At 39.0% G+C, this 144,179-nt stretch overlaps 5 protein-coding genes and 2 long non-coding RNA genes across 16 annotated transcripts; 1 reads left to right on the top strand and 6 right to left on the bottom strand.

The window, feature by feature from the left end:
• Window positions 1-5,036: 5,036 nt before the first annotated feature.
• Window positions 5,037-9,590, bottom strand: LOC148417032 (uncharacterized). The gene is made up of 3 exons (XR_015867021.1): window positions 7,692-9,590; window positions 7,292-7,620; window positions 5,037-6,064 (listed from the first exon to the last, which is right to left on the bottom strand). It is a non-coding gene; the product is annotated as an uncharacterized LOC148417032 (long non-coding RNA).
• A 36,097-nt stretch (window positions 9,591-45,687) lies between these two features.
• LOC148417031 (uncharacterized) lies at window positions 45,688-49,036 on the bottom strand. Its single transcript, XR_015867056.1, has 3 exons — window positions 48,899-49,036; window positions 45,899-46,051; window positions 45,688-45,793 (listed from the first exon to the last, which is right to left on the bottom strand). It is a non-coding gene; the product is annotated as an uncharacterized LOC148417031 (long non-coding RNA).
• A 595-nt stretch (window positions 49,037-49,631) lies between these two features.
• opa1 (OPA1 mitochondrial dynamin like GTPase) lies at window positions 49,632-70,388 on the bottom strand. 4 transcript variants are annotated; one of them, XM_088426287.1, is made up of 31 exons: window positions 70,244-70,388; window positions 69,058-69,382; window positions 68,467-68,563; window positions 68,237-68,344; window positions 67,644-67,697; window positions 66,642-66,718; window positions 64,084-64,239; window positions 62,361-62,414; window positions 62,005-62,109; window positions 61,763-61,849; window positions 61,363-61,476; window positions 61,076-61,156; window positions 60,918-60,992; window positions 60,754-60,825; window positions 60,586-60,685; window positions 60,371-60,501; window positions 60,118-60,190; window positions 59,933-60,005; window positions 59,701-59,816; window positions 58,642-58,706; window positions 58,368-58,444; window positions 56,499-56,664; window positions 55,467-55,619; window positions 55,255-55,363; window positions 54,389-54,468; window positions 53,073-53,213; window positions 52,871-52,987; window positions 52,676-52,769; window positions 52,408-52,518; window positions 51,026-51,099; window positions 49,632-50,947 (listed from the first exon to the last, which is right to left on the bottom strand). In XM_088426287.1, exons 1-30 carry the CDS (start codon window positions 70,306-70,308, stop codon window positions 51,035-51,037), a joined length of 3,141 nt encoding a protein of 1,046 aa, XP_088282413.1. In that variant the 5' UTR covers window positions 70,309-70,388; the 3' UTR covers window positions 49,632-50,947; window positions 51,026-51,034. The 4 variants fall into 4 exon arrangements, with proteins under 4 accessions (XP_088282413.1, XP_088282416.1, XP_088282414.1 ...); XM_088426290.1 differs by lacking the exon at window positions 64,084-64,239; XM_088426288.1 differs by lacking the exon at window positions 67,644-67,697.
• A 352-nt stretch (window positions 70,389-70,740) lies between these two features.
• On the bottom strand, window positions 70,741-95,739 carry atp13a3 (ATPase 13A3). 5 transcript variants are annotated; one of them, XM_088425651.1, is made up of 34 exons: window positions 95,522-95,739; window positions 89,844-89,931; window positions 87,216-87,303; window positions 86,952-87,125; window positions 86,222-86,452; window positions 85,851-85,921; window positions 85,319-85,402; window positions 84,721-84,790; window positions 84,496-84,630; window positions 83,736-83,808; window positions 83,287-83,418; window positions 83,026-83,208; window positions 82,708-82,865; window positions 82,425-82,613; window positions 82,205-82,266; window positions 81,365-81,515; window positions 81,136-81,252; window positions 80,895-80,912; window positions 80,402-80,555; window positions 80,157-80,277; window positions 79,723-79,847; window positions 79,399-79,559; window positions 79,085-79,213; window positions 78,928-79,007; window positions 78,795-78,837; window positions 78,593-78,702; window positions 78,404-78,500; window positions 78,096-78,168; window positions 77,845-78,022; window positions 77,520-77,698; window positions 77,345-77,433; window positions 77,188-77,268; window positions 76,510-76,593; window positions 70,741-74,256 (listed from the first exon to the last, which is right to left on the bottom strand). In XM_088425651.1, the coding sequence occupies exons 3-34, from the start codon at window positions 87,264-87,266 to the stop codon at window positions 74,068-74,070; spliced, it is 3,792 nt and encodes a 1,263-aa protein (XP_088281777.1). In that variant the 5' UTR covers window positions 87,267-87,303; window positions 89,844-89,931; window positions 95,522-95,739; the 3' UTR covers window positions 70,741-74,067. The 5 variants fall into 5 exon arrangements, with proteins under 5 accessions (XP_088281777.1, XP_088281778.1, XP_088281779.1 ...); XM_088425652.1 differs by having other exon boundaries at window positions 89,858-89,931; XM_088425653.1 differs by lacking the exon at window positions 95,522-95,739 and adding an exon at window positions 95,345-95,389 and having other exon boundaries at window positions 89,858-89,931.
• Window positions 95,740-99,257: 3,518 nt separating this feature from the next.
• On the bottom strand, window positions 99,258-105,892 carry tmem44 (transmembrane protein 44). 2 transcript variants are annotated; one of them, XM_088425779.1, is made up of 9 exons: window positions 105,680-105,892; window positions 104,499-104,625; window positions 104,340-104,430; window positions 104,101-104,261; window positions 103,714-103,800; window positions 103,454-103,624; window positions 103,113-103,238; window positions 102,971-103,036; window positions 99,258-99,521 (listed from the first exon to the last, which is right to left on the bottom strand). In XM_088425779.1, the coding sequence occupies exons 1-9, from the start codon at window positions 105,862-105,864 to the stop codon at window positions 99,351-99,353; spliced, it is 1,185 nt and encodes a 394-aa protein (XP_088281905.1). In that variant the 5' UTR covers window positions 105,865-105,892; the 3' UTR covers window positions 99,258-99,350. The 2 variants fall into 2 exon arrangements, with proteins under 2 accessions (XP_088281905.1, XP_088281906.1); XM_088425780.1 differs by having other exon boundaries at window positions 104,499-104,551; window positions 105,680-105,814.
• fam43a (family with sequence similarity 43 member A) lies at window positions 104,076-114,313 on the top strand. Of its 2 annotated transcripts, XM_088425782.1 has the most exons (4): window positions 104,076-104,220; window positions 106,551-106,647; window positions 106,766-106,882; window positions 112,497-114,313. In XM_088425782.1, the coding sequence occupies exon 4, from the start codon at window positions 112,526-112,528 to the stop codon at window positions 113,552-113,554; it is 1,029 nt and encodes a 342-aa protein (XP_088281908.1). In that variant the 5' UTR covers window positions 104,076-104,220; window positions 106,551-106,647; window positions 106,766-106,882; window positions 112,497-112,525; the 3' UTR covers window positions 113,555-114,313. The 2 variants fall into 2 exon arrangements, with proteins under 2 accessions (XP_088281908.1, XP_088281907.1); XM_088425781.1 differs by lacking the exons at window positions 104,076-104,220; window positions 106,551-106,647; window positions 106,766-106,882 and adding an exon at window positions 112,254-112,390.
• On the bottom strand, window positions 106,093-111,615 carry lsg1 (large 60S subunit nuclear export GTPase 1). Its single transcript, XM_088425778.1, has 14 exons — window positions 111,415-111,615; window positions 110,708-110,834; window positions 110,439-110,559; window positions 110,265-110,351; window positions 110,090-110,176; window positions 109,951-110,011; window positions 109,704-109,880; window positions 108,759-109,100; window positions 108,523-108,624; window positions 108,303-108,446; window positions 108,079-108,202; window positions 107,000-107,079; window positions 106,704-106,871; window positions 106,093-106,623 (listed from the first exon to the last, which is right to left on the bottom strand). The coding sequence occupies exons 1-14, from the start codon at window positions 111,511-111,513 to the stop codon at window positions 106,444-106,446; spliced, it is 1,899 nt and encodes a 632-aa protein (XP_088281904.1). The 5' UTR covers window positions 111,514-111,615; the 3' UTR covers window positions 106,093-106,443.
• Window positions 114,314-144,179: the final 29,866 nt, after the last annotated feature.

Below are 144,179 nucleotides of genomic sequence, written 5' to 3'. Positions count from 1 at the left end.
ATGCGATTTGGTTGTGCCTTCCCATGTATGCTGATCCAGCGCTTTTTTTTGCCCCAGAATTTTTTCAATTGGGTGGCTATTGTGTGGTTCATGTAATACGATAATTCATTGGATGTCATTAAATAATTTTAAATGGAAATACATGGTTAATTTTGATAACTGATGGGAAACAAGGGGTCTAAGAATAATGCATGCATATAAAAATGACAGAAAAAAAAATCACCGAATTCTTCCTCTCGGTGAGGGGGCAGGCTTTTTTCTTGAAATGTCACACTATTGTTTCAGAACATAGACTTGCTCTACAGAGATATGTGACAAGTAGTCACCATCTTTGTAGAACTTTGTAAAAGCAATCATTGAATGAGCCGTTCAAATTCTTCTAGAATACCATAATACCCCATAAGAAAAACATTCACAAATGAGTTAACGACTTTTGTAAATTACCTTTTTCTTTTTTGTTTTGCAATGTACTTTACTCACAAACACGTTTTTCTCATTTTAAGGGGATATGTTTGAAATGTTTTTAAAATATGATTTTTTTTATACTGTTGGCATTTATAGCGTTTTGGGGTCAACTTCTGTTGTATTTAACATTTTTTGTATAAATAAAAAGGTATGGTATGGTATGGTATGGTATGGTGTGGTGTGGTGTGGTGTGGTGTGGTGTGGTGCGGTGCGGTGCGGTATGGTATGGTATGGTATGGTATGGTACTTTCATCTGCAATAGTTAAATCAGGTTTTTAGGGCAAGTGTCATCATTTGAAAAATGATGCTAATTTTGACGCATTGAAGTCTCAGATTTTTGCCCTGCACCGAAAAATTGGTGGTTGTTTTTACTTTTTACTTGTCAACGAATCAGATGAAATAGAAGAATCCAGGGGAGTATTGATAAAGACATTACACCGATTTATCCTAATTTGAAGGTGTTTTTTGACCAGATTTTCAAGAGGTGAACTGACACAAAGGGATCCCCAAAAATGCCACCTTTCCCCACACAAAAGTCTCAATTGCTTCAGAAAACTCTATCTAATGTTCAATATTTAAAATCAATACTTTCTGAGTTGTTTTCCAAACACACTTTGCATTTTGACAGACTTTCATTTTGTAAAAATCTTGCTACATTGCTACTGAGAGAGCATGCAAACCCCACATACAGTAGTTCTGCTGAGCTCTGACCTTTTCTCTTAAAATTTCACACTGGTTCTGGACAGACTTGTGCTGTAGCTTCCAAAATATCAGTCATAACTCAGCAACGGGACAGTCTCCTATCAAAATGTCCCGATCTAAGATTGAGCTGCCCCGAGACTCTGATCTGCCCCCCTGAATGGATCCGTCCTTCTTCTCCCAGCCCATCTGACCGACATGGGCTCGACAAAGCCCTAATCCATTACCTCCTGTCACAGAGGGCTGCCTTGCAACACCCCTTCATGGTCCAGCATTAGCCTAATCCACTGGGCAGCGGCTCCATAAGAATGGATCGCCCACGCGGCTTCACCCCGGTTCTGTTTGCTCGTTCCATCTGAGTCAACATACTCCCCGGAAGGATGAACAACACAGAAAAGACCAGCACACCAAGACATCTTTGGACCGCTACCACACTGTTGACTGCACTCGCCATCAGAGGCTTTTCTTTTTTGTGTTGTTGTTACCTTGGGTGGTGATGCAGGCTGCCTGACAGCCTGTCTGCTAGACCTCTGGTGTGGTAATGTGATTCCTGAAGCAAACATACTCAGACTTCCTCTTGTACAAAGTGTGCTGGAGGCCACCTTCAAGGGATACATATCTGCAAGTTAACACAAAGGGAATAAACATCTGTGCCATCCTACGAATGATGACAAAAGGACAGCAAACCTTCAAATTATTTTGGATTTTATTACTTTAGATGAAACATTGATTTACATACGAGGTGGACATACTTTTGGCATTGCGTGAGGGTGCTGTATTGCATTAGCAAGCGCTAAACAAGTTCAAGAATATACTTTTGGATATTCTTGAACAAGTAGTTTGTCAGTCAGAGCTTTTGCCAATAGTAAAATCAATGAGAAAAAAATAATAAAACCAGCTAAAATGTAATTAATTCATTCGTTCATTATGGCTTTTCATCAATATGCATCACAATACCAATTTGCTTTACCTACTCAAGTCGAGGGAAAGAACATTTATTTCTTCTGCATGTCAAAATATATTGTAATACAATATATCACAGAGACCTTATTTAAACTAAGTTTTTGCAAAAACTTAAAACGAAGTGGGAATAATTTCTCACATATTTTTTCCTTTTGCCGTGGATTTAGAATGGTATGACATGTGTTCAAGGCTCAGGCAACCATCAAGCACAGCTCACTTTGTGAATATCACATGACCAACAAGTGAGCCGTGATTGGTTGTTGGCAGAACCCTGTGCACAGACGATGTCATCTTCAGTCGAAAGCAAGTGTAAAACCATGTGTTTTTTTTAAATGTATTAATTGGGCATGACATTAAGCTATTAAAAAAGTATAGACAGAATATGAACGGTTCACTGTTCAGAATGGCTAAATTAAATGGTCAAAAACCTAGGAAAACTAAATAACTTACACAATCCTTAAGATGGGTGGAAAAAATATCACCGAATAATAATTTTGTATATGAGAATTTCATGGGGGGCCTAATTGCAGTTTTGTTCATGATGAGAAATATGACACAACCAGACAGCAAGAAAGGCAGGTAACAGCAATGATGTTGCCTTAAAATACTAAACAGGCTACTCCAAGCACTATTGCAGTAGCAAATGAGCATTTTCTCTGAAGTTAGGCTAAAGTTTAACCACCTGAGCCTCATGATCAGGTAACCATGTAAACAGTGTTAATGCTGGGTTAAAAAGCAAACGTACCTGTAGATCATTAAAGTTACCCAGGTTAGAGAAATTGCACCACCGGCGTACCTTTGTTCTTCATTTTTGTCATGAAATTGATCTCCCATGTGGAGCAAAAACAGCATCAATTCGTCACTAATATTCTTCCATCAATTGCTGTCTTGCTTCTGTCTTCTAACAGCTTCTCACTGAATATTCAGAACCAATACTGTCCTCTAGCGGCAAAGATAAAAACTGCACCAGGGACCGCTCAAAAACTCCATCTGCTATTGGAACAATTACCTGTACGGTACTAATACTTTGATTAGATTAATTTATTTGGTTGGATTGTAATGAATTTGGCCAATGAAAGATGACTGATTCCCTCACTGCTCAAGTTCTTTAATTTTCAGAGAAGTTAGCCTGTATCTTTTCCGCCCCCTCCTTCCCACGCCTCAGTTACAGTCCCGTCTCCCAGCGGCTCTCACTTAATCAGGAAGCTAAATGTGATGAGCACATCTCCCCAAGGGCCCATCAGAGCAGAGGTTCACATTCTCTGCAACACATATTGTCTAGCCTAGATGAACACACAAGAGATTATGGCAGCACGGGGAGTCGTTCTGCCTGAGGGAGAGGGAGCTGCCAATGGGACATTTGAGGATCTCCTGGGGATTTGCCGGCATCCCGTATAGCTCCTGTGGGGTATATTCAGGAGGAGTCATGACTGCAGTGTAGGTGTGATTGTAGACTCGGCAATAAAACTGATTTGTAATTATCAGACACAGAACCGCACAAATGCTGCTAAAAAGTCCATTCACATCACTCGCGGTATTAACTATAATAATGACTGGATTCACACTTTTAAAAAGTCAGGTGTAAAAGTCAGGTGTAAAGGAAACCTCTGCTACGATAAGACTCAAAGGGGCATGGTGGCCAGGGGTGCCCATAACTGCCATTTGTCAGGCTCTGGTCACTCTCACACCTAGAGGAAAAGTTTGATATCTGTCATTTTGTTTTTCCTACCTATTTATTTTTCTACCTATTTTACTAGGTAGAGCATCCCTTTATACACTCAAACCTCACCCAGTAAAATCTGAACCGATTTTCATGAATTCCCATCAATGACAGCCTTATGGAAAGTTTTTTTTTTAACTGTAAATAGCTATTCATTGAGGCTTCACATGACTCCTACTGAGTGCTGTACTCTGACTTGTATTCATTATGTGTGTTATTTGGCATCATGTACTGCTGCATCCTGTGCGCATCCAACTTGGGATTCTCCAAGGCGCTCGCTCGGCTTCTTAGCTGGCGTTTGCTCTTCCTCAGCGGCTCTAACACACATCAGCTACGTTAAGCACCTCCGCCCTGAAGCATTTTCACTTACAGAGAAAAGGCAGGCATTGTATAATATGGGATCACATTGAACTGCCTGCAGCGCCACCGAACACACGCACACACACACTGTGTGCGTGTGTGTCCTCTCATCTGAAATCCTTTTTGCACAAGAATTTTCCTATTAAAAAACCCCTTAAATGACTTCACAGACCACACTGCCCTTGTCCTGGCTTTAATCTGGCCTTGAATCATTATTATTGCACTCGCAGACTCAATGATGGCAATAGAAACATAAAGCCTCTCTCAACAAGCTAGCACAACACTCTTCTCATCTCGCTTTTGTCCGCACTGGGATTATACATTCATTTTTGCCGGGCGTGTGGTCAAACCTGGCCCTGGGAAAAGCCGCGTGTATTCCCTCCTTTCATGTGCTCCTCATGGTCGGGGTATCTAATGGTCATAATCGAGGCGGCCATGCTGGGAGTGCATTTGAAGGAGCGGTCAAGGAGCCCCTAATCCTCTCATACACAGTTTGTAGTGGCGGCCCCCGATACAAGAGCGGATTTGGTTGCGGGAACACGGACTGAGTAACTGGGAGGATTTTGAGTTTGTGGGTCTGGAAACACACACACAGTCGACAGGTGGTTCCTGCCTATCTGGAAACTGATTAATCGTAGAAAGAACTTGAAATAATGACACACAGCGAAGCAATCTTTAAAGGATGGATTCGAGATCAAATGGCTTTTTATTGTGAGGTTTTGTAATTGAAAATTTGATTTGAAAAGAAGACAAGGTAGACTGTTTCGAAGAAGTTTCAATGAAAAGCGCTATATAAATGTAAGGCATTATTACTATTATAATTAAAAACATAATTTATAGGGCCTGACCTATGCAGAATGTTTTGTTGGGATTTCAGTTGCTCTGCAATTGCTATGGTCTTGCAAGTGACCTTTGCTATTTTTATACATTTATCAGGTCTTGTATTTACTGTCGTGAATGGTTTGCCACGCAGTTGCTATGGTTCTTTAGTTTGCTTCATCTTGTCATGAAGGAGTGATGTCTGACATTTAAGATAATATACTTTTGGTGATACTCTATCAGAAAGTTAAGTCAAACTCTCAAGCTGTCATGTCAAGCTGTCTTCCTGGTTTCGGATTTCCTAGTCTAGTTTCAAAATCTAGTTTATGAGTCTAGTTTATGAGTCTATTTTCCCACGTCTAGCTTCCGATGCCCACTGCAGTAAGTTTGGATTTTTGTGAACAAAGACTTTTACGCTTGTCATGTTCGGGTCCTGATTCTCCTCCTCACGTGAGAGTTTAGTGTTATAGTATTAAATAATGACAGCTTTGCAAATGAGGCACAATTAAAAGTAGTAAGAGTAATTATGGTCAAGGTTAAATGTGCAGTAAAGTTTTACAATCACGTGAGAGAAATTAAAATGGGACTACGCCTCAATATAAACAGGCAGTATAAAATATGCAAATCTATTGACACATTCATTAAATCATCAACACTACTGTTTTCAATTGAACCGACTTGATTGCTTGTTGGCCAGAGGAGTGCGCTGCACCGGCTGCAGAGGTGGTAGATCAAACTGCGCTTTGGAGATTAACAGAGTCAAGTGTGGTGCGGTTCTCAGTGCCAATAGCCACTCCTCTCGCAGCGAGAGAGGTGCTCACAACACAAGTGAAGAAGATGCTTTTTCTCTTGAGTAGCCAGCAGTGAAAGAATGGGGGCACCCTCGTTTCTAAACGTCGGCGTGGGCCTCTCCTGACAGATAGCAGCGGGGCGCTTGCCTTTCGATTGCCCCCCGCACTCCACCCGCCATCCAGTTCACCCTCACCGCCAGCACCTGGCCACTCAGGCGACTTGGTGCTCTCAGCAGAGAAGAGTGACCTAGGAGAACAAAGAATGTCTACTTGTAGAAGAGGGACATATACAGTACACAGAAATTTCTAAAGTCCTACATAGTTCATTATGGGACGCTTGGAATTTGGGTTTTCCCATAACTTATTGAAACGGTGCTAAAGTTCCTTCTTTTATTCTTTAGTTAAATAGGGTACATACAGACGGAAACCAATTCACATTCACACCACCAAAGCCGCATGAACCACGAACAGTTTACAACTTGTTTGCGCATTGCACTTTTGAAATCAGTTTTAAGTGTTATGCTGCTCAGATACCTAAAATGTTAATTTGTCAAACTCATTTCCATGCGTTTTGCAGCACTTTATACTCGGGGTGGCTTTCCCCCGCAGTCAGACGGTATTCTCCCATACTATAGGGGGTAGTAAAATGAGTCTACTGCGTAAGAACAACACTAGTAGATTCAAACAATATAAATTATTCCAAGCATTTTTTTTAACAGTTGTCTACGGTTTTTAGGTCATGTTAGTCAAGGGTTGAGTGGAACCATTTTATAATATCTTTCACTAACCAAAGGCAGAGCAGCTGCCTATCCACTAAATTTTACCACATTGGCACAGCAACGGGACCTAGCAAAAAAAAAAGGTTGGGTGGATTATGGTGAGTGCATTGACTTGTTTAATGCTGCTGAAGTGACACCCAAGATGACATTTTGCATTGGCAAAAGTAATAAAACAACCACCGGTCAGCAAAATGATCAGTCGATAAATTTGTAATTAATGGTATCCGATGAGACTTCATTGCACATTTCATTTCCAGCAAAATTGTACGCTTAAAACAGAGTCAAAAATAATTTTATTGTGGGTCAAAAAAGGCCGACCCAATAAATTGTATAAAACAACACAATTATAGAGATTTTCTCATTCAAAACTCTTTTTTGGGTGGTTGTTTGGTGCCTGACACCTGACCTACTATCCTGTCATTAAAGGGAGTATGTATTATTTTTTGCATGTGCCTGTGGGAGTTTTATGGGCATTACGGTAAATGCAGCAATAAACACTCCTCCTCCTCCTCCTGCTGTTTGTAGCTAAATTAGACATGGCGACCTCCAAAAGAGTGCCATCCCCCATGTAAAATAATTTAATCATAACTAGACCTACGATTATATTTAAAACATACAATTGTTGCTTAAGAACAGATTTATTTGCATTTGTTTTTTACATTTTTAATAATCTATTAATTTTAATGAAAACTTACACGGTGTCACTTTAAGGGTGTCGTACTGAGCCGAACTGCGCCACTCGATGGTACTATGAGTTTACTGGACCATGGACCATCACTCTTTAATTGAAAAAGAAAAAGATAAGGCAAGTAACACTTGGAAGCTCCCATCATCATGTGTACCCCCTTTTCCTCCTCATCTTCGCCTGCTTCACCGACTTCCCATGTCACCATGTCGTTTGGTCCCGCAAAGCTGCAAGTTTCTGGTCCAGCGGCCCGGGACAAGGCGGCCATTAACTGGAGGGCTGTGCGGAGGGCGCGGTGCACAAAAGACCCAACACGCTGTCCCTGCCCTCAGACAAGGCCTGAAACAAATGTTACAGAGCCAGCGCAGAATGGAATCATCCGGCCGGTGTCACTGAATACATTTACCTACCTCAGAGTCTTTCAGAGCGCGGCTTTGTTTTAGCCCAGGAAGAAGGGAGGGCGTGAATGGAGGGGGTAGGCTAGTGGGCAATGAGAAATAACAAGGAGAGGCGGGAGGAGAACCAAACAAGCTCCTGGTTTCCACAGTGATGGCCTCAGCACCTAAAACACCACAGGGTTTGCCTATGTGTGCGTGTGTGTCCTCCCCCACATGGATGGCGGGAGGTCTTGTTGATTGTTGTCTTTTTGTTTTTCTTCTGGGGCTTTCCTCGCTACCTCTTTTTGCTTCTTTGTCTCCGCTTCTCCTGGCCGGGCTCTTTCGGAGGCTAATTGGAGAGCCCGAGAGGGGAGCAAACGCCACACAAGACATCTCCTAAGCTCCTTCACTCCACTTATTGGCCAAATCATTGAAAGAGCGCACATCACAAAGTCACGTCGTAGGTTGGAGTGGCTGACTTTTGTTGTTTATACTTCGAAATGTACTTTAGATGTTTGCCTTCCCCGTGCGGACAATAGGAATCACTTGAGGAGATATTTGAGGATATTACACATAAATCCGCACTGCATGCTTGGAAATGTTTGGCTTTGTTCCAAGGACTTAACAAAGATGCTGACATCCGGCGGAATGCCTGTATCTCTAAAGCAGGTCGAACACATTGGTGGGCCAAATTTCTACTTCTAGTTTCTGTCAGACGGTCATTATGACTGAAGTCAAATACATTTTAAGTGTGATCGTCAAACATTTACCTCGTGTTGAAATCAGAGGCCTGTAAAACCTGTTCAAAAGGGTTATTGGTAACTAAAATTGCTTGATGCTTCCTAAAAAACGTTTCAAAGTTGAAGACTACTTGCAAATTTGGTATTTTAGTCAGCAACTTGAAGTCACAATTGCAGGCCACAAAAAATAATGTGTCGGGCTGAATTTGGCCCCCGGGTCTTGGGTTTGACACCCGTGCTCTAAAACAATCACCTTTTAAAACTCTAAAAATTAGCAAAGTTGCTCAACCCTTAGCATTGCATCATGAAAGTTAGCAAGTTTCTTTTTTTTTTTCCGGTGGGCCACTTAAGTGTGAAAATAACACCCACACTTGTGGACTGACCAACAGTTTAAATAAATAAATAAATAAGTTCACCAAAATACGATTTATGAGGTTTTGGCCTGACTCTGGCGATATTCATTCCCAAGTTAGTCATTCAAAAGAGGAAGAAAAGCATGTGCAAACAAACTCTCAAAAAGTCAGAATATCATTCATTGAAGAAAATATGAGCATAACACTACACAATAAATCCTAAACATACCGTTTTGTAATAAATATATCGTCAAAATATTAGCAGGTTGGGAAAAGTGTCTTCCATCAGGCTTTAAATCACTCAGATTCAATAACTTTTCACATCTGAAACTTCGGCTGACTGCATTGCATAAATTCTGAGAAAGGCGGGTAATAGACTAACTTTTTCTCTCATTTTTCCTAAATAGAACTTTGTACAGTTCTTGAGTGCTACATTCATTAAAGGAAATCTCAAACAGTAGGTTTGATCCACTATTTGTTTTTTTCTCATGCACGTTGATTTCAATAACGTTACATTTAAGATAGATATTACAAAATTAACACATCACGTCCAATTCTTACACACGGGCGGTTTTATCCACGTTACTACAATCGTTTCAATAAAAGTTTAGCCCTCTAATGCCAAATGAAATCTCATCTCGTGGCCCAACAAAAAGTAATTAGTGAGTCATTTTCTCCCATAATCCCTTGAGCTAATCTCCTCCAATCCACTGCCTTTGATTCAGTCATCTTTTCACTCATATTCTAATCCATTTTGCTTTGGACTTTTTGTGTGGCTCGCGGCATGCCCGCCTCTGCACAAAGAGTAGCCACTGAGCTATGACATTAAACGCTATTGTTGAGTGCGCTTCGGCCGCCGACCCCATATATGGGCCCGCATTTGCGGAGGAAGTGCTTGTTTTCATCCCTGTTGTCATGACGACGACACATAGACGCCGCACACAGCACCCATTTTGCCTCCTTCACCATATATATATATATATATATATATATATATATATATATATATATATATATATATATATATATATATATAGAGAGAGAGAGAGAGAGAGAGAGAGAGAGAGAGAGAGAGAGCGAGAGAGACGAATTGCTGTATCGATTCAAATGAATCATTTTCCTGTATTCAAGGATTAAACAAATTTATTCAAACACATATGGGCCGCTCTTGACCATATAATTTGAGATTTGTACACCAATTCCAGGGTGGCACGGCGGCAGGCTGGTTAACATGTCTGCCTTCCAACCTTCCCGCGTGGGGTTCGGATGTTCTGTCCGTGCCTGTCTGGGTTTTCCTCTGAGTATTCTGGTTTCCTTCAGCATTTTAAAAACATGTATAGTGAGTAGTGAGTGTGGAGGCTCAAGCACAACCACAACCCTTGTGACAATCAATGGTTAAGACGATGGATGGGTACACATTAAACCTAAGATTTTACTCAAGTAAAGATCTGGTATAAAGTTAATAGAAAGTAGTAGCAGCAAGTGAGTAAAAGCCCATCCCTCATATATACTGCATATTATTTACTCAAGGAAACATTTGAGCTTACTATCAGGATATGCAGTAGGAAATTAGCATCTTTTAACAAAATACAAATTTTATTACTACTAATCAACTACTAATAAACTGTCCGACTGCAAGTCCTAGAGCTCATCCATTAATTTTCGGTCCTCAAATGGATGTAGGGTAAATACCCCTGGGGGTATGTTCAGGCACCTTCAGGAGTATGTGAGATTTTTAAAGTGTTTCAGCAGGTATCCTAAACTCATTTAATGCTTTTTAATGCTTGACAGGAATAGTACTATGTGTTTTTTTTTCAAATTAAGAGCAAATTAATTGTAAAATGAAGCAATTTTTTGCTAAATTGCCCTTACTTTGTTAAGTTTTATACAAATGTGTATGTTCAGGACTCAGTAGTGACAATTTTCCGGCAGATGAGCCAGAAATAAAACAAATGATGTTAAATGATCTACCTTGTGGAGTTACCATACAAAATATGCCGAGCGATACCACTGCAAATGTAGCTCCACAGTTTGTTGGATCAGACATGGACAGCACATCTCTTGTTTTCAAGGTTTGGTCCTGTCCCAAAATACTTTGCGCTGGTTAGCGATGACTTGGCTGAAAAAATATTTCACATAGGGTGCATCACTGAAACATGGTTGAGAATCACTGTCATGAAAGGAAAACAACATAGGTTATGAGGTTTGCATTCTGGACTTGCATGTCTTCTAAGTGGAAATGATTCTTTTTTCCAGTTAGTCCCCTGTGTTAAGAAGAGTCACAATTTTGACATTTGAGACTTTTGTGATGGGAATTATGGAACACAAAGGCATTAAAACATATAAATGGAGACCATCCGTTGTTTGAAAACTCATCAAAAGCTTAAGTTTAGCTTTAAGCTGCTTTAAAGCCCTCATTGTTGGAAGGGAAGCCGAAAAAACATGCATATTGATGATGCTTAGATTGGTGTGAATTTGAAATCATCCACAGAGGCCCTCATCCCTCTTCACGACAGTGGAAAGTCGGCCATACATTATTCATCGGTTTGGTTGCGTGTCACATTATCTTGTCCTTTCTCACAATGCTCATCGTCTGTGTGTGTGTGTGTGTGTGTGTATGTGTGAGAGACGACTTCAGACTTCCTCTTGACTGTCTGCCGCCGTCTCACGACTAACAAAGCCATATATTTGCCATACTTTCACCAGGGCCGTATGTCTTTTTGTCACAGGAGACAGACACCTCTTTTAATGTGCGTGTCGGCTAATTGAGTTTGCCCGCGAGGCCTTCATTCACCGTCGGACCTTTGACAAGCGACGAGGGCCTTGTTCAAGACGAGCCAAGTTCTCCCCTCGTCAATCTTTTTCCCAAAAAGTCAACAGTGGGCCAGACGTGCACACACAGGCACACACTAGAGCGCAGCGCCAAGGGGTCTGGGACATCCCGCAGTCTGCATCCTGTTCCTGTTGAATGGCCCTTGTGGGACAAAGGACAAGTTGGAGACGCTTGCCTGGCTACCTGCGTGGGACCTGAACGCCTCCCGGGATGACTTGTGGCCACGGCTTTTTGTTTTGTTGGGCCCAGAAGACTCTTCCTACCTCCTCCTCTTTCGCTCTCTCTCTCCCTGTCGTACGCTCTTAAGTAGTCTACGGAGAATGTCCTGCATGGGAACCTGGCTGCCTGCCCCAACTGTGAATCCCAGAATCCCTCCACACACTAACTACACACATAAGCACACACATTCATATGCTCATCCCTCCAGGACAGGCCTCCTGAATTAGCGCTTATTAGCCAACTGTTTGACACAGTGACTGGTTGCCATTGGTCACTCTCTCACTTCTCGCATAAACAGAGTAACAAACAAAACAGGGTGACTTGCAATTACACACACACACACACACACACACACACACACACACAGAGCAGACAATGGCAAAGCTTATTAAGTATTGTGCCAGTGAGAGGGCAAGAGGCATGGGAAGAAAGCATTTTTGCCAAAGTCAGATTTGGTAACACAAATAGAGGTAACACACACACACACTAGAGTTCTTTAGTCCCTCATTGAGGGGGTTATTCGAACATTCCACCACTCTTTAAGAAAAAACAATCTACTGAATATGAAAAAGCAACTGTTTTTGACAGCGTATCTGAGTGATTTTGGGCAAGAGACAAAGTAAAGCCTGGACTGGTCAGAAGCCAAGTGCAGGGTGCATAATGTGCTACATACAGTAGACAAACAAAAGCCCAAGTATTCACAGAACAACCAGAATATCATAATGAGTTGTCGAGTTGTTTGTCCAAAGTGTATTTTGTGTAGTTTTAGTTGCATCAACTGGTGTTTCCAGATAGTTTATGCCTGTAATGGGAAAACTGTCAAAAGTGTGCTCGGCTAGTTACCGTGTAAACAAAACACCTGCTCCAGTGACCTCACACCCTCCGTTACGAAATTGAAAATTACGATTCCATTATCACCTCATTTAATCCTCAAAACGTATTCAGATGTCTCTACAGAGTCCATCATACACAATTATAATATTATAGATTAAAGTCATTTTTTTCCCCTTTCATCAGTTTTGGCGCCCCCTGAAGTCCTTTAGCATCTGCCTAACTGGCCTATAGGCCATTATAATGGGCAAGCCAGCCCGGGAACATCCATCATTTTTTAGCTGCTTATCCTCACTAGGGCAGGCATGCCAGAGTTCATCCCAACTGTCTTGGGGCAGAAAGCGGGGTCCACCCTGAACTGGTTGCCAGCCAATCTCAGGGGACATGGAGTTACAGTAAACAAGCATTATCAATCACAATTGGGAGTGTCCAATGCAACTGTGATTTTGTTTATCTTCGCTAGTGTCACGGGCCTGCTGGTGCAAAAGGCCGGAGCGAGGCGTATTTGAACTTGGGTCCCTGAACTGTGAGGCAGGCGTGCTAACCACTGCTCCACCGAGCCACCATAATGTGAATAATATTACATTATTATTATAAATAAGGATAATAATTGAAATAATAATAATGACTTTACTTTTACTTTCCCTACATAATGTGGCATTGATGACCCCCCCCCCCCCCCCCCCCCACACACACACACACACACACAATTTGCATTTGATTAAATATAAACCCCCTTGGCCAGTATTTGACACGAGTGGAAATAAGAGCTTGTGTTTGTTGGCGTCTGTCTCGCAGTTCTTTGGCTTAGGGTCAGAATCGCTGCTGCTGTCACCCTGTGTGGATTGCATTTTATTCCTGTACTTGTGTGTTTTTTAGGGTACTTTGGATACTTCCTACATTCCAAAAACATGCGTGTGAGGGTAAATGAAGACTTTAAATGTGAATCGGAAGCTCACCCATGACCCTAATCAGGTTAGATATACAGAAAATGGATAAATGGTTGTTAATTCAGGATTTGTCTTGTTAGGTCTGTAATTTGATATAACAATACCTGTCCAAATTGTTATCAATAACTTTGACATGTCACATAACATTGGACTGGTGATGAATCATTCATTCACATAATAGATGCTAGGCTGTTCCTGTTCCCCAAAAGACCAAGTGCAGCTACAGAGATCCATCATGATGCATCATCAGCGTCAGTCCCTCTTTCAGCTTTGATTGTCTACATGTGCGTGCGTAGACATTAGGACAACATGCTGGCGGGTACCAAAATCCACTGGAGGGTTCCTGCTCATTACCCAGAGGTCACAAGCCCCCGCGTGACCACTTCCTGCGCAGCCCCCCCACCCCCCAGATGCGAGCACGCTGGGCTGCGGATCACACGTGCTGCTCACTAACAATCCGGCTTCCTGCCCCAGATGGAGGGAAGACGCGTCGCGCCAGAGAGTGCTGGCTTCTATCTGCTTCTTACTGTGCTTACTTCCTGCGCTCTCACGCTCCCACTCTCATTCATGACCCTCCTGAGTATTCACGACAAACTACGCTCAGGGACATCTTGTTCCAAACCTCCTCCCCACACTATATTATATACAGCATGACTCATATTGGCCTCAGTTGGTCTTGAAGGAGCAACTTTCCACAAGTACTGGCCTTGTAAAGCTAACTCAAGGAAGTGTGCATACAGTATAGGCAAATGTGCTATAAATAACTTGACCCAATGATGTGTGTTCGATTTGCAGAGTTAGATGGATGAATGGATGGATGAATGAATGAATGAATGAATGGATGGATGGATGGATGGATGGATGGATGGATGGATGGATGGATGGATGGATGGATGGCTGGATGGATGGAATTTTATTGGAAGGTTATTTAGGATTGGCGAAGGTTATTTACCTAATTTGTTGCCATTGATGACTAAATCCGTCAAAATCCATTTGACTGGGCAAGTAAGGATTAAATTAATTTAACTGCCAGCCCAGTTAAAATGGATCTTTGACGTCTATAGTTGAATGCAGTGAATGAGTGAAATAATGGTTATTTCGTGCCAAGTCCCCTTTACAGTATTAACAGTTGGAATGTGATTGGTGACTTCTGAACATAAAGCCACTGTTATTAAAGGGACAAAGTTCTGAAATTTTAGACTTTTTTTTTTTTTTAATACCGCAAAAATCTGTCATTTAAAAAGGTATGCGTGACATCATCGAAATCTTGACTGATACGGAACTGACTCCTCAAGTGTGATATGTAAATTTATGAACCCAAAATGTTACAGTGCAATGGTGAATGTCTTTTAAATCCTTACTTGTCATACAAGTGTAAAAATAAGTTGCGGATAGTTACTCAAAAAAACAAAAAAAAAAAACACCCTATGATCATTTATGGAGTCATGCATGTACGGCTTTCAATAATATAAACTGTCATCTGCATAATTTCAAATACAGTAAAAGAAACAGGACTTCATCTTAAAGTGTTGTAGTCATCTTACACTGAGTAGTTTGGACAGAAAATGAGAAATCTGTTTTCCTTTGTACAATCAGGCTTATGGTCACGAAAATATGTTGTCCTTTGTCAGGCGACATCCCAAATGTAATCAAGCAGCCGCTGGATCCGTTTCTAGCAAGGAATGTAAAGTGTTGAATATAATGCCACCAATTTAGCCACCAAACAAAACAACAGTCCAATGTCAACGTTCATCAACACTTTAAAGTGTTCGGAATGAAATTGTGCTGTATATAACTCCCGGCCCGATTCACACCGTTCTTCAGATGGCGTGCCTCTTTTTGGCGGCGTTAGTCAGCAGCGAGCATTCAGTGAGGAGCCGGGCTAAAAAGACAGCCAAAGCGAAGAATGATGTGCAGAATGGAGTCCGGGGACATGTCATTGATGCCAGATGGGCTTTGTGAGGGCTAGATTGGCTCCAAGAAAGAGAGCTTGCACAAACATTATTGTTTATCAGCGCGCGGCCATTGTTGGAGAAACGTCCGTCACTGACGTAGCGGCATCCTGCCAAATTAGAGCGCAGCGGCGGGGGTGCCGCTCGGCCTTTGCTTTCATGGTCGCGGCAGGACTTTGCTCAGGCTCTTTTGTGATTGGTCAGCCACCGTTACAATAACCCCCCGGGAGACTGACCCCCTGACTCACCGCTGGAGCCCCAGCCAAGGCCCGAACGAGGTCAGACGAGTAAAGGCCGACGGTCAGGCCGGTCCGGGGTTGTTGACTCGGGGATCTGACCCCGGCCGGCTTCCCTCCCGCGGGGTCAGGTCTGGAGCTCAGAAGACCTCGGTCTCCCGCCGAGACCACGGGATGAGCAGCTATTCAGAGGAGCTGAATCGGGAGCTTTTGTCCGGATCAGCACTGACCGCCGGGGTCCTAGCAGGTCAAGCAGGCCGGGATCCCGCTGCTGGCCGCAGAAAGTGAAATCAGACGCTCTCATTAGGGAAGCCATTCTACTCGGGAGAAATGTGTGAAAAGTTCCAATTAGCTGGAATTAGTGGTGGGGACGCCCCGATTGATCATATTGATCACACTCCTGGTGTTCAATCCAATTCCTCATATTCACCAAGGCATGATGGCGGCACACAGCAGCAGCCATGCAGCACTAACACCGGAAGAACGTCCAGATGGTCGGTCCTCTTTGAGCTGGCAACCAGCTGAAGCGTCATTGAGAACCGAGAGCCATTCCGTCTCTAGGAGCATCTCAAGTTCCATGAAAAAAACATTACAGCTGAGCAAAACTTTTCTTTTGGGCTGGCTCAGCAAGCCCTAGCCAAAAGGTCCACTGGACCGCAAACTGTTGGCTGGGGACCCCTGATTTAGGTCACCTGCTGCCAGTCACATTCAAATTTCAAAATCACCACCTAACCGGCGGAAATGATTTTTGGATGGAAACTGAATGACTTAAAACAGAGTGCTGTGTATTTGTGAATTATTTAATAATCTTTGTAATATGTAGTGGCATATTTTATTCAGCAGCTGCAGAAGATATATTGTGTGACATTATTTAATTTCTTGCACGTTTGCTGGAATAATGTGTCACTACTTTTAGTGGCATTCCATGAGAACTACAAAATTCATGTTCCAATTAATTTGCTCTTAATGTGAAAAGAAAACTGTACTCTTCTTGTCATGGCATTAAAAAGCATTGAACTGGACTTCCTGATGCATGCAGAAATGTGCACATATTTGGACAAGTTCTCAATCTTTTTGGGACAGGGACTAGTTCATGGTAGTACAGAATTTTCAAGGATCGGCAGCCATTTGTTGGCAATGGGAGGAGCGGGTAGAGCAGCTGTTTACTTATATCCCTGATCGTAAACTAATCATCCTTAGAGATAGAGTGTTGACATGTATGTATATATATATATATATATATATATATATATATATATATATATATATATATATATATATATATATATATATATATATATATATATATATATATATTTCCAATTAATTGAAATCACAACAAATATCCCCAAATAGTGAAAAAAGATGCAGAGACACAACAAATATCCCCAGATGGTGAAAAAAGATGCAAAGGTGAGGAGGTGACTTGATAAGGCATCAAGACAGGCTGCGTCTTGTTCCACAAGTCACCCGCACGTCCATCTCCCACTCATTCATCCATCGAGCGAGCGGCACATCCATCTCTCTCTGTCAACAAGCGATGAGCAAGCTCAGGGCCGAAAAGGAAGCCCCTGTCAAGATAGACTCCTTATCACGGCCCACTCAGCCCCGCCTGTTCCCATCATCCATCAGCCGGGCGGCCACCTGGACGACTGCTGACCCTCGCTACGAGGTGATTGGACAGTGAGGAGGAGAGGACACACAAAAGTGGAGGAGATAAGACAGATAAGGGCCTTGCCCACATTCTTCTAAGTTACCAACTTAGGATGTCCACTATGCACTTTTCTTTGCATATGATGCCGTAAATGAGCGGTCACCATTGTCCTTTTTAACAATGAAGGAGCAACTGGCTTCTCCTTAACAATAAACACTGAAGTTATTTTTAACGCCATTAATGATTGCTGAAATAAGTTCACGGATACTTGCAAAAAGTGCACATTCAACTTGGTCGTATTGAAACAAAGTGGTGCAGATTTCCAACTTCGTGGAAAGGTTGGTTCCTGTACCAAGTGAAAATGTGTTGGTATTTGCCTCACATTTTAGTATTTTTTTTGAATGATATTTATCTTCATTCTTCATTCATCAGATGAATTTCTTTTTTTTTTTCCGTATGATTGGTCCGTCCAACATGTAATGATGTAACACACCTGCTCTCCATTCACCACAGAGACCTTGTAACAAGTCACATGACAAAAGGAAGGGAAAATGGATAATTGGACCCATCTTGGACTGTTTGACTTAGGGGTGTGTTCCCTTTTTGTTGCCAGTGGTCTGGGCATTAATGGCTGTGCGTTGAGTTATTGAGAAGGTTGGTTGACCGAATTTAGACTGACTGCATTGTTGTACAGTGGTGCTCTTGTGGGATATTGTCCACTTGCATCAGGGTCAAGTGTTGTTGGCCAAACGCCAAAGTTACAACTTTGCACGCCATGATTTTAGATCAGGTCGAACAAACACGTCTGGGTCATGTTTGCCATTGGCAGAGGCCTGCTCTTGACTTTTTGTTTGTATTTGAGTTATGAAAAGTCGCGAGATATCCTCCGAGACCACCACCTCATCCTCCTCTTATGTTTGCTTTGTTTGTATTAGCAGCCCGCAGGAGAGAATTAGGGATGAAGAGAGGAGCATCCATCTCCGTCTGGATTCAGCCTCCCGCTCGTGCAAAAATAAGTGGCCAATTAAGTTGGCGGCAACCGTGTGCGCTTGTCCCTATCTGACTGCAGATTAATGGCCGGCCAGCGCTTTCCCTCCCCACGCCCATTTATCAGAAGCGGCAACTAGGTCAGATGATGATTAAACGTCCGGACCAACGGGTCCTCCCGGGGCCCGGGTCCTTGCATCGCCATTGGCTCCTGGCTGGGTTTAATTGCCGGCCTTTCTCCTGACGCTGAGAGGAAAAGGAGGCGATTGCATTGGCAGCTCCTATTAGCCCAAGAGTGTGGCGATGTCTCCCGCCTTGAAGAGTCCACTTCATTAAAAGATTCCCACTTAGGCACAATTGGACCTTTCTCACACTCACTGTCAGCCACCCAGTACACTTTGACACCCTGCTGTGAGCTCGTGCAAGTACCACTACAGAAGTTATGAAATAGAAGCCAATGATGATTTGGGTCCAATTAGAAAAGTGAAGGAAGCGAAAATAGAATTAGTGTCTTCTCGGGGTAAAATTGTCCCTTTATAGAACTTTAAATAACCATATACTGTAGATGTCTCCTGAGTTTAATGAGAAGCTATTGTCACTTTTAATTCATTTCCTATACCACTTATCCTATTCAGGCGTGCAGGTATCCAAGCCCACCTTGGAGTAGTCAATCACAGGGCACGGTCACATAATCACTTTGGGAACTAAAGTCAGGAGAGTGAACCACCTTTCCAACCATGATCACTCCAAAAACAAAGACCTAAAAACAAAAGGACAAAGCATCCAGTACGTACTTCACTTGGTGACACACTTGGCAATATTATTTACGGCTGGGGGGAGAAGTTGACCAAGTTGGGTAAATCAACTTAAAAAATAGATTGACGAAAATTATCTGCCTCAATGTGATGTCGGAATTATGTTTGTGCCACTGTTTTGTACAGGCACCTTTCTTGCACATGTACGCACTGTTGCAATTGCGGCAAAGGACAAGGACTAACCCTTAACTGGTAATCGCTAGTGCGCTAACATTAATTGCAATTGCTAACTACTTAGCATAGAAAAATTTCATTGTCTATAGAAGATAAGTTATATCCACTCACCTCAACTCACATTCAACCTTAGGGGTGGAGAAAAAAAACTGGTTCAGGGGTGATTACGCGATTATTTGTTGGAATGACCAATAGGATAATCGATATAAAAATGATTCGATATTGACAGCGCTAAATTTAATCATTCACAAATTTGTAATGTGAAAGTGAATCACATCAAATACTCTTAAGCATTCCATTTTGTAACAGCGCCATATGAGTAGAAGTCAACTACTGTGGATAGTACCACAGACACACCGATACTACATGTTTCTTTGAGACCAGCTCATTGATCAGTAGGCACACTTTAAATGTGATTAGTGAGTGCAAGGAAGAAAGAGATGCTTGATGAAAATAGCCTAGCAGGCGCATGTAATAGAATTATCATGCATGTGTGGGGGGACTTGGGCTTACCCACTCTCACATGAACATCAGTGTCAAGGGTCTTACAATCAGTTTCTAATTACTGAATCAACAAGGAGGAAGCGTGTGAAGCTTAAACAGCATTATTACTCATATGTAATTGATTATTTTTGTCTTCCATACTTAATATACTGTATTTGTACTTAGGGTCGCATCTCAAATTAAGGAACTAATTAGATTTTACGCCATTGGCTGTTAAGATAATGACCATGAAGACTCTCGCCTGTTTTGTGTTTGGTCATGTGACATTTACAACCTGCACTCTTAGGTGTCGTGACGTCATTTAGTCGACAGCAGGCGGCAGTACGAGACAAAATGGCTGCCCTCTGAGATGGAGAAAATCTATTTTTAATGCTTAATGTATTTTCCACAAACGCAAAATCAATCAGAGCAGCGTGCTTACACTCATGGGATTGCAAACATATTTATTAGTTAAGTTTTTCTTGATGCATGGTAAAAGTTGCTCACCGCTGCAATTACAAAATATAAGTACAAACAAACTTTTAAATCTGGAAAATATTGTTTGTCTTTGATAGGAAGTTAAAATGAGATATATCCAATCAGCGTGCTTCCACATGTCAATTCCAGCTTTCCAGTAGAAGCAGCGTGAGGTAGGGTATCGATAGCTCGTGAAAAGGTTCCATCGCCGGTGTGACCCGGACCTTTCAGCCGGACTTCTTTTAAAGCGCCGGCCGGCCGGACAATACGCGACTGGCGTCCGGACTCGGTCCGGCCCCTGAGCCGATTATGAAGCACCAAAAACGACCCTCTTGGTGGGGCCGCGAGGAGGGGCCAAGGTCAGCGGCCGAGATGACCTGTGATCTCCCGCCATGTTTGGACACGTCCGCGCACAAAGCGTCCCATTAGAATATGCATGGAAAGGATGGAGGGCAAGAGGGCTCCGGACTCTTGCAAGCGTTTCCATGCACGTCTACGTATGATGTTGGCATGGCGACCTGGTCAGTGACTGCCGGACCACCGGACCGTCTCCCCTCGCATGTGTCCTCTCTTGTCCGAGGTCTCATTGTCGGGAGGCCAGGGGGAGGAATTACACCGGGGATGATCCCTTATTACTGGGCCGGGCCGCCATTCAGGTTGTTCTTAGTTTTGTTGGCCTGCTCTGGTTTTCTCCTCCTCCCCGAGTTGCACCACTGAGTCCAGCTCTTTGATGTCCTCATAGACTGACCACCACGCAACGCAGCGATCGCAATTTGGTGACTCTTACCGCACTCCTCAAATGCAACACTCTTACTTTGTTGTCTTTGAAATCCTTTTCCAGAGTTAGAATAAAAGGTGACATTGTGTGAGAAATAAAGCAGCAACTGAGCAAAGTAACATGTAAATGAAGCCACTTTCATTATATAGAATGCAGAGCAAACTTTTTCATCCAAAACAATGTGGAAAAAAAGAGCAGGTGTGACAAGCATGGCAATTCTATGATTTAGCGACTTTCAAAGAGTGGCAGACGTAATATGTGACTGGAAAAACAGATCCACTACAACCATGTTCAGTTAAATGGTAGTTTTTTTGGTTTGTTTTTTAACAATCACAGTTTAAAAGGAGTTTTGTAATGATCAAACACTTGTTTGTGAATTGAGAGAATTGCAATTTTGAAAGAAAAATACAGTAAAACACTTCTGGGATCAATCGATAAAAAGTGTTCTTAAAATAATTGTGTTTATTCAACTGAAATCGTAAAGAAAATTGTATATACTGTATGTATAATACCAATTTAAAAGGGATACTTTGCTTTTTTTTTAGCTATTTGTAGCAGTTGATATTTTATCAATAATTAATTTGATAACTGAATCAATACATTACAATGAATACCTTTAAGAGACCTGAGCACATGTCATGTTATTTTCAGTCAATGGTTTAGTGTTAAATTGAGTTTATAAAAGGTACCACATTTACATAAAATTCATTTTCATATTAAGTTTATACAAAATATCAACTCTTTATTGGTGAAAAAAGCATAAGTTTAGTATCACACACAAACAAATCCATGCCATTTTCCGCTCATATATTCATAGGCATGTTTTTACTAGGCATTTTTTTTTTTTTTAAGAAGTTAAGGTTCCAGAGGCAGACCATTGGCTCAATATATGTACAGTATATGCTTCACTTTGAATTTTTCCGACCAAATCACTTCTTAAAATAAACTGAATAACAGTTGCAGACTTAAAAACTGAAGTTCATTCAACCTTGTCTTTTTTCCTTATTTATTTCTTCTAGAGGAACAATGTACATTAACAAACACCCCCCCCCCCCCCCCCTCTACACACACCCAAAATTTATGCAGCTTAAAGGTCACAATAGCGGTATAAATTTCTGAAATTATTTGTTACATTTCAACAGGGGTGTGTAGACTCTTTATATTCATTTTTGAACGCCCAGATCTGCTGTCCCTATTGAAAAACATAAATACATTCTATTTGAATGCTACCGCGCCGCTAATTGTCTCCACAGTGGCCTCTGCATCATCCAGCTGTTAGAACTTTAAACAGCGACCTGCAACTAACCTCCAAGCGGCGCATGTGTGTGTGCGCGTGTGCAGCCGGCCGTCCATACCGTTTTTATTGCTCACGTTATACACGGCCAGAGGGCGCGCGTGAATGTGCGCATGTGTGTCAGGAATGGCCGGGGGTCTCGCTCTGCGTGTACTCATTCAGCGCAGAGGTCGTGTGTCAGGGGTCAAAGGGGTCTACGTGGAGCGCATGAGGTGGCTGGAGGTGCTGATGACCTTAAGTGGGGGTGGGACATAGTGTGAGCCTGTTAAGGGGGAGCAGTGGTGCTCATGCCCTGAGGTAGATAGGCTATCTTAATTGGCCTCTTGAGAATTTAACCACATTGTGTGTGTGTGTGTGTATGTATGTATGAAAGTATTTGAGCGCAACCTGCTGTGACTTATTGGATATGTATGTTTGATCCTGATGAGCTTTACAATACATCTTGAAAATCTCCTGCGAAATACCTTCACTGGATGCGTTATTTGACACACCTGCAATGCAATTCTATGAAGATCGCTAAAGCGCTCGAGACAGTAGAAAATTGATGATTGAAGGCCTGAAAATTTATGTTGAGGACATTTTGAGTCATGTCGAGATAAAGTAAGATTGAACTAAAATCAGAAATTAATTGCTCTAAATAATTTCTTTTACCTCAAAATTCTTGAAAAATGTATCAGAATGTTAGATTCAGTTTATTATTGTGATAGAACATTGATATACAGCAAGAAAAAAATTGTCATTTCTTCAGAAATTTCTCATTTCTTTAACAGATGCAGTTGTAACCTTTTACCCTATTTCCTGTATTTAAGACAAGTCACAAGTGCTGACTGAAACCTTTACAAAAAGTCGTTTTGATCATCAGGAATGATGCCCTCCCTCCCACTCAAATAATTTGTCCATTGTTGAAGTTTATTTGGACAATGAGCTTTGCTCACTAAATTAGCATCTTTGTTGCTAATGTTACTGAATCTTTGGCTGCAGCTAGGTACTTTGAATTGATGTGGTAGGCTAAAATTGAGCTGCTTTCTGTGCTAAGCATAGTCTCTTAAAGTATGCATATCAAGTTATCTTTATCGAAGGTGCAGTCAGTAAATTTACAAACTCTTACGTGCCCTCCCACCCAGCAAAGAAACCGATCCGGTTTTGTCAAATATAATAACAAATCGTGTCCACATCACCGTGTTTTGCAACGGCCAATAGATCAAGCACAAGAAGTCTGAATCCTTAAAACGGACTAATCATCATACGTAAAATTAGAGATTGAAAATGATATTGAGGCAATTTTAAAAACGTTTCAACTATGATTGCAGTTAATTGATCACAACTAATCTGTTATTTTGACTCCAAATGACATCATCTAGTTTTAGAATCAACAAGAGGGTTTGTTTGCTGCATCACAAATATTAAAAAGAAAGAAGTCTGATCGCATTTTTGGAATTGAACTGCATCCATTTTGTTCATCAACATTTTGAATTTGAGATTATAATGCATGTCCTTGTGAAAATGTATCATTTTATGTTTATCCTCCTCCTATTGGCCCGTGTGCGCTTGTGAACTGTTTGCTGAGCAACAGTCGGTGTGATAATGTGACTGAGCCTGCTGAGCACATTATCCACCTATTAAAGTCCTGACATTATTTACCTCGCTCCTCTCCTCTCCAAGGAATCGCCTGATGAAAGACCGCCAAGTGCTTGTGTGTGTGCATGTGTGTGCGTGTGTGTGTGTGTGTGTGTGTGTGTGCGTTTCACTCGAGTCTTGAAAGACGACGACTACAGTCAGTCAGTGTTGGCAGAGTAAACACTGCTGAGCATCCAGCAGCACTCAATGTGCAGCATACACACACATACACACAAGATGGGACAATGCTGCTAGACAATTAGCCGGAAACAGCTATTGAAGTTGTAAATGTTCTGCCATATTTTATTTGAAAATAAGCACTTTGGTAGAATTTTATTATGATTTTCGTCTTGGGTTTTTTTGGGGGACGTCTTGGTAAAATTACTAAAGAATCTGAACACAAAGATGTTTTCATGTAGAAGAAGAAAATGTATTGGCTTCATTTTACAAAAAAAAAACAAAAAAACATTAGTATTACATACATGATGTTCTGATCCTAAAGTAGACATTTTGATGACCTGACTTTGCCTTGCAGCAATCTTGCTCTCCTATTCCCAGACATTTAGCAAAATATTCCGATATAATGTGTCTGGCACTATTGTGGTCCAGCTGCTCTAAGGTGACCAGTAAACAGTTCGGGCTGACAGGCTGTTCAAATGTTTGCCGGTGTAGAGAGGAGACGTGTGGAGGTCAAAAGAGGTCAGGGGGCAAAGCAGTGACCTTTCATCTTAGGCACCAGTAATGTGACCAGCAGGTGAGCAAACAGAGAGAGCGAGAGAGAGAGCACAGAGAGAGAGAGAGAGGGAGCGGGATCCTCCTTAATTGGTGTGATGCTAGTGGTTAGCAAATTTCCTGCTTCAGTGGTCTCATTGTTGTTCCTGCTAAAATGTTTTGATCAGTCCAAAACTGACAGATCTAGATCACACCTAGAGTACACCTAGATTAGCAACTCCTTAAACAAGATACAATAAAGGTCTGGATAAAAAAAAAATCTTGAAGCCGTTTGATTTATTTTATTCTTTTTGAATGAGTGATGAGTCTATCTGTGTTTCAGTTATGGGGTCTCCAGCTTTCCTTTCGTTATTACTGCCATACTTGACACATTGCGTGCAGATATGGACAATACTTACAAAACAATCAATCTTTAAACTCCCCCAAAAGTTTTATAGTGAATCATTAATTTTACAAATTAACCCATTGTTTATCAATATAAATACTCTCAAATTCTATGATTCAGTTTCATTTAAAATGGCATAATTAATGTGCGAAATACTGTATATATCAAGCAATCCTGCCAGTGTCCAAAAGCTGTTCAAAATTAGGGAGAATTGTTACAGTCTAAGAGATAAAGGTGTCTTTATATTAAAAATTAAAATAAAAACAACAATAATAATAATGATCATCCGCATCATCATCATCATAAAGCAAATGTGTTTCAGTAAAATGTGTACATTTATGGAATATTGAGATAGAATTGAGAAGATGTTAATCAGTTGCTATGTTCTCAAAGAAGTTCAAAAATCTAATGCTAAAATAATAGAATTATAAACCCGAGAAATTACACAAACTCTTTAATTCTCCATTCAGTCATCTTTCATAAATGCTGATATTTCTTTTATTTCGGCTGTATAGCAATAGTTCATGAATAATTCACATGTACAGCTATTGGAGAACATAATTATTTGTTTATAGAGAACAAGGGGGTTGGCCTAGAAATGTTATGTACTTCGTACTACTCTAGAACATATGAAGTATTCATTGATATTTTCTTCTCATTTAGTGTATTTTAGTGAGATTCCCGTTCAATAAATCAAATGTCAATCGATTATTAAGCCTACCCATACTGTACATACACACAAAATACAGTTTCCAAGTGTCCATTTTTTTAAAGAAGGGCGGTTAGTTATTTTTGTAAGGAATTGAAAAAATTGAGGTCAGCTATATGGTCTTTATCAAGCGGTGGTTTATGTTGAATTGCCACAATTGAGCTCATTTCTCTAAGCCGTACCAATAAACCAATTTGGAACTGTCATTTGTGTCAAGGTCATGTGAAAAATCAATCTGTGTGTACGCACCCGAATTCCAGGCGCCACTTTCCATGTAACGTGGCAATTCCCTTTGTCTTAATGCAAAGGGATGCTCAGCGTGTTGAAAATGAACAATGGTGGGAAAAATACCCCATAAGCCCATTGGGCCATTTAGTTAGCAGAAGCCATGTAAAACAGGCCTGTTTAGGAATGGAAATCGAATTAAAAGACATAAGCTCGGTGGAAATGAGATTTCCCGAAAAGGGACAAAAAAAAAAAAAAAGATGGCGCAGACTCGGGCGGCCGCGTTCGTCGTGCGATGCAGCCAACTCGGCGGCGCGTGTTTACTTTTGGGTTTAACGCCGGCTAAGGCACTATTGACGGCCAGTCAAGTAACCTCACCAGACCGTTTCTGGTTGGACACTTAGGCGATAAAAGGTGGTCCTCTGCATCCCCCCTCCGACGACAAGTGACCGTGGAGGGATACAATGTCAACCTGGCAACGCGGCCTGGCTCTGGCAACCGAGATCAGTGTTTACCTAAAGGCTCAGGCCGCTCGGGCCACAGCTCACCTGCCGCCCTCACGGCTCCCCATGAATGGCCACATAATCCTCCTCAATAATCCGTGCGAGCTTCCCGGGCCCAAAGTGCACCCCCCTTACACTCGATTAAGAAACACTTTGTGCCGCCGGCACTTCTTCCATGGCAACTTTGCAATAGAGAGTTTCCACCCACCCCATTTTTACACAGTCCCTTTTCAATGTTTGCGCCTCTCTTCCTGCCTTACATCGCTCAATCACTGTTTAACTGACTGCTCGGCGACACAGCCTCCATTTAGTGTATCTTTACACATCTTTAGCTGGTTACAGAAGATTAGCGTGATAGTAAAACGGACGAGCGAGCCGCAGCCCCATTGGCTGAACCGAAATGCTACATCAAAGTGAAAAGAGCTCGTTTCAAAAATACTATGAAAAAAATTGAACTTCAGATTTGTATGTTGCATACAAATGTGATCTTAGTTTTTTAACATTGACATTGGGCTTCGAACTTGTTTGAGTTAGCTTAGTGACATAACATTTTAAATGAACTAAATGGCACCTGCTTTGAGCATCGAACATAAAACAGCAGTAAAATCCAATGAAATGATTCACTTTTACACAGTACACATACAGCATGATTTAAACATTTCATTTTTTGGCCATATCGCCCCGCCCTACGTTTATATCATCCAAACAAAAACAATACATGTTTACATTTAAATTTGTGTATTAAAAAAACAAATATTCAAACCAAACAACTGTGGAAAAAAAGCAAAATAAAACAAAAACTGATTCAAAAACAACACAAGTTATTCCTAAAATATACTAAGATGAATCATTAATTACCAGACAAGATTAAGAGATGTTTGCACCGTTTGTTTATAAGCATTTTGTAACTTGTTTTACTGTACATTGGACCATATTGCCCAACCATTTTCAGTGACTGTTTTTTTCTACAAAATTGTTGTCAATAATATTTTAACTTAGTTTCCTTTTTAATGTTGTATTAATTGTGAGTTTATAGGTTTGCATTAAAAAAAAAAGTAATTATGCTGAAAAAAGAAAAAGAAAATAAATGAAGAAGATGGAGAAATATAGAAAGGAAATTACTGGCATTGTTTCATTTACTGTATGTCTCATCCGGTATGCTAAGTGGACCCATAATGATTATGCACGATGCATGATACTATGCCATTAATTTTCTTTCCATATGTCTCATCTTCATCTCTTCTTTTGTCTCTGCAGAATTACATTAGAATACAAAGCAAAAACACAACAAAAACAAACAAAAAAAATGTATATTGAAAAGAAAAGATTAATTGTACTTTCTTTCCTTGTTTTAATGACCTTTGCATATTTCTGCACTAATATTAAATAGGGACTAAAATTAAATATTAGACCACCCCTCCCAAAAAAAACCTGACATACATTCCGTATCATCGGAATCGCAGTCTAGCATTTGCCTGTGTGTGTAAAAGATTAGCACGATCAGAGATGAGTCACAAAATGCAGACAGCGCATCAGGGGGATGTTTCACCATGTCACAAAAGACCGATTCATTTGTGACGTCTCGTGCGGGGCGACGCTTAGGTCATCTTGAGAATTCTTGAACGGATGAGATCACGCAGTCGTCGTCTAAGGGCACACGCACGAACACGCACGCATATATTAACGTATACTGGACCACCTAAGAATTCACGCTTCCATCAACTTGAAGTTTTAAATCTGCTCATAATTTATAGCTCTCACACACAATAACAACCTTCGCTGTGTGTGTGCGTGTGTGTTGGGGGGGGGGACAAACAAAGGTCAGTAACCTCTATGACTTGGCTAAAATCCCCACGGGCCCAATTCAACGGAACGGACCCCACAGCGTAATGGAAAGAAGGCACGGACATAATGAACACAAAGGGCAATTGTGACGGCGCTCTGGAAAAGGAGGAGGCCCCCGGGACAGTAGACGTTTTGTCGGACCGAGGCGAGAAGCGCGATTTGGACTCGGGGCTCAGATAAGATTCATGCGGGAGGTGACTGTTTACATTTCCATCCTTTGTTTGGATGGGACGGCGCTGACTGAAGTGCGGACAAGTGTCTAGCATTGGCCAAATGTAGTGGCCTCTACATGGCAAAGGGTCACTTGACTTCCTGTACGGTTTGGACAAGAAGTACTTGGGAGTTGCTGGTGTTATTCTCATCTCACCGAAAGCGAAGTATGACAATGCTGCTAGAAAGGGGAAACGTTCTCCCTTTTAATATAGTATCAAAAACAGCAGTGTAAAGATGAGGCACGGATCCCATGAGACAATGTGTCTAGCGAGATGTTTCATTTGTCATATAAAATATTGCCTGATATACATTTTCCCGTTTTCAAAGTTTTCATTTTATTGAGCAAAATTAACATTTAGAACAGGAAAAGTGCTCTCCCTTTTATTACCATATTAATAACAGCAAAATCAAGAGATGAGACGCATATTCATAGAGACAAGATGTCTCACGAGATGTCAAAATTTTTAATATAAAGCTTTTTGATAAAATTGAGCAATTTGCTTGGCAAACGTAAACAGAAACAGAAGAGTCACTTTTTTTTCAGATAATCTTTCAGCAGTAACTGAGCTAGTATATCAAAATTCATTTAGCGGGTGTTCGCTATGGTGGTTGGCCTAGTTATTGTTTCAAAGATTATAAACTGTCTTTGTCTGGTATGCCAATATTTTACTATATATTTCTTCTATTGGAAAACCATTAAAAAAACATCACTCTACAGATGATCTGAAAGAAATATGAGCAGCCTGTATTTCTCCAGCAAAGCCGCTTCTACTGAGTATTTTGCTATGTGGACAAAAATAGAAAAATATTTTTTAAGAAAAAAATTGGTGAGAAGGTCACAAAAGGTCAAATTAAAAAAAAATCCACTTAATAATGAATGACCAAATTTTATAATTTTTTTGGAAGTCAATTTTTTTTTAACTTAAATTTAGATGTTAGTCAGCTCTCCTCCAATGTTTATTTTTTCAATGACAGCAACTTCAGACCCACATAAACGCAGCGAAACTGTTGTATGGCGGGCAATAGAAACCTATGATAATTAGCTAATGTGTGCAAAACCCCAGGTAGAAATATCAAAATTGTATATAGTGTTACGTCCCAGTCTAGGGTCTAGGACATAACATGCGTAATGGGCCGCGCCTTCCCCAACTCCCAAGCAGCCAGCCAATAACCCAAAGGTTTGGAAAACAAAAGATACATTTATTTACAAAAGGGTTACTAAAAGAGTGGAGCAATTAACTCAGGGTGAACCAAGGCCAAAATAACAAACAAAACGATCTCTGCAATAACCAAACTAACCTAGCAAACAAAACAACAAAAAGACAATAAACTTACCTCCCTAGCTCCAAAAACAGGAGGAAAGAAAATGTACAACAAAAACGGCGATTCACCCCTACTGCTCAGTTTCACAACAATTTGGTACAAATGCGTGGCTGGTTGGAAGCGAAGGAGAGACTCGGGTTGTCTGCCGTCTCCTCTTAATATACGGCAGGTGTGCGACCTCCAATCAGCAGCAGCCAATCGTGGGCCTTTCTTGGAGCTGACCAATTAGTGCACTGCTGGGGCACACCTAAACAGAAGATGGCAGGAGACACAGGGAAAAAAAAGAAACACAACAGAGAGCAAGACCCCGAGTGACCCCACTCGTAACAATAGATATTAAAAATTAGTAACAAAATAGTATAGTATAAACTACTTATATATTAAATACATGTATATAATTAAACATCATAAATAAAAAATATGTACAAGGAACAATGACATTTTATTTACTTTTGGAATGATGTGACTTGAGCTAGTCACAGATATATTCCCTCGCGAGGGTAGCCTAGCCTAGCCTTCTTCGTATTTGATTATCTCCAGCATCGTTTCCATACTAATCATCTTCTTACTTCTCCCTTTAACATCACTAGTAATATTGGAACACAGAGCTAACCAATTCAAGTTTGAAATGAGCACGAAAATGCGCAATAAATATGATATTGTAAGCACTTACACAAGATTAAATCTTCAGCAGACCAGCATTTTAGGGACACAGACCCTAGAGATGTACGAGCTCGGTGTGACTCGCACAATCATACGCATACCGACCGCCAAGTTTGAATTTTGTAATCGTTGATGTCTTAGAGGGGGAAAAATGCTGTAACAAGGAAGGAATAAACTTAGGATTCCACTTCGTAATGTGAAAAAAAGAACGTAAGCTAGCGACGCCGTCACCTGGGGGTTCACTGTACCTACAAGACTCAAAATTCTTACTGGACCGAAGAGGAGCTCATCATGAAGCAAAATCAATCAAAACCTGTCCTAATGAGATTACATTAAGTTGTGAAGAAGCATTGTTGGGAAAACTGTTGAACTAATCTGAAGATGGTATCAGACTCATCATGGGTTAACCACAGTGACAAGTGTTGATGTGCTTGCCAGAGCATCTTCCCGCCCCACAAGCTCAATTAAGATCTCCATAAGAGAGGAGGAGAACAAAGCTGGTGTGTCCAACAAGAAGGCAAACAAATGCACACATTGCTGCTAATGTCCAAAATCAGCCCTCCTCACTATTTATTGCCTTCGTTCCCAAGACGCAGTCACACTTGTCATCGTGCGCTGACCAGTGCCACGCCCTCGTCCACAATACAAAATGTGTCTGTGTGGTAATGTGGGGGATTTGGAAAAAAAAATGAACAAGACGGGCTCTTTTTATTGGGAAGAAAGACTAGAAATGATGCTTTGTGCGCATCCGTCGCTGCGGCACATTTGACAGGTCTGGCCCGGCTGCTTTTGTGTGTCCGGCATAAAGGGGATTGAGGCAGAAACACAAACTCAACTAGTATGCCGTTGTGGCGCTGGCTATTAGTCAACGTGACGGCCTTTGCAGATGCTAATGGCGCTTAGTGTGTCCCGGTATGCCTCCCTGCCTCCAGAACGTGGTCGTGTGATAGCACAAAGGCAAACTGACGGAGGTTGACTTTCGACCCCCCCCTTTCCCTTCCCCTTTTCTTTTTGCGACTGCTACATAGTAATTAGACACTTTTCCTTCTGAACAACACACTGCAGCTAAATTGTCACACACAGAAGAGGCATGTTAATGAGAAATTGGTCATGTGATGCTCACAAGCAAGAATCCAATCTATGTAGTTTTCAAAATAATTATAGACAAAAGATTGCAAAATAAGTTTAGAATGCCTTCAAAGCTTGGCCGTTGATGTCATATTTTCTAAAATACAAAGTTAAACTATTCTCTCTGTGCCTTTATCAAGACACACCGCAAAACAATATACCAATCAAAAGTTTGGAAATACCTTCAAAGTGACATTCTCGCACTCACTGAGGTCAACAAATTCAAGCTATCGACAAGAAAATGCACAATGGTGATCTAAAAATCAGTCCACGTCACAAAATTCACTTAAAAAACAAGAAGTGCAAAACTGGTGAGTATATTCCTATGAGTTTAGTTTCGGAGTGTAGTGTCCCAAAACTTGTTCTATTTTATGATGCTTGTTGTAGTTAGCGGGTGTCTCAGTAACAGAGCTGTTAGCACGTCCCAAGTTCACATTTCAATTCCAGCTGGCTCAGGCCTTCTTGTGTGGAGTTCACATGTTCTCCCCAAGGCTGGGTGGGTTCTTCCCAGGCATTATGATGTCCTCCCACACTCCAAAAACATGCATGGCAGGTGCATTGGGCACTCTAAATTGGGTGGATGAATGGACGTTCAGCCCTGTGTGCCCTGCAATTGGCTGGCAACCAGTTTAGGGTGTGCCCTGCCTACTGCCCATAGACAGCTGGGATAGGCACCAATGACACCAATGACTTTATTATTAATCTGCAATGTAGACATTTATAGATGTGATAATAAGAAACATTAAATTTGAGGATATTACCAAACGTTTGACTGGTGATGTATAACTAACACTCAGTAAAGACAAAGATTGGAGAAGGTCTCAAACCCATTCATTGCCAGCTCTGTAAAAAATGGAAGTTTGATGCCTATTCTCGTCAATGGCAGTGAATGATGCGAAATTGCAATATTATTTATCTACAGCTAGTGACGCATTTTAAATGTCAGCAATTTGTAGTGGAAGGCTCATTCACAGGGTGCGCAGTAAAAACGGATCTTCAACGTCTATAACCGTCAGTGGCAGTGAATGAGTTCAAGAGTAGTCTGCGACCGACAGTGCGTTTTTTTTCTCCCCTCCAGGTAGAGATTCCATCTCTTCTCACCAAAACAGCAGATGGTCCATGCTGACAGAGACCATCAAACCTTAAGGCAGCCCTCCATTCACATCATATGACGGTGATGAAGACTTGCACGTGCAGTCTTTCCCATGCTGAGAAGGCCACATCAAAGCATGTGCTGGTATGTAACCGGCGGGCAATGGTCAAAAGGAGATAGCATAACAACAACATTTCCCATGAAAGCGAGAAGGGGGACGTTACTGGAAAAACAGTCATTTCCACTCACTATGACACTCCTATTGTCCAGATAATGCGCAGAACAAGCGGGCCCTTCATTCTCATGTACTGTCACACGAGATGAGCCAGCAGTGTAAAGCGCGCTTAATCGCTGATTAAACAGAGGCTGAAGAAAGTCAGACTCGAGCTGGTAATGCAACTCGCGGTCTTGTGCCTGGCTGGCGCTTCTACTCCCGTATCACCCTCGGCTAATCTCCCTTGATCTGCCCGGAGCACAAACTCAAACAAGCAACTTCCATGAGCAAACTGGCACCGGTCGTTTGGCCACATGCGATCTTTAGGAAACCTTCAGTGGATTGTTCTCCAACGAGGGGGCCGGATGACAACAAAAGCACAAACTGTCCACGGCGAGAAGATTAATCATTGTGGTTTGGACCTTAAGGCGACACTGTCCTAAGTGTCCATTTCAGGTCACGACAGAGGTGACAAGTATGCACGTGCTTTGCAGTGAAACCGAATCTCACCACGACTTGTGTGCAGAACCTTTGAAGGAGCGCGGCTGCTAAAGGATCTTTTTCCTAACAGATGAAAAGCGCACGCTTGTTAGGAGAGATGAGAGTACCCCGCCCCTCCGCTGAAACAGTAGCACAGATGTGGAGTGCTGAATAACAAGAGCTGAAAATGGAATCACATCTAAATATGTTTTTTTGAGGAAGGACTTGGACATGTGGTCAGACGTTATTGGACCTAATAAAAACTACACAAAATCATATTACAATACAAGACGGGCGCTATATTGTGGGTGTAACAAGGACCGTTTTGAACTGCAAAATCTTTTTTGTTTGTTTTGCTTCAAGGATGCGAGTGTATCAAATCAAATTAAAACAATTAACTCCACCATGTAATATATCAAGATACATCATTTTAATCATTGGAGTGACAAAGCTTAGAAGGAAATGACACGTTTACAGTAGGGCTACAGCCATAGAGTATTTTGGTATTCAGATTGTAGGATTGTAGGAATAACAAATTCATTACCATCAATCAATTATTATCACTTGTGAAGCATTATTGTTTTTTAATCTCTATCTTTTTGCTTGCTGTATGATGATGAGTTTTTAATGCATCGGGCTTGTTGTGCTTGAGTTGATGGGGTTTGGAAAACGGAGGTCAATCACACCCTTAAATGAACACTGATTAGATGTCATTATATTTGGCATTATCTCTAATTGTAGGTGGAAGGACAAGTTCAGTATCAGAAGGAAGACGTGATAATGAAAGCGCATGTGTGAATCGTTTGTCCGCTGAATGGAACAATTATCTTTAAAAACATTCCAATTGCACCTTTAGAGTGATATGCAAGCTTTGTAAGAAGGAACTTACCACAGAAGCAGCTCAAGTTTAGCCCACCGCATAAATGCAAAGCACCCGACTGCCACCCTCTGTGTATCAAAAAAAAAAAAAAAAAAAATCATCTTTTGTGGTGAGTGGGCCCCTTTGCGAAAAATACTCCAGCTGCATTCCTCAATTACCATTTTGGCTAGGACATGAATGTTCAAACTGAACACACACACACGGCCAGCATTTACAAAGACAGCATTGTGTCATTTACACAAACATACATCTCCAGATGGGTTTTTAAGCTCCAAAACAGCATTGCCCTCAACACGGGTGGCCAAATGAATTGTGAACACTCCGTCAGATGTAACCCCCCTTCTTTTTCACACTGTACACGGATGAAAAAAAAATTCAGAATCCCAACCTTTAATTGTCTATTAACGCAGTCAGACAAGGTGGCAGGGAATTAGGGAGAGATTACGACACCTAATGGAGGCATTAAGGGGGCCTGTGTGGGGGCACGCTGATAAGTCAAAGGAACAGGTGTGGGCTAGAATGAAACATGACCTGAGCGCCGCCACTGTGGCACGCGGGCCTCCGCAGGCTGGGCTCAAGCGCGACAGCGCGTGATCCGAGTGTGACCGCAGGACGACATAACTCTATCCGGGCCAATCAGAGCAGGATTACCAACATCTGTCCACAGGGATGAAAAGGACTTTAGGAGGTGTAAGGAAAGTAGGCTGCCGACTGCGGGATCATCAAAACATGGGAAAGCCCCCCGCTCAGGCTTCAAAGCTTAACTTGTTCAGATGTGGCTGACGATAACGGTGCGACGCTGCCTCGTGGGCTGCTTAGTGCGGAAAATAAGAATGCATTTGCATGTTACCAGTTGGCCAGAGAAGTTAATCACTTGAGGGTGTAAGAAATTAGACTTGAGGGATTCTAGGTAGCGAAAACAAAAGGTTTTATTCCCCCACTGGGATGTGATGGGTGGGAGATTTGATTAAGGTATGAAGACAACCGAAATGAAACCAGACACTAATCCACTAATGATGTTGGACACTTCCTCTGTAGTTTACTGGAAGACAACCTAACCTGAGCCCTATCCCAATCTTGTGGGAGGGTCAATTTAGAAAGAATTTGACTCACAAAGGGACGGTAGGCAATAGCGTGACAATAAGTGAACAGTAAAGACTGCATTCAACTTCCTCGCCATCGTTAACCAGAATCTTCTTTTTTGAGGAAGTTACCATTATATTTGGCCAAGAATTCGGATGTTGATGAGATGTAGCAACTTGAAGGAGATCTGCCATATCTGCCATATCTTTCACGTTTATAGCAGTGTTCTCAAGATTCAACCATCCACTTGTTACACCATTTATTCGATTCAGGTTCATGACTCAAATTCACACAAATTCTGTCATTGCCCACCATATCTGGGATATTTTTTTTTTAGCATATGGCAAAAGTAATCACAACAATAAAAAGAAATTTTACTTCATACTATCATCTCGGTGTATATTTAAAGAATCATGCATGTTAAAACACTTCTCCAAATTTTACAAAAACAATGTTGTTGAAGGGTACTCAGGGTAGGCAAGGGTTTTCAAAACATGTAAAGAGTGCACTCGGGTTGGGGGGAAAAAGTTGACCAAATCAGGTAGTCGACAAAAATAAGTCAGGTAAAATCACGTGTCGAAGCTCAGGTGGAACCATGATTTGCGCCACTGTTTTCTCCACGCACCTTTCTTGCAGATGTACACAGCATGTAAACAGTGTCGCAATGGTGGCAATAGAGTACAACTCCCCCCAAAAAAGGCAATACAAGTTCGTGATCATTTCAGATTAAAAAAAAAAGGATGAAAAAACTAAAATAATGGTGAATTATTGCAAAGATTATTGCAAATTATTGCAAAGACGGTCTTGTCACATACTACTTCAGTAGTTTGTTAGGATTGTCATTAAAGACATTCCCAACTAATAATAGCATGAGTATTGTAATATCTGAGAATATAACTATAAAACAATGTATAGTGGCTCGATTTTAGGTGTTCGAATGTTAAACAGTCCGGGGCAGTCAGGCATTTAACCTGCTCGGTCTGCTGCTACAGAAGGAGAAAAAGTAGAAGGAATAAAAGTGGAAAAATAATAAGGTGTAGAAAAAGAAATAGAAGAACAAGAAGGGGAAGAAGTTTACTTAAGCCATATTGTTGAAGCATCGTCTGTTCGTACAAATTGATGTACGTCTCAACTATATGGTAGTTAGTGCTCGTTGACCTTAAATGTAATTGCTAGTGTGCTAATGCTAATGATTGCTAACAGTTGGTATAGGGAAATTTTGCTGCTGTCTAAAACTTCATATGTAAAGAAGGGGGATAAAAACACCTCACATTCAGCCTTAGTAGACTAAAAAAAGGTTAATCGATTTTTTAAAGATTCGATAGTGACAGCACTGAAACAAGCCAAGAATTTTTTTGCCAGTGAGGAAGACGACATTAAAAAAGCCCATTCAGCGTGGCTAATCGGTACAAGACCTGTTGCTTACTTGTCCAGTGATCTGTTGTAACATTCTTGAATGTGAACAACCACCTATCACAAAAATAAAATGACCACATATAAATCTAGCTATCATTCTCTTGTGGTCTTTAAGACAGTTGAAGTCCACAGGTGCAAGTCAATGGTGTCTGTCACGAATAGCTAATAAAAAAACGGTAAGAAAAATATATTCTGGTCCACAACAAGGCTTTCTTTTTGGTATAGTGGGAAGGCAACTAAACACAGCGGACAGAGTCACCATTGCTGTTCCTCCATGGCAGTAGCAGTCTAGATCTAAAACTCCATTTAGATTCCTGTTTACTTAAGAGATGAGCCCCAAAACACAGTCATTCAATCGCTCGTCCCTTTATCTCGTCATGAATATTCCCATAATCCTCTGGCTTCCATCCCGGAGGCCCCTTTTTTTAAGATGCTGGGAGTTGTGTGGGCTGCTGTGGGTGGAGGGATTTCTCGCACATTGACAAAAAGAGAGGGAAGCTCAATCCTTTCTTTCAAGAACTTCTCGCCGCTTGATCTCCACGTGAAATGATATCTCGTTCACTCTGTAGGGTCTGCTAAGCCTACTATGGCTTGAGCGCAGCAGAAGGAGAGCTGCGCCAGAAAGCTGTTAATTGACCTGTAATTACCCCAGCCAAATGGCCAAAAGAAGGTAGATCTTAAAGCTTTCCTATTGTGCTGGGAGGGAAACATATACGCGTTATAAAGAAAAGAAAAAAGAAAAAAAATGCATGTCTTCAAATTTTGGTGTTGCTGGTTGGATCAAAAGAAGCCTATAAAAGCTCAGTAAACATATTTGTCCAGACAACATATGGAAAGGCATACCTGCCAGCAGGGGGGCGGAAACAAAACACAAGATCACACGTTGGCTGAAATTCATCAATGTGTGCCATTCTCTCCAGTCATACTCTGACGAATCTGAGTCAGTCTCGCAATTTTCCAGTCAAAGGTATCAGTATTGATACAGTCTTGCAATTTTCCCAAATCTATCTGAAAATCATGACTCACTGAAAATTGCTAGACTGGCTCCGATTTGTTAGATTATGAGCAAGAAAATGACGCTCATTGAATGGGAGATGAATGGCAGCCGGACCTGCTATCAGTGATGCCGTCCGTATGAGTCTCCGCTCCTTGCTAGCAAGTTTGGCTGTCAGCCCGTGCTGCTACAGTTACCTTGGAAAAAGTACCTTAATTATTTTACCTGCTTGAAAAACGGACTAAGTTGAATCACAAGTTACTTTGATAGTTACATTTTGCAGATTGTGACCACTCTGTTTAGCATAAAAATATCACCTAGTTTTGCCACCTAATTGGAAGTGTGTTTTTATGTGATATAAAGAACAATGTTTGTCTTTATTTAAAATTGAAAAAAGACAGCATATTTTTTTGCTTGATCTTATTTGCTTTAAAAAACGACATTTTAAGGTTTTCACTTAACAAATTTGGTACTTGTTTTCAAAAGAAAATAGGTCTTTCTTAAGTACATTTTAAAATTTTAAATAAGCAGTCTTACTTTATATATTGAACTACTCATTTAACTACTCCAGTTGTAATGGAAAAAGTCAACATTAATAACGTGCTTTTTTTTTTTTGGGGCACATCTTGAAGTCACACAATCATGTCTGCTTTTTTTTTTTTAATGCTGAATTATTGAAACGATGTAGATAATACAGTTAACCGTGCAATAAACCTTAATTATTTTAGTTTTTGGCCAATACAAACTCAAAATATTGACTGTGCTTTCAATTTGAGATCACTGTGAAATCACTGAATGTTAATTTAACCACAGATTTCACTATGTTCAATACCATCCATTGATTTTCTAGAGGCGCTTCTAAAGTCCTCTTAAGTGTTCTATGATTATAATTTTATAAATGTTATCATTTCTGCAGACATTCATACATGACAGCACGTTGCCGGAGTGGTTAGCATGCCGGCCTCTCAGTTCAGTCCCAAGTTCAATTCTAGCTTGCTCAGGCCTCCTCCATGAGGAGTTTGCATGTTCTACCCGTGCCCACGTGGGTCCTCTGTGGGCACTCCAGCTTCTGGTGGATGATAGATGTATTGGACACTCTAAATTGTCCTTGGGTCCGATTGAGTTCCTCAACGGTTGTTTACCCTTGTGTCCTACAATTGGCTGGCAACCAGTTCAGGATATCTACCGCCTACTGCCCGTAGACAACTGGATTAAGGACCAGTGAGCCAGCGATAATGATATAAATCAGGTTTTCCTTCATTTTTTTTATTGAATTAAAATAAGTACTTTTACATTGCACCGTGAAAGTGAAATCAGATGAATGTCTGCGTTTCATTTAATTAATCTCAGCAGTTTTACATTGCACCGTGAGGGAGGAGTATGCGCTTTTCATTTCGATGTTGTCGAGTCAAATATGATTCCTCGGCTTTTAAAAGCTTGCTTTAATGCATGTTTGCATCCAGTTTTTCTTAATAAACCATTTGTTTGTTTCCATGTCAGCACTTCAAACACACTTCAAACTCCTTCTGGGGGAGGTGAATTAAAGGTCAATCTACATTTTTTAAGCATTCTTTTTCCACCGCATGGCCCTGCTGGTCAAGCATTCACTGGACCGAAGAAAGGAACAACAAAATGAAGGACGGTGAGGCTCACAGCTTACCCAGAGGTGAAAATAAAGTAAATCCTCTTTCGAGATTGATGCTCACTGTTCTCTTTCTGACTGGAGGTGAAATTCAAGCAATAGTAAAGAAACTGAAGAATTTCAACAGTCAATCAGGTGCCAAGGTTGAGACTTCTTTATCCTCCAGAATACTGACAACAACAACAGCAGCATATCACAGTATGGCCACTAGAAACGCAGTATGAAATTCAAGACACGACTTGTCATCAAGCACGTCTAAACTTTACATCATATGAGTGCCAAGGTCACGGTGTAGCTGAAGACCTGGAACGGTTAAACATCCTGCTCTTTCCACCGTTTGTAAAACAATCTCTTAATGTAACAAACAGAAAGCTCCCTTTTTCCTCCAGACGAGGCTTGATTTGTTACTAAAAGTGGATTGTTGCGGTGTAAAAAGCAGTTCAAGAAAGACATAGACCAAAAAAGAGCAGTGATGATAGACTGAACACCATGTCAATGACAGAGCAATGAATCAGCCTCCTACTTGCTCGGCTTATCTAGAAAACAGATTCTTGGCAAAGGGCAGCCGAAGATGAGGAGAGACATGCGTAGGTCCGAATAGGTTAAAGCTCGAGGTCAGCCACAGAGCAGATAGCGCTATTGCGCTAAAGCTAGAAAGGGCTGAGAATAAAAGGGTCAAAAGCTGTGTGTTATATTTTTAGAATTGCCGCTTAAAAAAAAAAAGAATTGCAGCAATGATGGAAATTCAGATGCAACTCAAGGACTGATGGGTTTAACCGGCCTCACTGAAATGTTCCTGAAAACTGCACGTACTCTATGATGCGATGCTGACAGGTCAACTTTATATGCAGATCCTGTTGTAAACCTCCACCTACACAAGTGAATACCCACAAAATACGACTAAGTTAAACAATTCGTGGGGGGCATAACTCAGTACGCATATGAATAGCTGAAATTGTTTTTTATCGTTCGTTACGTCGTTAAATGTTTGAAATGCACAACAATGCAGATGAGCTGCATCTGAAGATAAGCACACATGACGATGACATGATAAATGATGTCTTTTTCTTTTTTTGGTAGGAAATGTTCTTTAGGTCAAATACACGGAATAGTGATGAATGTGCCAGTCACATTTCTGGCACCCTGTTCTGAGTCATTCCATTTGGATCATGTCGGTATGCGCCACACCAGGTGCTAGCAATGACGTCGTAAAATTACCTGTGTGTTGGAACACTGTGGCAATCGAATAAGGCAAACATTCACACTGAGCAGCTATTGATTTGACAGGACTCAAATGTGGTTTTGGAGCTTCCTGTCCAAAAGGACACTTCTGCTACTTCTGCTTTAGAAGTTGCACGCAGCACCTCCAGATGATCATCGAGCGTTATCATTTCAAGCCGATGAGAACAGACGAGCACTTTGAGGCTTCGTTAATCACTCTGGAGGTGGCTGCTCCAACGTGGAGGAGGAGATGAAACGAAAGGCAGAGAAAGCATTCCTGCGTACATGCCCAGACAACCAGAGGGTTTCTGGATTCTTCCTCTTTCCCATTAACTCATTTAATCCTAGAGACACATTTTTAAGTTTTTTCAAGAGTCCAGACATTCAATCCCAGGTCCTCATTTATATTTTTTCCATAGTTTTGGCAAGGAAAGCTCTAAAGTGGCTGGTACTAAATGGATTAAGTTCTACTCACTTTATGTAAATAAGTACGAACTATAACTTACAATTAATACTTTAGGTCAACTGTAACTGTGTAAAGAAGTAATCAATCAAAAGCAATTTTGAAGAAGCTAGAATATAAAATGTGTTTTCAGTTATTTCACCTTATTTTGTTTTAGTGTATAACTCTACATGTTTATTCATAGTTTGGATGCCCGAAGTGAGAATCTACAAAGTAAAGAGTCATGAAAAAAACGAAAACTCATTGATGTCCTTTAGCCTGTATATCATTGCAGAGATTTTTTGTTTTGTTTTACAAGAGTTCTCTTCAAGGGGAATATCAGATAGCGCACTGCACTCACATTGGCAGATATTCAATACGTATTGGATTTGTATCCACTCTGGGACGGGGCCAGATCTAATCTGAGCATATCCGATTCCAGTTGTGTCATATGCTACCATGACACATATCCAATCTGTGTCACTTGAACATAAATTACTTACAACATAAAACGTAAGCCTTACAGATACCAAGCATGAGAGACAATGAGGATCACAGATACAGGTTTAAAAAAAAAAAAAAGTTAAGAATGCCAAACTTGCTCCAAATGTCATCTCCCTCCAAATCGATGATTTAAGTCCGCACTTGCACACTTTCTCAAGCATCTTACAGTGATGAACGTGACATCTCACACTTCATTTGGAAGTAGTGATTCTGGGAACATGTGCTCATGTGAGCACTTTTGCGCGAGCGATTTCCAACGCAATATGCACAAACTCTAATTCCGATGAGGTGCAGCTAAACAGCCAAGCGGCATCCCAGCGGGGCTCCGAAGAGGCCTGTGCTTGCACGTTAGAGCCTGGGCCTTGCTCCAGCGGAGGCAAGGTGCCATACAGCTGGTCTGGCACACGCTCACTAGCGCGCATACACGCGCGCACACACGCCTCGTGCATTGTAGTTTGAACCTCTGATTAGCACTGCTTTGGCGCTCTCACACACTAATGCACACACCTGACCCCTATTTGCAACCTGAGATGTCGCGGGCCTTTCTGCAAGTAGGGGCAAATAGAGCTTAAACAGCAAACTGCCCGAGGAGCAGATTTCTGCCTTTGTTAAGTGTGTTTATTCTTCCTCCTGACTCCTTTCTCTACCGCCTTTATTCCTCCCCTCGTGTTCATATCAGGAGGTAGTCGGATAAAGGTGATGCCTGCTTTTCATGAGGAATACAGACGCAATTGGAGAGATTTTGACAAAGCCGGTCTAACAGCTAGGGACCGAGTGATGGACGAATGATGGATGATGTCGCGGTTTTTACTGGGTTGAAAGAGGCCACTGTTCGGGTCAGAGTTTAGGTCTGAAGTGCGCTTGGAATTTTAGTCATTTCAATATTATTGGTATAAAAATAAATAATTGAAAAAAACGTGAGGCAATAATTGAGTAAGTGTCCCAATGCAATTGAGTAAGAAAGGCACAACACTGCGTTGGAAACAACTTGCAGTCCCGACCAATCTTTGGCCATTTCGTCCCTAACCACCAGGCTTGGCATGTCAAATGTACTGCCGGTATTGTGTTTTGGTCGCTCACTTGACATTGCACTTAGAAAAAAAAAAAAAAAAATTAAAAAGTCAAACAAGAAAAACAGGAAGGTCAGTCATCGCTTCATTATTGTTATTTTTTCTGTCTTGAATTGACAGTTTGAACTTCATTTCCAAACGACACCGTGGGAATGTGATTGATTTCAGAACAGCACCCTGTTGCTCACATCGGAGCCTGCTCACACAGGGAAATAAAGATTATCGAGTTGGTTGAGTGTTGTTATGACTATGCTTCCGGGACGGACATAAAAATTAAAGCATAGCAATGCAGTTTATTTTGAAGGATTAGATAACTTTCTCATAACGTTTGGTTTTGACTACGATACAGCGTCTTGATAGGCAGCACACTGTCCCGTATGTCTAGTAGCACTTTAAAAACATAAAGCTTGAATGCTGGAAAAGCAGATCTTGGGACCATAGACTACTTAACATATTTAGTTTACATGTCTGTGCCTACATTAAAAGAAAATGCAGTTCTTGGATCGAAAACGTGGGCGTGGCATACAGACTTTAAGGGCTGTAACTCATAAACTGAGGTAGAAGACTGAAATTTTGGATTCTTTCATTTGACATCAGAAGGCACGAATAGACTAAAACTCTGGCTCAGGGCGATGAGCAAGGATAGTCAAAAGTTAGTAGACATGCATTAACTTGTTGTTTTGGCCATATTGTCCTGAGCAATAAGAGCAGACACCTGTTTTTTCATTAAACTACCACTAGGTACAAAAAATTATATTTCTGGATCTTTGGTCACCATTGCACTTAATCTGTTTGATGTCATTAATTTATATTTCTATCGTGGCATTAATAAAAAAAAAAAACACCAGAAAATAAGCGCAAAACTTAGTTTATGAGGAGTTAAATCTTTGGATTCTCACTATGCAGATGCTTGTTTTTCCAAAGAATTTGGGTCGAGTTCCAGAATTTCAGGGTTCCATGATTTTCCGCGTTTAAGTACAAATACATTTTTCAAATCCAAGTCCTAGTACATACAGATGACTGTTCTGTCCACAGCCAGCAGTCAAAAAAATACTGGTTAATTTTGAAGACAATGATTACTGTAATGGGTGATATCCTCTACTGCTTTTTGACGGATTCACTGATGCTGTTGGAAATATCTAGCTATGTGGCAAATATGCCAAACATAAACAGAGCTCCAACCTGCTAATATACTTAAAAGAATAGAAGTCAAATGTTTCCGCAGACTTTTGCCGTTTGCTCCAAGAAACCATTGTGCTTTGGGCCATGTCAATGAGCCAGCCCATCCGCCAGACGCAGTTGAGACGGGACTGATGGAGCCCACAGACCGCCTTACACATGTACACAAAGTCCTCAGCAGAACAAGTGTCAGACAGCTAATGACCCATAACTGCCACTCAACCATTTCCCTGACATGTTCAAGAAGGTGAAACATTTTAGGTCCAGGAAAAAATACTCTTTCTATAACTTAGGGCTATGGTGCAAAAAGTGACACTGAGAGCTAAAAGCAACGTTTCAAAAAAGAAAATTCATTGACAAGTTTTCCTCTTCTTTTTTAACACCCTGTGAAGAAGTGTGCATGGGCGTGTTGCGTTATTATTCAAACCTGTGCAACACATGAGAAATTCCAACTACATTCCCACATCTGTTGCTGTGTAGGATTTGGTTTGGGGAATTGAGATTGTCAAAACTGACAAAATTTGGGATTTACTTGCAAAGCAAGGCGGGTCCCGACATTCCCAAGTATGTGTGGGTTTAAGGGTTGTTCTACCTGCAAATATGTCTGTTTTGGGCGTGCTTGTCAATGACTTTGTATAGCTGTCTGCAAGAGCTGTTAACATTACACTGGATCCATGTATAATTAGACAAACTATGAACTTTAGATCTTGCTCTTAAAGGACATGGCCATGGGTGAAAGAACTAATAAAAGCTTGTGTGTGTTTCGGAAGACAATTGCCTGTCCTGCTCAAGCAAACCAAACATAGAAAGACCAAACTTCCTTGCCTTGATCAACTGTAACATTTTACAGTTGCAACAGTTGCAGCGTGTTTGTAATTGGTAGTAATGTTATATATATAAAAACAAAAAAAACAGGCTGCAGGAAGTGTTATGTGGATTTTTGGTGCATTTAAGGACTAAGGCAATCTGTCATTAACCCTTGTGTGGTATTTTCTCCAAATCTTTGCTCTTTATATCAATGGCATTTCCTACCAAAAAGGAAAGACACTAAGGAGCTGAATTTTCACCCAGATTGTGACAACATGACACATTTCAACATGGCACAACCACCGTAGCCACTGATTTAGTAGAGAAACTGTAAAATATTGACTCTGATGAAACAAAAAAAAAATAAAACAACGTAAGAAAAATACTGTTTACTATTTTGTGTTAAAAATGAAAGATAAATTACGTTATTCTTGTAAAAGTGGTTTGCTTTCAATATGTAAATTAGGAAGAACATGTGCATGTGGGTGTAAAAAACGTTTTAAATTTTTTAAAAGAACATTGCTATGTTGTTTAACAATCGTGTCAGCAAAGGTGCATTTTTTTTAACTCATTTACTCTGGGTCCGGTTCAATCGGCCACAGTCTGAATCGGTTTACACAATTGCTTTGTGAGCCATTGCTGCCACCTACTGACTGCTTTGACAGCTCCTTTACTGCAAGTGTTGCAATCGTCGACGCTCCTCAAAATTGATATCCATTTCCTCTGTTGCTTATCGTCACCAGTGTTGGAGCCCAGCCCAACAGTCTTTTGGGCAAACACGGGGTACATCCTGAACACATAATTATTCTCACCTATGGACAATGTCGAGTCTTCAATTAAACCAACAAGCATGTTTTTGGAATGTAGGTGGAATCTGGCCTACCTGCAGAAAAACCGCAGGGGAGTACATGCAAATTCCTCACAGCAAGACCAGAGCCTAGATTGAAATCCTCGAGCACCGTTATTTGGATACCTTGTCTGGGAACGCCCTCTGATGGGCACACAGCACAACAAGAACGTTATAGGAAAATGACAAAAGGCCAGCTGACTTATACCTCATGTTCAGTTAGCCAGAATACGTTGACAATGTGTTTACCAGGCTGTCCATGGCCCTCTCGTTCCACTTGGGCCTCTTGATGCTCTCGTGCTGCACGGCCTCCTTCAGCTAGTCAAAAATGTCATGCCCGTCTTCGCCTTTGTATTCGGCCATGAAGCGAGCAAATTCCTCCTCTGGCGTCTCCCAAGCAACCTAGAACAAGACAGGCATTGTCAATCAAAGCAGGAGTAAACAGAGGAAGTTACTTGTGATTAGATTGCTTTATTATACTATACTCTGGTTAAGTACAGTACTGTACTATACATACAGTACTATAGTATGACATTTGCCAGTTATTTTGCTAGCATGATGGCGCCCACCATGGCTGCCGTCTTCTGTTCGCTGAGGTGAACAGAGTAAGAATTTCACTGTGTGGTTTTGTGCTATACATGTGACAATATTTCTCTACAATCTACTATAAAGATCAGTTAACGAAAAGATTAAGGGAATGCTATCCATGTATTGTATGTGCTTTTATCACATAAAAATAGAACGTGGGGATCCAATAAACCTTCGGACACCAAGCACTTTTCGGGATAAAATTGCATGATATTTTTGTTTTTGGTAATTTTTGTTTTTGTCTTGAACAACAATTAGAACAGACACAATATGTCTGAAAGCAAGCCTAATTTCACACAAGTACACAAAAGAAAGGAAAGGGTCGTTCGTGGCTTGGGAGGCAACTACTGTAAAGAATATCCAGAGAAAAAAGTACTGCAACACCATTAAAATTTTAAAAAAAATAAAGATCCTGATGAACCACTAATCAATTCCGTGGTCAAATGGCCAACGCTAGCACTAGCTGCTAACTATGTATGTGGTGCATTTGGTGCATTCAAACGCAGTCAGGCATTTCAAACTCAGAAAGAAAAAAAAGTCTGTCAGTGCACTAAACCTTAATAATTGAAAATGTCAAAGCAATGTGTATTTTCTAACAATCTATGAAAGCTGACATTAAGAAGAATTTGATATTTTACTTAACTACACAAAACGGTCCATCTTGTCACTTATGCTGACAATACCTAATCAAATAACTAAGCTTCTGTCTTCCATCTATTGGTTGGTATGTCAATTAATCAAAATAACAAACAAACCTTGTTTTTTTTTCCTATAAATATTTTAGTATTTACCACAAAAAAGCTGGAGCACATTAAAATTTGTTCCTCTTTCAACAGGTGTTAAAACACTGAACAAGAATAATATTCACAGCCATATTAAGGAGTCTGATTTCAAAGTGACCCAGGCAGGATGCTGCTAGTGGTGTTCAGTCAGTTCCCAAAGCAGATTGGCTGCTGCAAGGCAATTCGGAAAAAAATAGATATAAATATTTTTTTTTTTTGGCCAAAAATGATAATTTCAGTGCACCCTTATAGAAAGCATATACAATTATGAATTTTCGAGCCAACAAATCCAAAGGGGACAAATAAAGGTCAATAATGTTCCGTTGGGAATGACTCTCAGAGTTATAATAGTGACATCACGTTTAGTTTGTTGGTCTGACTCATTTTCAAGTGTATCACCATAGCAGTGATTGCATTTGGACTGCATACTCCAATATTTTTACTCTGACCCTGTTAGCACTTAAATCTCTTGACTGTATCCCCTCATGGCACGCTGACAATGCAGCGCCACCGGCCTGGCCTCCACACCGTGTCCCCATGCGACCAAACCGGACTTATGGCTCATTTATCACAAATGGATGCTCATATTTCGATATACTGTAGTTCCCTTTTGTTCATGAAAGCCAACTTCACTGTCAATAAGCTTCAATAGCGCCGAATGGTTAACAGGACTCATGTCCATGCACCATTTATCAAGAATATTGATTGCAAAGAAATGATGGCAAATATCACTATGCATATGTATACAATTGCTCTTGAAATACAGTATAGTCTGAAAAAAAAATCTTCCACCTTCTTGAGCAGAGGCATCATTTGCATGTATTTATTCAGAGCAGATGATTTCATTTCATTCAATCAATCTGCACGTAATTGATAAACTACTTGAACTACTTTATTGCTCTCTCCATCAATCGGTTCAGTCAATAAAACGTTTCAGACCCTTGTTTATAACACAGGCCCATAAAACACACGATGTTTTTCAATTGGAGTTCAATTTTATAACACGCATACTGGGCTAATAGAATTGTTGCTATTTGTAAATCATAAATAAAACACTTTGTCCCACTAGTAATTACTCCATTGAGGCCAAACTGTGTGATTGTAACAAATCAAAGTTCAACTTCAAAATTGTCCATACAATAGAGGAAAACAGTAGCATACTCTGCATTAGCTCTATTGCGTCTTGTTATTTCTTTAAGTTGCCCGTTTTAACTTGTAACAACCCATTTTGTTTCCTCAAACCCTCAAAAATAAAAGACATGACCTGTGCTTGTGTGTTTTACACGTATGACGTAACGGCAACCCCCAGACTGCAAATGGTGCCAGTTAGACTACAATGGCGCGATGACTCACACACCTAAACACACTTAAGTACCCACTAAGGACAAGAGAGGTTTAGGATGATCGCACACGTCAAAAACTCAGTAGTCGAGTTCTCAAAAACAGATATGAACGCTTCAAGATACACACCCAGCCGCTGCTCCCTATTCACAGTGGCGATTAGGCTAATTGCGAGGTTTTGGGGCTGCAGTGGCGCCAAACAAGCTTGGTGGCTGGCTGAGTGTGATTTGATGAGCTGGGGATCAATACAGCACACAATAGACCAATGGGAATGGAGGGAGCATAGCCATAAATCTCTGGTTCTTTTAGTCGGTGATTGTCTCCACTAATTGCTGCAGGAGGGGAGAGCCAACATGGGAAAAGTGGCAGGATAGGAAAAGTATGGCCAATCAAGTGGACTAGGAAAGGAAAGGAATACTAATAGCACATGTACAGTAAAAAGTGAAACCTACAATAACATGTTCTATGTGCTGCAACTAGTCTTAACAGTATTCTGATTTTTTTGTTTGAGGAATATAAATGAAGCAGAAGAATCCACCTGTTTTTGATTTGAGCTGAGCCTTGCTGTCCACTAAAAATGACATCACAGTGCCAAAGGGCTTAGGAAACCGCTGTCATGTCTCACTTGTTTGTTGGGTTTGGATGCATGATGTCTATGCCGAATTTTTCTCCGTGCAACCCTCCTCCGTTGCGCCTAATTCAAATGATCATTATCAGGTGCTTCCTGATGAGCACATCATATGAATCAGGTGCATCGTAGGAGGGTTGCACAGAAAACATGCTGGATAGGTGCCCTCGAGGAACGGAGTTGGTGACCGCTGTCATTGTGATGTCATTTTTAGTGGACAGGAGGTGAGTGAGAGCATAGATAGGACGAAATGGAAGCCAAAATCAAATATTAATCTGAATGTTTCGTTTCGAACAACCGAACTGAACTGTAAACAGTATAACGAAACCAAATCAGTAATTAACTTTTATTTCCAAAACATCCAAATAACTCCTTTCAGAAATAATGGGTCAGTTTAGTCAAGGATGGTTGCTGGTGGAGCGTATACTTCATGGATCATGCCTCATAACGTTCCTACATGTGCATGATTTTAAAGGTTTTCCTCTTTATGTTTCAAAATAATAGTTATGAAATAACTGAAAATGTATTACATTCTGTTTTTAAAATCCATTTTCACTTACAATGTCGGAAAACTCCACTAATATGCATAATATAAATTTCCGTGAGCTAACGCTGAATGAGAAGTCGTGGGGAAAAAAAAAAATCATTTTAATTTTTCAATTTTATTTCCAACACAAATGTAGTAAACGTAATGTGAGCACCGCTAATTTGACATCACCGTACCCGTTTGAGAAAGCACAGCCGCTTATGACTTCGTAGCCTTATAAACATGCGTACAGTAAATGAATACTGGATTACTCACAACCTGTAAACACACCCTGGTGAAATTCTCCAAGTTGGAAGAAAGCAAATTTAGATTGACAATCAAAAGTGATTCAAATCAAAATGACTCACGGAAGAAATCTTGGTCTGTTCTATAAGCCAACAATTAACATGTTTATTTTTATGGTTGTCAAATTCCGAAAATATTAAAGAGAGCTTTGGGTACTGACTACCACCAGATCAATAGACACTATTGATAAAATAATAAACATGTTTAATTAATGTTATACATCAATTTGAACTATCATTTCCGGAATGGCATATTTTTTGTTACAATACAGTAATTGTACTGTCACTTCAAAGTCATGCGTACCTTTTGCTCTGTTGAAAATAGACCAGAAAGAACAAAAAAACTTGAGTTTTATTATTCTTAGTTTACTATTTGTCTAAATTATACACACACATGCTAAACCTTTTATTATTTTCACCAATTGTATTTACACATTTCAACAAAGTGGACTACTTGAGTAAAATCTTTCGGAACATGAGAAAAGTGAAAGTTGACACTGATGATCAAAACCTGATGCGACGGACATATGCGGACACAGGCACACAGTTGCGCACACAAACTATGCAACATGAGGGTGTTGTGGACATAATTAACTTATAAGTGCTTTCTTATATTGCAGTCCAGCAAAAAAATAATCTATAAATAATAATGTGTCCAGGGCAACAGTTGAATTTGTCCAAGTGGTGTAATTATGATACAGGGGGGCCAACATGATTCAAAGCTTGAAGAGACAGCATAAATACTTTCCATCTTTAGTGCAACTAAACAGGGTGAATGTCCAAAAGAATCACACTGCCACAAACATGCAGCCTTCTTCTGTGTTTTCATGTTTAACAATGGGAGGTGGTGCCTCATATTTAAACCAGACAGCTTCCCCACAAAAAAAGAAAAATATATTCCAAGAGAAAATCTTCAGACAAATCTTGCTTCTTCTGAGGTCCACATTTTCCATCAATGTCTGAGCAGGTCAGGTAGCAAAGGTGTGAGAATTAAAATCGGATAAGTGGGCCTTGGATGTGTGACATCCAGCAGTCCATGACGGTGGATGAATCAGTGCGTTTTTTTGTTGTTGTTTTTTTTCCCCCATTTTTCTGCCAGCAAACCATTACCTTGACATCTTAACAGTTCTGTGGAGCAGAGTGAAAGAATAAAGACATGAGACATGTTCAATGAAACGTGGATTTACATGTACAGAACTACTCTACCTTTGTGTTTCATTTCTCCTTGTGTAAAGCTTCTATGAAAGCTTCAAGCTTCTCCTGGATCTCACGAACTTTTTCTGCAAAGATTCACAACATTCGGGATTTGTTTTGTATTATGGGAAATAGTGACTTTGCAAAGCGCCGATGTAGACGTGGCTGCAAAAGCATTAATACGCCGCACACTTTTTAGTCAAATGAGCAGGTGTGGGCTACTTTGAAACATGACCTGATCTCCCACCACAGCAGCAGGCGGGCCTCCACGAGCTCAGCTCAAGTGCAACTGAGAGTGATCTGAGTGACAATCTGGGCCAATCACAGAGGGATTACCAACATCTGTCCGCATGACCGTAAAGGACTTTAGGAGGTGTAAAGAAAGTAGGCGGCCGGCTGTGGGATCATCAGAAAACGAGAAGCTCGGGCTTGGAAGCTTAACTTGTTCTGATGTGGCCGATGTTAAAAGTGCAACAAGGACTCAACGGGCTGCTTGGTGCAGAGAAACATGACAAAAATTTGCATATGACCAGATGGAGAGGAAATTCCATATTATGGCTAATTCCACATGTACAGTACATATGTTATTTTGACAAATTAGTGTTGAAAGCGGCTTGCTTGAGACCAGCAGTTTTCAAACGGGGGTCCAAGTACCCCTGGGTGTATGTAAAGACACTTCAGGGGATGCGTGAAATAGCAACAGGGTTTCGGCAAATTAATGCTTTTTAATTCGGTGACAGGAGCACAGAAACATTGCATTTTTCTTTTCAAATTAAAAACCAATTAATTGTAACATGAAGCAACTTATTGCTAAATTGTGTTACAGTGATTCCTTTGCACAACCTTGACTCCCTTTTTTTTGTTTGGTTTAATATGTATGCACATTGTCATTTTTGACTCAATTTTCCAGCAGATGAATCAGAAATGAAATAGATGATGTTACAGAAGCCACTTGTGGAGTTGTTCAATAAAATACACGACAAACTTAGTTCCAAAGTTTAGTAAATCAAACACGGTTGGCACAGCACTATCTATGTGTGACGGTAAAAAGTGATGGTAATGGAGATGGGAATTGCACCTGACATCAATGACATATATTTGTTGGAAAAATTAAACGATTCTAGGAAGGACTATTTGTAGTCCTAAGAATAGACACTAGAATAGACAATAACATAGGCCCAGATTTGTCAAGAACCGCCCTCATTTCAAGATCGCGCCAATCAAAGCGGTACATTTCCTGAAGGTGGTGTGTGCCTTTTGGAGATTAAGCCCTGCGACCCCAGCTGAATAGTTTCACATTAGCTGCCACCTACGCATCACTTGGACAATTTGGGCTAATACTTGGCTACATCTTTGAAAACAAAATGTACAATTAAGTTCAAATGATGTCTTACTAAGATCCTCGGCAAGTTGAACTCGGCGGCCGGTAATGAGCTGAGATTTCTTCTCCATATCCTCTCCAAAGTCCTCTAGAACCTCCTTCACGTTTTTCTCCAGCCGGCGCACTGAGGAGAATAAATTTGTGACATAGTATAAATGATCGCTTCTAAACGGCTACGTATTTTGACAAGCGGTTCAAATCAAAGAGTAATGCAGTAGTAAAAAGTTTGGATGTTATGAGATTGGAGCTCAGTATCCAAAACGTATGAAGTGGTCCATTACCTTCAGTGTTGGTGAGCTGCTGCCGTAGTGTATTGGCTGTGATGACCAGCATCCTCTGAATTCTCCAAAACAGAACGACGTCATTGCACTCCAACTGGGGAAATGCACAACAGCCATTTTGAATACAGTTTAAACTGATCGGTCACATTGACAAAATTGACCCATTGCATTTGTGTCTTTTTTTTTTTTTTTTACCTCAGAGTCAACAAAGTGCCTCTGGTAGTAGTAGAAGCCCCTTTTGCAGAGGTTACAATGTGATAAAGCTTTTTGCAAAAAGTGCCGTCGATATAGCTGATGCCAGGTGTCTTTGATCTGGAATGACAGTAAGGATGATACTCAGAACATGGCACAACAAGAGTTATTCATATAAAATACATTTTGAGTGTCGTTGACTCACAAGCACCGGGTCTACTTCTACGGATCGTCCCTCCAGGTTCTTCCTGACTGTGGTGACCTCATCGTTGGCCAGGTAAGCCGTGTGCTCGTCGTGCAACTTCAGCAGGCGCTCAAGCTCTGTTTTTGTCTCATTCCGGATATGCTGCAAAGCGAGTGATACGGCTTAACCTCTTAAGTCATGTATCTATTGGCTTGTCATAATAACAGCTTTGTTTAGTACTATACGTTTTTCAGATTATATTCTCACAAACAACAGTGTTTTTGATGTTGTTTGTATTTCATGTTACTTTTAATACTTAAGGATATTTAACACGGGTATACAAATGTACAGAAAAACAAACACACACACCAGGTTGTTTTGCATTTCACTTGACATTCTTAATACTGGCTCACTGATACTAAAAGCTGCTTTGCATTTGTATTCGTTTTTTTTATGCATAGCAGCTGTAGGAATATTTGTTTTCATTTTGTGGAGCAAATTTTTTTTATGGTTAAGTAATAAAATGGTATTATTATCATTATATTACAGTTATTAATATTTCATGCATCAATGGCCTTTAATTCCTGATGAGTTTGAAATGTTCAACTACATTTGAATGCACCATACGTCACAAGCTCACATCAGTAGCAAACAGAATTGGACGTGTCAAACTTAACGGAATGCAACCAGCGCGCCGAGGAAAAACTTCTAACTAAAAGCCTGATAAGAATATTGCAGTGGCATCCATGTATTATTTGGTGTGCTTATTTTGATGTTGGCCTATGCACGGAGGTGGAGTGTGATGTTATGTTGTTGCGGCACTTGACACGACTGCTATTACTATTCCAGGTCTGACACTTTATGTTGATTATTTTTTGTGGACAAATATTTATTAATAATTAAGTTAATGATTTATTTTTGTGAACAGATCTCTACCATAACCTCAAAACAGGACACTTTATGTTGAATATTTTTCTGTGGACAAATATTTATTAATAATTATTTCTTTTTGAGAACAGACATTTTATATTGATTATTTTTTGTGGAAAAATATTTACTAATAATTCAGTTCTTTCTTTTTGACAACAGATCTCTATGATCCAAAACAGGACACTTTGGGTTGGTTATTTTTTTGTGGACCAATAAAAATGAAGTGAAATGATCTAGAGTTTAATAAATCAGACACTGAAGGGATGTCTTTTTTTCTTCTTTTTTTTTAAGAGAGTTAAGGGGTAATTGACTGAAAATATATTTTACATCACTAAAAAAAGTTTGAGAACCACTGGCCTAAGGTATCCATTAAACTAAAGAGCCCGTAAATAGTGTAGAAACACTACCTGATCTTGTGTTCGGTTCTTCCAGTTCATCCACCTCTCCTTCCAGTCTGGGCCCACCATGTCTTTGATCACAGCTTCAGCTGCACAATACAAAAACAACAGCAAGACTTGCATAAGGCAAACGGAGCTTGCACTAAAATAGGACATCTGCACTACTTTAGAAGTCAATTGTTTTTTCATGAGTTTGTTTTGGTAGACTTTAGAGGAATTTTAGACCACGGCCCATGGGGAAAAATAGGCTTTTGTTTTTGTTCTTTGACTGCCGTTGGGGATGGTGGCCAAAATTTGCAAAAGAGGGCCCAGTAAACTTACACATGAGCATCTTTTTATGGAAAATGTCCTTCCACATTTCCCCCTATTTTTTGATGATTCTTCATCAGTGTTTTTTGAGGATTTTTTTTCTTTGTTTTTTTGTAAGTAACTTTAAGGAAACTAATACATGTGTAATGTACAGCGTGAACTAAATGGCAGTTAGTGTTTGTTGCCCTTAAATATCTAGGGCGCGAATGCTAAACGTGAATGGTAACTGGTTAACATGCCGGTTAACATATGCAAATTTTGTTTGTATCTAAAAAGAATGCACATGTAGGAGAAGATAAATAATGTATAGTTATAACTTATATAAAAAAAATACACTTTTTAATTATTTGATAGTGAGCTGATAGTAGTAAAATTATATTGTTTCCAATATTTTTATAAAGGCTTGAATCCCACACCTTTACTGGGCCATCAAATGACACAATCGCTCACTGACTATTTGTACAGCTTACTCCATCCACTTTATTTATTTGTTCATTTTTAAGAAAATTCCACAAAGGCGGTCACTTGTCACGTTGCTAATGCTATTCACAAAGCAGGGCACATACTGTCTTTGAGGCGTGACTGCAAGGTCTGTTCCATGAACTGAATAGCAGCATCCCACTGAGGCTTGTCGGTGATGGAACGGTCTTCCAGGGCATTGTGCTGAATCACCCTCTGATGACACAAAGCACAAGAACATGGGAAGAACATTACACATGGCAGCTGACATATTTGAGCTTGTATTCAGTTAGCCAGAACATGTTGACAATGTGTTTACCAGGCTGTCCATGGCCCTCTCGTTCCACTTGTGCCTCTTGATGCTCTCGTCCTTCACGGCCTCCTTCAGCTTGTCAAAGATGTCATCCTGGTCTTTGCCTTTGTACTCAGCCATGAAGCGAGCAAATTCCTCCTGGAGCGTCTCCCAAGCAACCTCAAAACAAGATCAACATTGTCAATCAAAGGTGAAGATAACATAGATGAAGTTGTGCTGAAGTAGTTTGCTGTAGTTGACGGACATTGGTAGTTGACAGACCAAAAAAAAAAAGAAAAAAGAATGGAAAGTCAGTTTTGATTTTACAAATGCAAGTGTACAGAATTAAATTGTTAACCCTTTCAAATATATCGGTATGCATATGGAATCATTATTTATTGGCGGCGAAATGCCACAACTTACTAATACGTTCATTTATATTTTAAATTGGCAATGATAAACCTTTTTAATCTAACTTCAAACTGAGCTGTATTAAAATAAATCAAATAGTACTCATTAAATCAAACCAAATCATATTGTTTTATTACTCTTGACCTCTATTGCAATATGGATTTAATCATCTTCTATTGGAGAGATGCACACCAGATATGTCCTTAATTCAATGAGCTAAAGTAGCGCATATGTTTTCTTAAATTCTGTATGTATGATTTTTAAGGCCATAGCAATGCAAGTAAATACTAGTAAAAATCTCGCCCCTTCCAGGCATTTCAAAAGACGTTAATTACACATGAATTTATTATTCGTAGGCTGACCCCATTCCTATCACCTGTAAATAGTGCATGCTTACTCAAAAGTATTTTTAAAAACGTCATTAATTCATTTAGCAACACGAGGAAGGCAAAGGACACCATTTTTTTCGACATTAGAAATCTTAAGCAAAATGGTTCATAAAAATGGGGGAGTTTGATCCTCAATGTTAATTCAATGTTGTTTAAAAAAAAAAAGACGGACCATTAGAATGCATCGTTACAATTGCATCTAAATGACAAACAACATTGTATCGCTGAATGGCTTGAGACCTTTGTTAAAGGTTTTTACCTCAAGGGCTTTGTGTGGAAGCTGCTTGTCAGTCCACTGCTTCAGTTTAATGTCTACAGTGGTGTTAAAGGTCCCTGAGTCCATCGTTTGCGCAGCAGGTAGGTAAATGTTCTCTATAACATGTGTGGAGACACGCTCCCACAGCTTCTTCTGCAGGATGGCTTCCCTGTTACAGTAGAAAACAAGAGTGAAATCCTTTAGACCAACTCATTTTCAAATGGAGCACCGCATTTGTGATTGCACTCGGACTGTAAAATATAGTTTCAATCCAACCCTGTAAGCAGTGAAGTCTCCCCACTGTATCCCCTTATGGCAAGCTGACAATGGAGCAATACCACTCTGGCTGGTGCACCATGTCCCCATGCGACCAAACTGGAGCTACAACTCTCATTTATCACAAAAGGATGCTCATATTTCGATACGGGTCCCTTTTGTTCTGGAAAGCCATCCTCACTGTCAATAAGCATGATCTTCGATAGCTTAGGTTGGATAACCAGGCCACCCCTGTTCACGTCCATGGCCCATTCATCAAGAATATTGATTGCAAAAAGTGATGGCAAGCATGCTGGTCATAACAAACCAGTATACGCCCCTAGCCCCTCAATCCCTCCTCACATAGACTTTAATTAGTTTATGTCTGATTGAGTGGAAGCTTGTTTGTATTAATTCCAAAATATATATTCCTTTTGTCCAGAGCATCTTCGTGTTGCTCTATTGCTCTGGAGTAAAGACGTTTAAACATACTAGCAAACTCGTTTGATCGTACTTTTAGGTCAAATGTCAAAACTAGCATCGGTGTCGGGTGTACTCGCAGTATCAGCAGCTCTCTGGGAGCAGTTTTCGATCATAAACTAGAAATGACAAATTAGGAGGGTGGAATATTGTAAATTTTTTTATGCACTTTTTAGGAAAATGCTTTAATTGTATCGGTAGGTCTTTCTTTAAAAATGATCAATCATTGTTTTTTGAAGAAATTTTGTGTATCAAAAGTACTTTGGTATCGGTGACAACTCATGAGCACAATTCAGCCGAGTATCCGTGCTGGTATAGATCTGAAAAAAGAAAAATCTTTACTAAAAATGGAGCATTTTCCCCTCCATAATGTTTACTGGGAGAACTTTGGTACAACGGAAGCCACATTCTTTACCAAAAAAAAAAAAAAGTTGATTTATTAATGTATTTATTTGACATCTGCAAGTCAATATCAAATTCAATTATGTTTTGCAAAGCCCCCCAGGAAAAAGAAAACATCTCGGGCCCTCCCCTACTTGCCACACCAATCATAAATAAGATTATCTATAAAAATGGTATAAGTATACCTAAAACTATATCCTTTTTTAAGATTGCCAAAAGGAAAAAATAATATAAACCAACTTACAACAACTTTCAACTAGTTTTTATAGCCTTTACACAGGTTAAAGGTTTGTCTAAGCAGAGAAAATCTCAAGTGCATCAAAGTTTCTGAAAAAAAGATGCCAATCCTTATTTAATCACAATTACACTTCACATGGCAAAAACAAATCCTTTTCCCTGGACCCCCCCCCCCCCCCCCCCCCTCCCCCCCGGCATTGTCTAACACAAAACCCCCGCCGCACTATTTGAGAAGCACTGCATTATGGGATGAAATGCCATGTTTTTAGTATTTAGCCTACAAATACATGAGAATGTCATCATCATCTTTGCTTCAAAATCCTGCAAAAACACAAACTGGGGCCTCGACCAACCTTGTTTATAGAGCACTGCCAGGGTTAATTTCCATTGTACCAATACCATCAGTATGCAACTGCTAAGTTTTCAAATATGGTAAATTATAAAATAAAAGTTCTGGACATAATTGCCTCCTCCTTTTGGAATAGTAAATCATTTTACCAGTGCTGTGGGGTCACTTGACTTAAGCTGATGACTTCGTCCAAGATTTCATTCTTGGCCTTTTCATACAGTTCATTCTGCAAAACACATTTGCGTAATTAGTCCATTATTAGATTAACAAATCCAGTTTTCTCATAAACTATTTATTCCAATATAAGACAGTTTATAGCATAGCTGTAAGTGACTGTTTTTATTGTTCTAATGTCTGTGGGATGTATTTTGTGGGACTATGTTGAAATATAATAATTAAGAGATACAGTATTTTTTTTCTTACCCTGTCCAGCTCTCTCAAACGAGGGTAGTTGTTTTTCCACTCAGTCTCCAAGTTGAAGCGGGATGCTAAAAAGAAAAAAAAAATGTATAGTACTTGAATTATGGAACTATAATTCATGACAAACATTTTTGTTTAGTATGATATGTAAGAAAATGTGAACTTATGAAGATGTAATTTCAATGACACGCATGACTGTCAAGATTAAAGCTTTATGGTAAAATTTCATTTGCATAAAGTAGCAGTTTGTAAATCAACAAGCAAGAACAGCATATGTCCTTGATATGACCTTGTGAGTTTTATGATAATGACGTACCAGTATCTCGACTGATGTTCATGGCGCCAGTTTGGCTAAAACTGGGTAATGACTTACACACTTAACTACTCCCTAAGGATAAGAGGAACTGGGACCGTCGCACACTCTTGGCAAAAGTCTGTAGTTTAGTTCACATTTATGTGAACACATCGATATAGCCACATAGCCACACACGCACCCAATCTAGAAACCGCCGGTCCCTATTCAAACTGGGAATTAGGCTAAATGCTGGGTTGTGGTACCACATGGGCTCTGAACAGGAATGGGGGGTGTGGCTGAGCGTGATTTGATGAGTAGTGGATCAGATCGATATAGCACACAATAAGCCCTGTAAGCAACTGCAGGAGTACGGCTATAAATCTCTAGTTCTTTTAGCCTGTGATCGTCTCAACTAATTGCTTAAGGTGGGCAGACCAAGCAAGGTAAAAGTGGCAGGATATGAAAAGTATGGTCAATTAAGTAGGCTGGAAACGGGGGTTAAAACAAAAAGGAAAAAAACAGGGGGGGGGGGGGGGGGGGGCATGGCTGATGCTTTTGAACCACCTCAAGGATTGTATCTTTGTAGCCGCTCAGCCCCCAAAAAGTCTAATTGAAAAGCAACCAACCACTCGGAGCCCAGCACGATCATTTCGGTGGGGAAATTTGCTTACAGAAACTCTTTTATATAAAACAGGCAGCTGAATCTTGTAATTTAGTTTATTAAACACCATATATAAGTAAATACCTAAACCAAACAGAGATCCTACCTTTAAAGACGTCAGCTTGTTGCTCCACAGACTCTCTGACCATTTTCCAGAAGCAATCGGAGACGGCAAGACTCAAATTTTTGGTGGTCACCTGGTGGGCCTTCAACATGCCCTCCCTAATAAAAGGACCATTGATTGTCCATGAAACACAAAGCAATGCAATAAAATATACTTTAACCTTCTTTCTAATTAATAAATAAACACTAAGATTCATTGCATTGTTTCTTCTTACCGCAATAATCTGGAATTCTGGAAGAAGTCCTCCTCATAATCCTTAATCGAGTCAATGCTTTCACCACTGCTTCCTATGAATGCATCAGCAACAGCAGAACTTCAGTCATTTCTGGAGTTAAAACTAAATTAAATTACAAATTACTGTTTGATTGATGTTGAAGTAAAAAGCCTGACAGGAATTACCTCTTCCTGTCACAACAGCAAAGTATCCCAGAGCCTTCATGGGAAACAACTTGCCCTCAACTATTTGCTGGATCTGAAATAATAAACACATTTGTTTTTGACGCTGCTAAATATCTTATTGTCATAAAATTAGCAATGTCTGCCCTCTTGTGGAAGAGAAATATATAGCTTCTATTTCCTGACAAAATATTTTGGTATTCAACCATATATATCTTCTACAAATATATTTCAATCAACTTGAAAAGAGTCATACTCGGCTTGGGCTAGCCAGGTTCTTCTCAGCCAGATCCACTTTGGTCAACACAAATATGGTCCTTTTCCCGTGGGGGTCCATTTGACTGACAAGATCAGTTACAATGCTTCGCTCTGCATCCACGCTGCCATCTAGATGGGAACAGATTCAAAATATGATAATATGGTGCCACTCATTGTTACCATCTGGCTTGAATATGGTCACTTGTAGCTGACCCTGAATGCAAAGGATGATTGCATTGGGATTCTGCATGTAGGCCTTGCTAATGCTGAAGATGGTTTCCTTAGTGTCTAATGCCATGCCTGTTGTCACCGTCTGAGAAAGACATATAAAATCATAAATATCTACAGAAATACACCCAAATAAATGCACAATTTACTCACACTGATGACACCTGGTAAATCAACAAGGACCATTCTCTGGATTCCTGGGCCTTTGACGCTCAAGGATATAGTCTGTTAATTACATACAATCAAATTCACCAATAACCAAAACACTTCCATGTCAAATTTCCAATCCTACAACAATACTGTTAAAATGTACACACCTCGCAACTGACAGTTTGTCCTTCTTTGACACTCTTTCTCATCCTCAGCTCAATCTCATGCCTCAGGGCAGCCAGCTGCACAGTATAAAACAAAAAAAAAGTTAGCATCTGAATACTGTATATTTGTGCCTTATGGAAACAAAATGTTTTTGTCTTACATCTTCCTCCTTGGTCAAGTCAAACTCACGGCCACTGTCCTTGAACAAAGCCACATGGTGGGGGCCTTCGCTGAGTGTCACCTACACAAAGAAAACAGAAAGTGAAATCTATCGATGTACTTTTTTCTTCCAAAATGTACTCCCAATCGCAAAGTCTATCAATGTATTTCCAATTAATTGTATCAATATGCCATGAATACATGTTTTGTTTACATGTCTTTGCCTTTTTGCTTATTTACACGCCAAAAAATATTCAGAAAGAGCTTCTTCACTCTGGTTCCGTGTACCTTGACTGGAGAGCGTGTCATCATCTCTCCAGAGCCTCTGGGAAAAATCCTGGCCTGGGCAATCATCTCTAGCACGCTAGTCTTTCCAGCACTCTGATCGCCCACCACAACCACCTTTTAAGAACAGTAGTGAATGGAAAGAAGAGACAAAAGAATACACTCCTGATTACGATCTTAGAAAATTATAGGATTGATTTAGAAATTACATTACATTATAAATTGTAAAAAAAAAAAGGGAATACAAGACAAACAACAAGACAGGGATTTGAGATTTTCATGGCATTCTAGTTGTACTTAAACATTTTTAAGACTTAAGTTGTGAGTAAAAACTATGAATTTAAAACAAACTAATCTGACTTAATTTACCAGTCATACCTTTACCTCAGTGTATTCCTCTTACCCTGGGTAAGTGATCCTGTGTGTTATAGTTGGCATCATAGTCGGACAGGATGTCCAAAACTTCAGAATACAGATCAATAAGGGACTTCTACAAAAAAAAAAAAAAAGGCAAAGTGATGCATACTTTGACAAATCCTGTTAACTTTTGTGAAATAACAATTGTTTATTCTTTGGTTTTGTAAACAATTAAAATGCTTAAGAAAAACGCAGAGTTTGAAAGAGTGTGTTTCTAATGTTACCAACCTTTACTTTCCTTTGGTGAATCCCTTTATCATCTTTTTGTAGAACCACTTTCCTCAACTCCTTGTTCTCTTTTTCTAGTCTTTCCAGCATGCGTTGATACTTAAGCTATCAACAGATGAGAGGAAACAACCAGAGGACAGATCACTAGGTAGAAAAAGTGTTTCTTATACAACTCATACAGATTTGCATAACTTAGTCATCTGAGTCAGCCAGTCTAACCTTCACATTGTTTTTTTCTGATAAAGTCGAACAAAAACCTAATTAGCAATGAATTCAGTACCACAAAGTTCTATTTATCATCATATACTGTATATATCAAACATGGAATAGATGTCTATGTTTACGTGTGAGTCTACCTGGGTACGAAGCAGGTCCTCCTGGAGTTGATCTATCTTTTCTTTATCTGAAGACTAACAATCACAGAGAAAAAATATAGGTTGATAACTTATTGAAGTAATGCATTTTCTTGCTGCAAGCACAAGCAAGAAGCCTGACCATTTTCCACACAAAAATTACTTTTTACATGCATAGTATAATAATAAGAATTTAAGTGTAGTGAGGAATTAAGAGACTGGGGAAGTAGACACTGTCCTTATTCCGCTAGTATTCTGTTATTTTTATATGTGGTGGTAGAAAAAACAAAAAACAGTTCACATCAAATGGCAAGCTCCAGTATTGATTCAGAATTCACAAAATCGTTCACAGGCAATTATGTGATTGTTCATTGAAATCCCATTCAGGTACATATTTTGTACATGTGCAGCAGATTTGCTTAAATTATCAACAAACAAAACAGGACACACAGCTGACAGGGATAAATTGGATTTGGCAGGAAGAGAGTAAAGACAGTTGCAGAGGGATTAAAAGCCTGATAAATCTTGATGAAAGGCACAAACAACGTTAGATGGTTTGGATTCAGAAGTGAGAATCCTGCACTCCTTGACTGCACCACAGAAGTTTCACAAAGTACAGCTCACACCATGCAGAGGTTTCCCATTCTTTACCTCATGCTCCCATACAGAAAAAGGAGTACAGTTGTGCATGATGTGCGACATCCGGGGGACCAATCAATGGAGGTCCATGTGTAGCGTGTCGACAAGCTACTCTCACAGCATACTATAGCCTCATACCATACAACAAGTACTGGTTTCCTTCAAATCTTGGCTGGATTTAAAACTTCAGCGGCAAGTACCCAATTCCAATTTAATGCTTGTGTCAGAATTATATATCTATTTCCACATACAATTCAAGTGACACATATCCAATATTGTTGTGTAAAATTCTTAGAAGACATAAAAGTAAATCTGATTAAATCTTTAATCGTCTGCCATTTCCTTACGAGAACCTGCTAGCTAATAAACATTCTGACGAACCATAATTATAATTGATGATCAAATCTGTGATCTCAAAACATTTTCTCTACCTTTTCCCCTTCAAAATAAACTACTTGGTGTCAATTGACGTCATTGGCACTCCTCAGCAGGATTCCCGTTGACATCCTTGGACAGAACCAAGAAAGTTGGAAATGATTTGCTAATCACTGTATTCTGTTTTCATTTATGTGTGTGAACTTCATGTATTCACCTAGCCACCATATGCAATTACTGTATACTGCTTATTTAACAACCGACACAGCTCTAATGATACATGCAGTATTTAGACCATATTAAATTTAAATTTACATGTGTGTTTGAAAATGTTTATTGGTGTTCTTTGGTTTGACACGAAGGTGTATGCATGTATTTCAATGCCAAACTCCACCTTTATGAAGGACCCATATTGGCAGATATCAGAATAGCATCCCAATTTGGAAAAGGTTTGATTGCAATCTGAGGATATTTCCTTTTATGTTTTAATGCAGCCACGACACATGTCCAAATTGTGCCACGAGATAAAATAAATACATGAATAAAAAAAGAATTGTGTCACTTGAACCATGTAGTTTAAATGTAGCCCTTGTTGGTCTGTGTTTAGTGCTTTCCAGCCACAGGGTACATAAACGGATTAGCTGGGAACATCTTAAGTGGATTTTTTTTTTTTTTTTGGCGAGGGTGGCTCTAGGCACGGTGGGACTTTCACCTTGCGTGTGTGATGAAGGGGGCTGGGGTTCGGAGGCGGCGTGGGAGCAGGCTCTGGCGGTGGGGGACGCGCATTATTGGCAGCAGCTGCCCGCCGGACCTCCTCCTCGTGCTGTTGGATCTGTTGCTGAATAAGAATGAGCTCGCCGAGCAGACCCTGCCGGGGTACGTCATAGTGAGAAGACAGGCAGGGGCAGCAACACAAACAGCAACCAGCCCACAAGGCCATTGCTGCAATCCAACGACTAGATGGAAATAAAGCTTCCTAGCTTGTTCACGATGATTCGGTCAAGGAGTCAGCTATGGAAATCTTGCCACCATCATCAGTGCAATGCAACAAAGTCTGAGGCCAAACTTTACAAAACTGATGGCAGGAGAGGCGACTCATACCACAATCAGCACCTCTCTGCAAGTGGCCTTGATCTGTTCTCCCTTAACATCCTAACTCATCACAACAGTATCAAAGCGTGCAAAGATTGTAAGCTGCTGAGGATACAACACAATTTGCGGTAATACTGTATCTATTATATCAAAAAAACAAAAAAAAAGCATATTCTCAGGGAATATGAGAATGTGACAATGATTAGTAGGCAAGTGCGGGATACTCTATGAAGGCTGAATCACATACTAAACGGCAGCTCATGAAACTCAGATCACTCCATTCCCATTATTATAATTTACCATATCATCATTCATCATCACAATATAGAACTAAATATTATGACACACCCCTCGACGACATATTTCAAGCTTGTGGATGATGATATGCTTCCAAAATGGTGAGACTGTGCCTCAGTATACAAAAAAAGAACCATTCAAGTATGCTTAATGTGGATGAATCCAACCAAACAGAATCTTAAATCTTCCTAAAAGAGTGAACCCTGTTGCACCATTATAACTTAAAGCACCCTAATATTATCCATGTGTTGTATGTTGATGCTTGTGTATTCTATTTTATGTGGCATGTTGGAGATGACTGCAGATGGGGAAGGACTTTCAGGGAAAAGTTTGTTTTCCAACAAATGACTATATACATTACATATAACAAAATAGTGTGTGTGTGCGTGTGCACAGTAAATATAACAAAAATAGTGTGTGTTGGGGGGGGGGGGGGACAAAACAGTACAAGTGGGATGAAGCAAAGATGATCTCATACAAGAAGGAACATTTCAGCAGTGTAAACAAATACTGCCGCACAGTGAGTACAATTGCATAGGCACCTCAGTTTACAACAGTTGTTCCTTAAGCGGGGGCCGTAGCATGAATATATAAGCAAGTTAAAAATAAGTCTCACAATAACCTGAACCAAGATAATAAAGTCATAATGACAGTGTATTGATATACAAAACAAAACAAAAAAAAAGACACTTCCTAGAATAGTGGTTTTGTTTTGCACTGCTGCACTGTATATTGACTTGATACATACTAAACACGGATCTTGATAATTTTCTGGACCTGTAAAATTCCATCACTTCTGTAATTTATTTCATTTTTATTATTTGTGGATTTGGTCGATAAATCAAAAGAAGACGAGTTAACATTTACTGAAAATCAAGCCAAATTTGAGCATTTTGAGCCTCTTAGTCACTTGATGGCCAACATAGATCAAATACAAACAGTTGATCTAACTCACGTCGCCACTCTGATGACTATAATTGTTTGTGGGAGGCGCTTTTAAAATGCCAAGGCCTTGTCGGCATGCAGAAGTAGGTTTTTCACCATTGAAAGGGACAATTTGTAAGATTTAGACAGTTTTTCATTACAGACAGCAGGAGGTGCTGCATTTACCATTGTTCGTTGCTATAACAGACTTGGCAGCCTCCGGAGGAGTGCCACCCCCTATAATATCATTTAATGATAACTACACCTACGATTATATTTAAAACATACTGTTGTTCGTTAAGAACACATTTATTTGCAAGTTTTTGAAATGTATAATTATTTATTTATTTTTAATGAAAAACAGTCTATATCTTACATAGTGTCCCTTAAAAAAAATGGGTGTTTTTTTTTTTCCCAATTAAAATTGATTGTAATCATAATTGCCCAGAACGACTGGAGAAAAAAAACACATTTTATTTTTGGGTAATATCATCCACCTCTACCTGCCAGGGAAGTGAAAAGACTCAAAATGTACAAAAGGATTTTTCAACTTCAGAGGGCGGCAGACTTACAACAGCCTCCGGTATGCAAGAGGAAACACGTTTTTGTCGTGGACAAAATACACACTAGGCAAAGCAATGAATGCCTAAAGTGAAGCTGCATGCTTGTTTTGACTTCTGCACAGTTGAATATTTTTTAGCTTCTTTTAGAGCATTAAAAAAAATGGTTGGATGTTATATGCGTACACCACTTATTTAGATATTTCTTCACAATGGGGAAAAATAATTGTGAGCATCTCAATTTTGAATCTATACTAATGGGTTGGAAAGACACCCATTTTCACAGATCACATTCTAAAAGAAATACTATTATTTGAACCTCACACCTTGCCATTTTGGTGAGGAAGAAGGGCCAAGTAGCTGGAAGCGGAAAAGTGAGGCCGGGGGCTGGTGTTACCTTTTTGTATTGCTTGTCATCTTGTGAGGCTGCAGTAGAACCATCGGTGGCTTTTAATTGGGGATCACCAGAACTTTCTAAACAGACACACAACATCATTAAATATGTCTTTTAAATATTTTCATCATAATGCTTAACTTCTTCTGGTGACAAATGACAATGTCCTTTGCAAAACGTCAGATGTGTGGAAAAGTTTGCAACGATGTATCCAACACACTATCCTATATAGATGTCATCTTAAATGTTATCATGCTAAATGTTGAAAGTGTATACATAGTGTGTGAATTTGTACTGACGAGAGCAAATAAAATGACTGATGCACTGGTCTGGTAACGATAGATGAGATGCCATTACTACCACGGGTCAAGAGATATCATGGATTTCTTTGAAGTTTAATGGCTCAGAGCAAATGTGCTGTCCACTGTCATTTTAGTTTTTGTTCTACATTTCAATGGAAATGATAGCAACTTCACCTCAGGAACGTATTTGTAATTTCCAAACATCTGAGCATGAACTAAAAGCAGAGCAAGTTTGTCCCATTTAAATCAAAACGTGGACCAGATGAAAGAGAGGGTGGAAGTCAAAGGAGGCAGACACACTAGTTAGCAAAGTTTCGAAAAAAGGGGAAAAAAAAGGGGGAAAACATGTTGGGTATGATAAGATGTTTTTTGACTGAATAAAAACAAGTCATCCATGTTCTATGGGAATTTTATTTGAATTTGCACCTGGTATTAAATGGATCCAAGCAACTTCAAAGAATTGCTTGAAATTTTGCACAAAATACAGGTTACTATGTGCAGTGAGAAAACACCTGCACACTAAAATCAGAAGTTGCATTGACAAAATGGATGGCAACATCTAAGCATGGCAAGGATTCCCAAGTGGACGAAGTAAATAGGCCACCAAACCATACAAAGATGCTGGTTATACAAATAGAAGAAAAAAAAGCAGTAGAAAGAAAAGACGTAGGTGGGTAGCACTAATGAGTTTTGGTGTACACACCTAACAACAGAAGCAGACCAGAAGCTCCTTTGACTTCACTACCCAAACTCACACCTGCGAATAATGTGGACAGAGGGGCAGGGGAGGAGGAAAAAGGAAGAACAGCACAACAAAATAATCATGAAAGACATAAGCAGAGGGATGGTGGTCAATGCTGTGAAATGAAATGATGTGCAAAGCAAAAAAACAAACAAACAAAAAAAAACCCTAATTTGTGTCATCTAATCAAATTTGAACATGCATTGCACTCATAAATAGAGTTTTCAGATGAAATGTATTTTTATTGGCTTGGCTTCTAATGTAAATAGAACTGATTGTGTAGTCACACACATCCCAAAAAGTTCACACAGGGCAACGAAGCAGGTTACACCCTAACCCTTATAGCTAAGAAAGAGGCCTTCATATTTCATTTTCAGGGTTGCAAGCCTAGTCACAGCGCAGTGCCAAATTGCTCTGATTTCAAACTAAATTTCTTAAAAACAAGTAGTAGTGAAGTGTGAAGTCTCACACTATTCTGGCTTGTTCAACTTTCACATTTTGTTTGACTTTTTGGGAAAATGGGTAAAGTCATATTTGAGGCTCTACTGACTCACCAGAGGATAAGAAACTTTTGATGAAAGTGAAGTTCTCTCCTATCTTGTCAAAATCAGGCAGTAGTTTGGCTATCTCCTCCATCTCCGGTAGCGCTTTGGCCAATTTATCTGAGGATGAAACAATTATAAAAATGCAATGAAATGTAAATATGACACTGCCACCGATATATTTTATTGTCACACTATATAAGGCAAGATTTAGTTTAGGGCACAACAGTTACAACACTTACCAAGATCTATTTGTTCACTGAGTTCCCACACAAAGTCAGGAATGACCCAGTTGTATTCGCTAAAATCAGGCAGCATATCCTTCCACTCGTCATAAGTCTAGAAGCAAATTGACACAGATGAGCAAGTTTCTTTCTACATCACACGACAATAACAATGTTAGCTTTTATGATATTTTTTTTTTTGAGGGATGGGCGGGGGTGGAGGATTTCTGAAAGGCTGCAAGTGCATTGATTCCGAACTATGTGTTATAGACCCATTCTGAGTCTGATACAATCAGTGACCAAGTGCCCACAGTATACAGTAAATTAAAAAGAAAGGGTTATAGGGACATACAGCACAAGCCAAAAATTTGGACACACCTTCTCCTTTGCTTGTGCTTGCCAATATTTCTAGATGCCAAAGCCACACATTTATTGGATGAATAATTGTCTCCATAATTTCACTGACTTTAAGGGCACTTGCTTATCCACAGAAGATAGGGCCAAACACAATTCTGTTCAAGGTCATGATTCATTTTGAATGAAAGATGGACAATGGCTGAACAAAACAGGCAAAACTGGTGCACATTGACACATAGACCAAATGCATACCTTCTTGGCCGTGTATCCTCCTCCCACGGCACTGCCAAGCAAAATGTATCGCAGTTTCAGCAGCCTCGCAGCGAGTCGGGCCACCCAGAAGTTTCGTTTCTGCTGGTAGCCCCTGCCTCCTGACCCCAGAGGTGGCTTCAGTGGCCGCATGGGCAATCGAGACATGGAGGTGAAAAAGCGAGCAGCTGTGCGATGGGGTGGACGCTGAGAGTTGGTGTTTCCATAGTAACGGTGGTGGATAACACGGTACAGAGGGTGCAGCTTCTGAAGTGGTAAGCGAAATCTCACTCCTGTCCTGGTAGGGACCAGATTCCTGCATGCCATGCTAACATGAGGGAAAAATTGGTCATGAGTTAAGAGAAAAGAAAAAAAAAAAAAACTTATGTGAAGTATTCCTTGTATTTTAAATAAATCTACAAATTTTAGCAGCTGTTAAGAGAAAAAAAATGTTGTGAATCTTTATTTTAATTTTACCAAGAGGGAACGCATATAATTTGGGACTTTTCCAATAAGCTATTAATATTTTGAAGTGATTGAACATGCAAACAGTATGAATGTTTATGTTTCGTCAACGATACATCTCCGTTGTTAGTTTAAATTTTTTTGCCAAGGGATCATTTCCCTATCAGTACACAGGACCTTTGTGGAGGTATAGTATTGAAGTAATAATTTAGTATTTTAGACAACACTGATTTGGACAACCTTTTCTCGCGATCATCACTAATACAGTATACGCATATGTCGCCACCAAGCGCCCAAACAAAAATGAGCCAAGACATCAAGTAAAAATGGGTGGCCGTGGACATCAGCAGTCGTTCATAATGGTATGCATTGAGATAAGGGTCATGTATTCAAACGTCATTTAATCAAGGTGTATATACGTCGATTTAACAAAATTGCCCATCAGTCCAATCAACCCGTTATCTTTATCAAGCTAGCTGATCGTGAGACAAAGTTAAAGACAGCTCATGGTATATATATGTCATGATTTTCTACACATTGGGTTTAGACTATTGGTAAATTGTTGAGCAACTGCATTTGCACATTTATTGAGAAATGTAAAAACAACTAGCATGCCTTTTCTAAGAGTCTCAGCTAGGCTAATGCTGCTTGCTTGCTCATCGTAGACGACTCACTAATGTTTTGAGTATTACCTGTTTCTTATTCAAAAGTAAACTCAACTTACCATGCAAATTTACTCCCAACGCGCAACATGGTGCTGCTGTTCACAGCGAGATGGCACAGATGCATTTAAGTCACACGTTAAGAAAAGCCCAATGCATCTTTCCACAAGATACACACCCGCCTGACTTGCTAGCTAAAGGACACAGGCTAGAATGACAGCCGACTTCCGGTATTCTGGTCCAACAAACAAATCGGCCTTGAAGGCACCCACCACGAAATTAGTTCCGACTCAACGTTCATTCACAATAAAACAGAAAAACTGTATTTTTCGACGTACTCAAGTATTCTGTATTTATTTCAATAATAAATAACATACAAAAAAATTGAACAATTAAGCAAATTTGACGAAGATGAACTTAGATCTTAGAAATATTTTTAAAAACAACCTCATCCACCTTCTGCATAACACCGGTTGTAAATTTCTTTTTCATTTAGCTGCAACTAAATGTTTTGTTTTCTATATTCTGGATGGGAACAAAGTACTCAAAGACATGTAAATAATTGTTCAAAAACATTTATTGAACAAAAAATATGTCTAGAATACAATTCCCAGGGGAAACAAGAAAAACATAAATATACAATAAATTATTAAGTAGAAACATTTCAACACAATGTACATATCTGCTGATAAAAAAATATATTTCCAATGTGAGTCAATCACTGATGTGCAGAAGCTGTCAATGAAAGCAGATCCAATTCGCTGTATTGATAATTGGTCAGTATACTGTTTGTTATACATATATACCCCTGAGGAACTATCCATCTGAGCCTATACACTCAGTGGCTGACTCAAATGCCTTTCAAATGATTATCAACAAAACCTAATAATAGGAAGCTAATCCTATCGTCGGCATGTTAATGTACCTGTGTTAAAGCAACATTTCTACACAAAACCAGATCCAACATCGCCGTCACAAAAAAAGGCAAATTCATAGCGTCGAAGAAATGTTAATATTTACACTCTGCAAGGTATTAAAATGAGATTTGGTATCATGGTTTAAAAGTTCATTGCGAAGGTACAGTCAATTAAAAAGATACAAATCAGTGGCAAGAGAGTTGATTCATGGAGGTTAGCGTTTCAGTTTTCCATTCATACTTTTACAGTGGAAATTTGCTTTATCATGTACATCATCGACCCAAGCCAGATTTTTCATCCAAAGCAATAGCAGCAACCTAGTTCCAATTTGAAAATAACTAATTCCAATACTGAACAAAATGCCCGTGATTCATTCACCAGTGAGGAAAAATACAAACGAATCCATCTTGATATGAAAGTGAACATACAAATAAATAGAAAATGTAAATGAATCAAACATTTGATTGTAAAAAACGTACCACAACACCAGCCCTTTACAGTAAAAAAAAAAAAAAGAAAAACTACGCATTTTTAGATAACCATACTGATTTTTTTTATGCACACACGGAAAATGTACATATCAAAATATAATCCAACTTTTCATGTTATTTCAACATTTACCTTTTACAGAACATCTACTGTTCATTCCGTTTCTCTCATTATCAGTAAAGAAAAAAAATGCTCTGAAGGCAACGGTATCTTTGAAGTGGTAGGATGCTGCTGTCTTTTGACAATACATTTGTGCCTTAGGTGGTCTAGCCAGAAGAAAATAATAAAAAGCAGGGGCCCTAGCAAAACATTTAGGCCTGGTTTTTGAAACATTCTGCAAGCGAACAAAATAATTCCAACCATCATGACAAAGTATACATCACAAAATAATCTACTTATTAAAACAGGTCGTAAGTATAATGCACATTTGATATTTTATCACATTATATATATACTAAATATATTAAAATGGCTTTTAGGATTATTGTCAGGAGTTTCAATGCCACCCAAAAAAGGTTATGCTGGAAAATACTGTATGCACATTCCTTTTCCATTGCCATTTTGACTTTGTTTGGGCAGAGACCATGAAATTATCTTGGGTCGGCAGCTGATATAAATATGTTGGTGAAGCTCAGAATTAACTTCAGATAATGCAGCTTACAGTTTTGTGTCACTTAGCGTAATTTGTTAGAGCTTAAAATGCACAGTCTTAGTACTTGACAAAGAGTGAGCATTTTCAAATTATTCCCTTGCAATCATCTACTATACAATAAAACAATCTAAATTTAACAATACAAGCATGTACTATATCCAAATGACACATTTAATAACAGATACTAAAAAAGTAGTCTTGGGTGGAACTTTAAATTTCAAAATATATCTAAGAGCAATGAACTTAGACAGCCCTTATAGAAAGCCTCTATTGTACGTGGATTTCAAATGACAAACGGTTCAGTGTTGCACTATGTTTGTTTCCAATGTGGTAAAACAGCAAGCTAATGAGATGCAGAATGCATAACCATTGCGCCTTTAATGATTCTTCCATGGGAAGAGATTTATAATTGAGATGAGCACAATTTGAGTAATAGCGTGACAGCATTTCAACATCCCACAAAATTGCACCATGTAAGTCCTGTGGCCAGTCTCTGAATGACCTCCTTTTGCCACTGAAATGACGACATGTTTGGGGCTTTAGACTACATTGATGATCACACTAGTCGTCAGCAGCAAAATGGTTTGGCTAGTGGAGAGGCAAAGCAAAAGTAATTAAAAAAAAAAAAAAAAAAAAAAAAAACATAAAAACGGGATAACACAGCAGGTTGTTGCTGGCATGACTTAATAAGACATAGAATTTTAATTATTGGCTGGTTTCAACAAAAGGTTGTCCAGAAAGTTACTTGATTTAATCAATCTCAGTATGTTTTTTGTTTGTTTGTTTAAAGTCCTTGCTCCTGACCTAATAAACAATCAGAATGATTATAGAGCCTCGTAACAAGAATTACAATGTATCTAAAACACAACTACACATATTCTTAGTATTTCATGTCATTATTCAGAAAGATACAATGCAAACATCCTGTATGATCAACAGGAACTAATAATATTGTCTCCACTGGAATGAGTCTCTATCTGAAACTCATTCACTAAAATTAATGGCTATAGGCATCACCGATCAATGTTCACTGGGCTGGCTGCAAATAATTAAAATATGCCAAATAGTTCATGTGCTTATAGCAGTTAATTTCAGCAGTTGGAAGTTCCTGTCTCTTACTATTCAGTGTTTTATGCTTTTTTTTTTTTTCTTTTAAATAAAAGTTTTATGAATACCTTCCTAACAGTGGTGCTTATTTAAATTTAACATCTACTCCACATGGTTGTTAATAACTACACAGCAGCAGGACACTTTCAGCCAGTCATCCAATCCACTTATCACTTGTCCCTTAAGTAAGATGGGGGCCGCAGAAAGATGATAAAATTGAGGAATCTAAAACAATTAACATAAACTCAACTTATTTGCTTCTAAAGTTAGCGTTTCCGTCAGCGTGTGTCACGAATAAGAGAAAAAAAAATGGCTCTCCTGTAGCGTGATTTTGATTGCTTTTTGTCATGGTCTCGAATATGGCACTAGGCTCTTTCACAGCCTGATTCCTAATACAGCAGTTGCCTGCAAGCGATCTTCTTCAAGCTGCAACTCTGAGGTCTACAATATATGCATATGAACCTCAAAATATTATCTGGACACAGCTTCACTTCCTGTATAAGGGTAAAATGATTTAATTTAAGTTTATTAAAGACCTCAGCCCCAAGTGGGTGAACTAGTAAACATCATTCAAATGTTCGTTTTTTTGGACAAGAGTATGAAACAATCATCAAAACCAGTGACAAGTTTAGAGCTCAAGGGAGCGTTTCAATAAGTTAGTGTGCAAAACTCTTTTGTTTGATAGTTCCTGTATGAAAAGTGTGGCTAATGGTAGGGGCTGCTAGGAAATGCCCACAATTTGAGAGGAGGAGCCATTTACAGGACAGGCCTTAGCTTCAGTAGTAGTGGTCGGTTTTGGGGGCCAGTCTGGGTCCACACTGAGTTCCTGGGCCAGATGCATGTAGCGAGCCTTGCGGGTCATCCTCCCTGGGCAGCACAGGCACTTGTCTGCTAACACCTCAATGCCTTTCTGAAATGTCCACAAACCCACACATAAATAAAACATTCATTCCAGAAAATGCAATAAAATTGGAGAATTTTAGCTTAACTGAAATGACACAGTAGTTTTTTTTTTTCTGAAATATTTCAAATCACAGGAGGCAAAGGAATACTCATTTGCATGCAACATCAAACTGCCTAAGTTCTACTCTATTTGAATATATTGCCCAAAACGATGAAAATGTACCACTTAAGATATACCTCTGGTGCATGTCAACCTAATTTATTTCAGCATTTCAATAAAAGTGAAATGATATTAATTCACTCGAAAGCACATAATTATTTTTGTAGTATAATGAGCAACTTGCATTTAACGTCTTCTCCCCTTTCAGCTTTTTCCTTCAGAGGTTCCCACAGCGAGTCATTTGTCTTCTGTATCCTCTTCTCTCAGACCAACTTCCCTCATGTACAATTTCACTACATCTACTGTATAAACCTCCTCTTTGCTCTTTTTCTACATCTCCTGCCTGGCAATTCAAAACTCATCATCCTTCTACTTATTCATTTTCTCTCCTCCAGACATGTTCAAACCACCTCAGTCGGGGCTCTCTGACTATCTCCAAAACCTCTAACTTGCTGTCTCTCTGATGTATTAATTTCTGACAATATCCAATCTGGTCACTCTCAAAGAGAACCTCAACATCTTCATCTCTGTTACCTCCAGCTCTGCCTCCTGTCTTTTCCTCAGTAGCGCTGTCTCCAGGCCAAACTTTTTCCTTTCATTTTAGCAGAAACTCTTCGATCACACATCACACCTAAAAACTCCACTCCACCCATTCCAGTTCCGTTTCTATCTTTGATCCCCTGACCACCTGTCTTTCTAATCTCGGTCTCTGCCTAGTCAACCTGTGAAGGTCAGTCTCTCCCTCTTTACTATTCAAACTAGCAGAAAAGACAATTTAATTCCTTCATTCGTCATTTGCCAAATCTACTTTCTAACCCTGTCTTCCCTCTTCGGTCCTCTCAGTGTCCCACTTCTTAGCTGACCTTTTTATCCCAACACTCCTGCACCACCTCATTCCACCACCAAGTCTCATTATCTATTTTGCTCCAGATGACACACCAAGTACTCTCCTACGGGTTTCTCTGATCACATTAGCTGGAGTTGTCCAGTCAATTGGAAGCACCTCCTGGCCATCCAGAACCTGTTTCAACTCCTTCCTAAAAGTCATACAATGCTGTTTGTTGATTTAGCTTCCACCTGTGTGTCTTCATTGTCTTTGCCTTCATCTTCTTCACCATCAAAGCCATGCTACACTCCTTTTACTCTTCCTAAAGACACACCTTCATCCTCTCTTTCTTCCACTAACAGTAGCCAAATTTCCATCCGCACCTTGTAGGTGAACAGTACAGATGGTGGCTGTGGCTGACCCAGGCCACGACCACAAATCCCCCAAACTCACTATTTCAGAAATTATATTACATAAAGATTGATTCAAAATAGGCAGGAATTGATCGTCTGAACATAAAAAAAATGTACAATTTAACTTTTACTTTTTTGCACTGAATTACTGAAATGAACTTTTCCAGGCTATCCAAATTCATTGCAATGCACCAGAATTCTTGGTTTCTGAAAATTGAATCTTTAATTGATAATAGAAGCAATATATTGCAGAATGAATAATGCTTCTCTTTTTGACCTCCAATATATACATTTATAACGCTTTAGGCAATAATTCTCAACTATTTTGCTACAACAGATTTGCATGCATTTCATGAACAAAATTGAGCATGACAGTTTAAAAGAGTTTTCTATGAGAGTTCTTATGTCAAACCCTAAAAATTTGAAAAAAAGCATATGGAGTAACATAAAAAGAGATTTTCACAGCAGATCTTCATATCTCAAGCAAAGTCAAATGAGAACATTGGTGAAGACATAGTATATTAGCCTTCTTTAAATGCACATTTCACTGAGGTTGCGAGATGGGTAACTGACTGGTTGAGAAAGTTAAGAGAAGTACCCTCAATAAAGAGTGAAGAGGCAAATGCAGCAAGTGGAGCTTTGAGGCTAGCAAGTTGCAACGAGAGGGGTAGCAGACTGAGGGAACAGGTGGGGTATGCAATCAATAAGTCCGACGGAGGAGGGAGGGAGGGGGGGTAGGCTAGTTGAACATTGTAACCTTTATACTGTTGATCATAATGTGGTAAAATTAAAAAGGGGGAGGGAACACCACACAAAAGAAAAATGAAAAGGCTAGAATAGGAGACGTCAGTTTTTCCCAACCTGTGGTGGTGGGGCAGCAGGAGCGATGCCCTGCTTGTCTCTGCTGAACACAAACTTCCATAAGACGATGTCAATGATGAAGGTCTGTAGCGCAGTGGGCAGGGGACAGAATTACAGAGAGGCTAATTTGATTTAATGTAGGCATGAATATCTTTTTTTTTTTTGCAGGGCCTTGTGGTTTTTAATTATTGCAATTAAGTCATAATTCGAATCAAAGCAACTATTAGAAAAAAAAAGAAAATGCACAGGCGTATAAGCTCACAAACCATGACAATTAGTACAATTCTTGATTACAAATCAAATGATTGTGTGATTTTAGTAAAAAAATAAGATTTTAGCTAGCAAAACAGTACCATCTAGGGTGTGCGCTAAGCATGGCGTGTGCGCAAAGGCAGCCAAGTGTTAGGAAGCGCAGTTAAAACTGCTCCTGTGACTGAAGCGAGAATGCATCCACTATCTATTGTCAAGCAATTTTAAGATGAATAATTCCCTCTACTGAAACACAATCTTTCTGAGGAATATGCGAAGGAGCCTAATAAAGAACAATTTTCATTTTGTAAAATATTTAAGTAACCCTGCTGTTGGAGGAACGAGACAAAGATGAGGACACTGCATGAGGGGAAAATAATCTTTATGAGAAAACAACCACTTGTTACAATATTGGCTAATGAGTCTTACCTCTACCATGACAGACACGGCTGCATTGACCACAATTATCAGCAGGAGTTTTAGTCTCCAATCAAGAGGAACACAAACAATCTGTGAAGATCAAATTCAAATTGTTCAGACAAGCTACTCTTTTCACCTTATCATTTAATATTTGTTAGTCTCTTACCTCGAGAACGGTATCAATGGCTTTAACTGGGTAGAACATGTTGGTGAAAAGGGAAATGTACAAAATCAAAGCGGTAACGACAAAAGGCCCTGGCAGGAGAAAATTAAGAAAATATATTGTTACATAAATGTCGAGTTGTTTATAATTTGTTATTGGTGACAAGCGACAATCTTACAATTCTTGTAGCTTGGTTGTCTAAAAGGTTTGCCCTTCGAGAAGACGATAGCAACCATAAGGTACTGGAAGCAGGAAACATAGAAAAGGCTGGTGTTCTCGTAATTTTGGATGTTGTGGTCATCAACGTCAGTTTCATTCAAGTTGGATATATTTATGTGTGAAGAATTGTTGCAGGCACTGAAAGACAACATTTGTTTTATACACTCAACACTTCAACATCACGCACATTTTTCTTTTAAGTTTTTCTGAAACATAGAAGCAGTTTTCTATCTACAAAAATTGTGTTAAGACTACCCTAATCATGAGCGATGTCATGTTCTTACTCAGAAAGTGGTGTCCAGACTGTGTACCACGGCTGAACTTGGACCCAAAAAAATGCAAGCATCTGGAAGCCAAAGCAAATGAGGATCTGGCTCAGCACAGAGAGGAGCAGAGGCCCTGAGATCAGGCCTGATGGAGGAGGATGAGCAACTAGTTCTTTCCATGCTGGGTTCAAACTCACTGAAAAAGAAGTAATCAGTCACTAATAATTAGCACTGTATATTTTCTTAAATACATTTTCTCGAAAGCTTACTGGTGAAAACAACCACAAGGATGATGGCTATGTCGATGAAAAGGAACTGGAAATCTCCAAGATTACTGAGGATCTAAGGGTAAAAGAAAACATTTGCTTTGCATGAAAATATTCACGGCTTTTCCCATGAACTGCATAGGCAGCGGTTCGGAATAGGGGCAAAATGATGATTCAGGAGGAATATATTACTTTCCATTTGCAGGATTGAAGTGGTGACACCAGAATGATAATTTCTCACACAGAGCCCCAAATCACTGTCAGTACCCCATTTATATGCAGATGATTGTGAGTAGAACAGTATCACTTACGGAGTATAGGAGAGTGACACTAATGTACTGGATGATGCTGTAAAGGGCCATGAACTTGAACACACAAAAGGAGGTGATGAGAGCAGCACGACCCTCCCTGTACAAAGTCAGAGAGCACCTGCTATTTTGCTGTCTCCGACATGAAAAAAAAAAAAAACTATAAAATAAAATTGAAATTTCTAAACCAACCTAATGAGGCTTGGCACACAAGAGATATTGGGTGTTCTGGAAGTGAAAGGAGAGGCCACAGAAGCTTCAAGCTCTGACAAAGAGATGCCACTATGAGCCCTCTTTAAAGCCTGAGGGAAAAAAAAAAATCCAAAACTTCATAATGTAAGTTGAACACAATAGATGCATTATCACTTCAAATCATTCAAAAGCCTACACATACCCCACAGTCATTTGCTCCATCTCCACACATCCCCACAAAGTAGCTGTGAGAAAATGTAATTAAGAACAAAATGTTTCATTTCACACTTTTTCAAACATATTATTCTACTTTTTTTTTTATTTTTTTAACTCACTCAACATCCTGCAGTGCCTCAATGAGTTGTGTTTTCTGATCCGGGGCCATTCTGGCAAACACTGTCCCGTGTAACACCAACTTGAAAATGAACATGAAAAAATATCAAAGTTAATTGTCTTCAAATATACAGTAGTCTTTCTGATAACGCCTCACACCTTTGGAAGCATGTCGGGGAAATGCTCCAAGATAATCGCAAATGACTTTCCGTTCATGGCAAAATGGTACCGGTCTTGCTGTTTGGGCTCCTCCATAGGACAGACATCTTCCAGGCATATATTCACTTCCTGAAACCAGTAGGTATACATAGATGAACACATTTCGCACCTTTTTTAAATTATATCAACACAACTATACTTATTTTTCCAGTCATACAGCAATGACTTTTGGGCAGAACTTTCAACTTTGACGGAAAAAGAGTGTGCCTGAAGAGGTCATTTGTACATGTTTTTTCATACAGTGTATGTCTCACCTCCAGATGTACTGCCATACTTGGCTTGTCAGCGCACCTCCAGGTAATTCTGGCAGTCTGTCCATCATGTGGTGGAATGGCATCTGAAATGATGACTGTATCCTGTGGCAGGATCATTCCACAGTCCCGAGCAACTGAGATGGCTGTAAGCATGTTATCGCCTAGAAATGCATAAATATTTCATGATTAATGTCGTGGTAGTAGTCGCAACTGGTTTTCACTTTGTCTTTATTACATACGTTAAATTACAAAGATATGTGAAACCACAATCCCTATTGTTTTTGCTATGGTGAGCTGTGCAAAATTCTAGCAGTTCTTTCTTACCCGTAACCATGACAGTACGGATGTTGGCTCTGTGGAGATCCCGCAACACTGCTGGCGTTTCTGTCTTCAACTTATTCTGCATGATTATTAAACCCAGGAACTCCATGTTTGTCTCGATGTGATCTCTAATTTATGGAAAATATATACATATTTCACTCAGTCCTACATATTTTTTTCTTTCACATTAAATGACATACAGTATTAAAAAAAAAAGAAAAGAAAATACACTACACAGGTGTATAAGCTCACAAACCATGACAATTAGTACTATTCTAGATTATAGGTAAAATGATTTTGCTGCTTCCAACTCCAATATACAAAGATGCTTGATTATGGTACTTATTTTTTGGTGGTACTCTACAAACGAGGCCAAATTACAAAAAATAATTCACCGATTTTGCATTTTTTATGTTAAAAGTACAAAGGCAGTGTACCTGTTTACATTCTGAACCTTGTGCCACGTGAGTTTGGATTCTAGACGACGATGAGCCAAAGCTATTACTCTGAAGCCTTGCTTTGTGTAACCCTCCAAGACCTCTGCAAAATCATCAGGCACTACAAAAATACAGTAAGATAATGAAGAACATTGCTGTAAATATTTGGGCAAACACATGAGAGTAGATTCTCAGTTATTTAAAAAGTATTCACCGACATTGTCGGGAAAGTTAATAGGGCTCACCTGTCTCTGCCTTGCAGTGGCGAGCCACCACCTCTGGTGCTCCTTTCATGTAGGCATCCATACGTTTCTCTCCTAACAGACGAGCAACCACACACATCCTCTGGAGTGCAGAGGAAAATGGAAACTGCCGCACGATACCGATCTCATACTGTGACTACACAAAGAACAAATGTGCAGATGTTTAAATTGACTACGACATGTCAAGAAAGGCAAAATTAAGTGCCCTCTCAGAACCACCAATAACAAATACACAAAAACAAAATCATGAATTCTATTCCAAACTCCTGAGGTTGCTCAAATTCTTTAAATCTGATTAAAAAGCAGGAACTCAACTTAAAAACATGTGACTACCTTTGACTAACTTTGTAAAGTTAGTGAAAACAAATCTTACTCCTGTCATTAACCTTTTCAATAAGTTTGTGATAGGTCTTTTGATAGGTCTTTTAGAATTAAAAGATGTCTGTTTTGTCAAGAAATAAAAGTAACTACTTACAGGCAGGTCATAGAGTTCCTACAAAATGAAAAGGACAGAGAAGAGGTCATTAGGAGAAAAAAAAATCATTTGCTTTCGTTAACTGATTAATGTTTAACTGGAAAATGTGACTAAAACCACCATGCTTATATGTTATTGATATATTAAAAAAAAAAAAAAAAAGTACTGTTGTTTGTCCTACTCTACGTGGGTTGGTGGGAGCTCTCATCACAACCATCCCTCACAGAGTTGCTTTACTTACCATGTCTTGCTCTGTTGATATGGGCTGTGATGGCAACAGCTGCTTTGTGGGCCTCACCACCGTGGGCATGATGCGATTGTGAAGAGCTGTTTCTTCCTCTGTAGCTTCCTCCAGAATCTGGAAGAGGGGGTGCAGGTAGAGGGACGACTTTATTAGTAGTCTTAGTCCTAATGAGAAAATATTGTAATGAACTGTACTCGGTAGACTATTACGAAGCTACAAAACTCACCCATCCAGTAGCCTCAAACATTTTGAGGTCCAGTGGGTCCCCAGACAATTGGCCCTCTATTTTTGTAAGTGAGTGGCAGGTGGCCATACAAGCAACAAATTGGGATTTTACGAGATTTTCCTTGGAAGCTTTTTCATCTGATTGCTGGAAACTGAAAAGGACAATAGGGGTCAGTTTGAAGTTGGCAAATATTACCAAACAAAAATAAATCTGTGGTAAATAAATACAACTTCTGAAAAAAATATAAGTACATTGTTTAAATAAATAATACATATGGCTAAGGCTGCATCAAGAGGGGTTATAAAACAGTTTGATCCAGTAGCGGCACATATTCGTGAAATTTGTGCAGGATAGTAAGACCACATATGATAGACCGATTATCAGCACTGATTTTCAGGTATATTTATCAAATCTGACTGCCGATAAAAGATAATTTTAACGTTGAGGAAACAACAAAATGTTTGGTTGACTTTATTAGAGATGCTGCTGACCCCGTTAACTCTCTGCACCATTTGTTTTTATTTTATAACAAAAAAAAGTAAGCAAAGTTCAACATTTCCATTGTTTTGACATTTGAAATGTATCCAACATTATTGAAGAAAACTACATGGAGCTAGGTCTCCCTAAATATTTTGTTAGAATAGCTTTTGTCGAGGAAAAAAAATATTTTGGAAATCAGAACCGTTGTTCAAAGAAGAGACATTTGAATACGTTTCAAAAAAGTATTTTCCCTCTCACTAAAAATGAATAACGTCTCCAAAGGTTTGTTTTTTACTTCCTTGACGCGCAGTTATTTCTATAGGCACTGACAAAAATCATGCATCATTCTGAAGACTTTACCTGCCATTCTCTACTCTTTGGACTCCCCATAGATCTAAACCATCTTCAGTAAGAGTTCCTGTCTGGCACAAGAGTCACACACACATAACCTAAATTTAGCATTAAAATAACCCATAAATCATGAAAAGTAAACAATATTATAGTAAATAATAACAGTAAATAATTATTTAAATACTCGTTTTGCCCAAAGTACTTATCAAACACTAAGTTTGGTACTCACCTTGTCAAAGCAGACCAGATTGATCTGCCCACAAATATTAATCCTTTGTGGGCTTATGCAAAAAATGCCAATATTTTTAAGGCGCCGCTGGGCATAAACAATACCGGCCGTCATGGCTGCGGGCAGCGCTGGCGGAACAGTGATGGTAATGATGTCGAGTGATTCAATGATGATAGTCTTTGCTGACACCTGGAAGGCCAAGGAGAAAAAAAAAATCTTTATTTTTATTTTTTTACAAGTAAGTCACTCGCCACTTTTGCTATGTTTACTTCACAAAGATTACCTTGTTCTTGATGCTAAGGGCAATGGAGTAGACAAACCCAATACCAGCCACACCCACCAGACACAACAAAAAAAGGTAGGCGTCACGATATAGCTTGAAGTCTGTGGGTTTGGGGTAAAGGATGGAGCGTACCAAATGGCCTTTGGCTGTGCTGAAGCCTAAGTAAGGAGTTCATAATGTCAATAAACAATTTCTAAAGACTTATCAGCATAGTTTATGAATTTCATGTACAAAGTATCAGAACAACTCTTAAAAAGTATGCCAGTTGTTTTGTGATGGAACCACAAAAGTAGCAACAAATCTGAGACACATGCTTACCTGTACGGACTACTACAGCCTTGACCAGTTCACCAGTGTAAAAACGTGTCTGAATGACATTAGTGCCACAGAAGAGTGTGTGTCTCTTATGCTCCTCTATGCTATAGGCACTCATAGGCTCATCGCCACTCTCCCCTGGCAAATGGTTTGGAAGGTTGGTCTTTGTCACTGGAACACTTTCACCTTGTTGAAAGGTTTAGCTATGTTAGCACATGGCAGTGGGTTTTGCAAGCCACTTTTAGAATACATTCCTTTTCTAACCTGTAAGCATGCTTTCATTGACAATGCAGGTTCCACTGATCAGCACGGCATCACATGGCATAATGGTCCCATTGCTGGGGATGACAATCACATCCCCAGGCACCAAATCAGTAGACATAATCTCTTCAATATCTGCCATGGAAGAAAATGCATGTGAGGCAAAATACGGGAAACCAAGAATAGAATGTGTGTCACGAGACAGCTAAATGCAAACGACGATGGAATAAAATGAAGTTATTGCATTTAACAAGTAAAGGAAAAATAGCCAGGATTCCAACATTTCACAGTGTGATGCAGGATTCCACAATGTGAAACAGGATTCCCCTTAAGTCATTTTCTTAACAAAAACGAAAATATAGGCTGAACATATAGTATAACCTCTGCTAAAAACGGCTCAAGCACTGAAGCCAAACATTTGCAGGTATTGGGGAAATAAAAAAAATACAAACCATTATTGGCTCGGCATACAGATACACGTACAATACTGTGAGCTGCCACCATATCATGAAGCATGACATATTGCTAGAGAATGAAGAAGAAAACATAAGAAATTCCAGAATACCTCATTGACAAAAAAAAATGCACAAATTACCACAGAAGTGCAAAACATTTTAAATATTGAAGGCAAATGTCAAAATACAATGATAAAAATCCTAGCAGAAATGGAAGTTATAAATACATTGAAAAGGGTTGAGTAAACATTCACCTAGCAGATGCTCACATTCTTACACTTAGTTGGGATTAATTACGGAGCTTGGTAAATTCAATTAAAGAGAAGCAAGATAAGTGCTTCTCTGTACAGTGGGTTTTACACCTATAAATTTGTACAAAAATTGAACACATCTGTCAGTCTAAAAGAAGCCTACACTAACAGAGCAGTAAAGACACAGTAAATGCCGGATTTACGTGAAAAAACAAATATAAATCACATTAAAAAAAAAAAAAAAAATCCCCCATGGCCCGTCCATAACAAACTCATTATAAAGCCGTGATCCACTTTTGGGTCCTAAATCACCTTTTGAGAATTACTGGGCTCGAGAGCGCAGAGAGAGAGGTCATTGGCCTATTTATTTTCCTGTCCATTATCTAGACCTCGAAAAGCTTGTTGACAAAAGTCCAACATTGTATAAACTGAATTAGGCAGTTTTTGTTCTTGAATTGAGTTTTACACAATGGTTAAATGTGTTTAAAACGTTTCCACATGCTTACCTTTTTGATGGTATAGAGAGAGGTAGCTATGGATATAAATGACATGATAACAATGGCAATCGCATAATAGTAATATTCATCGGCACTCCACAATATTACACTGAAGAGTTGGAAGATATAGAAAGGATTTAGGACCTACAGAAAAAAAAAGATAAAAGTCAGTTCATCGAGCAACCAGAGAATGAATGAGAATTCAGAATGTGTTTATTCTATAGCTGAAACTACCTCTTTGATAAGCAGCTTGAAAACAGAAGGCACTTTCACTTCAATTTTATTCAATCCAAAAAAGAGTCTCCTAAAAATATAAATGAATGAAAGAACAAATATACATATGAACATTCTAACATTGTCATTAATCAGAATGATTATTACGATTAACTGGCAACTGAAGAAAGATCACAAACTCTCTCTCCATGTTTATAATTACTGAGCCAAATTAGTTATCATATAAATTGTTTGATTAGCTGATGTAAAATGGGCAGTTGTAGACAAAACGAGCAGCAGGCCATTTCGCAAACCTGCGTGTAAATGCAGCCATTACATCGTGTCCTACAGTACATCCCATTTTCACACTAGCTATAACGTATCCACATGCCACTAACATAACACCAATTAATACATGTAGGGTTGAGAGTATCAATTTTAGTCATGAAAAAAAGCGGCCTTCCAGGCTCAATTATATATAGATTGCTGCCAAAACGGACTGATAATACTTAATATGACTAAGTGGAAAATAGACCATCTCAACAGTATATGTCCTATATGAAGCTACTGGAAATACTAGTTGGTTACCAGCAAAATAATTTTCTTGACCAGATATTACCTGTACTCTTGCTGGTTCCTGGTTAGACCTTTGCTGTGCTCTGAGTGGAGAGAGGCAGCAGTCACATTGAGATCATCTAGGCCACTGTGGAACAAAGCCATAATGATAACTACAGTACCTCTAGTAATACAGTTTCTTGGTGACAGCAATTCAAGTATTAATCGTCATGTTAAACCCTGTGCTGGTGCAGTACTTTTATTATTTTATTTTTTTAATGATCAGAATTTCTAAATTAAAATTTTCTCTCTCTTTTTTAGGGACTTTCCTGACTCATTCAACCAGTTGTATGATTAACTCTTTACTGCGCACAGCAGCCGCTTTCGGACGATTGTCTAAACAGGGAAAAACTGCCTGTATTAGGCACACGTTTTTCTATCTTTAAGTCCTATAAATAAATATGTAATGGATGGATGTATTTAATAAATATTCTGATAACATTTTTAAACCATCGTCTTACATGCGATGTGGAAAAAAAAAAAAACAATGAGGCACCACATATCACAAAAAAAAAAGAAAACCAAAGAATACTTACATTAAAACTTCAAAGTTCTGCAATCTGTCATTCCAGTAATATTTTGTGCTGTGGTGGGTAAAATAACGTATCTGAAAGGCACAAAAGACAGAGAAATGTCAATTTTCAGCACACGTAACATAACAGATAACATAACACACAACACATAACACACAACACAACATAGCACAACATAACATCCATCCATCCATCACCACTTAAGATATTTAAATGCCAGCATTAGCCACTTATGATATTTAAATACCAGCATTTAATATGGTTGGTTTTATATCCATGATGTTTTCATGTTTGTTTTCATGATGTTTTTTGTTTGACCATAATTAACCTGGTCAAGTATACGTGTCCACCTAGAGAAAAAGGGTTTTCCCTACCTTTGTGGGCTGGTATTGCACATATCTTCTGATGAGCCCCCGAGCAGGAAATTCATCAGAAGAGTGCCGTGTGTCTCCATTGGCCAAAGAAGGAGTGGAAGAAGAGAAGGGACATGATAGGGAGGAAGGTGAGGAAGGGGATGTGGTCTGGGTTTCCAGGTTGTGGAAGGGGTTGCTTCCTGGGGCTAGAATCACTCGAACCTTAGCCAGGAACCAGCGCCGGAATTCATCCTGTTCAAATGAGCACAAACTTTAAGACAACTAGAGTTTTAGAAACAATAAATTAGAAATTAAAAATGTAGTTTTAAGTGCAATACTGTGCGTACAAAGGAAATGGAGCAAAGTACGTGAAAGTAATCAACAAAACTCCTCTATCTTCTATTCAGCTCTCCACCAAATTATTTCTCAGATATTACCAGTGTCTTCTTGAAAGTTTCCTTGGAAAAGGGGGTTAAGTAATTTTTACATAAAATGAATTATATTACAAAAACCTTTTTTCATGGAAAAGTTTCATTTCTTTTTTTATGTTTCAATGTGAAAATTTTATGTTTCATCCTTCTTAATAGAGATCGGTTCGAGATAGCAATGGATACTTTATTCACCCCATGCGGAATATTAATTACAGGCTGATTGTGACTGATTTCAACAATACTCTTAGGCCTAAGTGTCACTTTTTGAATACAAATTCTCAGAAAGCTTTCTCCAAAAAAAAAAAAAAAAGATTACAAACCGTGGAACGCAGCAACACTACTTCCGCATCACAGGCTGTGGTGGGGATGCAGGTGGCCTTAACGCACCACTCTGGCATCCAGTAGAGCAGCAGGAGTAGGAAGCCCCCTGTACAGAGTACCCCAAGACCCACCAATGCCAGTCGCCAGCGGCACAAACGGTAGCCTTGTAACTCCTTGAAAGTGTAAAGAGAAAAGAGGACACAATGTAAAAACTCAAGAGACTTTGCATATTTGAGTTTGCTGCATCGTTTAAGGATGCTCACCATCTCGTCTTCTTCCCCCTTGTTGAGGACCTTTAGATCTTCCTTCTCCATGATTCAAAGCTGAATGCAAAGAACCCCCCCTTTGTCACTGCAGACAAAAACAAATCAAAAATCTGGAATAGTTTCTGAAGGTAACAATTCAATTAAAGTTGTTACATCTAAAAAAGGACCAAAACAAAAAAATATACACTTTTGGTCAATCTCCAAGAAATGACGTCACAAAAAGACAACCTGCTCATGTCCCATTTCCACTAAGGCTGACACGATGAACGTAAAGGGCCACTGTTGCCTCTCCCACCCACAGCTGATCTTATCACCCAAACCATAGATGGGTGGGCGGTGTGGCATCCAGTGGAATATTTTGCTTTGGGCCAAACCCTTCCTACTGTTGGACAATAGCAGCCCTTCTAGCACTGTGAAAGAACATACCTTTCCTCAAATTTATAGCATATATATAATTTATAGAAAATAGTTTGGTGCTAACATCTTGGGCTCAAAACGACATCAAAAGTGTTTCAGACAAGAGAAGAGAGTGGTACACTACAGGGTCAGCTGGAACTTTGTTCAGCATCACCTCAGTTTTGCTTTCAATGGGTTTTCCATGTTGTCACTGTTCATTTACATGCTGGACGGATGTTAACATGCCACCTTACAACAAACGCAAAAGTGCTGTGTGCCAACACTCCATTTACATACAGCTCAGAAGTTGCAGGAAACTATGTGATCCTTTCTTAACTATGCTGGTGATTGGAGCTCATGGTGATTGCTCCTTGCTGTATAGAGTATTCTTCAGATACTGATACTTATTAGCCATGAGTGAGATCAATAAATACAGATTCTGATCATAGAGATTAGCTGTAAATTTACGAGCTGCTCATTTAACTTTAACTAATTACCTGGCATCTTAGTAAAACTGGATCGTGATAATTAATTAATTAATTAATCAATCTGCCAGTTATTTTTTTTTTAAATAATTTATGAAAAAAAATCAAATTGGCAGTGCAGAAACCTTACTAGGATTAGTTACTGGTTGGATCTGTAATGTCCTGTTTTTATTTTAAGAAAAATTAATACATTTAGAACAAATTTTAGCCCTTGCTGTCGACTGAAAATGACATCACATGTGCTAAAGGCGCAGGTTGCAACTAATCACGGCATAGCTTGTGAACATCACATGACCAAAACCAGAAAAAAGCTGAGTCATGATTTATCATTATCTGAGCTTTGAATTTTTAAATTAATTGCACATGAAAAATACTTCAGTCATCAAAATAATTATACAGCCCGTAACCTTTGAAATTTAATGAATGATTAAATTATAGACAAATAAATACAATTTTTTACTGCTGAAAATGGCTAAGTTTGGTATCGCTTTAAGGAAAAAAAAAGGAGTGCACACAGGCTAGTCTCTACTTGGCAGCAAAGTACAGGCCGCGGATAATCGTTTTAGTAAATCAACAATGAAGGGCAAAAATCAATATGCCGATACCATTTCTACGGATATCAGCTGATCACGACCAGTCACCGATTGACAGAAGGATATTTATCGAACTACAAGCAAATTGTAAATAACATTTAGGGTATTTTCTCTGCTTTATATATGGGCTAGATTATATGGTGCTGTGATAGTGCTATCATATATAAGTGTCGGACAGCCGATTTGCTATTTCTTGTTTTATGGTTAACAGGTAACCTATTTGATACCACATCCTTTCTGTTCTGTCTTTTATGAAGTTTCAGATATACCCAGTAAGTGTTTGTGTGAAAAGAAACTTGCTTTTTCTGTGTCATACTAGGCAAACTATTCATTTACAAAGATTTACAAAAATGTTACACTATAGGACCATTTGGGGACAGATGCATCAGCATGATCTATCAGGGGTTCTAATCCTGCAAAAAGATTCTGATGATATGAAATTTGATTTCCTAAAATTATGGTTAAGATTAGGGGGAATGGATTACTGGGCACCAGTGAATATATACTTTTCCTGAATTGCATCCTCACACATACAGGATGTTGAATTACATTTATGAGAAGGTATATAAATAGGCTATAGATAAATGTTGGTAACCGATTTCATCATCTTCTCGTCTTTTTTGCAGACCCCTATCAAAACACTTGTGCAAGAAGCCACATCAGAAGATCAAAACAGAAAAATAGGAAGAAAAAAAAATTCCAAACGGACAAGACTAAAGTTTTAAAACAAAAAAAGTGCAGATTTGAGCCCTTCTGACCAAGTGTCAAGGTTAAGTAGGTGCTGCTCTTTTGTACATAGTATCCATCAACAGGAGCATGTGCCAAAATGAGAGTAACTCACAGCAAAATAGTTATTGTAATCAGCCTTAGTCGCCTGGATATGCAGGCTTTCTAGCAAATATTTATATACAATAGGTAAACGGGTATGAGTTGAATGAGCAGGTCTGTTCAGTCTTGCTTGAAATGACAGGAAAAAAAACAGGGTGACTACAAAAGATGTTGGAAATCAAGTGTCACCGGTCTTGAAATATGTTGAACACCAGTGTGTATTGCTAGTTTAAAAAAGGAATCCGAGATGGGAGCCCTATCCACTGCCCCAACACCCCAAAGAAAATATCCTAATACAATGTTATTTTAGACATGGTATGAACCTTCCTGCTTCTACCTTGAGAGCCTAGGACAAACTGCCCCAGGTGGTCTCCTGCAGTAAGCTTGCTCTTCCCACACCAACCTGGAACCCTACGCAAAGATAAAAAGGTTACAAAAACATCACATTGACACATCATACTGATTAGAATAATAATTACACTATATCAAAATGCTTTTTAATCGTTCATTGGGCATCCATTGTATCCTCCTGAGACTCAGCATATTCATTTGTGTCCACTGTAGTGGACATTTGTTTTCGGCCGATATCATTGGACTCCATGGTCAATGGTGTATTCAAAAGAGGACAATTGTGCCTTTTTCAGTGATGTGCCATGTGTTGGGGTGCGATGCAATGATAATACAATACAAATAAGTATCCAATAATCACTTTTGATTGTTTGGTATTCAGTGGGACCTGCACACACAAAAGGGTTTCAAATATGTACAGTCAAGTCTATAAATATTTGAATATTGAAACAATTTTCAGCAATCAGGCTCTACATTATGCCACAACGAATTTGAAATGAAACAATCAAGATCTGTTTTAAACACTGACTCCAAACTCTAGTTTTTGGGTGTTGACATCCGAATCAGGTTTTAGTTTCAAAAATGTATGTTCAATCTGATTTCGTTTCTGATTGATTTGGCCGTTGCAGAATGTTTTGTTTTCTGAATTTGGAAAAATAATGTTTGCAGACTAAGACGTTTTTGAAATAATCCCTGAGCAACTGTGATGTCATATTTTGCAAAGTCAATCTTAATCAGAACAAAGTGTTAAGAATAGTAGGGACAGCATAAGAATTTTGGATTGATTTCACTTTTAAAGTGAACACAGGCAGGTCATGTCCACACACCAAATGAAAAATGAAGTTCTCACCAGGGCTAAACATATTGCTGCAGATAGATGAAAGAGTGATTATTTTGTCAGTACTTTGGGTATTTTGGTGTTTTAATACAGACTTACCAGAACGATACAGTGACTTTTTAAGCTGTATCAGTTAAGTATGACAATGTTTTTGTACAAGTGCTCAGCATGTTTGTGAATATTTTACACATTATAACCTCTACCTTCTGCACTGTTCCTAAGCAGAGACACGAATAGGAAAAGGGGAACAATGAGCCGTGACCTAATGACAAAGTCCATAATTCATGGAAGCATTGAGGAAAATGCATTTTGTTATCATGCTGGGCACTCAATGTGCTTTCTTTATCACTTCCCCTCCTATTCTTAGGCCATAATAGCAAATCTTTGCTCCCTTCAAGGGCCAATCATGTCATTTATCATGAGAGGCCTTACGAAAAATCCCTGACTACCTACCTCTCAAATTCTGCCTGACAGATTAAACAAGTCATCTCTTGCCACCCTTAAGCATTTATGACCTTTCAACAATTAGATTTTACACATCTATTCACCTTGATCACGTCGGCAGATATTTTGCATTTTATCCCAAATTAATAGTTGACTGTAATGTCAAAAATTGCAACGTAATCTATGGCATCTTTGATGGTGCTTTCTTTGCTTTAATATTGTAGACACAATAGTGTTCACTGTAGAGCCAGAGAGTAATTTTATATTGAAATTTTTTTTATGCATTGTAATTGGAAATAACAAGGCAAATGCCAGTCAATTTTAGATGCAGTAAATGTCAGAAAGCACACCATCTTTAATCAAAAGTATTGTGAGAATGGGAAGGATGTTTTGGCAGCTACAGATCATAGTTGTTTTCTTCCAACTCATCTTTTTTACCTTGCTCCTTTATATATTATTTATGTATTTGTTTGCGGACCAGTGTGTATTTGTTATGCTTTCCAAACATGAAGAAAACGTTTATGCTTTGCAATCAGGTTTAAGCTTAATTTTTTTGTTGTAGATGTTTTTTGTTTTGTTTTTTTCCCCTGTATCCAGTCCACTATCGCTGCTGAAACAATATTACATCCTATATTTTGGATGACAAGATGTTCATCTTATCTTGAGCTTCAGCATAAACTGTATTTTATATTCATTTCTTCCTCCATGCATAAATAGATAAATAAAGTCAGCCTGTCACATGTTTCAAACTGCGAGGCAACCACTGACTGGTGCAATCAAATTCCGTTTAACATTTAACCTACACTGGCAGTACAAGTTATTCATAAATCATTCTGACTTTAGAGTGATTTGTGAATGAAAGAAGACTAAGATGTCCTTAAGGGAAAAACAAAGTAATTTTTAAGGCAAAAACCTGGGAAAATACAGTTAATTCAGAAGTTTAAATCAATTTACATATTCTTAAGATTAAAAGTACTTTGATCTCTTACAAAGATGAAAGAGGCGACTCTCAAGTAAGGAAGGTACATTTTCTGTACTGAACTGGATTGACCCACACAGATATAAGACTCAAACCCCATGGTTGTTAGTTGGTTAATATAAAAATATTTAACGTGTAAAATTTGAGATGCAGTGAGAGCCTGAAAGCACAGCGACTATGGCCACAGTCCATTGACGGTTCCAGTACACAGGCGTCTGAGGAAACATTGGGAATGGTTAATTATTGCTAAAGTATGGGGGGAAAAAAGCATGTTAATTTAAATAATAGACCTAAAACCCTACAGACCAACATTATTTCAAAATATAAAAAAAGGCCTACCTAAAGTGTACGAGCCCTGGAATAATTAAATACAATAAATAATAATAAAAGGTTGGGGAGTAAAACTGGAAGCTAAGTAATGAAAAGTTAAAAGTTAAATATAAAAAGGTGGGTCATGAGTAGGCTGGAAGGAAAAAATGGCAAACTTGACCACAAAAATGTTTTGACACCAAAATTTCCACCTCGAAATCATAAATTTGCATTACGTGGAATGATGTTTGGCCACTTCCATGTTTACCACCCAGACATTTGTTACAAACACACCTAGGAGGACTGCTGCCATAGAAGAGAAAAAAATAATGGGGGTGGGGGGGTTCTTTATCAATGTGCATCTTATCAACACATCGCTATGCAGTGAATGAGCGTAACTGAAAAGTTATGTGAGTCTAATAAATAGAAAGCAAGAATGATAGTTGCAACTTTTTTTTTTTATTGTTTTTATGTCCTCATGTCCACTGCCTGCAGGCCATTGGAGCATTTGTTTAAGTCCTAACATCCAATGCCTACAGACCATTGGAGAAACTTAGCACTTGCGGCAGACACAGAGAGTGACGTCAAACTGTGGCTTATATCAAAAATAATATGTAAATTTTCTTTACTGTGATGTTAATATATGTTAACTTTGGCAAACCCTTGATTTGTGCAAATGTGCTTATCACGGATGGATATAGTTCACAAATGTGAAAAATATTGTTTTGATTTGCCAGGTTATCAATAGGTTGAGCAATTCGAAAGGAGTTCGAAAGGAGTTGATTGTAAGAGCTTATGAGATTTTAAAAACAAAATCCTCAAATTCAGCTGACATTTTAGAATAGGCTATTTTAAAAGATGCCCTTACTTTTGATAAAAACAAAAGGTCAGAGATGCTTTCATACAGTATCCTCATGAACTGTACAGCAATGAGTTTCGTTTCCCTTTGAGCAATGCAAAATTAACTTTAAAAAAAATTCACTGTATAATTGTGAAGACTTCAGTGTTCTTGAAACAACATGGCATAATGGCATTGTATCACTGGCAAAAGGTGATTTAAAAAAAAAAAAAAAAAGAAAAACAGCCACTAAGCCACTAAGTATCATTTTAAAAAATTCAATGCCATTTGTCATTAGAAAACAAAATTGAAAAAAATTCATGTGAATGTTTATGGCTTCCTGCAACACTGATCATGGGAAGTCAAATTTGTCTTCTAAGCACTGTTTTTTGAACTTGAGGAAAATACAGCACTTAATACTTGTCTTGTTATACTTCCGGCATGCCTCCACTTTGACCTTGCACAGCCTGATGTTGCATGATTTGTTCAGCTGCAAGATGACTTTACGTCTCAAATGTATGAGAACTCTTAAAAGTCAAATTACACAAATGTCTAATATTTCTTTATTGCACTTTCCGTGTTTTGTAATGCCTCTCATTTGTTTTTTTTTTTTTTCCCTTCGTAATTGTATTTATCTTTCAGTATTTCACACTCTGTTGGCATCTCTGTTGGAAGAAGTTATGTTCATTTAACAGGAAGAAAGTTTCCACTATTATTAACAAAGTCCGCTATGATTAACAAAGTAACACTCTACAGCCCTACTCGTTCTCCGTACAGCTCTACTTGTCGACGCATTGTATTTAATTAATCAATTAAGCAACACAATCCACCAGTTTTTTGTTCATCTCATGGGGTGGACATTTTGCCACTTGCTTTCAGCTCAAAAGGGTACCACAGTTGCTCATGCACAGACCAATGTGGCTCACTCATTCTCTGGGCTTGGTCATGTGACATAATGAAATCAGCTGTGATTGGTAGAGCAAATTAATCATATTACCAACAGAATTTCTTTAACGATTTGGGAAAAATAATTTCTAATATAACCTACCAAGAAATATTCAAAGTTCTCACATTGAGGTGAAAATTCCAATCACTCAGTAGTTTTAACACATATTTCAAATTGATGTCAAGGGTCAGTAAAGAGGGTGAAGTGGTAGAAAGTTGAGGACCCAAAACGCAAACTAATACAAAAATGGCCGAAAACAAACAAGCTTGAAGGGACAGCAACAACTGACGGGACATTGAGAATGACCCGACAAGAACTGAAAGGAAACAGGAAACTAAAAACAGCCAAACTGAGGCGACAACAAGGAGCACCTGCACAAGACACAGTTGAAACAGGGAACTGACTGGCCAACACGAGGGAAGCAGGTTAACACAAACAGGTGGCCGCAAGCTCACTAACAAGGGAAACAAAAATATGAACTAACATCAACAAACATTCAAACAACGCAGACAAATTAAAACCCAACGAAAACTCGGAACAGAATAAGAACAGAATGCCCCCACACCAAAACACAATGAAACACCACCCAGGATGTAACAGTTGTGACGATTGTTAAAATATATGCCACTTTAATACATTTTCTGAATAAAGTTTTTTCTATTTTTTATTATTATTATTATTAACTCAAGCACATTTTGATATTGTATTGACGTTGTGACAAAGGTAAAAATGGGTTGGGCACAAAAGTAGTACATAAGTAGGCTAACGATTTGATAAACACTGTAAATCTTGAATCTACTTTGTTGCAATGCGATAAGCACTTTAATCATCCCGAGAGAACTAGATAAGAATTAGTAAACCGTATTGAATTTTCAGTGATGATAATCAACTGGGCTTACCCCTCAAAGAAAAATCAATCAACCCTTAAAATTTGGAGTTTGCTTTGGTTCACCTTCAACTTAAGCTGTCACGTGAAGACATTCCAAAAACAAACCGCACAAAAGTGTTGGCAGAATTTCGCACAAGCATCACGGTATGACACTCGCGAGCTAACTGGCTAACGTTGGCGAGGACAGACCGCTGACCAGCCACCCTCAACGGCTCCCTCACTAAACAGCCCACCATGTCGCGACCTTCCATACTATCCATCTTCTTCTAGAGTTTCACCAGCCTCGTGCCGCTGACCTGCCTTCAAAGACGGGCTCTCACTAGCGGCAGCTAGCTTTTAGCCTTTAGCAAAAGCTAAACAGCGAATGGCACACATGTGTGGAGATGACAAGCTGTGTCGCTCACACTCACCCAGAACCACCGGGACACGCTGAAGATCACCTTCGAGTCATTGTGAGCGAAGAGCAGCCGTTATCTTGGGAGGAACGTCGTCGAAGAACAGATGCGGTTCTATGACAGAAGAATGTTGCGTGGACACAATGCCAGCGGGGAGGCGGCGGAGGTGCTGCGCTGACAGCTCGGCTCCGGTCGGCGTTACACTCCACTTTTGCGCGTTGTGAACTGGCCTGAACCGGCTGTGAGTCTAGCGACAGGACGTGACGTCTGATACGATACAGGCAACGTCGCAGGCGACGAACCTGCGTCGGAATTTGCATATGAACGTAATGTTTGTTTACATTGCGGAGGCTCGTCCTTCAGTTCACACTATTTGTCCAAATCACATCATCCCAATGTGATCAAAGAAATTCGCGTCATGCTGTTTTAGTATTGTTCTCATTTAAAATAATCACGCCCGCCTTCTCTAAAGAAATATATTCGTTCCTAATTAGTTTATCATGTCATTGTTTATCATTCTTGCCAATGGCCAGCGAATTAGATCAAAGAAATAAAAATATCTAAATAAACAAATAAATAAGTGAAGGTACTCTCCTTCAGACTGTTGCCAGGTAAATCAGGCTGTGGTTAACAGCAAATCATTCAGTAATGAATAATTCTGTAATAGATAAATGCAATAAACATACAAGTAAATAAATGAATAAGAAGCAGCCCACGGGAAGAATGGTTAGCATGCTCGCATTTATGCAGAGGTGGACCCGTTCGTGTGGAGTTTGCACGTTTTCCCCGTGTTTGTGTGGGTTTTCTCTCAGTAGTCCGTTTTACTCCCGTATTGAAAAAAAACAGGTAGGATGCCAGTGAATAAAACACATAGCAATGAAAGAAGACACTAAGCAAGTTAAAATTTCACCTAGATTGTGACAACATGTCAAAGTTTAACATGGCACAGCCACTTAGTTTCTTCACTACCAGGAGTGTGCTATCCCCCTACTGCAAGAATGATGTGGGGAAAAAAAGTTTCCCCAAAATGAACAAAATCCTGCACAAGGGTTAAAGTGTGCTTATTATTTCTGACTGCAAAATATATTGAAAGTTGAGACAGTAAAAACCCATGTAACTTATGTTGCTGTTAGCCAAACTGATTTGCATTATTGAAAAGAATTTGCATATCATTGTATTCTGTTTTTAATTACGTTTTGCACAATGCCCCGACTTCATTAGAATTGGGGTTTGCATATTTAACTAAATTATTCACATTTGAAGTTTACAGCTAAGTTAGTAAATGATTGGCCTTGGGTTCCTGTTGTCTTCTCATGGTTGAATACTACTCAATTATTTGTGTTTCTTGTCTCAAAAGCAATTGCAAAATTTGCAGAATGAGCAAGAACAAACAAAAAAAAATGTCCTGGGACTCAGACAATATGGCGTCTGCCATGCCTTCAGTAAGTTAGGTGATCGGTGACGCACGGGCCATGAAAAACACAAGAGGCCTTTACAAACTTGTTGCTTGATGTCCTAATCCATGCGCCTCATCCCTTTTGCAAACAAAATTCCATCGTTTTATTTGGGACACAGTTTGTTTTCCTTTGCTATCCAACCTTAAAAGCAGCTAGAGGAGGCCCAGAGATAGATATGCCAACTCAGCATTCATGATGACATCAGTTTGCGTCAAGCTGGACCAAGCACACCAAGTGCACTGTAATAAACGACTCACTCTTTGAGTAGTTCAGAAACCAGATGCTGGGATATTTTGATAATACATGTAAAATAAGAAAGAAAGAAAGAAAAAAAATTATATATATATATATATATATATATATATATATATATATATAGTAATGCTCAAACCAGCAACTGCTTCAAGTTTACCTAATTTGTTTTGACAGTCATTCAAGGAAACATAATTGGAAGGAGTAAAACTGTGCCTCATGAAATGTATCTAATCACTGTATTGTTTGGCAATCAAAGTTCCGGAAAGTGCTCATTGAAAAATGTGCGTAAGGTTCAGGAACAGGCAGTTGATGGAGAGGTACGAACAGTGGGCCTCTGGTCATCTAGTCTGCTTCTTATCTACAACAGTCATCCTTTTCTTATTAACTGTTTTGATACCTAGAGACCAGAGGTGTTATTGATGATTTATTAATGGTTTCTTTGATAATGAATTGTCTCTGTAGAATTCCTACAGAGCAGAGTATAGGCTAGTATCTCCAACATACAACAGTCAAAATTCTAAACACCTGCATGTCATTTCCCAAATACTAGTAGTTGTTTGGATGAGAACCTGCTTACCAATTCACCCACTTGTCCTTACAAATCATAAAATAAGGAACAACCAATATTGAAACAGGCAAACTGTATTGAATGAAGACACATATTCTTGGGTCGCATGTTTTTCCAATCTCTAACTTCTACTGTTGGGGATAACACAGAGATGCTAGTTTGTTCAATTATACTGACAAATATGAAGTAAAATAACTGAAGTGCAAATGTTAAAACTGTGGCGTGACAAAATGGCCAAATAAACTCTTGACAGGAAAGTTTTCCCCACCCCTGCTTAAGACAGTCTCAAAGAAACATTGTAGCTGGATGGGTATAATTTCAGTGCTGTTGTAAAATTTGGTTTAAAAATGCATGTTTTAGGGCTTTATGAAAAAATACTTAAACTTCTTGCAATAACCTCTCACATGATCGTACCAGGCGCCATATACCACTGTCAAAACAATCATCAAATAGTCCTCTTGATATCTGTACTTACATTTTCCATGCATGAACTTTTAGTGCAGCCCTCCCAAGATCCAGGCCCAGGGATAAGCAAATTCTTTCGTTTAAAGTAGAAGTAGCTCACCAAAGTGTCTTTGGTGTGCAGTGTAGATTGTCTTTATAGAACAAAATGGTGGCTCCACAGTCTTTCTTCAGGATACTGAGACCTGATGATTTAAAACAAACTAATAAACAAAACACATCTTTGCGTAAATAGTGGTTCTACTTGCTACCTACATTTACTTAAGATTGAAAATCTGTACAATTTAATAAGTTCTCATTGATCTCTACACACCTGTTTGGTTGCCTATAGTGTTGGTTGGACTGCTCAAGGAATGAAGCTCGGATTGATATTGGTGCTCTTCTGCAGATTTCAACATCGCTGTTTTGAAGAAGTACGTCAACTATTTCCAGGATTAAAGTTGTCCCTCATTACTCTAATTTACAAAAATACCTTAAGTCCCCTTTGAAGTGAAACCCTAAATTGACACTAAAACTCTAAATGTCTTCTAAATTTGAAGAGCGCTATTAAAAACCCTAAATTGGAATGATTTCTGTTTACAATCTTTTAAGTTTCATATTTTTCCACAAATTAATATTATTTGTGATTCCGCAAATTGTGACGATGCAATTCTAATCGGTGAACAAATGTCTTTGAATAGATGGTGATTTGTTTTTTTGTAGTCAGATTTTTGAACCACTTTTTTGAAACTACAAATTTTCACTACATGGGGTGTTGCACTTCTCTGGAGGCGGCCATGTTTGTTACAACTACGGACAATGGTGAATGCAGCACCTGCAGCACCTCCTGCTGTCCGTAGTAAAAAACTTTCTAAATCTTACATACTGTCCCTTTAATATTATGTGGAATAGTGGTTGAGATTTACTGACCTAGAGTGACTTGCAAAATACAGGGCGTAACCCATTTAGTTCAAAGTGCAGCGGGGGAGCTATATTGTAGCGTTAAGAGAGGTATTAAAAGACATAAATGTTCAAGTGCACATTTTTTTTTAATTGAAACTCAGATTTTTACACCAAATGTGAAAAGGCATTCTTTCAGTTGCATGGAAATTAGATTTCTTTATTATTTGGACTGGTTACAGGACACACCATCCTGAGGGAGTATGCTTGAGGCATAGGTGCACATGTTAAATGGTTTTGGGTTGCTAGGCCACTCTTGCAAGGGGAACATTTCTGAATTCTGTGCTTTTGGATTTGGTTGACTCCACTGTGCATTTTCCACTTGAAAATCCCACTAGAAAACAAGGAGAGGTCAAAATTTAATACATGGAGGATCCACATATTATGTACTTGGATGACAGCACGAGGACAAGATCATATTGCAGTGCCCATTTGTTTGTTATTGAGCATGTTTTTTCCTTGAGTTGAGTAAATATAACTATTCATTTTTTAATGATCTTATACATATGAATTTTTTCAACAAACCAATTGTACCTATGACAACTGGTTAGCAATCTCGATAGACATCTGTGCGTTAGCAATTACCATTTAAGGTCAACAAATACTATCATTAGGTTCACAAGTTATAAGTACATTACACACGTAGAAGTCTGGAAAAAGTGAGATATAATCTCTCTATTTTTTAGCTTTTTCGTAACACCAGTGAAATACATTTAAACATGATTAGAATGAGGTCATCTGAGTTGCATTGAATTCCATTCTACATCCTGTATTCAAAATTCATTAACATCCTGCGAGGTGGAGTCAATTAAACCTCATTGAGTGAAGTGAATTCTAAAATTGAATTTTGCACAAGTCTGATAGAGTATATTCAAGTTGCATCAAAGCATACAACGTAGGACTTGTCAAACTATTCAAAGAGGCTTACATTAAAAAGTATAGCTTGTAAGATTTAAAACGTTTTTAATTGTGGACAGCAGGGGGTTCTGCATTTACCATTGTCTGCAGCTATAACAAACATGGCTTCCTCTGGAGAAGTGCCACCCCCCATGTAATATTTAATAACTAGACCTAGGATTATATTTAAAACATACTGTTGGTCATTAAGAACACATTCATTTGCAAGGTTTTGAAATTTACAATCATTGAATTTATTCTTAGTTTTCTTTAGTTTTTATTTCTTTTTGTCAAACAACTAACTCCAAGGACTCCTTAGCAGGAGAAAAAAAAAAAAACAACTCCCAAAATAGAAGAGATTGCTGGTCTCTTATAGAAAGAGGCAACCATTTTCCTTTGCAGACGTACCCTGCCCAGCATTGAGCTTTAATCAACAATCTGTCACAGAGAACAATTGAGCAGCATACAAAATCTAAAACATTTCCCGGCCTGAAATCCATTCTCTCTTTTGTCATGATGGAGAAACACCACAATGCATAATAATGGCGCATGGTTTGACACAGTATACTGGTAGAGGGAAGTCATAGGACATTAACATGGTGAGTACTCATGAATGCAACATTTCAAAGTATTCCATTGCTTGAAATGCATTTTAGTAGGCTAACAGCAACAGTAGCTCTCATACAGAGAATACCTCATAAAAATATATTCTAGGTGCTTGTCATTTATTGCACCAGAGTCATATCACAGAATCAGGGGACACACCCAAGAACAGAAAACAATAAATAGTTGTTTTGGAGCAGAGATCAGTTGTGGTGAAAGGCCTGTAAAGTTACATCACCTTAATGGTCTTCTGAGTTCATAGCACCAAATCATAACAACCCGCTTGCATTTTCAAATAAAGTGGGGCATACATCCAATAAAACTGAACAAGCTGCTTGACTTTCTCGAATTAAAAAAAAAATGCACTTCCAGAGTCAATCTGTTTCTATCAAATCTTTAAAAACTACACAGAAAAGTATTACTGTATAGGTTAAGTAAAAACAAATAACTAAGCTAGGATCTCACAGCAGCCTGAAGTGACCCAATTCAGATTTTTTTTTTGCCTATTTGCTACCAGTACCTGATCTTGAATGGCAGTGTGAATAACACGCACCCAATTTTTTCCGTAAGCGATTGAGTCCACTTTGATATGTGGTCCGAAACCCGATCCATATCTGATGTTTTGTCATGCGACTTCGGTCCGAATGGCTTGGTCACATTCATTTGACTTGAAAGTATGTAACAAACGAGCGACAAACATCACAATTCTGTGCTCAAAAATTTGGGAGCAGGTTGGAAAATACAAAACAGTATTTGTGGATGAGGCGAAGACAACTCAATGAAGAGAGCGCGACGCGTATTTTTGTCTCTTTCTTACTCTATCTTGTTCTCTTTCTCTGACGTCTCACCTGTCCCCTCCTCAATTTTCTCTCTAAATGTATCAGATTGAAAATATACTAGCTCTATTATGACAGCATTTCAGCATCATCAGCTACTTTCATGAACACTAATGTTGAGCAAACCTGCTATGTGACGTCACAATGTCCTCAATGTGCATACAGGACAGTTTGGGGCTATTTAGCTTTCAGACACACACACACACACTTATTTAGAAATGTAAAATGTGGGGAAAAAATGAATTTCACCAAAAAAAAAAAAAATGGAGTAGAGCAATAAGCCCTGTGATGTAAACCTGGCCTACGTGTTTTAAAGGAACAAAAACGAATGCTTGTTGGCATGTGGGCAACTGTGAATTTTGTTTTAACTTCAATGTAACTATTACTCAAAATGGTTTTTGAGCAGTTAAAATGGATGGTTGGCTTGCCAAATAGTATGTATCAGCCGAAGGCTATGTGAAACACAATGATGCTTCCTATTATTGCAGTTTAGTGCCAAGTGAACTCATTCACTGCAGATGCTAAACACTGTGGTGTGATTTTAGAGCGGATGCAGTGTTGATTAACTGATACTTGTTGTACTGAGGCCAAGTCATGTACACAGACTTCCTGGGTGGCATGAATGACTGTGGTTAGAAATTTAAAAGGGTTTCCAACCTAAATAATGTAGGTCAAATTGCCATTGATACAGCACTTAACTAGATGGTTCCACTACATCAGACGTACAAATCTATTATAAGTCTGCATAGCCCTCAGAAAGTAGGTAGTTGTGTCAATGTCATTATCCATACGTTTATGACGCCACAGACTGACACACATTCTAGGTTTTTGCTGTAGCATCTTATCCAAGTTGCTGACTGCTTGTCTCGTGTAAAGGAAGTCTAGTAACTCGTTGACTCACTTCCCCAGCAGCCATGTGAAAGTCTGAATGCTACTTTCGTATGTAGGCCTACGTATAGCAAAGTAGTTGCATAACAAGCCACACCATGAGACCATTTCGGGGCACGTAATTAAAGAGCCTGGATTGATATCAAAATGTCAAAGCCTGAAAGAGTGCCAGGGACACCTCTGGAATCTGCTTGAACCCGCCAGGTGTTACTCCAGATCGGTGACATGTCAAAAGCAGCGCACTTGTAGAGTCAGCCTTGCTGAATCGTATACGCTGTTAAATTATGTTAGTACCCTCTACTGGTAGAAAGTTCATACAACATCTTAGAGAAGATCACTGAACAGTACCTCATTTCACAGCTTTTTCAACTAGATGTAAAGAATAACACTAACATCAAAAGTGGTAAATTTTCACTGACATGTTTTGGCTTGAAAGTGGAGCTTTGAAAACATGTTGTGATTGTAAGTGACACCAGGCTAGAAGTAGTATTTTTTATTTTATATAACTCTTAAATGAATTGTAAACACAGTGTTTGATGTGTGCAACAACATTGCTTACTTGTTTTGTAGCGTCAACACTGACGTCCATATAGCGGCCCATCTCGGTCAGATTGAAATTTCTGCCCTTTGAAGAAATAGATTCCAATAGCAACATGTTCTGACAGAAAAAGGTTTGATTCGATCATGGGAAAAGGACCTACTTGTTTTCTATGATGCTTCATACCATCTTTGTCCTTGGAAGAACCATCCAGTAGGCTCTCCATTTCTAGAGAAAAACTCGTAAGCCGCTGCCCGGTTCCCATGCAACACCAGTGGAGGACTATAGTCTGACGTGCGTGTCAAACGCATATAACACTATAAGTGAAAGTCCGTTTACCGTTTACAAGGCAACTCAATGTGTTTCACATAATTAAAAGGACAACATTCGAATACTAAAATTACAAAACGAATTACTAAAAGAATACAGGCAAGTACATGCTATAAAACATTGTGTGCGTTGCGCAATTTTGTATCGTTATTATTTTTGGGATTAACAGGATACAGTAAAATCCAGCAAGGCACCACAGACTGCAGACAACAGCCAAGGCATGACCCTGAAGAGGAAGCTGACCCCAGTGTCATAGTGAAGTATGGCAGCAGCATAAAGGGCAGCAGCCAGCATGCCAACCACTCCAGAGAAAACGTGAGATCTCGATAGTGTTTTTCCTCTGTGCTGCACATGGGAAAAAAAACCCCAAAAGGCCTTAAGGTGACAGCTGTTCTCTGTTTGGAGACAAGGACATGTTTAATACGATCACTTACGACTCTGACAAGTGTCGGGAACTTGGAGGTAGAGGTGATGATGAATGACAGCAGGCCAAGGGTGTAACCCAGGATTTCTGTGTTGTCCTAGTACAGTGTCCATTTGATGGAAATGGGAGAAAAGATACAGGTATTTTTTAAGGTGAAAAGCCAAGGGTGTTCCACATGGATGGACACAAATTTGGGTGTCCAGCAACGGTTCTTAATGAAAGGTCAAAACGAGTGTCACACTGTCCCCTAGAGGCTGTGACAAATAATATCGTATGGGATGACATAAAAACGATCTGATTGGAAGATTCGTACTGTACATGCTTCAAGGAGGTGCCAAGACTTCGCAGTCATTGCTCTTCTGTTTTACTTTAAATTTAGTTGTAGTCATAATCTTACTTGCAGATTAATATATAGCAGCCTTCTCCCTTGGAGGATGTGGTCTGCTGCTGGACTCTGTAAGAGGCCTGACTTCCAGAAACTTCCTGTGAGCGCAGTCAGCAGACAAACGGCAAGAAGGTGAGATCTCCTGCGTCTTCTGATCTCTCTTCGTCTTCTCTCTGAAGCACAATGACAAGCATTAATCGCATTAAAAATACTTATCATCAAACTGTGAATCACAGTTGTTTTAAACTTACCTACGTGCAAGTTCCTGCAAAAACAGAGTGGAATAAAGCAGGCAATAACATTTACCATATCCAGAGCAGCAGATATAAGTCCCATTAAAACCTGCAGAGAAGTGAGGCTTCATAACTAAAATGAACTTTGGTGTTAAATTCCTTGATTGGTATACTTACTTGAATGTGCAGCTGTCTGGACAAAACAGCCCCGGTAAACCCACACACGTTACCTAGGAAACAGTAGAGAGAAGTCACAGCATGTCCGGGATGCCCTCCGTGATGTTTGCACCTCTGACCCAAGAGACTTCAAAGGTGAGCAGGAAAAAAAGTGCAAGTTAGAAGTGACACTCAAATAGAAATTACATAAGACATCTAATACTGTACATAAGGTGACGAGGCAGACAACGCAAAAAAGAGGAACGTTCACTTTGGTGGTACACAACTTGATCAAACAGCAACATGAAGCAATTACGGCAGATATATTGGCAAAATAGTCACATTTAAAAATAGGCTAATGAGCATATCTTAGCCACAGTCAATAGGCTGTTTCAACGACAAATAAGGGACATAAATAATTAATTAAAATAGTTAAGATGAAAAAATAAGTGCATTCAGAGTAACACTGATTCTGTATTCTAAATGAACAGTTTGGATCTTGGTTGTAGTAAAGTGGCACAAATTTGTTTAGATCCTTCTTTCTCCTAGCTGCTTTGAAATGTACCAACGATTTTACAGTCAAAGCTCGAGCTCATGGAAGTGACACTAAATAATGACTTTTGAAGTTGTTGAACTGTGGCTAATTTAAATACCATACGTGCATTCCGACAACGACTCGAGCAAAATTAGCCTCCAAAGTATTTCTTAAAGAAAGTGGTTGTTAGTTGCATATCAAACTTTTCATGTACAGTGTAGGTTTCCCAGAGATAGGGCTGGGAAAGCACTTGTCTCTAGTGATTGCCAATATAAGTGGATACAATTATATTAATCACTGAGATAGTTTTTCATTAGTATTCGTGTGAGTGAATAAGCTGCGTTCATTTAACGCTCTAGTGTTACGTTTCATTTATTTCCGTAAGTTTACTCAGAAGTGCGCGCATAACTGACACACCCAACATGGTAGACGCGCTGACGAATATCTAAAATGAGGCAACATGCTCTACGGAGCGTGTAGGTGTCGAATCAATTGAATGGACACACCTGTTCCGTTATCGATGCTGTTTAATCGGCATCTAGCAAGTAACAAACTAATATTTTAGCAATTCAACGCCGGTTTGAACAATTTCATTAAGTACATTGGTCAATATATGCGAGACCTCCTTATGCGCAGAAAAAAAAGGATTACAGGTAAAGGCACTTACTGAAGACATGATATCAGCAGTAGCAGAGAAGCGAGGCAAACTAGCCATATGGAAATGCAACTCTTTCCTGGGTCACGATGAGTTAAACAAAAGGTGAAAGAAGTGGTGCAAAACTTGAGGAGACTCGCGGGAAACAAGCTGTGGTCTTCCTTAATCCAGTCATTCTCTTGACTCCTTGTGGCCATGTCAATACCTTGTGGCAGGACGTTTGCATTCCCGTCATATATATATATATATATATATATATATATATATATATATATATATATATATATATATATATATATATATATATATATATATATATATATATATATATATATATATATATATATATATTCAGTTCAGTTTATGTAGAAAGGTAAATATTGTTTAGAGCCCAAAACAGTTAAAAATACACAGTTAAGAGGCGACAAAATCAAGTGAATAACTTTGTCCAAAACGATTTAGTACATAATTCATATTTGTTAAGATGTTCTGTACAATTATTACAGGATGATGTGTAGGTTGAATGGAGCTTGGAACAGTGGTCAAAGTAAAACAAATGTCATCTTTGTGATGGAATGTATCCAATGCTGACCGACAATTCCTACCACGACCAGTCCATTGTAGATGAGCGTGCCATAATTAAAATCAAAGCACCTTCATAATTCAGAGCCAGTGAGACCTACAGATTCTAGTCATCATTAATGGCATGGTATGAATGGTTTTCTATCCTGTTCAGGTTCATCTCTATTTGTGATTAGAGCTCCACTTTTGAATGATCAGGCATCAAGATGCTTGTTAAGCCGACGCACTTTCTCCTTCTTGTTCCTGTTGCCATGTTTCTTCCAGGGTTTTCCCACCGTTGTCTCCGTTTCGTTTTTTTCAGGAACCACGATTCCACTGCCTGGTTTGTAGCCCATGACACCCTGGACTCCTTTTGAGAGCGCTCGTACATTCTCCTAAAATAAGCCAGCCAAAATCACGTATGATGTTTAAACTGGTCTGATGCTGTTCTTGTTATATTTTAGACTGTGTTTACCGCATGAAAGAAGTTCTTGTCCACCGTATTTTCAATTCTCTTGACTTTCCCTCTGTTCTTAGTCGAAGAGACGTCACAGCTGTCAGCTTTTTTGGGGAATTTGCTATGCTGTGGCTGGAAGTCCTCAGGTTCTATGTCAGGAGGAGGATGGCAGTACAAAAGTTTCCCCTGAAAAAGAGGTAAGACTCCAAGATGAGTCAGTCGGTTGCCGTGGTGGTTTAGTAGGTTTCAAGTATAATTTAAAGTAAGGTAAAGTTTAATTTTTTATTTCATTTGTACATTGTAACTTGACTCACATTGACATAATCCTTGAGAATGTAGCGAGCAGATCTGGGCTGATCAGGCTGGCCATGTGATGTCATAAAGCCTCTCATGTCTGAAAGCAACAATGAATTCTTCCAAAAAATATACTTAACAATCAATGGTAATATGATGGAAAACACAATAATAAATACATTCCATGTGAATGTGAATTATCCAAAACCTCTTTCATGATTCCATCGATAAAATAAACCACTGAAACTGGTTTGAAAAACAAAAGGAAAGAAATGTGATGTCTATGTCAGAGCTTCTCAATGTTGGATATTTTTTCAACCAAGTACCCCCTAACCTGTGCAGTATTTTTGGTTGGGGGAAAAAAAGTTTTAAAATAGAGCGCTATGCTAACATGTCTGATTTATGAAACTTTGGAACTTCATTGGTTTAATGGAACTTCATTGATTTAATGGTTGCTAGCCAAGTGCAAGACACACGAAGACAAACAACCATTCTTCCAGCCAATCACGCCTAAGGATAATTTAGTATGTCCAATACACCTGCCATGCATGTTTTTGGAGTGTGGAAGGAAGCCAGAGTGCCCGGAGAGAAGCCACGTGGGCTCGGGGAGAATATGCAAACTCCACACAGGAAGGCCCGAGCCAGGTGGATTTGAACTCGGGTCCCTGAACACAAGGTGGACGTGCTAACCACCGCACCATAAAAAAAAAATAATAATTATGAATACACTTTTGTACATAAAAAAAAATATCAACATAAAGTATCCTCTGCTAGGTGGCATAGTTACAGTTTGGGTCAAACCATTCTCATATGGGAGAGACATGATTTTTTTTGGATAATTAAATAGAATAGCCAACTGAAAGGAAAATCTTGGGACGTATCTCATTTTCCTGAAATTGTTACACAATTTAATATTTGTAAAATATTTATGCACATATGCTACCTTTTCAATATGTTTTAAAATCTGGTAAACCACATTATAGTGAGGAAAATGTGTATGCCAATCCAAGTTGAGTTTAAGAGAGTGAAGACAAAGCTGATTTTCATCCAGATTTGACCACTGGCAAGAAAACTGCTGTACTCTCTGTTGTAGTCTTACATCCATACGCCATGAGCAGCTCCTCTGAGGTGGGAGGTCTGTCTGGGTCTTCATCCTCTCGTGGCCTGATGATGTTGATGCCATAAGTGCCCTCCAGTACATGCCGCGGGATCGTCTGGCAGACTTAACACACCCGTTAAGTTCATACATTAAGCTTTGACAAGGTGATACTGTAAAATTTGGGAGCAAAAGTTCCTTGAATAGAGTGGCAGTGTAAAGGATATGAGAGAGATTGCTGGTACGTGGTCTCTCATCTGGTCAATGGGCAGGATCCCACAGCAGATCATATCAGCTTTGGTGGAGACAAAGGAGGGCATGACCAGACCAGGGCAGTCGCACAGGCACAGCCCTGGCTCCACAAACAAAGTCTGTGAAACATGAAGCGACGCTCACATGAATCCCAAATTAGTCTGCAGATCATAGTGATAAATGAAGCTGTTGTACCTGAAAGTGCTTGGTGTGTCCAGGAGTTGCAGAGACAGACACTTTTTTGTTTCTTAGAATGGTGTTGATAGTTGAACTCTTACCCACATTCGGATAACCAACCTGTTGAATGCATACTGGTGAAAAATGCTTCCGATGTGATCTCATGGCATGTTGAAATTCATTGATACAGTTCCAGTGCACGAAAAATCAAGGACGCAAGAGCTACGAAGAAAAAAAAAAGAAATAGTACCCACCAGTCCCACCGTAAGTTGCCCCTCTTTGCATCTGGGCCCATTGTGAACCATCTTGAACATCTCCAACAACTCGTCCTTGTGCAAAAGCCGAGTGGAATTACGGAAAGGAGTCTCATTGGTTTTCTCAACAATTTCTTCATCTTCCTGCCACTCATCTTCTGAGGCGGTGAACCACTCCTCCTCCTCAACGGTTATCCTTTCCCGCAGTTCCTCCCAGTGATCGCTCTCCTCTCCCTCCTCATCAATGACATCTGGCCTTTTCAAGTTCAAGTCTTCATTGTTTGGCTGTGCTCCATCTTCTTGGTCACTCTCTCCAGATTCTGGCTGCTCCATCTCCATGCCCTGTAGAATACAGGGAGATCTTAATAAATGACAAAATTCTGGAAGAGTTATTTCATTTTAGTAGTCAAATCAGCATTATAACGTTTAGTTTTGTTAGCTTTAAGTTGAATTGATTAAAATGATAACATTGGCTAACTGAAATGGAAATATTTCACTTTATGAGTACAGAATCTATACAATGTGAAATTTGCTTTTTGGAACGAAATGGAAATTGAAGATTATTTCACTTATTTAATGTAAGTAATATATTTATATTTTTTTATATATGCCAGCAATGTTTGGTGACATGTGGAATAATTAACCCCTTCAGCGCGGAAGTAGCAAAATTGCACCAAGCAACATTTACAAAGTATGCCTTTATTTGAAACTATTTTAAAGCTACAACCTTTTAAATAGTGATATAAAAATCTGTTTTGAGGAAAAAAAAAACTCTCAATACTCAGCCTAGTAAAAACGCATCTTTGATGTCTATAGCGTCAATGTCAGTAAATGAGTGCCTAATTGTAGACAAAGTACTACGTTTTTACCACTGAAAACATGGGGCTGAAAATAAATCAAACGGCCTGCATGTTTAATACACATGTTGTTTTTCTTTGTGCTCACCTTTTCTTCTGCATCCAACCTGTCGCTTTCAGCAAGGGCGGACCAAAAAACTGCCCTTAGGCCTTCTTTGTCAAAGTGTCTGGCCCAGGCTCGCCTCTGCTCTCTGGTCAGCAGGTCTGCTTTATTCACCAGCAGCATGTTCACCTTATTCTCTGACACCTCTTTTACATATAATTCCTTGCAGAACACAACAATAACAGTATATTTAATACCACAAAAAAAATAATAATAATTTAAACATTCTTACCAGGTCAGGACATCTGAATAATGACGGATTTCTGGCATCCACAATTTGAACAACAACATCACTGCAAAAAGTCCCAAAATGTCAACTCAATTTTCAAAGACTTGCACTCTCAGCAATATACAGTATATATGATTTTTACCTTCTCTCAATGACTCGCCACAACTGCCTCCAGAACTCCAGATTCCGTTCAAATGGCGTGAGACACAACTTCTGTTCCTCTTCCAGTCTTAGGAAGGAACAGGAGTTACACAATATAGATCCATTGATACATGACAGTAGTTATAAGTACAAATAGAACACAGAACATGACTTACTGTGCAAGCTGTCTTCTCCACTCCAGAAAGCTGTCTTTTTCTGCCAGCTGCAGTGCCTCCGGGCTGGTGCTTTCATCCCAGTGGGGACTGGGGAAAAAAAGAGAAAAATAAAAATCTAATACTATGGGATATATACTTAAGATTTATTTTATATTCATTTCTTGGGTTGGATACCGTCGAGGGATTCTGAGAAAATGCTTGTTGTTTTCATGCAGGTTCTTCAGCCTCTTTTTCTCCTCAGCTGTCAACAAACCTGCTCTAGCTTCTGCTGGTACAAACCTGATGTTGAGTTTCTCTATGATGAAAACAAGAAAAATCCAACAAATTTGAAAATGTTCTCATGTTAAACAACATCTTATTAAGTGATTCCTCACAGAAGAATGTCGATATTATTTCCTGCCTATTTTAGATTCAACAAGAAGAAACATAATCGAATCATTTACCTGCCGCAAACTCTGTTCCTGCTAGTTCCGCAGTGGCCAAAAAGTCATCCATGGAACTCTGTTCAGTCACTGACTGCAGGTTCAACCGTCCCCAGTCATAGCCGTCATTCAGCTCACTGGTATGCAACTAGAAAGAAAGAATTTAATGACCTCCCAAGAATCACAAACCAGTTCATGAAAACACACCATCCACAACATTCTAAAGCATCACTTGTTACTCCTGTCATTACAATAATAAATAAATAATCCACAATATGTTGTTTGTGGTGACATGTATGTAGTATTTCAGGGCGACATGATAAAATATTGAGAATAGTAATTAAGATTGTGGTTAGCACCTTTAGCTACAATCTCAAAGTATTATACATTAGATAATATTTTCCGTTACATACTGTCGCAACAGGAATACCATTTACAGCTGTCAGCAGAATGAAATGCAGCTGTGCACTAGAATCAACAAACAAAACATGTATCACCAGTTTCTCAATCCCCTGAGTAGGAAATTAAACATAAACGTCCTATTTAAAGCCACTTCGAGTACTTAAAGAAATGAGCTGATTGACATCTATCTGGCGCCCAACATTGAAGTTATATGCGGAACGGTGTCTTCATTCAAATTAATAAATATTGGAATGCCATTTAAATTAACTACCGGGAGACATATCTGACTCGGGAGATCTGATACAATAATGTGTGTCACGTCGTACCCATGTGTCGCTCTTCTTGTTGCCTCGGCCTGCATGAAGTCTCTCTTTTATTAGAGTTCTGCCGAGTGATCCTCCCCCTCCGACCTTCTTCTTACCCATTACACCTCGTACAGACTCACACTAATCTCCAAAAATTACTGTATCTAACTTTAACAAAATGAAAAATTCGCACCCACAGAGTTACATGTGCATTGGATTGTTGTCATAAGAACCGGAAGTGGAGCATACCAATTAGACAAACGTTCGATAATGACAACTTCATTGTTGTATCAGCATTTATTATGATAAATATTTTTATTTACATACGGTAAATACACGGGTTTAAAAAAATAAAACCTGCGCAATCAATTTCATAACAGACAAAATGTTGACAATATTGGAACATTCCAAATAGATGTCCATCTACCAAAGTTGTCCTGAAAGGAAGAGAGACGATACATTTTATGTTCCTACAATCGATACTAAAACAAAACATTGAAAGCATAGATAATATGACTTATTATATTTTTTAAATAACAATAAGAAAAGTTAAGCAGCATTTTGAAGTAAAAAATTAGTCAATTTTGTTAGGTTACTCGATTTCAAAAAGGTAAGGTAAAATTGAAACTAGTGTATGTCATATTAATGATTGATTTAAACCTAAAACAATTTACTTTTATTTTAGTAGTTAAAAATATTTTTTGATCGTAACTAATAAAAGTTAGTTAATAAATAAACGTACGGTGCAGCACTTGAAGATGCACCTATCGTAATAACCCGAGGGTGGCGTTATAAATACACTGGATTATTCTGCTGCTTTATGGGGCTTGAATTTCCCAACACCAACATCCTCAGTTGGTTTCGTCCCCCCCCTACAATGTCGAAATGGTTTGTGCCAGTATATACGCCTCGGAGCTGAGTCCTCTCTTCTCCACTTGACAGCTTGACGCACATCTTGCATCTTGCAATGGACTTCATTAGAGGATGGACAGATGAAGTACGGCAACTTGTAGAGTAGCTTACATGACTAGAATTAGAACGCACTAGACATTTCCGAGACTTTAGAAGTGCTTTAAAAAAGTTTACTTTTCCTTCTCTCTCAGTCGAGGTGCTCGCAGCGACCGGCTCTAAAATGCTGCCCTGGAAGAAGAATAAGTTCGACTTGATCGAGGAAGACAAACAGTCCAAGCAGAAGGGCTATGCGGTGAGCCTCAACTACTCGGCGCTCACCTCCTTCGCCAAGTCCTGCCCCGAGAGCGCACTCAACCGGGTGGGCAACATGTTCAAGTCCAAGCGGAAAAAGGTCAAGATCACCAGCGACGACCCCACGTACACGGTGTTCTACCTGGGCAACGCCACCACCATCCAGTCCAAGGGGGAAGGCTGCACCGACGTGGCGGTGAGCAAGATCTGGGGCAAGAGTGATATGGGCAAGAACGGCACCAAGATGCGGCTCACCATCAGCTCGCAGGGCATCCGTATGGTGCACGTGGACGACAAGGCTAGGAGGCCGGGACACTTGTACCTACTGCACCGGATAACCTACTGCGTGGCGGACCCGAGGTTGCCCAAGGTGTTCGTTTGGATTTACCGGCATGAGATGAAGCACAAGGCGGTGATGCTGCGCTGCCACGCCGTGCTCGTGTCCAAGCCGGAGAAGGCGAAAGCCATGGCGTTGTTGCTCTACCAGACCTCGGCCACGGCTCTGGCAGAGTTCAAGCGCCTGAAGCGAAGGGACGACGCCCGGCACCAGCAGCAGCAGCTGATTGGGGAGCAAACCATCCCTCTGGCGCCCCTCAGGAAGCTGCTCAACGGCCAGTGCAACTACAAGCCACCGGTCGAGCGCAGCCGGAGTGCGCCCAAGCTGGGCTCCATCACGGAGGACTTGCTCGGGGAGGAGGAGGAGGAGAGAGCCATGCACTTTGAATGTGAGGACATTCTGGACACGGACGAATGCGTGGCCAATGGCAAACAAGAACTCACTCAGATTATTAACGATTTAGGCGAGATGAGCATAGGAAACGACGTGCAGACACTGAAAGCTGACCTCAAAGTCACCAGACTTCTTTCGGGGGAGAGCACGGGGAGCGAGTCGTCCATAGAAAGCAGCCATGAGCTCCACGCACTCTCAAACGGCTTTGAGCAGATAAAAGTACAATGAGATATGACGCTAAGCCATTGTTGTCCGTTGAGCCCTCTTGTCTCCTCCAAGACACAAATTACCTGTTGACAGCATGGAGACTTTCTTAAATCTGTGCCTCTACAACAATGTCAGGAGGGGTGGGAAAAACATTTACATGGTTTGGAAGATATATAGATACCAAGGCAAAAAAAAAAAAAAGTCTTATTTCGGGGGTTTTGCTTTGAACCTGCCAAATTCTGGTGCTCCAAAAGCACATGCTGGACTAATTCCCTTCTTATTTAAGAGGATTTGCCTCAAGACTTGTTTACCCAAGTTTTTCCTGTGGTGAAAATAACATCGTCTGTAGTTTTTTTTTTTTTTCTTTTACTCAGGTCTCCGTAGACCTTATTCACAATACCAAGTGCATTTGTTCCCATCTGCAACAAGATTAACCCACACATGCTCATAATGTATGATAATAGTTGACCATATTGTTTCAGGCTCCCCATACCTGCCTGCATTAGTGAATCCAAACCATTTTTTACAACAACCCCTTCGACACTTTAATTTTGCACTTTTGTGGGCATGACTCAATTTGTGACATTGACTCCATTGTACACAATGTCTGTTTTTGTTATGTTTTCTTAAACATAATTGTCATATCTTTGCTGTGCAAAAGAAAAAAACACACCTTTTATGTCAGATGTAAGGTCAAATGTTTCAAAGTATGACTGTATTTTCTAAATGATACAAAATGTGGTTTGTTCTGTGAACCTCATTAAAAAAGTATGTGATAAATCGTGTCAATTCATGAGTTTTGTCGGAGAACAAAGCTGGTTTCCAAACGAAATAATGTTTCTTTACTTTTGGTGAGAATGTGGGTGCTATTCTAGAAAAAGATTTAAAAGTGTATTTCAATGGAATTACGTGCGGCGGTGCAGTGATTGAGTGTTTAGCACGCCGGCCTCACATTTAAGGGACCCGAGTTCAATTCCAGCATGAGGTTCCTGTGTGGAGTTTGCATGTCCTTCCTGAGCCTGCATGGGATCTCTCCGGGCACTCCCACATTCCAAAAACATGCATGGCAAGTATACTAGACACACTAAATTGTCCTTAGGTGTGAATGGGTGCCTGAATGGTTGTTCGTCTGCGTGTCCTGCAGTTGGCTGGCAAACAGTTCAAGGTGTCCCCCGCCTAGTACCCAAAGTCAGCTGGGATAGGCACACCGGGCAAGTCTGCAACTCTTGTGGCTATAGAAAATGGACGGATTGAAATACATGCTTTTCATTGGGTAGCACCGACAAGTCATAGGTTTGAAGGCCACGGTTTATAGATGAGACCCTGTTAATACATATTAAATTACTTTTTCCCATCAATAGATTGTTGTACTCAATGGGAGCAGGCTGTTGAGAAGTGTTTTTTTTCTAAGGCCACTGAGGTCTCATTCATTGACACCAGCCTCGAGGCATGCACACATCATTCAACATCACATGGCTTTTAATGACTCAGCAAGAGAAGCAGTAGCATGCTTAATGATTGTTTTTTTTTTAATCTGTTATTGGCACAAGCTAATGTGTCACATGGTTATTATTGTCTAATTTGCACAAAACAAGAACCACCTCTTGAACTCGTCCACGACTCAGGAAAAAAAAAAGCATGCAACTGGCTAACAATTGTTGACAAGTAGTTTTACAGTTGGCAAGCAACACAAATGCGAGCATCCCAGTTGCCACTCATTAGGCTCAGTGATATAACAGCTTGGCCAAAACACACAATTCTATTGATATATTGATACATGTGGCGTGGTTTGCTGTGCAGATATGAAGCGAGTGCAGGGACACAGCAGAAACAGGCACACAGAGCGAGACAACAGAGCCAACAAGGGGAAGATACTACATGCATGGCAACCTTTATCTTGTAAGGACAGCTGATTCAATTCTATTGGCCACGCTAAGGCTAATACTGAAAACAATACACTCTATGTCTATGGATTTAGGTCAGAATTCAAAGACAGAAAAAGGATTTTTCTATTTCAGACACTGGTTTAGTATACAAACAAAAACAGAGGTTGAAAATCAAATTTGCCTTGCAAGACCTCAAAGTGATTCATGCTTTGATTGTTATGCTTGTTCTTTGTTTCTTTTCCAACACTGACTCCGGTAACTTTGAAATTGTTCAATCACTCTTATTTTTATTTAAGTGGGTTCATAGCAATTCATTGACTGGCCGATTAAATGGGTCTTTAACAAACAATAATACTGTGAAAAATACAAAAAGATTTTGCAAGGAACTGACCTATATGTCACTTCTTCACATACAAAATAAAGTCATAATTTGTTCAAAAATACAAAATACACAGGGCAACATAAACCAAACATGAATGGGTTGAATATGACACACATTCAATTACTGTTAAGACAAACATACGTACGAAAAGCATTAATGTCCACTGAATCTAATCTGGGAAACAAAAGGGATTTTTAATATTTAAATTGCCAGCTGCCATGAATAGTGAAAATGTGTGGGTAATGGACTGCCATTGGAATATATCAGGATGAAAAAAAAGCTTCATTTTACTTTATTTATTTTATTAGCTTATCAATTGGTAAACAATCCTGTTTTTTTCCCTGCCAAACATTAGCAGCAGCCTCAAAACACCCATAATGATCGGGTGCTTATTTTCAGTGTAATGTGACTGAGGTTGAAGGGAAAACGCTCACTCGTGTCATATGTGACGTCGTCGTGTGCCCTACCGAATGTGACGTGTGGCCATGGCCTCATGCTCGCAAACACAACACTTTGTGTCTGCTCCTCACGTTGACAGCAGTTTGATAGACTTCGAAGGGAATGTATTTTCCCTGACCTACATTTTCACAACAGCACCTGCTTTATCTCAGCGAAAATCAGCAGTATTTTCCCACAGGCGAACAGGCTTTGCTGAACTAAGGCCATATACGTGTGCCCACAGAAAAAAAGTGATAGTGTTTGCGAAGATGAGTGCTATTCAAACATCCAAAGGTGGCAATGCATGCACTACATTACTAATAAGGGTGGACCATTGTTGCTTACTTGTTAAACAAACACATTGGTGTTCGCTCACATCACTATTTGGCGTGGCAGCATAAATTTGGTTTTGCATCAACAAGACAGTGCTAATCAAATATGAAATGTTGGCTGGGTCGACTCGTGTTGCCATTCTTAACATTATGGCTCCCAATGAAGTCTCCAAAATAACACTAATGTGACAGGACCAGCGTTTCGAGTTTGAAATACAAGTTTAGAGTTTGGAGCACTGCCTTGTTCTTATGTTCAATTAGATTTATTTCACTATTTATTTGTAAGTAATTACATGTTCAACCTTTGTTCTCGCATTGTGTTTGTGGAATATGTAATAAGTAGCAAAATGATCTGTTTTTATCAAATGTGTGCCCACCAAAATTTATTCACGTGGACGTTCTCATTTACGATCAAGATATATGTCCCGAATTTGATATTATAAATAAAAAAAACATTGAAAAATCATTAAACAATCATATTTAATCGTCGATTGAGAATACTAAGTAATTGCTTGTAAATTATGCTGTCATTGTACGATACGACACACATCGCCTGTGTTAGCTCTTGCCGCTAAGTATGTGGTGCATTCAAATGTCATTTCAAACTCAGACTGAAAAAAGGTCTATCCACTTATCACCTGGTTCATTGAAGCCTATCCCAGCTGATGTTGCGTTAGAGACAAGGTACAACCTTGGACTTTCAAACAACCAACAGTGAGACCCACTTGCAAAATTATTTGATGTCTGTCTTTTTATTTCTCTTGATGTATAGAATTGTAGTATTTTTCTATTTAGTCACGATGTCGACATCACATTAATTACAGAGCTTTACATATATTTTTATTGTAAGAAAAAAACAACAATGTGTTTTTATCTTTAAAAAAAGTCAATCGTATTGTATTTTTTTATTTAATAAATGTAAATAGAGCTGTCACCACTGAAGCAAAATTAGATTAATGCTATTAAAAAGCATATGACTGTAATTAATTATCACAGTTATAATACTATTTTGGGGCTGCTTGGTGGCGCAGTGAATAGCACGGTTCTAAAGTCACGATTCAAATCCACCTTACTCCGGCCTCCTGTGTGGAGTTTACATGTTGTCCCCGAGCCTGCGTGGGTTCTCTCCGGGCACTCTGGCTTCCCCCCACACTTCAAAAACATGCATGGCAGGTGAATTGGACAAACTAAATTGTCCTTAGGTGTGCGTGTATGTTCATCTCTGTGTGCACTACGATTGGCTGGCAACCAGTTCAGGGTGTCCCCCGCCTCCTGCCGAAGTCAGCTGAGATACAGTAGGTGCCAGCAAGCCAGTGACCCCTGTGGGGGTAAGCGGCTCTAGAAAATGGATGGATAATGTTATTTTGACACCACAAAACGTAAACATGGGATTAATTTCAGTTATTCAATTTGAAAAAAAAAAGAAGTTATAATTAAAAAAAACAAAACAAAAAAAAGAAAATATGCAGTCTGTGCTGGAAGTGAAGTAAAAGGATTTTAATTTTTTCCTGTCAGGAAAAGGGTCGTGCCAATCTTCTGAGTCAAAGCCTGATTACATCTTTAGGCCTGCTACAAACTTGCCCATTTGTAATTCATGAGGAATTTTGCTTTTAAATCTGATAACATTGGAGATGTCGCAAGTGCCTGAGTCAGAACTGTCAAGTGAATGTGCCAGAACAGTGCCAGAGACTCAAAACAGGTTCACGCGCAGCCAGAACATAATTAGATGTTTTGTAGTGACTAAAGTACTCTGAAGCACTCTCGGCAAGTGCTGAGCTTGACGCTGCCATTCGCAATGACGAAGCATGTAATTAAAACACAGACTCTAATTAAAAGCACCTCTGCTGGAGGTCATTTCAATGAGTCACGAGGCAGAATTAGAGGAGGAATCGCCCCCTCGTTTAGATTGCTGACGGCAGACAGCTTGACAACGAGTACCAAAGTAGACGCCTATTCTTCTTGTTAGTTCACACTCCTCTGATGGTACAAACCACACTATAGGAAGAAAAGTATTGGGCCAACTTGCCATTTCACATAGCTAATGGAAATAGACAAAGGTAGAAATCTCACAAGGGATGGGAACGTTTGAGTGTCTAATGATTTGACTCGATTCTGGTTTTGGGGTTTTTGAGTCGATTCATAATTAATTTTTGATTGAAAACAATTTTGGACTCAAAAGAATTGGATTGACAATTATTCTCCCTCAATCTATTGATGTATAAAGAATCATCACTGCCTACAGTCTGCTTTGTAGAACAGAATGACTAAATCAAAATAATTTTACACTGTCATTCTTTTTTATCCATATAGGCTTTTATAGATTGATAGAAAACTTACATTGCAGTTATTAAGGTTTAATGCATCAACAAAAAATGTTCTAATATTGAAGTCTCCAACTGAATTGTATGCACCACATAGTTTGCAGCAGTGCTAACATGATTTTTAACGGTGGTATGTCTTGGTCGAGACGTGATGTGATGGCAAAATTTTTTTTAAAAAGTTGCAAGGAGGGCTAAAGATAGCTGGTAGAAACTGCTGCAAAGGTCAACTTCAAAATAAAATCACACGACAGCCATTGCAACGGACTGTGACGTGATATTATTGTCTCTTACTCATCCGGCGTAGTTACAGGGAAAAGGACAAGAAGCTGAATTGTTTTCCAGTAATTTTGTTCAATTTATTAAATCGATTTATGACATTTTATAAAATGTGTTTACTTTATTCATTCATACATGCCTTTATGGACTTTGTTTTGTCGACTTAGGAACAAACATGTTAAAACAGAAAAAAGGGGGCTTCCACAAACAGTTCCCACCGGTTTGGAGGCATCCAATTGTGTTATCTAAAATTGACGGCAATATTGACTCACTGTGGGAAATGTGTGCAGGTGCACAAGGGCTTCCACTTCCTTTCCCAGTTCAGCATGGGCGTCTATATACAGCACACAGGTGTTCTTCTGCTCTCCACATTGTATAAGTGGTTGTCATCTGACAAGGACTGATTGTGCCATGGTTTGACACCAAGTTGTTTGGACATGCCAATATCAAGCGTAAGGCTAACTCTGAGAACGCACTGGAGCTGTGTTCCAGTGACAATGTCAACATACTTATCTTGAACAGTTACAATGTTTGTCACCTGAAGAAATATTTCATAGCAGTAATAAAAATGTGAGAGAAACATGGGCGTTAATCTCACGTGCTGTTATCGTTGGAAACTTTACTGTTATTACGCCATACACAGGGTGAATTTTCACTACTGTTTCATCCCACTCCCGCAGGAAAAACACAATTTAGCAATACGTTGCTTAATGTTCTAATTCATTTGCTCTGAGCTTGAAAAGAGAACTGCACTGTTCCTGTCATAGCTTTAAAAAGTATTATATTAGATTTGCTGATAGAAACCTTATTAAAATTTTATGCAATCGATGAAGTGCTTTCACTTGCCTCCAAGGGTACTTGTACCATCATTTGAGAACCATTACGCAAGGGCAGTAACAATAACTTGTGACTATGTCTAACACGCTAGCTAATGTTAGTTTATATCTTCAGCATATTATATAGTGCTATTATATAGTGCTGCCTTGTATGCGTTTAACTTTGTAGGATTTTCATTTGTGCCAGGTTATTTCCCTTTGGTATATGTTAGCATATGCGAAGGTTTTGCATTTATAAGTACTAATTTGCATCTTATTGACATTTTGTAATCAATTGAATAGCATTTGCAATTCAGTTATACAATTGATTTAACCAGTGTAATTTGTGTACATTTTAGTATATTTTGTACTCCCATTAGTTGTCATTAATGTGAGCTCATATTTTATGCGCGCTAATATTTGCTCTGCACCACAGTAAAAATCTCAAGCGTTGACTGGTCCGTGGTGATAAAAACATTGGGGACTCCTGCCCGAGGTTATCCTAACCCTATGCGCACATGTACTGTATATACTTACACTTGCATGTAGATGAAATCAGTTCAGTGCAATCCGTCACCATTGAGTTTCAGACAACATGGTGCCTTTGAGACATAATGCTAAGTGTCACAGTCATCACTAGCTCTACTTACAGAGTGTCTGGTGAAATAAACGGTGTCTGTGTCCATAGACTCTCCCCCACGAGGCCGTGAAACATTATATCTCACAGTGTCCCATTCAGCAAGCGGTGCACTTGTTTTCCACTTGCTGCAACACAAAAGCCCTGTCCCTGGAGAGCCGTAGATTTCAGCAGGGTTATTTTGGGCTTTCCGCTCACAGGGTGGAAATGGAATAATAACCTAGCATAGAGAAAAGAGAAAACATAGGGTGACATCTCGGACGCTGACTGTCTGGGGCAATGCTGACTGGGGGATCCTTTCATAGGTCTAATGAAACCCATCACTATGTCTTGAGCTTGTGTTGTTCAGTAATGACAACAAGGCAAGAAAAGTAGGCCGTGTGGGTGTGCTACCTTAGTTACCAATAACACTGGCCTACTTTTCTCATGTCGAAATCCTCATGTGTGATTTTCCTTTTAGAAACGCAGACAGGAAACAGATGCAATGTGCAATGAGAGTCTTTTCAGGGTTGTCCCAAAGGATGATCAGTCTGTGTTTGTGCACATGTGGAGCAGTAACAGCAAGTCAGGGCCCTTGCTTCTTCTGTGAATCAGAAAGTGTCTTGAAAGGGAAATCAAATCAAATATGACAATTTGGGATATAGTCGATGCGGTACCAATAGTCTATGAACTTTATTCTAATTAATATTGCGTTTGTGGAATAAGAATTAGGCAGCAAAAGTCACCATGTTTTAATCACTCAGGGCTTGGCCATTTTTTTGTCAACTGGGTCAGATATTGATGAGTCACAACTCAGTTTGTGAATGTCACATAACTAAACTCAGGAAAAAAAAAAGCATAATATTGTCGAGAAAAAGTCTAACTTCCAGTTTAAGCACAGTAAAATACAATTCCAAAATGAGAACGGTACAAGAGTGGGAGTCATTGTGAATGGGAACAGGATTGGATAGCAGACGTTAGCAGCGGGATGAGACGAAGGTTGGCGACAGGACAGGATGGGATTTTTCTTTCTGTAGGAGTGAGATGGAATGGGAGTAAAAATCCACTCCCTTCTCAACCTCTACTACATAGAGTTAGCACACAGACATGTGAAGGTCCTTGCTAAAATTGTACTTATTTTACTTAATTTTACTGGCATGGTTACAAAAATGTCTAAGATTACCACACCCTTTTAAATACTATACTTTGTGCTTGTTGTCTAAAGCAAATGTCAAACCCAAGATGCCAGGTACCATGGTACCCATGGTACCAGATCCAGCCTAAATCATTTTATGTGGCCCACAAAAGAACTTCCATGAACCTCGCTAAAATTTGCACCAAACATTATCTATATTAAGTTCAAGTCCTATTGCAGTAACTTGAACAATAACTCAAAAAACTACCCTTGATTTCCAATTCAAAAACTAGTAAGGCATCAATTTGGCAACCCATCACTATAAATGGCCTGTGACTTGATTGTTTAACTTGGTAATTTATCAATAAACAAGCTGGCTGAGCTCACTGACACATTTCCTGACACACGACTGAGCAGGGTTGGCCAAGTCCGGTCCTTGAGTGCCACAATCCAGTCTGTTTTTGATGCTTCCCTTCAACCAACACTCCTGATCCAAATCAAGGTTGCTATTAGGCTTCTGTGAAGAATACTGATGAGGTAGTCATTTAAATCAGGTGTGTTGGTTGAAGGGAAATATCAAAAACAGGCTGGATTATGCCTCTGGAGGACCGGACTTGGACACTCTTCTCTGGGGTCGAAAGCCAGTGATTTGATCGGCATGGGTAATCAATTCGGATTTTTTTTTCCATGGGCTGACTAAGCTGTACACAAGAGACAAGCTGTCACTGTTGGACGGGTATTACTGGGAACATTTTATATAGGCCGACTGTGATCGACTCACTGTAGATATGAGAAGGGATCAGCGTGTTTCTGCTGAGTGGATAGCTGATTCACAGCAATTGGCCCATTTGCAACCCAGTAAGAGTCCAGAATAACACTCATTGATATGGAAACAAGCAGACTATTAAAAAATAACACATTTTTACTAGAAGTGTTCCACACCAAATAATACATGAATGTCAATGGCCATTGTGTGCTTTTATTTTGAAGTTGGCCTGCGCAGCAGTGGTGCTACTAGCTAGATTTTCATCTCCACACCACTCATTTTTGTTTTTGACATCACATTACATCTCTACCAACACACCCCCATTAAAACAATCATATACGACCGATGATTAAGGACACTAAGAAACCAGCTAACCAATTACGCTGTCATTGAACGAACAATAAAACACAGGTCTCCAGCATTAGCGCTAGCTGCTGACAACCTGATGCATTCAAATAAAATCAGATGAAAAAAAAGGTCCATCTCCATTAAACATTAATAACAGGAAATATTGAAACAATGTGGGTGTTCTATCATGCAATATCTGCTGGCATATCTCAAGAAAACTAGACTGAGAGATGAGTGAGAACAATTACTTTGATATTTTACTTAATTACAATAAACGGTCCATCTAGTTCACTTAGATTTACAATACCAAAGAAAATAGTATGGCTTCTACCTTTCATTCCAGTTGTTGGATAAAATGTTTTGTGGAAAAATGCACCTTCATTACCATTCAAAACGTAATGTAATTTTTACAACCCCTTTAACACACACAACAAACTATTGTAGATATAAAATGCTCAAGCAAGACTGACAGACATTTGCAATCACTCTTCATTAAAAAAAGCACATATCCATTTGAATTTATGTTTGTATGAATATAACTAACGTTCATCAGAGGTGGCAATTCCAGGTGCAGAAAGAAAAAAAAAAACTTTCCCTTTGGCTTTAGCCACAGGTATCTCTACTTAACTGATAGCTAAATTAACTCCTAAGTATTTGTTTACCTACTAGGTGTGGCAAAAGGTGTGGCAGGATTTTGACACTTTCAACCTGGAGTTTTTAACCTCTGAAATTTAAGGTTCACTGATTAAAAAAAAAAAAGAAGAAGAAAAGATGTCTTCTGTGACATCAGTAATGGATCTTTTCTAACACACATGGTACAGGAAGTGGTCAAAGTAGCACTGGCTAGTTGTTTTCCAGTTATGTAACTCCAGGAGCTGCAGGGTCTTGATCCCATCTTGCTTCCCCAAACCACATGTGCAACAAGACTGAATCTTCGGTGTAGTCACATGGAGCAATGAAGGATATTTGCTGGAAGCAGGCAGTGGCATGAATGTGTGCCCCTGACGGGGAGAATGCAATAAAAGGTCTTTTGATGGCAGAGATCCTGGCGATTTGCTACTCCAAATAAGAGCAGTAAGTGCGGAAAGTTGCTTGAGGTAAATTCACATCTGTATTTTTACTGCATATGATTGTGCCTCAAAATCCTTGTGAGAACTTTTCAAAAGGAGCATGTAATGTAATTGGAGCAATCACATAACACAAATCTGTGCCATGACACACTGTTCTAGAACATTTGCAGTTAAAGTGCCACAGTCTCAAATATAAGGTATCCAAGTGTTATGAACATTTTGTAGCTCACAAAAGAAAAAATAAACGAGTTTTTGCTGTGAGTACAAATAAATCTCTTGTTTTTGTTATTGTTGCAGATGAGCTGGGGTCTCTTCCAGCTGAGCTTGGAGAGGTTGCTAGCCATTATTTATTGGCATTTATGATTTTTCTATTCCTTTACTATCCAAAACAAACAAACAAATAAACTATTTTTGCTCCTAATATACATACTTTTACAGTTTAATTTTGTTGAAATTCAGTTGAAATATTGCTGAAAATGATGAAATAAGTGGACAATAAGTGTTTTGAATTGGTGTTTAATGCATTTAAAATAATATACATTATTAATGTTGATAGTAATGTATAGACGTAGCAGTAAAAAATATCAATGTTGACTATATATATATATATATATATATATATATATATATATATATATATATATATATATATATACAGTATATATATATATATATATATATATATATATAGTTGTTTGTTTGTTTTTGTTTATTAATTTATGTATACAAGCTAAAAAAAAAAAAAAGAAAAAAAAAGAAAGGAGAGAACCAAAATAAAAATCTCCGCTTTGCAGATTTTGGTTACTGCGGTATTTTTGGAACGATAACTCTCGCAACAAAAGAGGGAACACTGTATTTCAAATTCACACAAATAAAAAAAAAAAAAAGTTCACAGGACAAGATAACTCATTTGCATTATTCTGGTAAAATATGACTTTACAGTCTTATAACTTTGTTAAAATTATTTAAATATATTCATGTAAAATTTCTTTAAGTAGTTCATAGTTACTTTTAACTGACATTAGAAAGAGATATTCGCTGAAACGTCAGTCTCCTATTCATGCGAAGAAAACAAAATCTTAAATCTCGTATTTTTTGTCAACTTAGCAGCAAACGTTTTCAGTCAACTGCTTTTGGCTCATTCGGAGACTGAGAGGTGGCTGAAAAGTGGAAAGCTTGAGCCAAGTGTGTGTTCCATGCTTCTTTTCAAACTCTCAATTGACATCATCTGAGTTGCAAGCATGTGTGAGTGGCTGCACAGGGTTTCGCCAGATGGCCGCTCATCTCTGTGAAGCCTCTGAAAGCCTCTTAAGACCAAGGCCGTGAGCTCCAGGAGACAACGGAGCAACCGTGCCGCCCATCGGCTCTAATCTCCCCTCTGAACGCCGCAACCGCAGTAGAATTAGCATGTTGTCGGCTCTCAGGAGCCAAACACCGTTCAGGAAATGCTCAGCCACCGTGCCTGTTGCTATGCTGCCTCCCTCACCTGGAGTGGGGCCAGCTTACGCTCATACAATGTGGGGCCATGTGTTACACTTCTGCTTTTCATCACAAAGGGCACATATCCAACTGTATAACACTGTTTTCTTCTTTATTTATAAATCCTGTAGTCGCACATTTTATTTCACTGGGTCAAGTATGTGGCTATTGAATTAAAACATCATCACGAGTAAAGGCACATGAGCCTCATCATCTACAGTGGCTCCTCAACTAATGGTATGAAGAATTTATTTTTAAATAATCTAATTGTGACATTTCCTCAATTTTGTGATTATGATTTGATCTATGAATTTTTTTCACGGTCCTCACTCCTATGTATTTTTGAACAAATAGAAGCAATAAAGTAATCTGAATTACAATAGATAATACAATGTTCGCTTGTTTATCGCAGGGATTACATTACCAAAAATACCAGTATTAATGAAAATCAATGAGGTAAAGATGAACTTTTCTTCGCATTTAATTCTTTTTTAAATTAAAATAAAAAAAAAATGTTATTTTTTTATTGTTCTACTTAGATATAATAAAGAAAAATAGCTAGGTAAACCTGGAATATAGACATGGTCTTAAATGTAATACATTTTTATTTGTTTAGTAATATTTAAGTTTTAGTTTGTTTGGCACACTATTGAAATAGTGTCTCACATGAAACATGTCAGTGGTGCAAAAAAAGAGAAAAGAAACTGCTGATTAAGTATTAACTCAAGGGTGTTTAGTTTCTTTCCTTTGGCTTTTTTTGAGGGAGTCGGGGTGATTAAAACTAAACTAGAAATGGGTCTGGCTCCTGTTTGTTAGGAGTGGAAAACGTAATTTTTTAACAATCAGGAATTTATAGAAAGAAAGAATGACACTTGAGGTTCTCAGCATGGAAACTGATGAATACAGCAGTCTTGTTACTAGTCTGAAGCTTGGGCTGGCTACCTTCAGTATGCCAAGTTGCCATTGATTTGTTTGATAATTATACTGCAATCACTGTATACCACTGGGATCCGATGAAGCAAACAAAGACGATGACACATTTATTTGACAAAATCAGGTTAATTATATGCACACGGGAAAGGACAAAACATAAATTTGCATTACAATCTGACCGAATCAAACAACACGTCATATAACTCCATGTCAACTCTTGATCTTTTTTTTTTTTTTTTTTTTTTTTACAATTGGCACTTTCTCTGGACCTCTCTTTACAAAAATTGCTCACTGCTATCCTTCCAAATTTTAACAGAATCTGCTGTTCAATGAGCCTGATTATACTGAAATGAAATTTAACTCTTGTGTGGTATTTTGTCCAATCCTTTGTACTTTATATCAAAGGCATTTTGCATAAAAGAGAAAGCATAAAAAAAGACACTTGTGAGCTAAAATTTCAACCAAATTTTTGATTGAAAATTCCAAATAGAACCTTGCAACTAAGGAGCACAAGAGCACAGGAATTATGTTTCCATTAGTTCCTATGGAAATCGACAAACATCCTAACAGAGAGCAGACATTTTTTGGCATGGATGAATCCCCCCCAAGGAACATAAAGAATACTTTCCTAACCTTCCAAAATATGTGAATGTACCTCAACACTTATGAGTGCTTGTGCGTGAATTTATGATAACAAACATGCCAATGACATTCTTGTAGTGACCCTTGACCTTCCCTTGACATTCCTTCCTTGTTTTTGTCTCTTCCTAATGGATGAATCATACTTACCACAGAGCAACTTCTCATTAAAGTGACCTTTAAATACACTACAATTCAACTGTGGAGGATAAGCCTATGTTGACCTCATGGCAGGTTAAAATATACAATCAAAACACATTTCCGTTGTTGGTACATTGTGTGTACTTGTGTGCCACTTATTGGAAAATTTTACAATTTTATAAAAAAGCACAAGTTTACACAAAAAATACTCAACCATATTATAAGTATTATATGGCCATTTTGAAGCCTTTTTTCTTTAAAAAAAAAACATGTTTACATTAATCCCTCACTTCTTTGTTATGTCTGTGTAGCAAACTTTTAATCCTAGTCACAACAACAACATACCGTGCATGCACATGTGTGTTTGTGTGAGTCCACACAGGATGACAAAGGGAGAGTGGTACTTGTGCGGGTTCAGAGGACGGCCTTCGTCATTTCCTTCCCGTTTCCGTCATTTTATTCTCCGGCCTCCTGCTGCAAACTGCCCCCTCTTTCCTCCACCTGGAGACACACATACACATGCTCAAACAACAAAAATGTAGTGCACAATGTACAAACCTAAACAAGCAGAAGTTCAAACCAGCAAATGTCCCGATTAATTAGCCATTAGCAATACACCAGTTTTAGACATTTCATCATCATCTCTGATTCGGTAAGTTTTCATACCTGTGGCAGGTGTGGTAAACTAATAAGCTCCCAGGTGCACTTGTCAGTTGCGCATGATACAACAATGCAGTCTTTCAGGAGCAGCAAGCTCTGATAAGGTCAAAAGGAATCTGTTGGCTGGAGGGTAAAGGTCTATATCAAGGTTTTGCTCTATATTGTAACATTAAGATGTTGATATAAGACTATATTACTCACAAAATTTGGGGATGAACAAATTCATTAATACAATGCCATATTAGCGTCACCTCACAAAAAATTAGATGAGGTTTAAAGTCATCATGAGGAGATTTAAAGTTGCCATGAAGAGATTTGTAGGGAAAATCAAGATGAATATTTTCTTTTTAATAATGTGTAATATGTGGCTTCACTTGTGTAAACAGAACATTACGATTACTATTGTCATTAGTGAATCATGGATTAAGATCTCAGGGAGGGATGGCCATTTTGCGACTGCAGTCGATTGAAAATGATATCACAGTTGCTCAGGACCAATCACGGTTCAACTTTGAAAAGAAGTGAGCTGAGATTGGTCAATATCTGAGTTTTAAGTAACTGTGAACTCATTTTCTGGCACCTGCAAGTGGCAAGCTGGACAAATACACATGAAAATACACACCGACCTTAACCACACATTTAACTTTGTTTTGGTTCAGGAGCTGAGGAGGAGAGATTTTGCACTAAGTCGGCCAAGTAAACAGCAACATTTCATTTATTAGCTACAACGTTTACTGTCGAAATTTCTGAATTGAGCAAAATCTGTGTTGGGAGCACACAGCTAGACAGTTAGCATCAGTAGTAAATCATTTATCAGCGGGCTGAACTATTGTTATAAATACTGGGTTCGCACGGGGACTGATTTGACAGAAGGAACGCGTGTTAGTGAGAGCGGTGTATTGACGCTGCTATGCATTTTAATGTCAATAAAACGTCTGTTTTTGGCCCTGTTATTGATGCTGTTGGAGTAGTCATAATCAGCCGCCGGCCGCATGAGGACAAGCGTTCAGGATGATGGATAGATATCTGCATGTTGCATAGCTCTCCAGCATTGAGCTGCAAGATTGCATGGCAGTTACATGGTAAGGGCAAAGGAACCGTTTTACTTCCTGATTGGAAAGGTCAGTACCATAAAGCTCAAAATATCCAGGGGCATAATACATATCCACATACTGTATATTACAATTTACTGGTTGACCGTGATCAACGCTTTGAGCACCAATTGTGTAAAAGAACTCACCTGTTGGGAATTTTGACAGGCTGAGTGGCATATTGGTTATATAACAGAGATTTCCCATGGCACCAACAGAAGTAGCATCACTTTTTTTTTTTGGTCAACACTGGTGTGCTTCAGTGACAGCACAACACCAAAATAAGCAGGAGAAAGCACAATAGAAAACATGGAAATGTTATTTAGCATTTCAGACATATTCTTGACACAGGACCGATAAAGTTTGACCAGGACGTGAATTTAAACAAGTTTATGTCAGGTAAATAAAAAAGATGGTGCGTATCGCTGTGCAAATGGGGTTGAAATTCACGTAATGTACAAAGTGGTGCCTATGGGACGTGGGAACGCGGAGGAATTGTTGTGCACTAGCCTGGTAAAAGATCAACACGAGGCTCTATAATCCTTTCATTTAGGAAAATGAAATTGACAGATAGTATTGTTTGCTCCATTAAGCAAAATGCACTGATTTAGCGTGACAGGAATGTTCCCAGTCAGGATACATTAGATGAAATGGGATTGTACTTTGTTCTTGTGTTTGTGTGTGCGTAAGCATGTTTTGAGTGCTGGGTGTGAACATTGAGAATGTTTACACTTTTGCTTTGACAACATACTGTCAAGCGGCACAACCATCATAAACATTAAACTTTCATAAACTAAATTAAATATACAAACAAGGCAAAAGTGGTAAATGATGCATGGTCAAAGTGTGCCAAAGAAGTGTGAAATTCCGGAAAGAACTTTAATGAATTAGATAGTGGCTGCAACTTGGGGAAAATCCTGTTGTGTTACAAGCTGCACTTCATCGTAAGAAATATAAATGAACTTTAAAATGAACCCAATTTCTCTAAAGTGCTTTTTTTTTTTAATCTGCCTCATATTTAATCCAAGCAGTGTTGAGCTAATAGGATTAACTGTCATTTCATTTCAGCTAAATTGGGCAAAATATTCCAGGTACGATCAAACCTAACACACTACATTAGCAACACACTCAACTCTGCATTAAGGACCTGAAATCCATCCATCCATGTTCTATACTATGTATCCTATCATGTTCGTGAGAAACTGCAGCCTATCGCAACTGACATTTGATGAAAGGCAGAGTACAAAACCTAATCACAAGGCAACCGCAGGGCAATACTGTAAGTCATTGTTAAAGGTATGCACTGATAACCACTGACACATTATTAAATGGGGATTATGAGAGCCGTCTTTAGATTCCTGAGGAGATGTCTGAAACTGAGATCAAAATTCATACCAGTAATTGACAATAAAATAAAATTATATTAATTAAAAGGTTATTATTATACTGGAAATATAATTGTTGCAAAAGCTTCTTATTTCGTGTAACATAGGATGTGTAAGGGGGTCTCATAAAAGGCCTCATGAGAGTCACGAATCCCATTGGTGTTGCAATTTCTAACCGTTTGGAATGCAATTTTTTTTTTTTTTTTTGCTGTCTGTGAGTTTTTTAAACATTGCCAAACAGATTGTAATGACAATGCCATTGTCAGTGTCGCTCCAACATTAAACACACTGTCTGTATGCATACAGCGACATCGTATTATTCAAACCTGCATCCTCAAAAAGTGTAATAAGTCTATCAGTTATGAATTGCGGGTTTAAGTCAGAAGTAAATTCACCGTCACTGTAGAGTGACAACATGAATGATCTCATTCACACGCTCACGAGACTGATACGCGTCCGACAGTCAGTCCAAGCTGCTTCAGTAAACAAACAAATATCCTCAGAATAGAAAAACATGGGATGTTTATGCTTAGCTTTACGAAAGGTGGGGAGAAAACTATACTCGTGGACCTGTGTTGATAAATGAAAGCGGTTCCACATCCTGCGTATCTGGTGCGCTACGTTGATGCGCTACGATCAGCCAACTGTACGCAGGACTTGAAAGATCTGCTCCACGGCAGATTCCACTTGCCCCAGAGATTCCACAAAGTTTCCGCCCCGCTGCGCTGTCACCGCACCGACGCCGCACACCCTCGCCCACTGCATGCATCTGCGCTCCGCCGATATTTGTACACATTTTACAGGGCCAGGAGGAAAGCATTTGCTCTGTTTGTCTCTATGACAATGACACAGAGAAGGCAATCACTTTTGGCCTCATTCAATCAATCAGCAAAGGAGGGCAATCTTGTCCACGTGGAGTGCTTTTTTTCTTTGCAAATCTGGATGTAGATCAGGTTATTTTTCCTTTAAAAAAAAAATATATATATATATGTCAAGTGAGTAAAAACTTTGAACTCGTCGTAAATTTTCCTTGATTAATAGTGATTAACCACATTTGTCAACAATTATTTTCTAAAAAGCGTGTCACATATTTACTTCACCAAGATCAATGGATTAATGTAAAATCATCAAATAAAACAATATTTTGTTTCAATGATTTTTATAATAGTTTCTTTGAACCTTTAATACGAACCTTTTCCTGTAAAATACAATGGCTGAACACCCATCATTATAGCCATTTCTTTTCTCAGAGTCTTCTCATAGAATATTTCTCAAGACTTCTCACTTATGGGTTTAGCCTTGCCAATCAGCATCACACTCAAGCAGCTTTTATGAGGCCCTTTAGACGTAACTTTAGCAGGGTGCCTTGCTCTGAGATGGTCCATAAAAGACATGCAACTAAAACAGTATTTGAGCTTGGCTTTGCATTATGTTTTTTAATTAGTCTTCAAAAAAACCCACTTCAACTTAGAAAGCTCTAACATAGAGATTGGATTTCTTTTTTGCTGCATATGTATTTGGATTTTAGTCAATTATTCTCCCTGCTTTATGCTTGTGTAAATTGACCAGTGTTCCTATTTTAACATTGGAAATATCTGACCATGTGATGCTCTTCTTTTCTGTTGTATAACTTTATACATTACCCTAATACTGTTTTAATTTATATGCTCAGCAGGTGGGTCACAGTGACCCATGAACATTAATGGTCAAACTCAGCAAGCACTTTTATGATGTTAATAAATGAAAACATCCACAGATGCTTGGCACACCATCACAAGACATGTGCGGAACTCTCTTGAGATGCAATCTGCCGATGGCGTGACTTTGATTTGACATTAGAGAAATATTCAGTGGCAGTCAAAGGACAACCCTCACGCCCACGGATAAACCACATGAAGAAGCTTGATGGCCAACATCAAGCTAGAAACTGTACATGCTGAAAGTAGGCCACAAAACACAAAGACAAGTGCTTTTTGTTTTCGACTAATTAAATACAGTGTGTCATTGGGTTTGCCAACAACAACAGTATTAGAAACGGGGTGGATCCAGTTTCTGTTCAATTAAAAGAACTTTGAAAACTGTTCTTGTCTGTTGAGTTTTTAGAAACCAATTCACGCCTTCAATTGACTCACGAAAGGTATGCAGTTACTTGGCTCTACTGTATGTGCTTTCACACAAGTATTTCTTTTCAAGAGCAATACAGAAACCGCAAGGGTGTGTTGTGACTATATGTGAGGCAGGCATTTCAGTATGAAGTAATGAAGAATTCTTCATTAATTTACAATACCATTGCTGTTATAAAATCAGCTGAGTTATGTTCATGGCTCACAAAGCACATCTTGAATTTTAGCTCATATGACAAAAACCTGTAAGTCAGATCAATTGTGTCCAAAAACAAGACTGTCTGTTCTAATGAACATTAAACTTATTTAGTCCTTTGTAACTGTAAATAATTGATGTTTTCTCGATAATTAATTGTCTATAAGGAGACTTGGTCAAGTGGTACTATTCAAACAAAGAAGAATAGTTAGCCACAGTAGTATAAGAAAATATGACCCGCTTATTCCAAATGTTTGGGTTACATTAATCCAACTTCAAAGATGAGAATGTACTGCTCTTGAATAAAATATAAACAAAATGAATTAAAGCACCCTGAGAAATCACCCTGATAAAATCAATAAAAACAGAATAAACTTTTTGAATTCACTTAAAGTTTACTTAACTGCAGTCAGAGCAAAGCTAGGAATGAACTGCTTATAAAGTAGAGCTTATATCAGAGATTTTGGCTATACACCATCATCATCCAGAACTGTTTTTTTTTTTTTTTTGTGCTGATATGGGAAGAATATCTGATATCAATCTAGGATCAGTTCACCCCAAACAATCAATATCAATACTTTAAATTGTCTGGAGATGTGAACGCTACTGTGAGTGGTTGATTGTCTATATGCAATGAACCCTGTGATCCACCAAGGATGCACCACAACAAATACTTTTGGCAGTTATGAGAACCTTTTCTAAACAATACAAGATCGACAATTTTCATTATTCGTCACTGAATAACGCATAAACCATAGGTGGATTTACACTCCTGGTTTAAGCAGCAAATTCCAATTGAGTGCCTACACAGGACAAAATATATATATATATATATATATATATATATATATATATATATATATATATATATATATATATATATATATATATATATATATATATATATTATACACAAGATAAATGAATGCTTCTCTTTGTGTCAACTCATTGACCGACAGGAACAGAATGTACCCGTGCCTCTAGCTTCCCTGTGACCCTGAACATAACGTGTGATATAGGAAATGAATGGAAATTCACCAAGCTGAAAAGTTTGGTAAAACTTCACACAACAATGAAACTTTGAACTTTGAACTCAAGAGGCTTTTCTCATTCATAAAGCCAGCGTACCATCGATGTTGTTCCAAAGCTGCCGCCCTTTGGAAGGCTTTGCAATGCAGTATATATGCATATGTGAACACATACACAATAGCATCAGCAAGCGGGTGAGTTTGAAAGAATGTGAGCAGGAATGTGCATGTTTGTTTTGCACGTGTATCTTCAGTGAGGCTCATTGTTGTTGCGTAAAGGCTTCCTGTCAACTAGAATAGGAGAAAATCTCTTATCTCGTCGACTGGATGGGAAATGTGGCTTTACAGCATTTGTGTTAGCAAAGCCAGAGCTCAACGCATTGTAACACACAAAGCTGACTCTGTCCAGTATAAAAGCGGCAGTTTATTAATAGATGCCCAACTATCTGTCTACTGTCTTATCATTGGCTCGTGCTTGAGAGGGCTTGTGCGAGTGTGAATCCCTTTGGAGATTTCCTCATTTTCTCTCTCAACTTTTCTGAAAAACAGAAGATGAATCTTGGGCACAAAAATGAGAGGCACTGCGACAGAATGGCACACAATTTCTTCAGTGATGCTGATTCTTCACATTTACATACTTTGTAACTACAGAAAATAATATAAATATAACTCAAATTAACAGTTGGTAAGTGGAGTGGAATGTTTTAATACCGAAATTTTATTGACCTAGATGCATTGTGTTGAAAGCATATGTCATCAAAAGCTATCATCCGGAGGTGTTTTTTATATACAGTATATATATGATTCCAGAGCTGGAAAAAAAAAAAAGGGAACCGATCGATAATTGGTGCAATAAACCATTTTATCATACAATACTTAGCAAAAAAAAAAGCACCTTACATCCAGGTAGCATCATTTATAAAATGATTTATTATTAGGTCCTTATATTGATACTGCCCCAAATAATACGGTGTCATCAAGGGTCCATAAAACAAGTTGTGCACTGTGTCGTAAGTGTATAGAGTTTACCCTGTCATTTTAAATATGCTTGGCAAAATTTGGATTAAGTACATCTGCAATGCAATAACACTTTTTGTTCTCTGTGGGAAACTTAATAATTGTCAGATCCTATTAAAACTTGTGGAAAGCTTTCACCAAACAAATAAAATGAAATGGAGGGCCGTGGGTCTTGTGTTTGACATCTGTGGTTTAATGAGCAAGACTCAAAAAATATTTCACTTGATGATGGTGTCAGGTTGACTTTTTAGGCATTACTGCTCAGCAGACTAAGATTCCTGCTTGTTTTTTCCACATGTGCTTCCTTCCACTCATTAGGGAATCCTCCTGGGCTAGAGCTGACACAATGACAGAGTGTTTTTTTCTTTGGGTTGTGTGTGTGCCTATGTTTGGCTGTGTGGAAGTGCTGCAGAGGGTAAAAATAAATACATAACAGGGCAGAACATACACACAAATTATATATATATATATATATATATATATATATATATATATATATATATATATATATATATATATATATATATATATATATATATATATATATCAGTGGCGGTCTGTGCATTTCAACGATTAGGCCAGGCCTTCGGAGATTTCCTACCTAGTCCGACACCACAGCTGGAGAAATCAAATGCACGCATTACTGGGCGTTGCATCACCTTAATATGTACTACACAGGCTATTTTCCGAGGCATTCAAACATCAATAAACATGCAACAGCCAACCTAGGACTACACGTGATACATGAGATCCAATAATTGAATATGAGTGAGATAAAATTCCAAAAAACATTAAATATGACAAAATCGAATGCTTGCCATCACCAAAATGGCTGTTCCCCAAAACACTTATTTCAACACAAAATCCATTCTTCTTTCTTTCCCCAAGAAGACTTCAGTGATTTGGTTGACGTTTTTCTCTGCTTCAGTCATTGTGGGTTAAAAAAGGGAGTAGATATATGTGATTTTTCAGCCAAACGTCCATCTTTAATGCAAATCAACCACGCAACACCCTGTAGCTTGGTTGCTCTGCATAGCGCTGCCTCCCATCTAATCCATCCAATCACAGGTCACGTTCAACGGGATGCCTTCTCGGTGGCCTTACTGTCTCTAAGAAATATTTAGGTGGGATTAAAAAGAAATTTCAACAATAGATCTTAATGAATTCATGAATCTTGATGTTAATTTCTTGACACCACTGAAACGATCTCATAAAATCGCATTTCTTATTTCATCAAATTTTGACCATTTGTAATCGTTAACAAATAAAATTCCTTTTTAATGAGGCCTTGATACATCACTGTCCAGTCACAACGGCACGTATTCAAGTGGAACTTTCTGCAGTCAGCAGGATGCGCACTGGCTAGAATAAGGAAGTAATGAAAAGCCAACTATAGTGAAAGCACACACAAATTCATAAGGCAAGGGTCCCTGTCCCGCTAACAGCCGGATCATCTGGGTGAAATGGAACAAATGATTCGCAAACAGGAAATGGACGTGTGTTTTCAGGCTCCTTAACACTGAGTCGATTGTTCCACTTGAAGGCCTCATACATACGTGTGGACAATAGCGCCTCGCCGTAAACAGGAAACAGGACAGGGGTTTGGAGAATGTGTTTGGAAGGGGTGTTTGAAAGCTGGGTGACCTGCCATTGGCCACCTCTCTTCTCCTTTGTCAGCCTGTCTCGATATATTCATTATCTGTGCCTCACACGCTAGCCATTAGATAACAAACGTGTGTGTGTGTGTTTGCGTGTATCTGAATGTATTTATGGCTCGGACATCTTCCTTACAAGAGGATCAGCTAACCACACACACATACACACACTGAAAGAACTGAACAGTGAATTAACGGTTGCTGTCGTGAAAATTTTTGTCGTCTAAGATGTGGTCAGTAACAAAAAAAAAAACCCACCACACTCTAGAGTTTCATAATTATTAAGGTTGAAGTGAAAAAGAGAGAAGCAAAAATCAGAGGTTCACAAACGAGGGTACGTGAGATTTTAGCAAGGTTTTTGCACAAATCAGAAACTCTGATTTGATTATTTTAATGCCGTGACAAGGTACATCTTTCTTTTCAAATTATGAGCAAATGAATTGCAACATGAAACAACTTATGGCTAAATTGTGTTATAGGGTCTCATTTGATAAACATTGCATGTCTTTATTTTGTTGTTTCATACAGGTGCCCAATGTCATCAGTTATTTTTTGACAGACGAGTGAGAAAACAGATGCCACTTAAACTGTACACTGGACAAATAAAGAAAGGCAACACTTTTCGTTTTGCTCCCATGTTTTTAAAAAACTTAATAAAATAACCATTTCTCTCAAATTTTGTTCACAAATTCGTCCAAATCTGTCATGGTGAGCACTATTCCTTGAATTCTGAGAATTCATTCCACTTCACAGGTGTGCCACATCAAAATGTGGAAAATGTGCACAGGTGTGCCTTAGACCAGCCACAATAGAAGGCCACTCTGAAATGTTCAGTTTTATAACACAGATATTGCAAGTTTTGAGGGAGCGTGTAATTGGCATGCTCACAGCACCGATGTCCAGCAGAGCTGTGGCTTACAAAATGAATGCTCATTTCTCTACCGAAAGCAGTCTTTGTGTAAAGCATTTTGATACGCTATACACACAATACAAACAGTGAATAAGTTATTTAAATAGAAACATTATCCTATCTTGATGTACTGTATTAGTGTTAGGTTGTTAGTTATTTTAAAACTTGCAGATCAGTGATCATGATCTTCCTTAAAAATCCTGATCGCATGGAGATAGCTCTTTTTTTTTAAAATGTCTTATTCTACAGCGTTCATAATGTTTTACTCTGAAGTGAAATTTTGCATATTTTGTGTTTGATTTTCACAAGCCATCACTGCAAACCAGTGTGGGTTTGCTAAAGTGCTCAAGGACACGTAACAATACTAAACCATTAACCTTTTGAGAACATGTCCACCTTACCACGTGCAAAACCGACACACTAGTACATGACAGAAAAGAACCACTGTGAACACGTGCGGATTCCATTCAGCAAGAGATTGAATGACCTGATAATTGAAAAGTCTGACACACAGTCATTTTCCACTCGGTGAATATGAGAGAAAAAGAACTGCGTGTAGGTGTGCGTGGGGCTGTGTTTTCCTAGTATCCCTGACATAAAATACAATGCTAAGAACGATCCCTTCCAATGTGTTTATTAATGATGACCATCCATACATGAATACAAATGAACTTTAAATAACTCCTCTAAATGACGTCAACGGCACAAAGCAGCATCTCTCATATTAAATTTTCATAAGATTTGCGTGTCGGTGAAAACATTTGAAAAGTAATCGTATTGAAATCACTGGAAAGCAGTTGTATCATGTACAGTACAGGTGCGCAAATAAATAAAATTGTGTGAACATGTTCGGCCACATCAGGTTCAGATCATCAAGTCTCTTCGATCAATTTAAAAATATTCCATGGGTGTAATGTAATATTTTTTATTGATTGAAACCTGATATAGGCTGTGACAGCTTATTTCAATATTTTTAGGGTTGTGATTAATTATTTTTAAGTATTTAATGTTAAACAATGAAGTTGTCTAATTACTTAGACAGAATGTTAACCTGTTACAGCTAAAAATAGCAAAATAAGTAAAGTATCATTTTAACCTGTCCCTGTTCCAAAAAACAACCATTATTTTGTCTATTGGAGAAAGAAAATTAAAGAAATTATTTAAAAGTAAAGAAATTAACTTTTTGAAACTAGTACTCTGAAGTCAAATAAACTTTAAGTGTATTATTCATGGCACACTTAGCTAGTTTTGAAATCAGATACCAGCAAAAACTGTTCAAAAGAGAGATCAGCAATAAACAAAAATGTTTGTTGAAGTTGATAACTTGCAAGTTTGGTATTCAAATCAGCATTTTGCGGACCACATAAAATGATGTGGTGGGCCGGATGTGGCCCCTGGGCCTTGAGTTTGACACCAGTGCTGTACTGTTCAGTATTTGTATGGTATGATGGTATCACAAGCTGGAATTGGTTGGAGTCCTCGCGAGTGTTTTCACAGTCTTACTATAAAATTATGAGTCAACTGTTAAAGAAGTTCCTGGCAAAGGGAAAGAAGCCATGTCAGCTGCTTTTGGCGCGCATTGTTCGATAGCGGGAATGGGCTGGAAACACTGATGCCCTGGGCAGGGTGACTAGGAGAATTATGCCTGACCTTATCTTAGGTCTGGCAGTCTGCAATTTCGCAAGCGTGGATAGAGAGGTACCAGTGATCAATGGTCCTAATCATGCCTTGCAGTCAGAATTTATCCTTCATTGTCATGACACCAAACCAGACTGTGATGGATGCACACAGAGCAGAACTGGCGTTTCCCAGGAACTTGAAGCGCTCGACGGTTGTCACGGAGCAATTGAACGGAGTGAGTCACAGCCGTGTCCACGGATGTTTTCTGAAGGCCACAGTAATCATGTGAGCGTGGTTAGCTGCACCAGAGCACCAGTCGCACCACTTCACATCAATGTGTGCACTTAGTGTATCGCCATTGTGGATGAGGCCCTCTCAAACTCTCAGTCTAGTAAAAAAATGAAAGCGCAGACAGGAACAACTTGCTATGTTTTCATCTTGAAGTTGTTCCCGGGAGTGTGTTGTGGCATGACTAATTTGACTCGCAGACTGTTGTTCTAGGAGTCGGAAGTCAACACTACATACTTGGGAAATCATTTTCAATCTCCAATTCAGGAACGGCACTAAAAAAGTATTTATCTACAAAGGCATTTTATTGCACGGTGCCTGTTGCCAGTTTTTATCACAGCGTCTAGCATAAATACGCCACTAGCTGGCATATTACTTGCATTGATGCTGACAGCTGCCGTTCATACTGATCACATTTGAACAAAACAAGCCGACTCAAATGCATATTGTGGTCATCATTAAAGTAGTAATTGGATATATATATATATATATATATATATATAAATATATATATACACATATATATACTGTATATATGTTATCATATAAAAACACATTGTTTCCACGCTTATTGACACACACATACACATTATAAACAATTCCTTTTACGGTAATACTGTGAAGTTTGTAACCAGCTTCTTTGTAAACGTCGTAAAAAAAAAAAAAAGGGAGTGACCGAGAACACTCGCTTTTATTAATAACTCTTGACAATCACTATGGTGGAAGAGTTGTCTAAAATCTCAGTTAATATTCATGTCAAAAAAAGAAATGTTGATTAACGGTAATTCATAATAAAATGTAAATATATTATATCATATCAGGACTCTATGCTACTTTTTTTGTTTATATCTCAGTGCTAGCTTCTTAATTTTTTTGTCTGCTTTATTTAAAAAATGAAAAATGGAATATTCATATTAGGCATTTTTACAGTACTGTAAGTAAAAACAATTTGCAAAAATCTCAACTTGTCTCGTGAGACATCTTGTGGAATTTGTGTCTTGTCCTATCCATAATTCCATCTTTTTCATCAAGCTATTTCACACTTTAAATTAACATTAACCGAATACACTTTTCATTTTTCATAAACCAAACACACTATTTAAAAATAATCCATTTTGTATTTGAGCTCAGTAGAGATAAAATGAGAGAAAAAAAAAAAAAACATCTTTTACAGGCAAAAGTATCATGTCCATTTGTCCATCTGTATTAGAGCTTCTATTGTTAGCTACCGCCTGCCGTCCCCCGCTGGGACTGATCTTCGTCTGTCTCGTGCACAGCAACCTTCTCTGTCTCTGCTGATTAGCAGGACGACCGGGTTTTGGCGGCGACGACGCTAAGAGCGATCTGCACTGACTGGGTCTGCTCGTCTGGTCTATTTCGAGCTGCCGCCAGTGCAGGAGAGGAAAAATATCAGAAGACACCGCTCCTGCCTCGTGTCCTGGCAGGCTCCGGAAGAAGTCCTCCAAAAGGTGTTTAAATCAGAGCAGACTCTGACGCCAACGTCCTGATCATGAACCCGTGCCTTTGTTTTTTGATCAAATTCAACACAAAGAGCTATTGAAGAGACAGGATGTTTGGTCATGCTGGCAAAAGAACTGACGCAGCATCTTTTGGTAGTTGACCAACTAACTTCAAGTTATAATTTATTACTTGTTGACATACATGCTAAAACATGAATAAAGAAGACATTGTTTATTCATCATCCACCCACATTTGTTCGGACTGATAAAAGTCACAACATTCAAGTCCACCCGCCCTGTAGACACAAGTCTGTGTCATCAACTCCAATCATTAGCTGCTAACAAGCTTGGCACACACTATAGTTTCAAATGCATGCAAGTGTGTGCTTCCCTGCTGAGGAGGGAAGTGCTGTTCTGTGTGGGGGTGAGGGCGTGTGGATGTGTGAGCAATCCACACAGCATTCTTAGCCTCAGGTTTAAGAGGAAGACTGGCGGTCAAAGGTAAGTGCAGTGGCCACGACTTAAGGGACCGCAGCTCAGATTTGCTAATAACGTGCTGGAGAGATTTTTTTTTTTAACCCAACATTTTCTGGCCTGGCTTGGCTTGGTCTAGCATGATCCTATTAAAAGTTTCACAGTGGACTCAAGGAGTTTTTATAGTTCAGGTTATGAACTGAAGAACATACAGTAAAAATCTGAAAAAGGGTAGTTTTGATTGATAAATCACTGACATCCTCCTATTTGCATGGGGAGAATAACCAGAAAATAGCATATTAATGGCCAATATAAGTGGAAATAGAAAAAGAAATTATCTCCAATAATCATACGGGATTGAAAATGCCTCACCGAGCCATTATATTAACTTTTTAAAGAAATATGTGATGTAGTTTTTAGCTTTTAGCAAACGTTTAGATCCATCTGTTTCACCTATGTCACGCTAGCTAGAAGGCGCTAAGCTGACAAAGGTTCCTCCAGTCCAATGCCTTATCTCTGCAAACTCCTACTAACAAGGCAAAGTTCACAGAAAAGACTACAATGTCTAAATGGCATGGACATGTGAATTAGAATTACCGTATACAATATATATTCACAACCCTAACTCGCTACGTAGTACATGTTGGTGTCACATCAGCCCTCTTGATACATGAAAAAAAAAACTTGTTTCCATAATATTTGTCTTATGTGACCATGAGCAAAGTGAGATAACACCACAGGAGAAGAATACCAAAAAAAAAAAAAAAAAAAAAAATCAAACTTCATGTTTTACGTTTTTCCTCGTTGGCTGCCAGGACTTTCAGTTGAGTGCAATAAAACATTTGTGATGTTTCCCTGTGCCAACTGACCCTCAGGGTAGGGGTGAACGTGTGTGTGTGTGTCTGCATGCTTTCTGCACAACAACGCACACCGGTGGTCGCACAGTGACAGCAGACATACTTTGGCAAGTGCGGCCCAATACTGTATTCCTATCATGTCAAACTCACTCACACACAAATATCCAAACACGCTGATAGTTATGTTATGTTGTGAGACTTGATCCAAGAACTCTTCAACAATCAAAATTCTTCTTCTAGTTGTTATGCATACCTAATCACTTTCCATACTGACCTCATTTCAGGCATGTACTTTTGATGGTTTGAATCTCAGAGGCTGTCCAGTAGAGCAACTCACTTGTTAACAGCTTGTTACTTTGCAAATGTCTTGACATGAACAGTATGATGTTTCTTATTGCCAAATCAAAAGCATTGATTCATCCGTTATATTTAAAAGCTCTTGTGAGTTACAGTATAGTCGTTGTTCCCTTTCTGCCTGTTCTGTTTTGATTTCGCTTTCAGGGTTCCCTTGGAAACTATTGGTGGGTGGAGCCTCTTCCTCACACCTTTTTTTTTTGTATGTGTTCAATATTGAGATATCTGAGTATACGTATTTAAGTCAATGTAATAATTAGCTTGCCATTCAAACCTAGAACGTCTCAGGTGTGAGACCGATCATGAGTTGACATTGCAGAATTCCTGCCTCTGATAAGAGGAATCATTAGATCTCTAGACATATTTGCCGTCATTCTAATTCATGCGTTCAATCCTTGTGCAGTGTGAACTGATGCACTTTTTACAATGAATGCTTAGTCATGTCTGACATGAATTGTAGAAACAACATAAATGACATCCTGACTGTTCATTACATACTGTACCTATCTAAAGATTCTAGCGATATTTAGCAAATTTTCCATACAATATAAGCCAGTGCTGGGCCGACTGTCAACAAATTAGGTTGCGTTGTATTGTATTTTGTTATATTTGTATGTCTCGTGAATTTCAATCTATCTAGTACTGCGGAAATATTTTGATAATATGTGCTATATATGTGTGTTGCTCTAGATTTTACACTGAATGCTATGTATTGTAGACATTTTGTGATAATTTACACTTCTCTGGCACATTATTAGAAATTACCAATGGGACAAAAAAAAAAAAACCCAGGGCCTGAAACCTAATCTTGGGAAGTGGGAATTTTCAAAACTAAATTTCCAAGTATCCTAGACTTAAACAAGTCATATATGCCATAGGTTTTGTAATGTCGTAATGATACCCAAGTCTACTTTAGGCTGTATTAAGTGGCATGAAAACAAATATAATATGAACACTATTAACTTTGAAAAAGAAAAAATGAAAAAGTCTTTGTGATTCCAACCCCATACCCATAATTAAAGCAATTCATATTAAATACTGGACAGTATTAGAGTGTAAAGTAAAGTGACCATGTGTTCCTATTGTATTGCATTGAAAGCAAAAGAAAAAAAGTGTTGAATCATCAAAACATTTTAATTTTTGCTGAATGCATTTGAGCTATAATATTCATGATAGAATATCAATAAACTCTCTTGTCACAGGCTACACCAAACTGTGACCTCATTAAAAAAAAAAACAACAACTAGTAATAATAAAACAAGCAAACTTTGGCTGATACCTCAGGAGATTAAACGTAGGATTAAGGGGAACTTCAAAATTGACAAATGAGGATCTTTTGTAAGAGATGATGCACTATTCATTGGCAACAAAAAAATAAAATAAAAAACAATAGTATGCACACTGAAGATGTGCTTATGTTAAGACACTCATTGGAGTCACTCTCCTGTCTCGCATTTGAGTTAATGGGAAGTTTGGAACTCTCTTCAAGTGAGCATATTTAAACATGTCATGTATGAATGTTCTCTAGCTCCAGTTGAATGGACAGTATTGCTGTCTTTGCCAAAGCATACAAAATAAATAGGGCAGCAAAACGAATAGGTTAGCACTTGACGGAACCTTCTGACTTGGAACAGGCGTTGTCGCTGTTTGCCATGTTCCCAACGATTTAGCAGTCTGGTTATGTAAGAAAGAAATATGCCAGAATTGACGAGAGGGCCTCTCAGTTTGTTAATATTAATTCCATTACATAATGAGTTGATTTATGGAGCTTTCTTCAATGTCCAACATTCTCTGGCCCCAAAAAACATTCAGTTTCAAATTTCGCAATAAACGTGTGACATACAGTTTGTGCACTTCCTCAAATATGAGTGCTCCTCTGCCCAAACCAATGGCTTTGAAATACCAGCAACACCCAAATACTAACTCTTTACACTGGAATGAAACTTTTAAC

Source organism: Hippichthys cyanospilos, chromosome 10, assembly GCF_059441005.1.
Source record: "Hippichthys cyanospilos isolate Australia breed blue-spotted pipefish chromosome 10, RoL_Hcya_1.0, whole genome shotgun sequence".
Lineage (NCBI taxonomy): Eukaryota > Metazoa > Chordata > Actinopteri > Syngnathiformes > Syngnathidae > Hippichthys > Hippichthys cyanospilos.
This window is presented reverse-complemented; position numbering and strand designations above follow the sequence as displayed.

Excerpts from the sequence above, each read along its gene's own strand:
- opa1 (XM_088426287.1), bottom strand. The coding sequence starts at position 70,308 with ATGCATCTGTGCCATCTCGCTGTGAACAGCAGCACCATGTTGCGCGTT. Across the intron at positions 68,345-68,466 it reads CAGTGAACAAATAGATCTTG|ATAAATTGGCCAAAGCGCTA; the intron begins GTAAGTGTTGTA and ends TTTCATCCTCAG. Across the intron at positions 61,850-62,004 it reads TTCACCAAAGGAAAGTAAAG|AAGTCCCTTATTGATCTGTA; the intron begins GTTGGTAACATT and ends TTTTTTTTGTAG.
- fam43a (XM_088425782.1), top strand. The coding sequence starts at position 112,526 with ATGCTGCCCTGGAAGAAGAATAAGTTCGACTTGATCGAGGAAGACAAA.
- tmem44 (XM_088425779.1), bottom strand. The coding sequence starts at position 105,864 with ATGGCCACAAGGAGTCAAGAGAATGACTGGATTAAGGAAGACCACAGC. Across the intron at positions 104,431-104,498 it reads CCAGACAGCTGCACATTCAA|GTTTTAATGGGACTTATATC; the intron begins GTAAGTATACCA and ends ACTTCTCTGCAG. Across the intron at positions 103,625-103,713 it reads TCCCGACACTTGTCAGAGTC|CACAGAGGAAAAACACTATC; the intron begins GTAAGTGATCGT and ends TCCCATGTGCAG.
- atp13a3 (XM_088425651.1), bottom strand. The coding sequence starts at position 87,266 with ATGGAGAAGGAAGATCTAAAGGTCCTCAACAAGGGGGAAGAAGACGAG. Across the intron at positions 79,560-79,722 it reads CCGTACTGTCATGGTTACGG|GCGATAACATGCTTACAGCC; the intron begins GTAAGAAAGAAC and ends ATGCATTTCTAG. Across the intron at positions 78,501-78,592 it reads TGTGTGCCAAGCCTCATTAG|GGAGGGTCGTGCTGCTCTCA; the intron begins GTTGGTTTAGAA and ends GACTTTGTACAG.
- lsg1 (XM_088425778.1), bottom strand. The coding sequence starts at position 111,513 with ATGGGTAAGAAGAAGGTCGGAGGGGGAGGATCACTCGGCAGAACTCTA. Across the intron at positions 109,101-109,703 it reads GGTTGGATGCAGAAGAAAAG|GGCATGGAGATGGAGCAGCC; the intron begins GTGAGCACAAAG and ends TGTATTCTACAG. Across the intron at positions 106,872-106,999 it reads TTCTCAAGGATTATGTCAAT|GGGAAACTTTTGTACTGCCA; the intron begins GTGAGTCAAGTT and ends CCTCTTTTTCAG.